Source organism: Fusarium vanettenii (assembly GCF_000151355.1).
Source record: "Fusarium vanettenii 77-13-4 chromosome 14 genomic scaffold NECHAsca_24_chr14_5_0, whole genome shotgun sequence".
In the NCBI taxonomy this organism is placed as follows: Eukaryota; Fungi; Ascomycota; class Sordariomycetes; order Hypocreales; family Nectriaceae; genus Fusarium; species Fusarium vanettenii.
Genome location: NW_003315861.1, coordinates 264,039 through 401,874, shown reverse-complemented (window position 1 = coordinate 401,874; position 137,836 = coordinate 264,039). Strand labels below are relative to the sequence as shown.

General features: G+C 50.8%; 29 protein-coding genes across 29 annotated transcripts in view; 19 read left to right on the top strand and 10 right to left on the bottom strand.

Annotated features, from left to right (window-relative positions):
• The window catches only part of NECHADRAFT_55208 (uncharacterized protein), a gene marked incomplete at both ends in the record, with an annotated part of 2,112 nt that extends 626 nt beyond the window's left edge, over positions 1-1,486 (top strand). The window contains one exon of the mRNA XM_003044190.1: positions 1-1,486. This exon is cut by the window's left edge and continues 626 nt beyond it. Within this exon, the coding sequence (XP_003044236.1) occupies positions 1-1,486 (1,486 nt within the window).
• A 1,787-nt stretch (positions 1,487-3,273) lies between these two features.
• Positions 3,274-3,546, bottom strand: NECHADRAFT_19766 (uncharacterized protein; the record flags this gene model as incomplete). Its single annotated transcript, XM_003044131.1, has 1 exon — positions 3,274-3,546. A coding segment is annotated over one exon (273 nt), but the record flags the coding sequence as incomplete, so codon positions are not given.
• An 11,249-nt stretch (positions 3,547-14,795) lies between these two features.
• On the bottom strand, positions 14,796-16,021 carry NECHADRAFT_73232 (uncharacterized protein; the record flags this gene model as incomplete). The annotated part of the gene is made up of 2 exons (XM_003044130.1): positions 14,796-15,655; positions 15,771-16,021. 2 exons carry the CDS (start codon positions 16,019-16,021, stop codon positions 15,082-15,084), a joined length of 825 nt encoding a protein of 274 aa, XP_003044176.1. The 3' UTR covers positions 14,796-15,081.
• A 1,184-nt stretch (positions 16,022-17,205) lies between these two features.
• On the top strand, positions 17,206-18,166 carry NECHADRAFT_73231 (uncharacterized protein). The gene is made up of 2 exons (XM_003044189.1): positions 17,206-17,301; positions 17,360-18,166. Exons 1-2 carry the CDS (start codon positions 17,268-17,270, stop codon positions 18,085-18,087), a joined length of 762 nt encoding a protein of 253 aa, XP_003044235.1. The 5' UTR covers positions 17,206-17,267; the 3' UTR covers positions 18,088-18,166.
• Positions 18,167-19,606: 1,440 nt separating this feature from the next.
• NECHADRAFT_73228 (uncharacterized protein) lies at positions 19,607-20,992 on the top strand. Its single transcript, XM_003044188.1, has 5 exons — positions 19,607-19,788; positions 19,857-19,970; positions 20,031-20,266; positions 20,312-20,655; positions 20,706-20,992. Exons 2-5 carry the CDS (start codon positions 19,866-19,868, stop codon positions 20,933-20,935), a joined length of 915 nt encoding a protein of 304 aa, XP_003044234.1. The 5' UTR covers positions 19,607-19,788; positions 19,857-19,865; the 3' UTR covers positions 20,936-20,992.
• A 685-nt stretch (positions 20,993-21,677) lies between these two features.
• Positions 21,678-22,280, bottom strand: NECHADRAFT_88644 (uncharacterized protein; the record flags this gene model as incomplete). The annotated part of the gene is made up of 2 exons (XM_003044129.1): positions 21,678-22,184; positions 22,248-22,280. 2 exons carry the CDS (start codon positions 22,278-22,280, stop codon positions 21,678-21,680), a joined length of 540 nt encoding a protein of 179 aa, XP_003044175.1.
• Positions 22,281-24,483: 2,203 nt separating this feature from the next.
• Positions 24,484-26,346, bottom strand: NECHADRAFT_55271 (uncharacterized protein; the record flags this gene model as incomplete). Its single annotated transcript, XM_003044128.1, has 5 exons — positions 24,484-24,705; positions 24,775-24,879; positions 24,945-25,557; positions 25,659-26,220; positions 26,274-26,346. 5 exons carry the CDS (start codon positions 26,344-26,346, stop codon positions 24,484-24,486), a joined length of 1,575 nt encoding a protein of 524 aa, XP_003044174.1.
• Positions 26,347-27,300: 954 nt separating this feature from the next.
• NECHADRAFT_55214 (uncharacterized protein) lies at positions 27,301-28,167 on the top strand (the record flags this gene model as incomplete). Its single annotated transcript, XM_003044187.1, has 1 exon — positions 27,301-28,167. A coding segment is annotated over one exon (867 nt), but the record flags the coding sequence as incomplete, so codon positions are not given.
• A 3,588-nt stretch (positions 28,168-31,755) lies between these two features.
• NECHADRAFT_88641 (uncharacterized protein) lies at positions 31,756-33,317 on the top strand (the record flags this gene model as incomplete). The annotated part of the gene is made up of 2 exons (XM_003044186.1): positions 31,756-31,846; positions 31,918-33,317. 2 exons carry the CDS (start codon positions 31,756-31,758, stop codon positions 33,315-33,317), a joined length of 1,491 nt encoding a protein of 496 aa, XP_003044232.1.
• Positions 33,318-33,576: 259 nt separating this feature from the next.
• On the top strand, positions 33,577-34,153 carry NECHADRAFT_88640 (uncharacterized protein; the record flags this gene model as incomplete). Its single annotated transcript, XM_003044185.1, has 2 exons — positions 33,577-33,862; positions 33,999-34,153. The coding sequence occupies 2 exons, from the start codon at positions 33,577-33,579 to the stop codon at positions 34,151-34,153; spliced, it is 441 nt and encodes a 146-aa protein (XP_003044231.1).
• Positions 34,154-50,822: 16,669 nt separating this feature from the next.
• Positions 50,823-52,121, bottom strand: NECHADRAFT_88634 (uncharacterized protein; the record flags this gene model as incomplete). The annotated part of the gene is made up of 3 exons (XM_003044127.1): positions 50,823-51,008; positions 51,099-51,128; positions 51,345-52,121. 3 exons carry the CDS (start codon positions 52,119-52,121, stop codon positions 50,823-50,825), a joined length of 993 nt encoding a protein of 330 aa, XP_003044173.1.
• A 14,898-nt stretch (positions 52,122-67,019) lies between these two features.
• NECHADRAFT_88631 (uncharacterized protein) lies at positions 67,020-67,493 on the bottom strand (the record flags this gene model as incomplete). The annotated part of the gene is made up of 1 exon (XM_003044126.1): positions 67,020-67,493. The coding sequence occupies one exon, from the start codon at positions 67,491-67,493 to the stop codon at positions 67,020-67,022; it is 474 nt and encodes a 157-aa protein (XP_003044172.1).
• A 1,246-nt stretch (positions 67,494-68,739) lies between these two features.
• NECHADRAFT_19176 (uncharacterized protein) lies at positions 68,740-69,275 on the top strand (the record flags this gene model as incomplete). Its single annotated transcript, XM_003044184.1, has 2 exons — positions 68,740-68,851; positions 68,905-69,275. Coding segments are annotated over 2 exons (483 nt in total), but the record flags the coding sequence as incomplete, so codon positions are not given.
• A 56-nt stretch (positions 69,276-69,331) lies between these two features.
• Positions 69,332-69,943, top strand: NECHADRAFT_55247 (uncharacterized protein; the record flags this gene model as incomplete). Its single annotated transcript, XM_003044183.1, has 1 exon — positions 69,332-69,943. The coding sequence occupies one exon, from the start codon at positions 69,332-69,334 to the stop codon at positions 69,941-69,943; it is 612 nt and encodes a 203-aa protein (XP_003044229.1).
• Positions 69,944-73,598: 3,655 nt separating this feature from the next.
• NECHADRAFT_73963 (uncharacterized protein) lies at positions 73,599-75,819 on the bottom strand. The gene is made up of 2 exons (XM_003044125.1): positions 74,429-75,819; positions 73,599-74,363 (listed from the first exon to the last, which is right to left on the bottom strand). The coding sequence occupies exon 1, from the start codon at positions 75,694-75,696 to the stop codon at positions 74,704-74,706; it is 993 nt and encodes a 330-aa protein (XP_003044171.1). The 5' UTR covers positions 75,697-75,819; the 3' UTR covers positions 73,599-74,363; positions 74,429-74,703.
• A 911-nt stretch (positions 75,820-76,730) lies between these two features.
• Positions 76,731-77,695, top strand: NECHADRAFT_88628 (uncharacterized protein; the record flags this gene model as incomplete). The annotated part of the gene is made up of 3 exons (XM_003044182.1): positions 76,731-76,862; positions 76,917-77,498; positions 77,549-77,695. The coding sequence occupies 3 exons, from the start codon at positions 76,731-76,733 to the stop codon at positions 77,693-77,695; spliced, it is 861 nt and encodes a 286-aa protein (XP_003044228.1).
• Positions 77,696-78,597: 902 nt separating this feature from the next.
• On the top strand, positions 78,598-79,444 carry NECHADRAFT_73962 (uncharacterized protein). Its single transcript, XM_003044181.1, has 2 exons — positions 78,598-78,777; positions 78,841-79,444. Exons 1-2 carry the CDS (start codon positions 78,650-78,652, stop codon positions 79,412-79,414), a joined length of 702 nt encoding a protein of 233 aa, XP_003044227.1. The 5' UTR covers positions 78,598-78,649; the 3' UTR covers positions 79,415-79,444.
• A 4,695-nt stretch (positions 79,445-84,139) lies between these two features.
• NECHADRAFT_73961 (uncharacterized protein) lies at positions 84,140-85,243 on the top strand. Its single transcript, XM_003044180.1, has one exon. The coding sequence runs from the start codon at positions 84,191-84,193 to the stop codon at positions 84,425-84,427; it is 237 nt and encodes a 78-aa protein (XP_003044226.1). The 5' UTR covers positions 84,140-84,190; the 3' UTR covers positions 84,428-85,243.
• A 1,551-nt stretch (positions 85,244-86,794) lies between these two features.
• Positions 86,795-88,882, top strand: PDA1 (cytochrome P450 that detoxifies the phytoalexin pisatin; the record flags this gene model as incomplete). Its single annotated transcript, XM_003044179.1, has 5 exons — positions 86,795-87,044; positions 87,100-87,449; positions 87,507-88,112; positions 88,165-88,293; positions 88,352-88,882. The coding sequence occupies 5 exons, from the start codon at positions 86,795-86,797 to the stop codon at positions 88,562-88,564; spliced, it is 1,548 nt and encodes a 515-aa protein (XP_003044225.1). The 3' UTR covers positions 88,565-88,882.
• A 472-nt stretch (positions 88,883-89,354) lies between these two features.
• Positions 89,355-91,520, top strand: NECHADRAFT_73960 (uncharacterized protein). Its single transcript, XM_003044178.1, has 4 exons — positions 89,355-89,493; positions 89,539-89,592; positions 89,650-90,618; positions 90,676-91,520. The coding sequence occupies exons 3-4, from the start codon at positions 90,186-90,188 to the stop codon at positions 90,984-90,986; spliced, it is 744 nt and encodes a 247-aa protein (XP_003044224.1). The 5' UTR covers positions 89,355-89,493; positions 89,539-89,592; positions 89,650-90,185; the 3' UTR covers positions 90,987-91,520.
• Positions 91,521-98,206: 6,686 nt separating this feature from the next.
• On the top strand, positions 98,207-98,410 carry NECHADRAFT_9925 (uncharacterized protein; the record flags this gene model as incomplete). Its single annotated transcript, XM_003044177.1, has 1 exon — positions 98,207-98,410. A coding segment is annotated over one exon (204 nt), but the record flags the coding sequence as incomplete, so codon positions are not given.
• A 1,663-nt stretch (positions 98,411-100,073) lies between these two features.
• On the top strand, positions 100,074-101,183 carry NECHADRAFT_98164 (uncharacterized protein; the record flags this gene model as incomplete). Its single annotated transcript, XM_003044176.1, has 1 exon — positions 100,074-101,183. One exon carries the CDS (start codon positions 100,074-100,076, stop codon positions 101,181-101,183), a length of 1,110 nt encoding a protein of 369 aa, XP_003044222.1.
• Positions 101,184-101,365: 182 nt separating this feature from the next.
• On the top strand, positions 101,366-102,148 carry NECHADRAFT_98163 (uncharacterized protein; the record flags this gene model as incomplete). Its single annotated transcript, XM_003044175.1, has 1 exon — positions 101,366-102,148. The coding sequence occupies one exon, from the start codon at positions 101,366-101,368 to the stop codon at positions 102,146-102,148; it is 783 nt and encodes a 260-aa protein (XP_003044221.1).
• Positions 102,149-102,405: 257 nt separating this feature from the next.
• NECHADRAFT_73218 (uncharacterized protein) lies at positions 102,406-104,035 on the bottom strand (the record flags this gene model as incomplete). The annotated part of the gene is made up of 3 exons (XM_003044124.1): positions 102,406-102,852; positions 102,896-102,950; positions 103,068-104,035. The coding sequence occupies 3 exons, from the start codon at positions 104,033-104,035 to the stop codon at positions 102,406-102,408; spliced, it is 1,470 nt and encodes a 489-aa protein (XP_003044170.1).
• A 476-nt stretch (positions 104,036-104,511) lies between these two features.
• Positions 104,512-105,102, top strand: NECHADRAFT_98161 (uncharacterized protein; the record flags this gene model as incomplete). Its single annotated transcript, XM_003044174.1, has 2 exons — positions 104,512-105,021; positions 105,070-105,102. 2 exons carry the CDS (start codon positions 104,512-104,514, stop codon positions 105,100-105,102), a joined length of 543 nt encoding a protein of 180 aa, XP_003044220.1.
• A 5,087-nt stretch (positions 105,103-110,189) lies between these two features.
• NECHADRAFT_88616 (uncharacterized protein) lies at positions 110,190-112,235 on the bottom strand (the record flags this gene model as incomplete). Its single annotated transcript, XM_003044123.1, has 4 exons — positions 110,190-111,201; positions 111,275-111,696; positions 111,743-111,932; positions 112,060-112,235. The coding sequence occupies 4 exons, from the start codon at positions 112,233-112,235 to the stop codon at positions 110,190-110,192; spliced, it is 1,800 nt and encodes a 599-aa protein (XP_003044169.1).
• A 7,377-nt stretch (positions 112,236-119,612) lies between these two features.
• NECHADRAFT_88614 (uncharacterized protein) lies at positions 119,613-120,465 on the top strand (the record flags this gene model as incomplete). The annotated part of the gene is made up of 2 exons (XM_003044173.1): positions 119,613-119,630; positions 119,686-120,465. The coding sequence occupies 2 exons, from the start codon at positions 119,613-119,615 to the stop codon at positions 120,463-120,465; spliced, it is 798 nt and encodes a 265-aa protein (XP_003044219.1).
• Positions 120,466-120,565: 100 nt separating this feature from the next.
• On the bottom strand, positions 120,566-123,244 carry NECHADRAFT_88613 (uncharacterized protein; the record flags this gene model as incomplete). The annotated part of the gene is made up of 4 exons (XM_003044122.1): positions 120,566-120,671; positions 120,772-121,807; positions 121,854-122,082; positions 122,150-123,244. The coding sequence occupies 4 exons, from the start codon at positions 123,242-123,244 to the stop codon at positions 120,566-120,568; spliced, it is 2,466 nt and encodes an 821-aa protein (XP_003044168.1).
• Positions 123,245-136,717: 13,473 nt separating this feature from the next.
• Positions 136,718-137,444, top strand: NECHADRAFT_88609 (uncharacterized protein; the record flags this gene model as incomplete). Its single annotated transcript, XM_003044172.1, has 2 exons — positions 136,718-137,284; positions 137,358-137,444. 2 exons carry the CDS (start codon positions 136,718-136,720, stop codon positions 137,442-137,444), a joined length of 654 nt encoding a protein of 217 aa, XP_003044218.1.
• Positions 137,445-137,836: the final 392 nt, after the last annotated feature.

Sequence of the window (137,836 nt, the reverse complement as noted above, 5' to 3'; positions counted from 1 at the left end):
CTTCTGTACCCCTGGCTCTGAAGAGGAGGCGCATCTAGTTCTCCATCAGTGCCTACGTGCCTGGCAGGAGACCGAAGATGCCATCCTGATGATTGATGCGGAGACCTCGAGATTCACCAACGTATATCAAGGTACAACCGCTGCCGCTGCTTTGAGCAACGCGCCATCGGAAGGCCCAAGAAAGGATACAGAAACATTGCAAAGAACGCGAGGGACCGGAAAGGTGTTTCCATCGAGGTTCGAGCCTCCGGTGCAGACATTCCCAGCTGAGCTCTTCCCCCCAACTCCTATAAGCCGCGGTCAGATGATCCGGTTTGTTTGCCGCAATGACCCAAGAAAGGTACTCACGTACGCCGACGGTGCCTGTACGAACAATGGGCAGCTAGAACCTAGCGCAGGCTGGGCCGTAGTGTGCGGAACGCCTGGGAATGACGACAAGAGTTGCATTGTGTCCGGTCGACTCGAGGATAAGGGCCCATTTGGGGATGACAGCGTAGCGACCAGCAACCGAGCTGAACTGCGGGCAGCCATCGCCGTACTACGTCTCTGTGACTGGCGGGATCAGGGTTACGACGGCATCGTCATTGCAACCGACTCAACCTATTTGGTTGATGGGGCCACCGGCTGGGCTAAAGGTTGGGTGCGAAAAGGGTGGAAGACGCGCACCGGTGGTAACGTCAAGAACAAAGATCTGTGGGATCTATTACTCGGCGAGGTGGAAAGATGGCATCATCAGGGACTGCGTGTTGATCTTTGGAAGATCCCGAGGGAGCTGAATGGCGATGCTGATGCGGCGGCGAAACAGGCAGCTCGCAACGGGGCGGCCAAGGTTGAGTTTGAAGATATCATGTTGGGCTCTTCGCAAACCGCGACCGCCGAGACCGAACCAGGCTCTCGAATCCTTGCGCTCTGCCTCGAGTATGAGTCTCTCTTCGACGCTTGCTTTGGAAGCCTCGTTTCGCATATCACTTCCAAGGCTAAGATGGAGCGGGCCACGACGCCAGAAGCCGCCCTCACCATACTTGACCAGGATTCGCCTCCGTCCGTTATCCTTGTCGTGGATGGAGGCCTCACACGCCAGAGGAAAGTCTGGGAGCGCGTCATAGACCGTCTCCGTGAGGGGGCCACAGTGGTGCTAGCAGGCTGTTTCAGCAGCATGGTGAACGAGGGCGAGTTCAATCGCTTCTTTGCCAAACTGGGTCTTCCCTGGAAGAGAGGATCCTATCACCGGGCAACAGTCAGTTTGCACCGCGGTGCTGTCGGCGACCACCTGGCGAGCCGGCTCCCCGCCTCATATAGCCAGAAGGCGCTCTTTGTGCAGAACATGGAGAGATCAGCGGCCTGGTACACTGAAGAGGGAACATTTGATGAGGCTGCAGTGGTAATTGCCCAAGTCGGGTCAGGCAAGCTTGGCTATATTGGAGATGTGAATGGGGAAGAGGACTCGGACAAGGTGGTTTTGGCCATGTGTGGCCTTCTGGACTGACTGAACTAATTTCCTTTTGTACGTGGTCATGAGGAATAGCGATGATAAGTCAGCCCGCCTTTTCAACACCTAATTTGCTGTGCGAGCAATTGTATTTGATAATAATGATGATGTTGAGCTAACCCTTGAGAGGTGGGAGAGAAGCTAATCAAGACTTCATTGGCCGTTAGCAAGTGTATCCAGAAAGCTGGGACAGTGGCTTGAGTAGTTTGAGAATTTTGACGCTCTGTCTGAAAAACAGGTCTGAAGTCAATGTGCAATTTAGAGATTCACCAGCTATAAATATTGGTCGAAAAAAATAGTCGAGGGGAGGACTATACTTGCTGAAGTATACTTCCCAAAATCAACTTAAGGCAGGGAGTGTTTTGTTGCCAGACAGCCACATTTGATGGCCGAGCTTGGCAGTGGGTTAGCATCGCACAAGACTGCTGGAATATCACGGAAGTGGCAAATCAGGCCAACTTATGGAGGCCGGTCAAAAGGCTCATTGCAAAGGCTCTGTACGTAAGGGAGGTGCGGAAACTTGGCCCAGACGCGTCTCCCCAGAGGGGTTCCCTACCCCCGACTTCAAGCTATGAGTTCAACCCGGCTGATTCTGTTGAAATGATGGCACCAACAAGCAGTATAGAAAGTATGTTTGGCGTGGAATCTTCAGTCGTTCTTTGATTTGTCACCAGGGCTCGAGGCTAAGATGCTTTGATACGACCGCTGATGGGCCCTCGTGGCAATAGGAAGAACTACCAGACCTAGAGCCATAGGAGACAGTCATGTCCAGTTAAAGCGAAGTTGAGGAGGCTCTTGCAAAGACTTTTGGTGCCTTTTGTAACAGCTTGCCTGCATGTCAGCCAGCTGAATAGCCGGGTGATCTCTCATCAAGTTCTATCCCCTTTATTATGTACAGCGCAAGCCACGTCAGCTTATCTGCCAGTCAGATCGTGCTTTTCTGCCACAAGAAAGTGAGGTGTTTTCCTCTGTTTCTGCCTAATTGCTGACGATTCTTGTTTAAACCTCTGGCTCAACGAGGCCAGCAGTACCAAGTATTGCGTCTCGTCCGGTCCTTGACTTGCTCCAATGGATCTTAAACGTCACATCTGCATACCTTTACCGGCCGAGGAGTTTAATTTCCGGCTTCTTACACTCTTTCCTGGGCCATAGGACCAAGAAATTGCTTGCAATCTGGAGGTTCATGCCCTCTCGAGCCAACCGAAACATGAGTCTCTTTCGTACACCTGGGCAATGCTCAAGACCTACGTCTTATTCTCGTCAACGGCTCCCTATGAGAGGAATAGACAACATATTAACAATTCTCGTTAACGGAAGACACATTGGTGTAACGTAAAACTTGCAAATTGCTCTCCAATATCTACGCAAATCGTCTGTTGACAATGCTCTGATTCTTTGTGGCTGGGATCTTGGTGGTGGGTTGGGGCCTTGCGCCACACAATCTAGTGACGAAGTTGTTATGCTGGGAGTCCCCTATTTCTTGTTCTGAGGCCTGATGGTGAACGGTATCGATTCGTTGGCGATGCCCCTGTTCAAGGGGTTAGTCCCAACGAGTTGCCACCCCACCATAGCAATGAATATGACGTGAAGGACTTTATGATTCGGTAGCGGATAAAGAAACCGGTGGATACTCTTATTTAGTCTGATATTGTCGAATCGCAGGAGCTCAAATCACTGTCCGGGTGACCCAGGCGGAAGATGAATCTCCGCAAACTCGAACCGTCGAGTTGTTCAACCACGTCCTCCGGACTCTCATCACCAAAAGCCTCGGGCCATCTATCAGCTGCTCCCGCTCCAACAAGAAGCCTAATCACATCCGACTTCTTGGCTCGCGCTGCCCTGCGTAGTGGCGTGCGCTCTAGGTCGTCCTCGGCCTGCATATTCGCATTCATCCCCACGAGGAACTCGACAAGATCAAGATGCCCAGACGAAGAAGTCAGATGCAACGGCGTAGACTTCTTCTCATCAGTGGCCTCCAGGTCAGCGCCTCTCTCAACGAACAACCGTGCAATGTCTAGATGCCCCTTCTCGGCCGCCAAGTGCAGCATCGTTTTGCCTCCCTTGCCTATCGCCTCCTCGTCAGCCTGCGCTTCAAGCAGTATCTGTACAGCTTCCATATGCCCATTGCGAATGGAAAGATGCAATGCTGTATCCTGGCTTTTCATTTTGATGTTGGCATCGGCGTGAGCGTCGATCAAGAGCTTCATGATCTCCAACTCTCCATTTTCGGCGGCCTTGTGTAGAGGCGTGAAGCCGTTCGCGTCTGTTGCGTCCAAGTCCAGCTCCTTTTGCTTCACTAGAACTTGGACAGTAGTTATACGTCCTAGAGACGCTGCCCAGTGAAGTGGTGTCTGTCCTTCGCGGTCCTTGACTTCGTATTTGGCGCCGAGGTCGATGAGTAACTTCACGGTCTGGTCGTTTCCCGCAATGGCTTCCAGATGTATTGCCGTTGTGCCGCTACGGTCACGAATATCTTTGTTTGACTACCTCCCAAGCTCTTCAACAATAGCATCATGTCCCCCGTACGAAGCCAAGTGAAGCGGTGTCCTTCCAACATTGTCCCTGATGTCGAGAGCTGCCCCGGCCTGCAACAGCACCTCGAACGTGGCAAGCTGGCCGTGAGCTGCCGCAAGATGTAAAGGAGTCCTGCCGTCTCTGGCCTGTGAGTCAACATCTGCGCCTCTGCGGAGCATATCCCGTGCCATCCGGGCGCTGTCGTTCTTGGCGGCGTAGTGAAGGGGAATCGATCCGCTGAGATCTCGAGCCTTGAGTTCCCACGGCGTTGTCCACTTCCACACGGCGTTCTCCTTATTTGTGACTGTATCGTAATGCAGTGGCGTCCAATCATGGATGTCCTTCTTGATATTGTGAGTATTTCTCATCGACAATGCTTCAAGAAGCTTGGCTTTGTTTCCAGAAGGTCTAGGGTCATCCTCTAGTCCCGAGTTGATACCATGAGTGTGTACCATGCACAACTGTCGAGAGCAAGGATCACAACCATCGTGAATAGCTTCACGGTCAGCGTGAACGCTACACCATAACTAGCATCAGGCAACAGCCTGCTGCCTATGAGATCGGCAGACTGAACACAGGTATAAGAGACTGACTCTCTTCACTCCTTTAGATAGAAAATCAAGCGCTCATTTGATCCTCGTCATGGCCCATCAGTACCTGCGACAACAACCACTCTTTCGCCACGCGAAAGAAAAAAAAGCACCACCAAAACTCATCAACTTCACTCACACGAAAGTTGGCCAAAATAAATAGCTACGTAAAAGAAGTTACCTCTATTGATTACCATGCACAACCACTCTTTCGCCAACCCCACTCTTTCGCCACGCAAAAAAAAAAAGCACCACCAAAAATCAACAACTTTACTTACACAGAACTTGACCAAAATGATAGATATGCGCAAAAATTTTCGTTTTATAAATAATAAATGCACATATCTATTGAATCTTTGGTCTTTTGATAAGCCGCCCTGATCGCGTGGTTGGTTGATGGGGTATGGTTTCCTCTCTGACCTCAATGGCCGAGGCAGCCTCCGATTCTGACTCCTGCTCGCCTGAACAGCCACCTTCCACCACAACAGGCATATTTTGAGTCTCCTCTTCTCGTATGGCTTCTCCACCAGCTAAGGTCTCACCAAGAGCCATAAAACGTTTGTTAGGATTCGGCACCGCCTTCCTCTTCTTCCCTCTCTTCAAGCGAGCCAATTCCTCCTCTAGGCTAGCAATCCTCGCAGTATACGCCGCTACCGTCTGCTATTGAGCCTCAAACCCCTTGGCTATTACGTTGTACCGTCTTCGTGTCTTTGGCGTCTTATTCAGCCCAAGATCACGGATTTGACGGCTCGTCTGTGGTATATCGTCCGAGTCAAAATACGGCCTGGGTTCGGGAGTCGCTCTTGGGCTGCCATCTGGCCCATCTTCTTAGATTTCTAGGTGCCGTAGCGCTTTAGCACGTGAGATCGGCCAATTCCCAGTAACCCTCCAGCCAGAGAGTATATTCTTCTCGGTCATTCCAACTCGACGCGCCTTAGCGTAGGCCCTGATGAAATTAACCTTATCCATTGGAGTGGAATCAATTAACGAAGCGAACTTTTCTAGCTCTCATCGATACGCGACCTTAGAGGCATTGAATAATCCATCGTCCAAAGGCTAGAGCCCATGAGAGCAATATGCTGGCAGATAACAACAATAAACGTTGTTCAAAAAGCACGTAGCCATCCATTCATCCTTCCCTTACTTAGTAGTGACCTTAAGCTAAGGAAAAGGAAGAACATACCATTGCATGACTTCCATGGCCATCTAGTATAATCAGACGCGCATCAGAGTCGTCGGCCAGCATTATCTAGGGCAGATAGACTCTTTCAAGCCATTCAACACAAATATAGTCGTCAGTCTACCCGTTAGGCGAAGTTATATAATACCAGTCCGCTATCTTCTTGAATTCATCGAGAAACCACTATTTCTAGAGTTCTTTCCCCTTAAAGATTATGCCAGGGGTCAAGGCGCGGCTATCAGCAGTAACAGCTTCGATAAATAAAGTCCAATTTCGAGCTATGGTCCCCTTGAGAAATGCCTTCCTCTTTAGGTCCGCGCTTCCAACAACCAGGCCGTCTAAGCCTAAATAAAAAGGATTAGTCGGTCAAATTTCAAGCACTAACAAGGTATATAGATAGATGCTTGCCGAAACCAATCATAATACCCCCTTCGTCAACGTTAACGGTATTTTCAGGCTTAATCCAGCCATACTAGCCCTCCCTAATATCAAAGTACCAGTGAACTGCCTTGGGTGTGAAAGAGTCGAACCTTTTAGCTTCTTAGCGTCTGCCCATCTTGGTCTTAAGGTCTACACGGCGATTAATAAATCTGGCCACCCAATTGCGTCCTAACTCGGGATATTCGCCCTGCCGTCTCAACAAGCCCATGACGCAAGCGCGGATCTGATCGTGGGACGGAGCATAGCCCAAGGATTCCTGACGGAGTATCCAGAAAGCCAATCTATCCTCTTAATCCTTAGACAAACGTCGGCGAGGGTGAATCTGCTCTTTCACGGCTCCCCGGCCGTTAAGTCTATCGATTAGAGTCCTTCGGGGCACTCCCCGTCTCTCAGCCGCTTAAGAGGGTGAAAAGCCATTATCAGTAATATCCAATATAGCCTCAGCCATATCGTCCTCTGTATATTCCCATCGAAGTCGCGAGATAGGCATTTTTTTGTCGCTATCAAAGACAAAGACCAAAAAACACGAGAAAGAGCGGTGAGGAGCTTAGTGACTGAACTGACAATATTTCAATGCACGGCCTGCATATATCGCGTACCCCGCACAGCCTTACAGAGTCAAATCAATTGACTCCAATCATTTCTATACCATGCACAACCACTCTTTCGCCAACCCCACTCTTTCGCCAGGCAAAAAAAAAAAAAGCACCACTAAAACTCGTCAACTTCACTTACACGAAAGTTGGCCAAAATAAATAGCTACCTAAAAGAAGCTACCTCTATTGATTATAAAAATGATTGGAGGTGATTGTTTTGACTCCGTAATGTTGTGTGGGGTACGCGATATATGCAGGCCGTGCTATTGAAATATTATTAGTCCGATCACCAAGCCGCTCACCGCTCTTTCTCGTGTTTTTTGGTCTTTGTCTTTGATAGCGACAAAAAAATGCCTATCTCGCGACTTCGATAGGAATATACAGAGGACGACATGGCTGAGGCTATATTGGATATTACTGATAATGGCTTTTCACCCTCTCAAGCGGCTGAGAGACGGGGAGTGCCCCGAAGGACTCTAATCAACAGACTTAACGGCCGGGGAGCCATGAAAGAGCAGATTCACCCTCGCCGACGTTTGTCCAAGGATCAAGAGGACAGATTGGCTTTCTGGATACTCCGTCAGGAATCCTTAGGCTATGCTCCGTCCCACGATCAGATCCGCGCTTGCGTTATGGGCTTATTGAGACGGCAGGGCGAATATCCCGAGTTAGGACGCAATTGGGTGGCCAGATTTATCAATCGCCGTGCAGACCTCAAGACCAAGATGGGCAGACGCTAAGAAGCTAAAAGGTTCGACTCTTTCATACCCAAGGCAATTCACTAATACTTTGATATCAGGGAGGGCCAGTATGGCTAGATTAAGCCTGAAAACACCGTCAACGTTAACGAAGGGGGTATTATAACTAGTTTCGGCAAGCATCTATCTATATACCTTATCAGTGCTTGAAATTTAACCGACTAATCCTTTTTATTTAGGCTTAGACGGCCTAGTTATTGGAAGCGCGGACCCAAAGAGGAAGGCATTTCTCAAGGGGACCACAGCTCGAAATTAGACTTCATTTATCGAAGCTATCACTACTGACAGCCGCGCCTTGACCCCTGGCATAATCTTCAAGGGGAAAGAACTCCAGAAACAGTGGTTTCTCGACGAATTCAAGAAGATAGCAGACTAGTATTACATAACTTCGCCTAACGGGTAGACTAACGACCACATTTGTATTGAATGGCTTAAAAGAGTCTATCTGCCCCAGACAATGCTAGCCGACGACTCTAATACGCGTCTAATCATACTAAATGGCCATGGAAGTCATGCAACGGTATATTCTTCCTTTTCCTCAGCTCAAGGTCACTACTAAGTAAGGGAAGGATAAATAGATGGCTACGTACTTTTTGAACAACGTTTATTATTGTTATCTGCCAGCACACTACTCTCATAGGCTCCAGCCTTTGGACGATGGATTATTTAATGCCTCCAAGGTCGCGTATCGACGAGAGCTAGAAAAGTTCGCTTTATTAACTAATTCCACTCCAATAGACAAGGTTAATTTCATCAGGGCCTACGCCAAGGCGCGTCGAGTTAGAATGACCGAGAAGAACATACTCTCTGGCTGGAGGGTTACTGGGAATTGGCCGATCTCACGTGCCAAAGCGCTACGGCACCCAGAAATCCAAGAAGATGGGCCAGATGGCAGCCCAAGAGCGACTCCCGAACCCAGGCCGTATTTTGACTCGGACGATACACCACAGACGAGCCGTCAAATCCGTGATCTTAGGCTAAACAAGACGCCAAAGACACAAAGACGGTACAACGTAATAGCCAAGGGGTTTAAGGCTCAACAGCAGACGGTAGCGGCGCATACTGCGAGGATTGCTAGCCTAGAGGAGGAATTGGCTCGCTTGAAGAGAGGGAAGAAGAGGAAGGCGGTGCCGAATCCTAACAAACGTTTTATGGCTCTTGGTGAGACCTTAGCTGGTGGAGAAGCCATACGAGAAGAGGAGACTCAAAATATGCCTGTTGTGGTGGAAGGTGGCTGTTCAGGCGAGCAGGAGTCAGAATCGGAGGCTGCCTCGGCCATTGAGGTCAGAGAGGAAACCATACCCCATCAACCAACCACGCGATCAGGGCGGCTTATCAAAAGACCCAGGATTCAATAGAGACATCAGGAGGAAGGCCTTCCTCAAGGGCTCTCAGTCCCGCACTTGGACGAGCTTTATCGAAGCCGTCACTGCAGATGGCCGTCTTCTGAAGCCTGGGATTATCTTCAAAGGCAAGGAACTTCAGCAGCAGTGGTTTATCAATGAGTTCAAGAAGATAGCCGACTGGTATTATACCACTTCTGAAAATGGCTGGACGGAAAACCATATTGCAGTCGAGTGGCTCAGAGAGGTCTATCTGCCTTAAACCCGACCAGAAGATGAGTCTGATGCGAGGCTTATTATATTAGATGGTCATCGAAGCCATGTATTTGTGAATATCTGCCTGTTCTGAATATTGTGAATCAAAAATGTCGCTGACTCGAAATCCAGGATGAGTGGATGGCTACGTGCTTTTTGAACAACGTGTATTGCTGTTACCTACCAGCTCACTACTCCCACGGCCTACAGCCACTCGACAATGGCCCATTCAATGCATCCAAGGCTGCCTATCGCAAAGAACTCCAAAAGCTGACAAGCCTGACCGACTCTGCGCCGGTGGATAAGGTCAACTTCATCAGGGCCTATGCCAAAGCCAGGGAGGTGGGTATGACGAAGAAGAACATCCTCTCGGGCTGGCGAGTGACTGGAAACTGGCCGGTTTCACGACGGAAAGCACTCATACATCCAGAGATTCAGCCAGACAAAAAGGAAACTACACCTGCATCAGATGGCCCGAGCGACGGGCAACGCGACTCTGATAACACGCCAAAGACCAGCCGTCATATCAGGGATCTGGGGAAGAACAAGAGCCCCTCAACGAGAAGGCGCTATTCTGTGATATCGAAGGGTTTCGAAGCACAAGAGTCAAAGATCGCCTCGCTGAGCGCAAGAGTAGCCAGTTTAGAGGAGGAAGTCGGGCGGTTGAGCAGAGGCAAGAAGAGAAGAGCGATACCGAATCCCAACAGGAAGTTCATAACACTAGCCGAGGCTCTAGTGGCTGGTGACACTATTTCTAGGTCAAACGAAGCAATTGAAGAGGCAGAAGCTGTTGAGGAGGTGATCGAGGTGGGAGGGGTGGAAGAGGATGAGGGCTGAGATTCGGAGGCGGAAGAATTACCAGTTGTACGGACCCGCGCAGGCCGCGCAGTTAAAAGACCAAGAGGATATTAAAATACATTCAGTTCTGATCTTGATCCTAAATATGAATTTATTTTTGCTATTTTTATCAGGTTCTTGCCAGCATGACGAAAAATCGCATTTTGTATTGAGGAGTATATTTTTTGCTGACCGGGTGAGGGGTACTAGATGGTACGGCTGAACGGCAATGGAGGCATTCCCATTTTCATCCGTGAGGGCGGTGTCATCTTTGATAACGTTGATGCAACTAGAGTAAAGCTTCTAGCTACTGACGCAGTAGGGGATAATATAAGGTTTTATGTTGCATAGCATTAGGTCTTTGGAAATTGCGTTTTCTGTGTAGATATTATGCGACTTTTTGCTGCTGTGACTGGGCTCTGAGAAGACGCCACACTGAAACAATAACAATGGGCATAAGCTCTAGCCACATGTCCAATCGTGTACGCTTGCTGATCATCCACGTATAACTGGAGGGCTGTGGCGCCTGCAGTTACCTGTTGCCAGATGTATCCAGTTGGGTGGTTCACAGCGGATTACAACGAGCCGATAGCGGCTTCAATGTTATCCCTCCGCCTTCGTCCTCCCAACCAACTGATGAACAGACCCCCGTACTTGGTTGGATGTACGCCTCGAGTTGGATCGTCTTCGCCGATCACCGTACTGGCTCGATATAAGTTACGCCAACAAGCCCGTAGTCTACCTAAGAAAGGCCCATAGCCCTAAATTTTCGGTAATCTTTCAACAAGCGACCATTGTTTGCAAGTATTACAAAGTCAGGCTCGTGCTCTCGATACGAAACGCAGACTACGACATCACGTCATTCACATGTAGCCTCAATGGACGTCAGCAGCACCCGGAGATGACATCGGCCCATGAAATCATCTCAGGCCCGAGGCTTGAGAACCTCAACAGGTTGATGAGGAGTCACTCATGTAACTCACCAGGCCGCAGCCACCAACAATATCCTTCTATGCTTGCTGACGGAAGCATGACTGTGTCAAGTGTGACGATGGCAAGCCCAAATGTTTCCATTGCCCCAAATCGGATCGAGATCGCCGATATGAGCACCGCGAATTGGACTCATGAGACAACGAACAAATGAGTCCGCTGCTAACCAACATGCGGCTCGGCCTCAGCCGCCCGGCCCACCGTCCCGCTACCGCCGCACACAATGGTGGCATCCATCTCTACTCAGACGATCAGATTGAGGCACTGTGAACCTTTTGGGCATGATCTCACTGAGGTCGCGTGGCTTGGCTTGCAACTCTCCTTGTCCTCTGTCTTCAAACATTCCCTTCTGAGACCCTTGCGGCAGGTTCGAGGGGCATGGCTCAAGTCCGACCAGGCTTGCAAACAAATAAATCAAATCAAATCAAGGGTCCAATTCGATTTAATTTGGATACCAAAATTAGCGATTTGATTTGATTTGATTTAATTTAGATCGATTTGGATCTTATTTGGATATCTAGATAACTCCGCTTTTCTCCCGAGATAATATACATTGAGCGGCTCCTATGAGATCTGCTTTAAGGCAGCCTCTCTAAGCCGTGACTATTTGTCCGGTGAGGCTAAATATTCGCTCTGGCTCGGAAGACATGGCCGGAACTAAAAAGAGATCAATTGCCATCCGCGACAGACGTGGATACTGGCGTCTTCGGAGAAGCCAATATTAAATCAGGTCATCCACTACCATCCGCCACCACTTCAAGAATCACCCCACTTAAAGCATAGCACAAAAAATCGCCGCCCCATACAAAATCCAATATTTGATGCATACAAAAACCAACCACTTTTATCCGTGAGAAATGAAATCACGCCGGGGTTCTATATAGAATTACTTGAAGTTTACTCTCTGAGTGGTTTTTTGACCTCCCGGCCGCTTTGTGTCCGCTGGCAGTGCTTTGTTGTGACCGTAACGTCCTCACTTTCGTCCTCTGATCCGACACCCACCTCAATCACCGACTCGACCTCTTCGTCCACATCCACCTCTATTTCTGCCTCCTTTGGCTCACCAAGAGTTTCTCCAGACGCTAGAGCCTCTAAAAGAACCATAAACCGTCTATTCGGGTTCGCTACCGCCTTCCTTTTCTTCCCTCGCCGCAACTGGGCCATCAGCTCTTCAAGGCTAGCGATCCGCCTATTCTGAACGGCCACCTTCATTTCTAAAGCTTCCACCCCCTTGGCGATCTTTCTGTACTTCCTCCTCGTCGGACGACTTCGGTGTTTGGCCAAATCTCTCACCTGCCGGCTCGTCGTCGGCGTATCATCTGAGTGCAGCTGAGGAGGGCTCGGCGTCTTGAGTTAGTCCAGCAATTTTTCTCTGTCCGGTTAAATTTCCGGATGCGATAGAGCTTTATGACGATTTATTGGCCAATTTCCAGTAACCCTCCAGCAGGACAAGATAATCTCTTTCTTCATGCCCGCCTCCCTGGCTTTGGCGTAGGCCCGGATAAAATTCACCTTGTCAACCGGCGCAGAATCGGTCAAACTAGCCAGCATTTGCTGTTCTTTCCGATACGCACCTTTGACGACGTTAAAAACTCCATTATCCAGCGGTTACAAACCATGGGAGCAGTGTGCGGGGAGGTAACAGCAGTAGACATTGTTCAGAAAGCACGTCGCCATCCACTCGTCCTAGCTACTCATCAGCGACCCTATAGCCGGCAATTGTGCGGCGAAAACACCCAGAGGCTCACCTATGCATAGCTCCCATGACCGTCAAGGATAATTAGTCTCGCATCCGATGCATCACGAGGCTCCGTTTAAGGTAAATAGACGTCTTTCAGCCACCCAAGAGCTATATGGTTATCGGTCCAGCCGTTAGGCGATGTGATATAGTACCAGTCGGCTATCAATTTGAACTCGTCCAGAAACCACTGTTTCTATAGCTCCTTTCCTTTAAAGATAATCCCCGGTTTTAAAGCGCGGCCAGTTGCGGTGACGGCCTCGATAAATGAGGTCCACCTGCGCGACTGGGAGCCCTTTAATATCGCCTTCTTCTTCGGGTCAGAGCTCCCGATTACGAGGCTATCCAAGCCTTATGGACAACCAATCAGTTATAACCTATAAAAACACGTAGAGGAGTTACAGATGACTTACCGAAACCGGCCATTATGCCGCCCTCGTCCACGTTAACCGTGTTCTCGGGTTTAATCTAGCCATACTCGTCCTCCCGGATATCAAAGTACCAATTGACCGACCTTAGTGTGAAGCCGTCAAATCTGGCAGATTCCTGGCGTTTCCCAAGCTTTGTAGACAGTTTCGAATGACGCTTAATAAACCTAGATGTCCAGTTTTGGCCCAATGGCTTGTTATCTCCTGTTGACGGAGGAGGGCTTCGACGTAACTTCGAAGTTGGCTATGCGAGAGAGCGTAGCCGAGGGACTCCTGCCGCAGAAGCCAACGAACAAGGCGATCCTCTTGACTGGGGGAAAGACGTTGATGAGGGTGTGTAGACTCTTTCCTGCTCTTCTGGCCCGAAAGTCTCTTCGAGAGGACCGGCTGAGGCACTCCATGCTTCTCGGAGGCCTGGTACTGTGATAGAGAACCGTCAGTAATATCGAATATGGCATCAATAATGTCTTTTTCGGTGTAAACATAGCGACCCATTTTGGAGATATTTTACAGTTGTAAGCTGCGTAGAGAGCCTTGCTAACTTTGTGGGAGTGGAAAGATAAGGGAGAGAAAAATGCAAAATTTTCAAAGTGCTGAAACTCCCATTATAGGTAGCAAAGTCGGACAAAAAAAGGCCCGGGGTAAGACAGCATATAAAAACTAATGCACTGTAATTTTTCGTTTTTCTAAATGATTTTATTATAATAAAATATGATGCAAATAACATCGTAGAATTTGTATGGGGAGACGAATTTTTGTGCTATGCTTTAAGTGGGGTGATTCTTGAAGTGGTGGCGGATGCAGCGCTGCTGTCAATTCAAGTTCAAGTAACTTTAAGGCTAAATGCAGCAATATGATTGGAGAACTTGATAAATTCAATTCAAGTCATCCAATGAAAAAGCCGGATTCCTGCATTAAAGTTACTTGAACTTGAATTGATAGCAGCACTGGGCGGATGGTATTTCGTTCGGCGGCAGCCTTCTTTCGATGAGAGGCTAGGACCTCGGAAAACTGGGAGAGAAGCTCCTCTCCAGTGACACCGGATGCTGACTCGAGTGCTGCGACTAGAGCCTCTTTAGAAGATGCGAGAAGGAAGGCTTGAAGGGATAGATTAATGATATGCGCGATACAGCGTATACGACGTCCTTTTGCGTTGAATTTAATCTACTCAATGTCAGCCTATAGCCTAAACTGCGTAGTTAACTAACCTTATGTCTACTCATTAGCTTGCGTTGTATAGGCTCAAGACATGTGTCGTTTAATGTCGCGTTGTCACCCGTGTGCCAACCAAGTTTTGACTGTATCCCGTACTTCTCTAAAGTATCGATAACAGCCTGCGCTTGAGCTTCTCCAGAATGACTCTCTGCACATTCTGGTAGAGATAGTAGTGCCTTACGAAGCTTGTAGTCTTTATCTACCCATTGTGCACACACAGCAAGTAGAGAATGTCTATCTCCTGAGTGCGCATAGCCCTCCCAAGATGTAACGAGACCCATCTTCATATTTGGAGGGGAAGGCATGGTTAGGTGTTTCACTCGCTTATGAACTACGTTAACCCGTTTTTAACATCGAGGATGGCATTTTGAATATCAGCTTCAATGTGATTTTGCATGACGATTTAAATGACGTAAATAATATGCAATTACTATATTATGGCGCGAGAAAACGCGGCTAGAATGCAAAGGTGGATGGATGTGAAAGTGGTGAAAGAGTGGTCCAGAATTGGGGGGTTACCTTAACCTACATATTTTTGAGGCGGATAACTTAGGACGTACTATATTTCAAACCGTACATCGAGATATAGCCTTGGCTCTCCGCGTCTTCACCCTAGTGAGTCCACTCCACTTGGCCCGCAAGCCCAAGCCATCCGTGGGCGGCTGTGGCCGACGCTCACTCGCCAACAACAGGCACCACGTCGTACTTCAAGTGTAAAGTAGAGGCAAGTCCCTTCCCAAATTGAGCTCCACATCGCCAAGCGATTGATTGTTCGTCAAAGACAATGCTTTGCCCAAGAGCTGCGACACGATCGGATCAGCGATCCGGCGGTTGAAGGAGGCGACATCTTGCAAAAGGTTCTCCAACGGAGGACGCGCCGCAAGGTTGATTGACTCCTTGGCCGCCGCTAGCGCTGCAAGAGGGTATAGAACCAAGCGCGAGGTGAGCTCGTCAATGTACGCGTACATCTCACTCGATGTGTCGAAAGCTTTGTTGATCCAGCCGATTCTCTCCGCGTCTTGGGCGTTGATGTCCTTGCCGCTTAGGATATACTCCATTGCAAGGCCTCGGCCGATAAGTCCAGGAAGATGCTGGCTCCCTCCTCCCCCTGGGATGAGGCCAGTGGCCACCTCTATCTGTCCGAGGAGCGTTTCGTACTTGGTAGCGAAACGCATGTCGAGCCCCATCAGGAGTTCGTTCCCTGCTCCGCGGGCTCTCCCGTCAACTGCGCCGATGGTCACCTGCGGCAGGTTCGAGATGTTGTACATGAGTTCTACAAAACTACCCGCGGCAGTTTCTGGCTCATGCGTTAGATCTGTCTTCAGAGCGATTGAGCTTTCTGAAGCGTTGCCTACCAATTCCGGGCATCAGAAGGTCCAAATGGGCACAGAAGAACCCAGGAACGTCGCTCTTGAAAATGACGACCTTGGTTTCATTGTCGGACTGAAGCCTCTGTACAATGTCGGCCAACCCAGTCTGAAAATCATGGTTCCAGACATTGATCGGCGATGTTGGGTTGTGGAGAGTGATTTCGAGGACACTTGCGTTCTGAGAAGTCTTTAGACCTCGGTATTCTGGGAGATCCAGAGCGAGCGTTGTCGAAACAAGGCCGGCCAGGGCTGAGGTCCGAAGCCACGCAGGATACATGTTCTCGAATGAAGGAGGAAGAAGACTGAGTAAAGATAGAATATGTGATGATGCCAGTGAAAGCACGAAGTGTCAAGCGGACATCACCTCTGATCTTATACACAGTACGCCCGCTGGAAAAAGGAATCTTCCTGTATATTCATGCGCATCCCTTACACAGCTCGCACTCTTCGTGAAAGAGATTAATATTACAAATGCGCATAGTGCTTAGCAATCGACAGACGCGGAGTTAAGAAGTTAGAAGATCTTGGAAAACCCCGTCGGTGTCTACAACCATAGGTAGGGTAACTCGGCAGTTGGGTGCCGTGGGGCTTTTTCAGAACCCAGAAGCTTCGTTACGCAGCCGGCGCAACCTTCTCGCCGACTCTCGAGCTTAATCTTGCGCCACATGACGTTTCAGGGGTAGAGCGCCCGAGCCCGAGCTGGCGTCGGGAGAGTTCCGCTTAGCGGAGTTTGAGATATGGAGAGACTTGGTCTCGACTCGGCCTTTTGACAAAGCGCTCCGTCACATACAAATTTAGCGCCACTAGAAAGCTCTTCTTCCATTCTTTCAAGGTCTGGGGAGCACCAGGCCGAGAGTGCTGACTGCCGTGGGAACGTACCCGAATCGCTGCCGCCCATGACTCCTGAGAAGTCTCCATGTCGTGGTGTTTGCTGCTCTGTTCCTGTGCTCAAGGCTTGATGACACCTTGAGCCATAGTCTCCGAGAGGACACTGGTTTGTTTGCTGATGCAACGGCGTATCTTGCCATTTTCTAGTACATAAGAACCAACGATGGTGCACCAATACAGTACTTCCAGGTGCTAGTCAGCGGATCTTTGAGCCCGGCATTTATAATCAAGCTTTTACTTTGCCGCAGAAGACACCACAAAACTGAACTACGAGCAACTACTACGTTTAGCGTCCGGTCCGGCCAGGTAACCCATCAGAGCTAGATTAGACTGCAACGTTTCACTCGGACGAAGATGGTCCGCCAGTCTATGATCGACTCTCGGCCTCGGGATGAGGTCTAACAGGACGTAAAAACTTGTGGTTTTGTGCTTCCGCATCCAGCCCGTAGAGGTGCGCAGTCACGCAAAAACACGTGGTATGGCAAGACTGGGTCCCTATCTCGCCACAAAACTATATAAAACCGGACAGCATAACCCCTCGAGTGACCGAATGCACACTCCAACCGCAACAGTCTTCGAACCTGCTCTCTCCACCAATTTCTGCTCAGCCCGAATCAGCACCCAATTACGTGACCATGGCACCCAACAAGAGGATCATTCTCGTCACCGGTCAGTACCATTTTCGTCAAGTGCCAGTTTTCTGTTGGCTTACTTTTAGCTTTTCCAGGCGCCAACTCCGGCATTGGCTATGACACCTCCTACGCCCTCGCCGATGCCTCGCCAGACAACCACATCATCATGGGTGCCCGTTCCAGAGCCAAGGGTCTTGCAGCTCTCACCGAGATCCAGGCACGTAAGCCTGCCGGCACACTCAGCTTCCTCGAGCTCGACATCACCTCCGACGAGTCCATTAAGGCTGCCGCGCAGAAACTGGCGTCCGACTTTGCCATCCTCGACGTTCTCGTCAACAGCGCCGGCATCTCCGGCAAGGAAGAAGTCTCGCGCGAGAACTTCCACACCGTCTTCGACACCAACGTCTTCGGCACCATGCTGCTGACCCAGGCCCTGGAGCCTCTGCTGCGGAAGTCCCTCGATCCTCGGATCATCAACGTCTCCTCGACCCTCGGCTCCATCACGCTGCGGAACGATCACTCGTCCGCATACACCCAGGTTACGGGTGAGACGTACCGCGTTAGCAAGGCGGCGCTGAATATGGTTACTGGGATTCAGGCCTATCAGTACAAGAAATGGGAGCACCCAGCGAAGGTCTGGTCGTTTTGCCCTGGGTTCGTGGTCACCAACTTGACCGGGGAGGAGGATAAGCAGAACAGGATTGACCGAGGGGCGGAGTCGTCGGAGACGAGTGCCCAGGGGATAGCGGAGATTGTGAGGGGTGATAGGGACGGCGAGGTGAACCAGTTCTTGGCCAAGCGAGGTGAGGTCTTGCCGTGGTAAATCCGGGGTCCGCAAACGGGTCGTCCAAGGCCATGGCGGATGGAAAAGTCAGCTCCAATGAGTATGAATGAATTACTCTATGACTCCAGGAGGGGTTTGATACGGCCGTGGTGATATCTCCCTCAGAGCTTCTTGCCGAGAACCCGAGGCGATGAAGTCCCTCGGGTGGCGTTGCATAAGTTCCATGTTAGTCCGTTGTTCATGCAAGGCCTCAGTTGCGCCCGGAACCCCTGTTGCTCGGGTACTGGATGCCCCCTACTCTGGACTTGGCCGAGATGGTGACTGAAACTCGCAGTAGTGTATTCTTTTTCATTGGACCAGAACCCCTCTGCTGTGCATGGAGTGGTAGCGCTCAACGTCCGGAGTGACCGATGCGGTCAGCCAAGAAAACTCACTGAGCCGCAACTCAACAGGGGTCTATCTCGGACGACAGATCAATCAGACGCGGTAGCACTAAGGCAGGGTTACAAGCAGAGTGGGTGTATATGTATGCAGGGTTCTCTAACCCACACAAATTGTTACGGCGCATGGCACGCGGTGAAGATTCAGACATGCCATTCAACTGGTTCTTATTTAGCCATGCTTGGAGAACAGCTAGCGAGTTCAGCAGGCCCATGGATGAGATCATCGCACATCAAGCGCCAGTGACCACCAACCAAGCCTTGGTCCCGCCTTCTGGGTATTCGAGAATATCGCCGTCGAGAGTCTGGTCCGACGCAGTGCTTACGAACGGATCTTCAACGGTTTGTCCACTCTTCTGAGACGTGACATCACCAGTAGGAGTCAGAGACTCTGGCATCATTCGTTCAATATGAGATGACGGTTTCTGCGGTCTAGTACTCATTGTTTAGAGGAGATGGAGACTGGTTGATAGCCAGAAAGGGAAACACACAAACACACCTTGTTCAAAGTGTATTGAAGGATATGTATCATGACCAGTTCATTCTACTCATGGTCTTGGTCAACTAGAGTCCTAAGTGTTAAAACAAAAAGGGTTAGGACCTAGGAGCCTGTTGGGTCTTATATTTCAACACTAAGATGTGGGCATCGTGGTCCATTGTCATGTGCTACATCTTCAGGGGGAGTTCCAGGATACCATTTAGAATCATTTGTCTTCTCAATGTGGGGTTTGGGGATGCGCATCGTCAAGTGGCAGTTATGCACGCCTAAATTTCCAAATAATTGACGGAAGTTTGGGGAGGCCGAAGCCCGAGGTCTCCGGCAACTAGAAACTCCACGGTCGCTTCTGCGGGGCATTCCGGGATCATCCGCTGTGAATGCTGAGGTAAGGTCGAGGTAGGCTAAGCCGCATTCGCATGGTATTAAGTTTGTGGAACTTTTGGATCCAAGCTAATCTAAACAGCGGTCGCATCTGTGTTCGGCTCTTTACATATGGAGGCCGATTTGTAAGCGCGCGCACTTCGCACTTTTTCGTTGTCCGTTGTCATCTGCCAGTTTGCGATTTTAAAGTTCAGCTTGCCGTAATTATATACCCGGTGGTTATGAGGGCCCGGGCCCACTAACCAACAACCACTGCACCCGAAGGCGCATGAACTTGCCAACGTGGCCGATTGCGTTAACTTCGGCTAAGAGTCGGCGAAAACAGAACGAATATAAAGATCGGTTGATCCTGCGTTGTTTTCAAGTGTTTCACAAACTCATCGCACATTATCTCTTACAAAACTTAGAAGTCATCAGAGAGTCAGCCAGAAATCCTCGCTCCATCATTCGACTATACCACCATCTTCTCTTCTCCTAACCTCTCACAGTCCAGCATCATGGCCATCATCGCTGTCGCAGGAGGCACTGGCAACCTCGGCCGCACTTTGGTCAAGGCCATCGTCGCCACCGGCAAGCACGAAGTTAAGATCCTTGGCAGAAAGGTATGTCTTGGAGGGAAAAACGATGTGTGATTCGTGATTACAGACTAACCCCATCTCAAGGCCAACCCCGATCTCGAGAAGACACTTGGAGCCACCATCATCCCGGTTGACTACACTGACATTGCGGCAACGACCAAGGCCCTCGAGGACAACAATGTTCACACGGTTGTCTCCGCCATCGCCATGCTCGTCTTTGGCGGCGTCCCTCCCGAAGTAGAGCTCATCCGCGCCGCTGACGCCTCCAAGACTACCAAGAGATTCATCACCAGCGGCTGGGGAATCGCTCACACCGAAGAGTAAGTTTACCTACCTGTAATCAATCGTACTGACATGGCGAAAAGCCAAGCCAGCCAGCTTGTCTCCGTCCCCCACAAGCTCAATGCCGCAAAGGCTCTGAAGGAGACCAAGGATCTCGAGTACACTGTTGTCCACAACGGCATGTTACTCGACTACTGGACCACCAAGCCTTCAGAAATGTCGCCCTTCAGTCTTGTCGTCGACGCGGCGCACAAGGTTGCGGCCATCCCGGGGGATGGAAACACGCCCGTCGCCTTCACTCACACCTCTGACGTCGCCGAGTACGTTACCGCCCTCCTAGATGCCGAGGAGTGGGACGCCGACTCGACTATTGTTGGCGACAAGGTGACCTGGAACGAATTTGTGAAGCTGGCTGAGGCCGCCCACGGTAAGTCGTTTATCACCCCGCAGTGTGGATCTCTGCTAACACCGTGTCAGGCACCAAATTCGACGTGAGATACGACAGCCTGGAGGACCTCAAGAACGGCAAGGTCACGGAGCTGCCGAGTCAGGTTGCCGCGTACCAATTTGTTCCGAAGGAGATTTTCCAAGGATTTTGCATCACCTTTGGTCAGTGGTTCGCCTCTGGTGTTTTCGACCTGACTCCCTCGAAGGTCCTGCCTGGTCTCAAGCCCTTGACCGTCAAGGAGGCTCTGGAGTACAAGTGATCCTGTAACGCGACTTTAATAGGTAGATAATAATACGCATGTTTAATTATTTTCAACAGCAAGGTGAACCGTGTAAGGGTACACTATCATGTCGTCAATGCAGGAGTGAATCGAACAGCAAAGACATACATCACAGTTAAGTACCCGTAAGAACTCACGAGATTCGAACAAAATTGAGTTCAACTAGTGTCTCTTGGCAAGCCACACAGAGGGGGGGGATGGGCGGCAGAACTGATTCCGCACTAAAGATAGGTAGGGGGCTTGTTCCCACTTCCAACCTCCACCTTGCATTGAAGCTGCCCCCTGACATCGTGATAACGAAGATAGCTGCCGGCTTCATAGACATCATATGTGTGTTTTTGGTGTTGAAGATCATGATAAGACTATGCGAGGCTAACTAATTAGATGTCACAGATGACTTTGAGACCGCAGCCTGCTTCGAGGTCGGACAGACCTACCGCCTTGAGTACCGACTCCCTTCCTCGCCGGGTGAAGAAGAGGGCATTTCCCTAGTAAAATCAGGCTCTCATTACGGCTGGGTAATGGTGCGCAGTAGGAAGCCTGTTGACGATGTCATGAGGCAGGGGAAATTATGTCTGCAAGGTAGAAGGCAAAGGAAAGAGGTGGAGGAAGATGGACTGGAGGTTAAGAAAGGAACGTGAATGGCAAGAGGGAATAGCCTTCTTTTGGCAAGATAATAAGGTCAATAAGACTTCTGAAGGCGCTGATTCTTCTAGTCTAGTTAGCTAATATATATCGTATCTCCTTCTCGAGGATTTTGCGAGTCATCATCATCTCGCAGTCGTTGGATCAGATCTGCCTTCTTCCCTGATACCTTGAGGCCCCTCTTCCGCAGCCGCTCTTGCAGCTGCTTGATGACTTCTTCGTGATATCGTGTACGCAGAAGAAGCTCGTCATCGTCGGCAGCTAGGAATTCCTCGTCGTCACATAGGGGACCCACGGGGTCTTCGTCTTTGACGATGACTTCCTCGGCTTCTTCCCACCCAGTGAAGTCAATCTGATCAGAAAGTATATCCTTGATCCGGATCAGCCAGTCCTCAGTCCCGTCAGGGCGTACGCTTATTCCGCAGTTCAAGAACGCTTTTTTGACCATCTCTGACTGTGCATTAAGGCGCTTTAAAGCAGAAGCAACCACATGAGTAACCATAACTCTCTTATCACTAACTGACCAGTTAAAATCCTCTCCTTTCTCTCTTTCCATCCGCTCAACATACTCGTCAGTTGCCTCCTGTAACCACCGCTTAAAAGGTAGCGTTAATAGCGGTGTCAAGGGGTTGCAAAAGACTCGTACAGCCAGGGGGGATAAGGGCAAGGGAAATACCATTATCCCTTAGTTTCTTCTTAATCCCTTCGGTCTTATGGAACGTAGCTGCATCCATCACGAGCAACATATCCTCTTCTTCACCCTTAATAAGGGGAAGAAGCTTGTTGTCAATCCAGGAAGAAAAAAGCTCCTCGTTATTATATGCTGTTTTATTGAACTCCACGTTGACGTCAGGGGAATAAAGATGCTGCTCCTTCTTGTTGGAAGAACCGAGAGTTCCCCCTAAGCTTCAAGATCAAGATTAAAGTTTGAAGTCCTACGATTAAGGTTCAAAGTCCTAGATGGGATCATTCAAAGATATAAGGCCCCAAAAGGTCTCTCATTGAGATCATAAAAACTTAACCAAGAATAATTACAATCACTACAACAAGAACTACCTTTTGTCAAGTGCACTCAGCATCCCTGCGCAATTCAACAACAAATCATCGAATCCCCAAAAATGACCCGCGGGCCCTCGGCTCGGAACACTTCGGCTTCCTACAACAATTCTACAACAGCTTCAGCTGTATCTGGGCGCCCATTACGCGCAAATCAGATCCACCTATTCAGAAACATTCACACAAGGGCTAATCCGAAAGAATCATGTGGCAAATGAACATGATTAAGCTACAAATCTACAAATCTACAAAATACAGCAAACGCTGCTGAATTGGCTTCTTCAGCCCTAACAACCACTGTCCTACAAGTCATGCAACGGAACCTGGTCAATCGGATCCGTCAAAAAGAACAAAACACTTCGACCATAATGGTCGACAATACATATAAAAAGACAATGCCAATGTCTTCTACATTTCAACATCTACCTAATCCGCGATGAAGTGGGAGATCTGGGGCGTTAAGGCTCCAGTGATCGAAGATTCCAAGGCTTCATCTAAAACATCAAACTACCTGGGAGATCTGGGGTGCTAAGGCTCCAGTGACCGAAGAATTCAAGGCTGTCCGCCTCGCAAACATCAAACATTAAATAATCTGGAGGATCTGGGGTGCTAAGGCCCCAGTGACCAGAGAATTCAAGGCTGTTCGCCTCACAAATTTATCTATCAAACAATTTGGGAGACCCGGGGTGCTAAGGCCCCAGTGACCGAACAATCTAACACAGGTGTGGTAATAGAAGCTCTTTCCTGTTTTTCACCCACGAAGGTGTTTTTGAGGTTTTAACGAGGCCACACTCTGTTACGCAGAAACATCTCGCACCAATGGCTCGAGTGGGAGTGTTGAGATCCATTGTTTAACGGATCAATGGCTATTCCGATCCATTGGTGGCGAGGATGTGGATGTCTTCTTGTCAATAATTTCCGCTGGTTAGCACCAGTCTTTCTTCTTCTTCAATCAACACAATATGCTCATTTCAACATGGAAGACATAAAGCAAATGATTGAATAGATTGCTGCGGCCCCGGTCGAGAAAGTCTAGTACGGCACAAGTGATGCATCTGAAGATTTATCATACGAGGACCTCGGCCTCAAAGCCTCAACTTTTGAGGACTGGATTCGCAGGACGCAATAGGAAGGACCGCCAACTGAGAGTCCATAAAGGTCGCACTATTTCAAGCTGATAGAAAGAGAAATGGAGCGCATATTGTACACATTTACTTCGTAATTCAAGTGAAACTGCAGTTTAAGCATAGAGATTAAGGAACGCCACACGTGGCCTATGGGATCATGGCTTTGTGATTTGCATCGGCAGTCGCTCTCGACCAGGGTCCGCAAGAGCTCCGGAGCTTCGCTCGGGAGCTCGCGCCCTGTCAGACAATTGGCTGCGCGGGGATCACAGTTGGCATCGCGTTAATTGATGAGAATTATCTAAGGGGCAAGTGCTCCATGAGAAGCGCACGGTTCCCGTGCAGCTCTTATACAATGAAAGCTTTGCCGGTTTGGGCAGTAGCAGCTGCCTGCTAGGCAGCTGCAGCCACTGTAGGCAGGCCGGACATGCGACACGCCCCTTTCCTGGGTGTTTTTCTTTTCTTCCTTTCCTCTCCAGCCCCACGATACATACTGTACAGTACTCGTGTAGTCGCTCAGCTAGGTGCCAACACACTCAGTTGAGACCGTTACATACACATATGAAAGATTTTGCTTGTTTAGGCAGTCGTAGCTGCCTGCCGGGCAGTGATAGCCACTGAAGGCAGGTGAGTGGCCGGCCGGGCTGACACAACAGGCGCGGACGTTCGCGTCTCTATTGGCTCCCGTGAATCAAACTGCTTTTATGTCATGGCAAGGTATCGTGCCGCAGTCCACTCTCTGCATCGTCGGCCCCAGATCATCATCGGCACCGTGAGCAAGCTAACGGCAATGCAGAGACAGCCAGAAAGGGTACACATGTTATACAGGCCCATCTTCGCAATCCAGGGACTCAAACACATGGCAGTGAGAGTGCCAAAGGCGTTGCGGATAAACATGATACCGATGCTTGCATCACCAATTACCTACAGGACGTGCACAGCCATTAGTTTGTCCCCGGCGGCAGGGTATGACGATCGAGATCTTTTACTTACATCTCTGTACGAGTCCAAGAGATATACAACGCAAACATTGCTCAGGGCTGTGCTTCCAAAGCCAAAGATTCCCAAGCCAACAGCGGGGATATACCATGGCATGCCCTATATAACCTGTCAGCGGCCACATCTAGCAAGCCAAGAAGATTCGTGTAGCCTGCCTGTGAAACAGAGAGCCCAAACATGAAGTACCCAGCAGGTGTAATTAGAACAGAAGGCAGAGCAAGCCATAGACGCATCTCGGGCTCGTAAACTCCACCGTTTCGTCTCGCGAGCCATTGAATACTGTAATCGGACAACTGCCCACCGAAGAAACCGCCTAGAATGGAGCCGATGAAGGTGGGAATGTTGAGGAGCCCCACACCTGAAGAGGAGAAGTTGTATGGAGGCAAAGTGAAGTATATCGCTTGCACATTTAGCAGGATGGCAAGCCAGGCAAGCTGTGACCCGTACACCAGGGCGACAAACGCAACTCCGGGAAAGCTAAAAAGAAGGACAAAGGGCCGATAGATATGTATGAAGAGCGAACTACTCCCACCACTAGCAGTGGTGAAGAGCGACATCCGTTGCCAATATGATTTGAGTGGAATGTCGGCCAGCGTGTTGCTTTGTTCCATAGATAACGTGTCTGCGCCAGTGATTTTGCTTTTCCGGTCTTGCTCAATGCCATCGATGTCGTCCGGAATGTCACCTCGAACCATGGGTGTATATACGGTCTCCTCGTAGCAAAAAGAAAACAAGAGCAGTGTCACTCCAGCTAGAATAGAGCTCCACCACCATATCCTAGATTGCAATACAACGTGTCAGCTTCGACATGCACACAGGAGGAGGAGAATGACATGGGGAGAGAGGAGGCAAGACGGAATGATCTCGCTTTTGCTTACCAGCGCCAGCCTTGTGAAGCGGCAGAGTAACCAGCTGCAACAGGCGCCAGGAAAGTACCGGTGCATATCATGATGTTGAGAATGTTTATCCGCGAGCCGCGCTGGTGCACGAAGAACAAGTCGGCTATCGTCAGAGCGCAAATTGTCTCAGTGATTGAGCCTGCCAACCCGGAGACTATGTTGAACCCGTACAAGTCGCCAAGGGTCCGCATACGCGCCTGCCAGATGGTCGTCACTACCATGATGACGATGCTGAGGAGATAAACGGGACGCCGACCGAACTTGAATGCAAAGGGGATGAACATGATACCGCCAATTGCTAAGCCAGCAGTGGAGACGGCAAAGGATTGATTAAGTTCTTCCCACGAAAAACCAAGCTCTTCGTGGACTTGGCCATAGACAACCGTGCCAATATCGATGATGGCATAGACAATCAAAGCATAGAAGCAAAGAAGGGCGAAATTGGCATTTTTTCGCGAGCGCGACCAGTTCAGCGGATCATTCGGGTCATCGCTCGGGACCGGTTGTAAAATGACCCGCCCGTGTTGTCGCTGGTCAGTGACTGTTCTACTGTAAGGCAATGGACAGGACGGTTTAGGAGGATGCCTCGCTTACGGTATTCTAGCTGCACGGTGCCTGGCGGGAACGGCCTCGTGTCGGATCTCTCTATATCGACGCTGAGGGGCATGGCGACGAGCTGGAAGATCTCCCGATTATGTTAGGTAAATAATGAGAACAATATAGTTGGGTTTGGCAACAGGACGGAGGCATTTCCTTATGACACTCCCGTTCAAAAGCGTGTAGACACGTGGTGGTATATATATTAATGCGCGGGCTGACTCGTCTCTACACGGGCTCTTGGACTCCACTTCCCTTACAGATGGGTCCGACCATGTCTCGGGACTCCCCGGACTTCTGAGGTTTTAGCGTGGCGGGAGGCTTATTTAGTCCTAGCGTAGGACGCACTGCGGAGGTTGCGCGTTATGGGGAAAGTAGATATATGCGGGGACAAAGCAAGGACACTACGGATACTCTGGCTAACATGATGTTGAGCGTGTGGAGGTTAGGGCGGCGGCTGTCCTTGTTTGGATTAGTGCGGCGGCTCTCCTTGTCTGGATTAGTGGCACTCATGAGGCGCAAGTGCGACTTCCCCCGTGGAGACGGAAGCTACCATGCTATTACCATATTATCTCGCGTGCTTTACGTACTTTCCTATGTCCTTTGACGAGCACGGATTACCGTTTCCCGCTATTGTCGGGCGGTATCCATATTTCGCTCTAGCGATGCGTGCCCCACGGGTCCGATCAAGGTTTTATAACTTTTGTTATTGACTCTGGTTGAGCAAGCCGCCTTATGCCAGGGGGACGAGCCGAGGTGCGAGCCAGGCCAATATCAGATAGGAACGGGTATAAATGTAACTGCTCCCCCGGGTTTCAAGTGCGACTTATTACTATGTACTGGAAGACGCTGCTTGTTACTCTCGTGGATCTCCAACAACGCAAGTTTGACGACCTTCCGATACACTTCAGCGCAATGGCTTCCAAATTAAAGATTGCCCTAGTGCAGCTCCACTCTCACGTCTGCCACCCTTCCAACGCCCCTCAAGTACACATCAATTAATCCAGACGCACAGCCAACCGACCTGTCCAGCAATTTCAACCGCGCGGCCGAGTACATCCGCAAAGCTGCCCAGGATGGTGCCAGTATTGCAGTCCTGCCCGAGTACCACCTCGCCGGGTTTCGCGAACAACTGCAGGATCCCGAGGCAGCCACACGGCAATCCGCCGAGCACCTGAAGCGCTACCAAACGCTAGCAAAGGAGCTGCATATCGGCATTGTCCCTGGGACGGTGCTCGAGCCCAAGACGCAGGGTGGAGTTGCCGGCGACCACACAGGGCCACTGGCAAATATAGCATACTTCATAGGCCCAGACGGAGAGCTGCTTGGACGTTACCAGAAGAAGAATCTATGGCATCCCGAGCGGCCTCATATCGCCGCTGATACCGAGTCCCCGCACCGTGCATTCGACACGCCGTGGGGGAGAGTGGGTCTACTCGTGTGCTGGGATATAGCTTTCCCGGAGGCCTTTCGCGCTCTCATCGCCGACGGGGCGCGCATCGTCATCTGCCCATCATACTGGGTGGCCGGTGACGGCGGCGAGGGCCATCGATTCAACAGCTCATGTGAGGCGCTGTTTCTACAGAACGTGTGTGTGGCGCGAGCATTTGAGAACGCCTGCGCTGTCGTCTTTGTGAATGCCGCTGCTCCACTGGGAAGCACCGACGGCAAGGATCTTCTTGGCAAGGAGTACGTTGGGCAAAGCCAAGTGGCGATGCCGTTTCAGGGTTCCCAGGGTACGCTTGGTGCTGCCGAGGGTTTGAGTGTCGTCGAGATAGAAATGGAAGCTCTGGATGTGGCAGAGGGCATTTATAAAGTTCGGCAGGATATAGCAACGGCTAGTTGGCACTATCCACTCGCGTACGAGACTAAGAAAATAGCTATGAAATGATATGCGCTGGCTAATAACTGGCTCAACTGAGCCACTTAGGTATTGGTCATATGCAATGACATCCACATGCAGGCAACTTGTCGATTTCCGGCTGCGCAAAAACTGTCTACCGTCGATGCCACATAGCCACTGTATCCTCGTTATTTTGACGAAAGTGGGGAGGTAGGAAAGTTGCCTCTGGGTTTGACCTCGATAGCTCGGCCTTGCGAAGTCTTGCAAGCTGCACTGGATGAGGCTTTCCATGGCGGTGTTCTCGATAGCCTAGCTCAGTACTTAAACAAAGCAGTGGTCAACACGGAAGCTATTGCAATGGAATTGAGTCCATCAACTTGAAATGCAAGTTGAGTGGATTGAATTGATGCACGTGACTTCAACTTCAACGAGATTGAAGACATTGAAAGTGGGAAATGATGACCAGCCTGAGCTGTATCAGAGTCACTCGCACATTACTCGATGGGTTGAGTAGGTGGGGCAGGCCCTTTACGCCCCCATCTCTCCCCTGGAGAGATGGCTGCATTCATCGTATCTTTGACGCCTTCGTATCTGTTGAATAGTGTCAAAAGGAAGCTCATGGAAGTAATTTGAAAGGCTGATAAATATTGTCATCAAAGATGACAGTTGCCACCTATTGCCACAGGCTTAGCAAGCTGCTTCTAGTTGATTCCACATAGCACAGAAAAGACATATAGAGCTTGCTTTAAACCTCATGCAGCAAGCGGGACACAGCAATCTCACACACAAGAAGATGAATAGCACACAATTCACCCCTATATTTGACACATAGGCACAAGAGCGAGTGGCTCAAGAGCTACAACTTCCTGACCTCCCGGAAGATACACAAGCCGACCCCGAGGCTCTGGGAGACTACCTATCGCTAGGGCTTTCGTCGATGCCTCTTATACCTCCGAGTGACTCCTCTGGTGTTCAAGTTGTCCTAGAAGGGGGCAACCGCAGCCAACCGAACCCCTTTGCGCTACCCTTCACTCATCAGCCCCTGGGCTTATCACCGGCAGAAGAAGAAGCCGTGATAGATAAGATTATGGAAGAAATTACTGCGCAGGAAGTGGTACATGATGAAGATGATGATAATCGTCTTATTACGCCGAGGAATCCTCATTTGCATGCATCGTAGTCTTCTTCTGACGACGATGAAGATGCCTCTTTTATTGTTAGTGTAGGGCGGCGAATTACATTGCCGCCGGGACGTAAGCGAAGGTATCAGGAATAAGGACAACAGCCCTCATTCCACCATATATCGAGAAAAATAGAAAAAAGAAAATACAGCACGTATAATAGTACCTATACAGACGTCTCTCTCAAAAGTTTTGTCCTCACGCTAAAAACGCCACAAATCGGAAATAGCAAAACCACGGCTAATTACTATGAGGTTATTCCCGGCCTTCTTTATACTCATTTCCTCCTTCAAGCTCAATGATTTTCTGCACATGGACCGGTATTCTCTCTATCCAGGCTTGGATCTTCTCTTGCGGCAGCTCCTCCCAAGCGGCCTCCCAGGCACGAATAGCTTCAGCCCGGTTCCTCGGGGCACCTTTCTTCGTAGTTACCCTCTTCAAATAAGCCCAGGTTGGCTCGATTGCATTTAAATCCGGCGAGTTGCCACACCAAAGAAGCCGGCGGACCTCGTGAAGATCATATATCCGTTGTTGAGCGTGGTGTGCGTGTGATGGTGCCTTATCTTCTTGAACAACCGTGCCCGGCCTCTCGAGCTGACATTCCTTTGCAAAAGGAAGCATCTTCGGCACCAAGATAGTCTGCTGATACCTCCACCAGTCGATGCCGTTGCCCGAGCCTCTCGTCAGCTTGCCGGTCTCCTTCTTCCACTTCCACGTAGGCTTCTTGCCGGGCAGGTTACGGAGCCCTAGCCTCCTCATACCATTACTCAACTCCCACTCCTCCTTCATAATCGGCTCTAACTCCTCATTCAGAGCGTCAATTAATAACTGCGCTTCCTTCCTCTCTTTGGCGGTCTCTGGGCCCCAGCAATGACAAGGACCCTTCTTCTCATAGGAAAAGGCGCCCCAGAACATGAACTCGCTGGCCCCTTTCCATCTCTCACGAATACAGCTGCGGGAAAACCGTTCCTCGACTCGTCGCCACACACGATAGCCTCCTCGGCGATGGAGCAAGATAACAGAGGTCTCGTCAGACCAAATCACATTCTTCCAGTCCTCGAGGGTCCAGTCTTTATGGGCGATACACCAAGCAAGGCGTTCTCTTCTCATCTTCTTCGTCAACCCAGGCTTCCTCGTCGGCTTGGTCTTCCGGAAGCCAGCTTTTCGCAGAATCCTCCAAACCGTCATAGCCGAGAGATCGAAGCCCTGAGAGCTAAGCTCGCCAGCGATATCAGCACATGACTTTTCCCTTCCGTAGCGGTCACGCCGAACCTTCAAGATAACCTCCTTCTTGGCCTCTTCTGTCTGCTTCGGTGGCCGGCCGGGTCGATGAGCATCACAGAGATATTCGTCACGGATAACAAGTGGCCGCAAGTTAGGGTCAAACCCTCGTTCAATCGCACGAGCATAGATACGGTTGACTTGACGGGTTGAAAGGCCGGCTATAGCAGCGACTTCTGCAGTGGTCTTGCCGCCGCAAGGTGCCCTGAGGGCGACGACGAAGGCACGGGTCGCGATATCGGTATTTGGGGCCATAGCTAGGGACCTAGAAAACTGTTAGAAATCGAAGAGAAAGCTGATGAAGAAGATCACCATAGAAAATAGCCGGGGGGGCCCTTCACCGCATTTTTTTTGCTTTTGTGTGGCTTCTTGTGGCGCTAATTAGCGTCTTGGCAGGACAAAACTTTTGAGAGAGACCTCCGTACTTTACTGTGAATTAATTTTTTGAAGATATCTTTAAGTTTGATAAGGATATATTGATTTGAAGGTCTGATAGAGGGATACGAATACGTCAAAGATACGATGAATCCAGCCATCTCTCCCCTGGAGAGATGGGGGCGTAAAGGGCCTGCCCCACCTACTCAACCCATTAAGTAGGACTCGTTGCAGTTGTCATTGGGAGAGGGAGGAGCAGTTGGGGAGGGTGGTACTCTTAGTGCTCCATTTTAGCAGAAAAGGAGGTAAAATCGCCCACAGAAAGATTGCTGTTGGTACAAAACCGGCTTGGCTTCGCCTGGGTACCACTGTGTGGCAGATCCAGCCTGCCTACAGTGGCTGCAGCTGCCTGCTACAGCTGCTACCCCCTAAACCAGGCAAAGCTTTCATCTGTGTATAAGAGCTACACGGCTCCCGTGCAGCTTCACATGGAGCTCTTGCTCCTCAGATAATTCTCATCAATTAACATGATGCCAAATGTGATCCTTGCGGAGCCAATTGTCTGACACATTGTTTATACCGTGTAACTTTAAGCGATACTGGCCGCTGCCACGACTGCCACCCTGTGGAGCACTGGGCAGTTCAGCAACTCGCGCCATTCCAAGCTGAGGTTGCCGCCGCGCTAATCCGTAAAGTGCTGGCCCACAGATGCTTATTAACTACGGAGCATTTATATGGGGCCTGACATTGTCTTCCCTAAACCATAACTTCCCTCAACCACCACCTGCATAGTTAAGACATGTTTGCAAACTTTGAGCTGTGGTCGGGTGGCATGGTCGAGCACTCGACCAAGGCACGTCTGCCGCGATCCACAAGCGGTTGCATTCCCTGTACGTTCCTTGACCCCTGCTCTCAGCGCAACTCGCCTACTGCCAACGGCGCTAATTACGTGTGACCAAAGGCCGCCGCACCAAGAAAAAGTGCGACGAGAGGCGGCCGGCTTGCGGGCGCTGTGTACGGCGAAGTCAAGGCGAGTGCACTTGGCCGCGGCCTACATCCTCGCCCTCCTCCGCCACGGGCCTAGATGACGGACAGCAGCCTCAGGATGGGAGAGAGACAACTCTGTGCACAGTGAGGCCTAGCACCGATTCTGTGCTTGGCATATGTGCCACCATGCCGGGTATCCAACCTGCGTTTGCCTGGGAGCTGATGTGCTATGCCAACCGCGCAATTCACGGCGCCTACTTTGACGATCACTACTCCATCTTTATCCCCTTACTCCCGCTGCTGGCCGAGTTTCCCTCTTATGCTTACACATGGCTGGCACTAGGGGCTGCTCAACTGGCGCAGCAACTACCGTCCGCAGAGAACCCATTGCGACTCATATCGCTAGAATACCACTCGCAGGCAATAGGCGGCCTGCGCCAACACCTCCACTCTGCCCCAGTACCTCAGGAATGGGCCCTGTGCTCCATGCTGCTACTTCACATTTTCGAAAAGTTTGGCGACGGGTACCGATCGCCCTCGGATGTATATGTTAAGTCGGCGCGAAGCATCTTTCTCCGCCATTTCACCCATTCGCCTCCGAGAGACATGCGCCACATTCTACAGCTAGAGAGCCTGGTATACCGAGTCGCCATTACTAGCACTTTCCGGCTAGGGCCCATGTGTCACCTGGAGGAATACTCCTCCCTGGACGAGCTCCTCGATATATGGGCGTCGTCACCGATCACTTGTGGTTTGTGGCAACATAGCCTCTGGATCGGTCTGCGGCCGCCCATATTCAATGCAGTCTTTAAGCTATCAGTCCTCCTCCGTCTCGTGCCCCTCCAACCTTCCTGGAGGTCTGAGCTGGACAAGCTAGAGGGCAACTTTCGGCACTATCTTGGGCCTTATGAGGCGTGGCCGTCGCACATGGGCGACCCAGATCATCCACCGGATAGCGGTGGCAGGCCTTGCTTGTCGCTAGCAGACCAGGCCCGCGCCGCGCACTGCCTTTACGCTTATGCCTGCCACATAATCACGACCAAATTGCGGGACCCTGAGTCAACGCAGTCCGGGGATCAGGTCCGTCGAGTATCCCGCCTCGGTTTCCGCCTTCTGGCGTACCTGGCAAAAGCCGGGTTCCTATCACCAGTGTTGATATGGCCAGCTACCATCATCAGTCTCGCCGCGTCGAGTCCGGAGGACCAGGATATAGCGACGCTGTACATCAACGGTCTAGCCCACAAGTCTGGATCACGGGCCATTACATCAGTAATGCGCCTTCTGCACCTTGCATGGACGAGAACCAGTAAAGAATGGCCGGCCGGAACGAATATACTCTTTGACTTCGAAGCGCTCGGCGACGTTTTTATCTGAATGGCAATGAACTTGCATGGTTTTGGGCAAGCGTGGGAGACCCTGAAGACAATGGACTATCTGTTCGTAAATTCAGGCAAGCTGCGGAGGACACCCGGTTCGAGGAAGCCTCTCATTTCAAGTCGGGAATTGACTGCGGATGGGCGAAGCTCGAAGAGACTATTACGTCAAAACGGATCGTACACCTGTCTATCGAGCCGCGCTAGCGCTTCACCCATCCTATGGCTATGACTACTCTGAGCGGCACTGGAAAGTCGCGATGGACAAGCCGAAATGGTACAGAGACATGCAGTCCGCTGTTGGTCACCTGTTCGATGAACACGCCAGACAGGCTGAAGTGGAAACTGAAGTGGAAACGCAGGCTCAGGCGGGGCTTTTGGAGAGTGAAGGTGGCGAGACCGATGCTGAGGTCAACGATTATGGTTCCTTTGGGAAAAGGTCAATCCGCTCCTTGGGTACGCAGCGAAAGAAAGCCAAGACAATCAGGCTTGTTGGCATAGTATGGACCGTCCCATACTGTCTCCGAATGTGGAAACTGTCAGACAGTACGTGTATTCGGTCCATTGGTTGAATCAGTGTATTCGTGTTGTGTTCGTGTTCTCGTTAAGTATCCGCCCCTGAAGGACCTGCTTTTAATCTTAAGATCCTTGACCCACACGTGACACCCCACATATTCAACAGAAACGCCATCCGGAAATAATGGGCTTCGACAACGCGCACAATACAAACCGCTTCAAGCTGCTGCTCTTTCAGATTATGGGGCAGACCTGTCGGAAAGCACGTGTGGCACCAAGATAACTGCAATTGTGTTGTTGTTCTTGTTGAGTTCAATCTGACTGTCTGAGGTCATCGCCACTTATGATATATGCAGCTCCCCCTCTTCTTGCCTAATTGGGCCAATTTCCTTCTTCGGGTTCCACGTGAGCTTGTTGCGTACAGGGCTCAATTCAACATGAACACTTACACTGTACAGCTAAAAGGCTAAACTTTAAATTTTCTAAAACGCACTAACGTACATGATAAGCGAGTCGGAAATACAAGCGAGTCGGAAATTATACTGTACAGCTAAAAGTAACTTACAAATATTAGATTTTCTAAAACTAGCTAACGTACATGATAAGCGAGTGCACCGGACAAGTGAGTGCACCAAAAATCCCTCAACCTACATCACTTCCATTTGATCAATTAATTCTCAACGACCAAACATGCCTCAATCAAATAAAGAAGCTAGATTGCTTCTTGCACTTCAAGCCCTTCAAAATAACCCAAAATTAAAGCTGCGACCTACTGCAAGACTCTATCAGGTTGACTATTATGCCTTGCGTCGTCGGCACAATGGCATTCAGTCTCAGCGCGATACTACTCCCAAATCACGCAAATTATCCGATCTAGAGGAACAGATCATAGTTCAGTTCATTCTCGACCTAGATTCGCGAGGGTTTCCCCCGCGACTACGTGGTGTGGAAGAAATGGCCAACCGACTGCTCGCTGACCGCGACGCGCCACCCGTCGGCAAGCGCTGGGCTTCCAACTTCGTCAAGCGACACGATGAGCTCAAGACGCGTTTTTTTCGTAGATACGACTACCAGAGGGCCAAATGCGAAGATCCAGCCGAGATTCGAAAGTGGTTCAAGCTCGTGGAGAACACAATTGCGAAATATGGTATCGACCTTGCCGATATCTACAACTTTGATGAGGTTGGCTTTCTAATGGGCGTCATTGCAAGCGGAATGGTCGTCACGGGCTCCGAAAGACGTGAAAAACCGAAATCAGTGCAGCCTGGAAACAGGGAATGGATTACTGTCATCCAGGCCATCAATGCGGAAGGCCGAGCGATCCCGCCGTTCATCATAGGTGCGGGCCAATATCACCTCGCCAACTGGTACCGAGATAGCAACCTCCCGGACGACTGGGCTATTGCAACGTCTCCCAATGGCTGGACCGATAATGAGCTAGGGCTTGAGTGGCTGAAGCACTTTGACCGGTGCACAAAGACGCGATCAGTTGGTCGCTATCGTCTTCTGATCCTCGATGGTCACGAAAGTCACCATTCTCTCGAGTTTGAGAAATATTGCCAGGCAAACAAGATTGTTACACTCTGTATGCCGCCTCATTCGTCTCACCTGCTTCAGCCCCTTGATGTCGGGTACTTTAGCCTACTCAAGAAGGCATATGGTCGAGAAATCGAGCATCTGATCCGATGCTCGATAACCCACGTTTCCAAGACCGAGTTCTTTCCCGCCTTTTACGCCGCATTCCAGGCCACTATGACGGAGAAAGTCATCAAGGCGGCTTTTAGAGGGGCCGGGCTTGTTCCACTTGACGCGGAAAGCGTGATTTCGAAGCTTGATGTGCAGCTACGGACGCCGACGCCGGTTGAGGAGGAGGCCGGCCCCCTACCACATGGGTTTCAAAGACGCCAAAGACCGTCCTTGAGGCCGAATCTCAGTCTGAATACCTCGATAGACGAATCAGAAGGCATAAAAGTAGCTCTCCAGAGTCAATTCTGGAGGCATTAAAGTCTCTTTCTAAGGGAACAAAGGCAATGATGCATGAGAATGCCTTATTAAGGGCAGAGAACCGCGACCTTCGACAGGCAAATGACCTACTAAGTCGACGCCGGAAGGCAAAAAGAACCCGATTACAAAAAGGAGGAGTGATGACAGTAGGGGAAGCAAGGGGAGCAATTGATCAGATTAGTGTAGATGGGCAGGTAGAGGGCGAATCGTCGAGAGGTGGTGGTCAAGGAGGGTCAGCGAGACCGAGGGAAAGGCGCTGTGGAGGATGCGGAAAGACAGGACATAATGCAAGAACATGTCAGATAGTTGTGGAAATATCTGAAGAAGAGTGCAGTGATTAATTTTAATTAATTAGGTGACTTCTTGTGTTTTTCTGGTGATTCCTATTTTAAAGGTTAAGATTTTTGGTGCACTCACTTGTCCGGTGCACTCGCTTATCATGTACGTTACATAATTAATAAAAACTAAAAAAAAATTACTTTTAGACTTCTTAAGAAAAAAGTCATGCAATAATCTTTTTTTAGATTTTTTAAAAAAAACTATTAAGCTAATTAATAATAAAAGTTTTAAAAAACAGTGTGAATATGCTTTTTCTTAATAACTATTTAAAAATATATATATAAAATTTAGGAAAATTGTTATATATAAGGACTTGCCTAACAGAGCTAGTTTAAGATTTATAGCTATTTTAGGCTAAGTTTGAATTTTTAAGAATTATTTTAAAATCGCAATTTAAGGTATAAATTCTAATTTCCGACTCGCTTGTATGTTACGAGTAGGAAGATCAACCAGGATACGAACGGAAAACGTCGGAGCTCGGAATGGAACAAACAGGCCCCGGTGGAAGTGGTGTGTGGTCGAACTGGTCGAACGGGAACGAGTTCGACCACGTTCGACCAAAAGTGAAACCTTAACCTTAAATGGTCGAACTGTTGGAGAAGTGGCTTGTATGATGGTGTTACACAGGCATGCCACCTCAAGGAAGATGACATCACGATGATACCAGAATTGTCAGAACAGCAAGTCTAGTATCTTGGCCAGGTCTCTTCAAGATAAAAAGACAAAGACGGACAGAGATCACGATCAATCAATGATCCTTGGGTCTCCATCTTCTGATCACTTACTCCATCAATATACGAGCACGCGTGTCTAACAATTAAGAGTCTCATCCGCTCCAAAGAGCTTTCCGCGCTACGAACGATACGCGTTCCTCACATCATACCGACATTATCCGACATGACTGACAACGCCGTCTACTACAACGACGCCAAAGACTGGGAAGACTGGCAGATGGAATTCCGCAAACGAGCCGAAGGCGAAGACGTCTGGCAGTATATCGAGCCGACTAGCGACCTTCCGTGGCCGCAAGAGCCCACGCCACCGAATATCGCGGACTACCAGTCGAATAAAATTCGAGCCAACACCGAGTCGAACAGCTCCGGACGATCGGGTAGATCCCAGACTGCTGTGTCGGCTGTTCCACAAGGCCTCGGCGATCTCTCCGACGCTGAGAGGCTGAGCTTCCAGCAACATTGGAATGTATATCCGGTCGCGATACGGAGATACGAGACAATCAAGAAGTCACTGAGAGCCCTCCGCGAGTGGGTGCTGAAGACGGTCAACAAGTCAATTCAGAAGACCGACCTTCCGCCCAACGACAATCTCAACAAGTGGTACGCGATCTTGGCCCAATCAGGCGAGGAATACGCGAGTCACCGGATGGAAGACGCTCGAATCGCCTTCAAGAATCATCTCCGATCAGCTCCAAAGAAGGAAGCAGGGCTCGAGAAGTGGATCGTCAGGTGGAAAGAGCTCATGGCTGAAGGTCAGAGACAAGGAGTACCCGAGACAACGGATCCCCGAGCGTGGGCCCTTGACTTCGTCAATGCAGTCGAAGAAACGGCGCCACTCTGGGCATCGAATTACCGATTGAACAAGCTAGATGCAGTGAACAATCGCGAAGTCAGCTATCACGAGGTGGCGACGAACCTATTGAGGGAAATCGCCAATAGACGCAACCGCAGCGCGGCTCCACGAGGCAGCTACAAGGCCGGTTTCTTGACTCTCCACGGTCAGCAGGCTGATCAGGACGATACCGACCAAGACGACCGCGATACTCAGCCCCCAGAGCCAGCAAACCTTCGCGGTAAGGCAGGCAGTAAGGGCAGCAGCAGCGGCCGAGGCAGAAAGAAGACAGACCGGAAGCGCAAAAGGAAGGAATCAGACACAGAGGCTAAAAGTGGAAGAAGATGCAAAGCTTGCCTTGCGCCCGGTCATTCAATCAGCAGCTGCTTCTATGTCTTTCCGGAGAAGGCACCGGAAGGCTTTCGGTTTAACGAGGCGGCGGCAAGATTTGTAAAGATTCAAATTGAGTCAGATACAGCGATGAAAGAGGAGGTCAACCGACTCTCGAAGAAAGCAAAACTCGAGTCAGATGACTGACTAGACCACGGGGTCGGAGTGACAATGAGCTGCTTCCTTATCATTCGTGAAGGATCGAAGGCAGCGTTTAACTCGTCCCCGTATCCCTTGAAGAACTCGGCCATCTTAGATTCGGGCTCTACGATCCATATCTTCAATTCCTTCTCAAGGTTCCGAAATTTCCGCCACGCACCAATTGGCGATTTTGTATTCGCTGGAGAAGTGAAGGTGCCGATTCAAGGATACGGCGAAGTTGACATCCGTATTGACGGACCACAAGGCTCGTGCATCATGACACTTTCTGATGTCGCACTTTGCCAAAACTTCGCATGCAACATCGTGTCCCTCCGGCGCCTGCGTCGGAAGGGATATTGGTGGGACAATAAGGGTGCTAATAACTGCATCCGCAGGAGGGATGACTCCATGGTATGTCGGTTGATTGATCAGTTCGATCAATTCGTCATTGAGCATATTCCTCTCGAAATTACGAATGCAGCATTCGCAGCACGACGGATTCAATTCAACTCATGGACCGAACGGGCGCCTAGCAAGGCATCCGAGCAACGCTGGCATCTCCGACTTGGCCACCCAGGGCCAGAAGCTTTAAAGCACCTCGCTCATCACTCTCGGGGAGTGCGAGTAAAAGGTCCGACCACAATCCAATGCGATGCCTGCGGCTGTTCCAAGGCGAAGAGACAGATCCGCCGGCTGCCACGAGAAGGACCAACCAAACCCGGTCAACGCCTCGCAGTTGATTTCCTGGACCTTGAACTCGACGGTGAAGGATACTGGTGTGCGATGTTGGTTACTGACCGTTACTCCGGCTATGTGTTCGACTTCTACCTAAAGAGGCGGGATACCGATACCTTGATTAGTGCTTTCGAGGATCTTATCGGACTGCTGAAGAACCAGTTTCAGATCCAGACTCAGGTGATCGAATGCGACAACGAGATTACCGACAACCACAGGCTCACAGCCTTCCTCACGAGAAGACACTATATTCGGTGCGAGCCCTCAGCACCACACACACAGGCTCAGAATGGCGGCGCCGAGCGCTCAGGGGGTGTGATCAAGGAGAAAGCCTGTGCGATGAGAGCAGGAGCTAAGTTACCTACCTTCCTCTGGGTTGAGATTTACAGGGCTGCTGTTTATCTACACAATCGAACCCCAAAATACCTTTTGCACTGGCAATCCCCTTATGAAGTTTTTCATACTTACCTGGTCTGCAGAGACGGCATAGTGGTTAAAGACCGCAAGCCGAGCCAAGTCCATCTCCGTGCATACGGCTGCAAGGCGTTTGCCATGTCTGCGGAATCACTAGCAAAGAAGAACCGGCTTCAGAAGCTCAACCCGAAGGCATGGATCGGGTATCTCGTTGGATATCAATCCACGAATATCTACCGGGTATGGAACCCACTGACCAACAAGGTCGTTGCCGTTAGGGATGTGGTTTTCAACGAGGACGAATTCTTTACTGGCGATATCCAACATATGAAAGACGACCTGCGGCATATTACGGAGGAAGAACTTACTGTGCTGCTGAGGGACTTCCAAGTCCTAGATTCAGCTGATCCCTCGTTAAGCGTACCTACGCAAGATGAGGATGAAGAACTCAGTGGTCCAATGACGCTCCCAGACAATGTGGTTGATGAACCGACCGGTGATGCACAGGATGCTCAAACTGAAGTATGTACGGTAGAGCCTGATCACCTCTATACGACTGCACGGTTCGAGCCGCTCCTGACTCCGGAGTACACACCACCACCTGCGGCAGCGCTCACGGCTGCTGCTATTAGAGAGCTTTCGGGGCGCCAGGAAAGTGTTGCTTGCTGTCGTTCTGAGGTTAGCGCTACAAAACGCTGTAGCGGCTGCAAGGAAAGTGCGATTGGCCATCGCTGCCTTCAGCAGAACGGCTGTCACCCTGAAGTCAACACCATGAGTAGTGCCTGCAAGGAAAGTGCGACCTGTCGCTCTTGTCGCTGCCTTCAGCAGAGTGATCACCACTCTGAGGTCAGCACTACGATAGGCCATGGTGACTGCAAGGAAAGTGCGACCTCTAGTTGCTGCCTTCAGCAGAGTGGCAGGCAATGCAGCTGCCGGCGAGTTAAGTCTGGTATTCCAGGCGGGTCATACCTCTCGCTAGCTCCGGCCGGACAAGATATCCGGGCCATCCGCAATCGCCAAGGCAATTGGGAGGCTGCGTTCAACGCTGGCCGACAAGCTGCAACGATTGGCATGATGAATGGCAAGCCTATGACCAAGGGTCATTTCTACATAGTGATGCATTTTTCTGTACACGTACGTACGTACGTACTGTATTTTGGGTAGCTGTACGTACGTACAACTTTTCTGTACGTACAAAACTGTACCATACAAATTTCCTCCTTCCTTATTAGGCAATAGTTGAGTACGAGCATTCATACAGTCCTGGTCTCCTGTCACTCTAGTCTCCAACCACTGATTCCACTTCAGTACCAACCCCCAATATATCACCTGTCGACTGCAAGACACCTTCCCACTCGAAATCTCCATTGGCAGAGGCCATCACACCATCCATCCAGACCTTCTTGCCCTGCGCATTCACAAACAACTCGAGGTACGAATCTTCAAGTTCCAGCCAGTCCTTCTCCTCAAGATCCGCCCAGCGCTTTTTATGCGCGTACTTCTGATCCTTAAGGCGATCTAATACGCGATCATTCATAAAAATGAAGGCCTGCATGTCCGCGTGCATGGGCGTAAGGCGATTTCGAGCTTTCGTGTGTATGAAACTGATAGCAGAGAAACTTCGTTCTGAAGGTACGGAGTTTGCAAGCGTGTTCATTACCTTCACAGCTACTCTAGCCAGAATCGAGCCCTGGTTGAGGAGGCACTGCCACGCCATTGCTGGCCTGAAGCCATCGTCGTATACAGCGCTGTGCTTATTGAATAAGCCGTCTGGGCCGCCTGTACGCATTCGGAAGTGTGTGAATTCGGAGAGGGCACGGTGATACTCGTCGTCATTTTCCAGCTGTTTCTGCAAATATTCTTGTACGCGTGCAAAGACGCTAGGCGGAAGTTTCGAGTTTGGACCTGTTGTATCAGGCCGGAGGGCATCAGCGATCCAATGTATGTCGTACGTTTGCTTATCAAGCCTAGCTTTGAATATAGCGTCAATATCGTCCCACGGAATATCAGGAAACTGATCAGCCTCTCTCATCTCAGCCCATTTGCTTTTGATTTGCAGCCAGCGATTTACAACGTGTGCAATTCCCGCCCCATCAGCTTCAGAAACGTGTTGAAAGTCGTTCACCGGTTTCAGCACGGCGATCGCAGCCTCGAGTTCTAGCCAAAAGCTGCTGTCTTTGATGATCCGAACCGCTTCGGGCAGGAGAACGGGGCAATCTTGAGATCGCAACTCATCCCGTACATCTTTTCGAACAGACCAGTCTCTGGCAGGATCTCGAGAACGGAGGAGGGAGAAGAAAGAATTGTACTGGGAACCCCAACGCGTAATTATACTGTTCGGAACGAGCAGGTTAGCATATCGATTTCTCAGTCGCAGCTAACAATTCACCGGTACCTTCTAATCAGCGCGCGAGTTACTCCGTTCCACCTTGTGCGCTGGCACATTCTCAATCTTTGTAATTGTAATTTAGACCGTGAGAAGAACACGAGCAGGGTGCTAACGTTATTAAAGAGATCCTCGAAGAAGGGAAGAAGAAGAATATCTTTAATCAGAAGCTGAAGGCCGTGAGAATCGCACAGAGAGAAGTTGATGTGTGAGAGCTCTGGGAATCCCCCTAGCAGGTCGTGTACAGAGCGCATCGTATTTTCGGTATCCGTACAGATAGAATTGATCCTGGAGAGATCGCCGCCGCACAGTTGCTGCATTTCTCCCCAGATCAGCCGCACCCAGTTCTCTGCCGTGTGCTGTTCGTCTCCCGTGTCAAGTGTTTTCCAGTAGAAGGCCGGGCCGTCTGGTACCTGTACCGAGATATTAACGATCCTGTGGCCCGAGACATTATCGGAGGCGTCAAATATGATGTTGAACCATTCCGAGCTGGTAATACGTTTGAAAACCTCGTCATAGATTTCCTGATAGAACTCGGGGAGAATTCGCGTGATGACGGCACGGCTAGGGGGCTTCCAGCCAGGCTTGATGCGAGTGAAGAAATAACGCCAACGACGGCTCTCGAAGAGGCTGAAGGGGCGACCGCCGGCGATTACAGCAGCGGCGGCATCATAGGCGAAACTGCGGCTCTCGTCCTGAGAGATATGCTGAATTCCAACCTCCGTTATCTTCTTTTGTACAGCTTCAGAATATGAGGGAAGATAGCCGGCGTTATCTCGAGCTTGGCGCTCTTGTCGCTGCTTAGCTTGCCATTTGTCACACGCAGCGAGGTGCTCTTTCGGCCTCCCAACAGAGGTCGCTGCAAACTCCTTCTGGCAGTGACGGCATCTGTATCGCTTACTTTTCTTACAGTTAGAGCGGCCAAGGTCAATAAACTGTCGCCAAACGAAGGCAGCGTCAGCTTTGATGGGCGGCATCTTTTTGACGATACCCTCATTGAGGAGAGAATTGCAGAGATTTTGTACAGCTCCGTACTTGTACGATGGGACCCATAAATTGCCGTGTGAGGAACATTGTGGGCCCTATCGTACGTACGCAGTACACGTACGTACATTTTCGTTTTGTACGTACGTACGTACAACACGGTTGTACATCCTGTACAACATCACTATTTCTACAAGATGGTGAACAAGCCGAGGGGACGCCCCTCCACTTACCAATTTATCAAGCGTTTATCCAATGGGCAGCGCACCTTCGTGCCTCGCCAAGACGGAAAGATTCATCGGCGTGACCTGCCTCCGCCACCCAAGACTCACAAGGACCTCGAATCTCATCTGTTGAGGCTAGCGTTCCTAGAGGCAGAGAAACAACATCTACAGAGTCATCAAGATATGAGCACATGGGCCGAGACTGATAAGAAGGCAGCCACAGGGCACCAGCTACTAGATTGCATGTGGGTTTACGTGTACAAATTCGATAAACACGGCTGGCTTGTTAAATGCAAGGCTCGTCTTGTGGTCCGGGGTGACCAGCAGGCCAAGTCGGTATACGAGAGCACATATGCATCCACATTAGCTGGAAGGTCATTCCGGACCCTAATGGCGATTGCCGCACGGTTTGATCTTGAGCTTATCCAATACGACGCTGTTAACGCCTTCGTCAACGCCAAGCTACCATACGATATATTCATGAGGATGCCACCGGGTTATCGGAAACGTGGCAGGATCCTGCATCTACTCAAAGCCATGTACGGTCTACGGGAATCACCCTTGCTGTGGCAGAAGGAACTCACAGGCACACTCGAGCGCCTGGGCTTCTCACCGGTACCGCACGAACCGTGTTGTTTCACGAAGAACGGGATCTTGATCTTCTTCTACGTGGATGATATCGTCGTGGCATATCGGAAGGGGAACCAGGCTGCTGTGGATGATCTGATAGGTCAGCTGCAGGAGGTGTATAACCTGACCGGCGGGCATGAGCTGCAGTGGTTCCTTGGCATCGAGATCATCCGTGATCGCAAGCGGAGATTGATCTGGTTATCCCAATCCGACTACATTGACAAGCTGGCTAACCTCGTTGATGCGAAGGATGCAAATTTTCCGAAGACGCCGATGAAATTGAGGGAACTTCTTCCTTTCGATAGCCGAGCATCTCGTCGATCAATCAATCTCTACCAGCGCCGAATCGGGTCGATCCTATATTGTGCAGTAATTACTCGACCGGATGTCGCATTTACTGCCTCGCGACTAGCACGGTTTAACGCCAATCCTAGCGACGAGCACCTAAGCGCTGCTGAACATCTAATTCGATATCTACTTGGTACCAAGACCTGGGCCTTGCAGCTAGGAGGAGAAGACTCGATGGAGACCTGGAGCGATGCATCATACGCAGACAATACGATCGACCGGAAAAGTTCTCAAGCATACGTCATGAAGCTGTTTGGAGGAGTAATCGGTTGGCGAGCGAACAAGCAAGACACAGTGACTACCTCTACCAGTGATCTTGTTGGATTGGACTGGGGGCTCCAGGAGCGCCAATGCAAATCCAATTCTCCAAATGGATTAGGAGTATTCCGCATTTTGCGAAAAGAGTCGCCGCGAGATTTACTGCGGAATCGATCCTTGTTCAATGCTGTTGCGGTATGTATTTGACATCAATTACACTGGTTACCGCAAGCCCTCCTGAGTAGTATTGTCCTCATCCAGAAAACCCTCTTGATCGGCGGTCTGAAGGTCCACATTGCCCATTCTAATTTCAGATCCCTCCCCGTCGTGCCGAGTCCCCTGCAGATCAGACTCCCCTTCTAGTCTCCCAATGTTGATATCCTCAAAAGTATTCCGTGCAGGTGGGCCGAACCAGGATCGGAGGCACTCGCTGGCTTCAATGATATCTATCTTAAGCCTCGACCGCCGGTCGGAAAGCAGTATCTTGGCGCTGCTGAATAGCCGCTCGCACTCGTCTGACATTGATGGAACGGCCAGAACATCCAGAGCCATACGGGCTAGATCCGGCTGCGTATAGTAGCGATCGTTCCAGTAACGGATAGGATCAAAGGTTTCGTCCTCACCAAGCCGGATAACATCTGTTTCAAGGAACTGATCGAGCAAGTCGACGGCGGGAGGGTCGGTTGCCAGGGCCTCGTGACGAAGCTTCAGTCGTTTATGGCTCTTGACCGCCACAAAGGCCTTCTCCTTTCTAACCGGAGCAGGCAAAGTTGGGCAGAACGAAGCGGAAACTGACGCATGCTTTGTAGAATGTCTTCCCCGATACTCTTCTAGCCAGAGGCCCCTAACAAGGTTCGTAACGTTCGGGATCCATGACTTCTTTTCTTCATCTGTCCAAGTCTCGATATACCACTGGTTTTTGAGAGTCGGATTCAGCGCAATAGCAGCATAATATGCCGGTATATCATCCGCTTTCTTAAAGTACTCCTCTGCCTTACGCCAGGAAGCTTCCGCCGAAGCGGCAAGAAATGCGAAGTCATCAGCTTCAGCAGCAACAGCTCCTCTACTAGTGTTCCTTCGAACAGCCGCCTTGTGGAGTTCTTCGAATTTAATCTTGGCCTGCTGGATCTCATTTAGTAGCCAGTTAAGTGTCTGAAAGTGATCCGCTAGTGTTGAAAGCCTGCCTTCCGTAGAGAGGGTTCCGTCATAGAACGTCTCTAGCTGATCATGAAGGTATGCAAGCTCGTCCCACTGCTGCTCAGACAGGCGGTCTTCTGTGAGGCTTTTCTGGCTCTGGCCAGCCTCATACTGGTCACAGAAGACTTGAATTCGCTCCTTGACGTTAAGAGCTCTACCGATCGAGGTGAAGTATGAATTCCAACGTGTCTTCTGGCTTTGGATAAGCTAGGCTAACTATTAGTCCTGACTATGGGTTTATGGAGGGCGCAAACTCACCTCTAAGCTATCAAACTCAGACAGCTCTCCCCCGCAGACAATTGATCTGAAAAACTGACGCCGCTGAGGATTGGCTCGAATGTATTTGATGATATTATGAAGCCTTCCGATGGCGCCGCGCTTCCGCCAGAGCTCCCGGATTCGCTTCATATCACCCTCCCTATACGCGGCGTCTAGATCTTTGTAGACCTTTTCGGCGTCCTTTCCGATAAGGAAGGCCTACGCGCAGAGATTCATAATATGCCCGAAGCACCGGAGGCATCTGCGTTTTCGCTGCTTATCTAACATCCTTAGGTAGACAGCGCGCAGTACAAAGTCAACGCACACATCGTTGACCGATACGTTATCGGACATAAAATAGCCAACTCGGTCCGTAATCTTATAATCTTTGATGACCTGCAACAGGACATCGCCGATATTCTCCCCTGAGTATTCCCCTTCCACTTCGCGTAGCGCCAAGATAGCAGTTCGACGCAGCCCAGATTTGTCGATAAAATATGCTGCTACTCCAAGCACTGCGAGGTAATTCGGCGACGTCCACAGATCGAAGGACAGCGAAATGGAACTCCGACTGTCGAGCATATCCTGCCGCAGTCTCTCCTTCCTCACCTCGAACATATTCATCACCCACTGGCGAATAGTTGATGCTGCCTTTGGAAGGAGATCAGCTAAGGGTGGGAATAGATAGAAGAGGAGGTCGCGAAAGTAGTCATTCTCGATCTGGAAGAAGGCGATATGGCAACAGACTAGCCAGCGGACTAGGAGTTCCTTGAACCGATCTAAGCGGCGGGAGAAGATAATCGATTTCATATCCTAGTAATCGGATATCGAGGGCTAGCTCGAGTCCACCGAGTCTCCTCGAAAGGACTTGAGTTCTCCAGTAGTCTTGTCGATATAATGTTTCAGGTGGAGATGATCAAGTGCCGTAGAATTACCATTTGAGACTACTGGAAGTTCTTATTAACGACGCTGTTTCTCGCAGAGGTAGCAGTACCATACCCGTTTCCGATCTCTCTTTGACTATAGATCCTCACCGTATAGCCAGATCACCGACGTGCGCTTCTTTATTGATTTAGGGCCCCTTGCGATCACAGAACAGCGAGTATATTGCTCGCCCTAAAGCTTAAACTCATCTGGCTGGATCAGGGCATCCGGATCGCGACTACCGGTATTGTTGATCGATTCTGGAGCGAGAACAACATTGTCTGACTCTGAAGACCTAAAATACTTCGAACACCCGTTAAGTTGCCAAGGCAAGGGACTTAACGGCTGAATATCCAGCCCGAAGGGTAAATACCGTATACCCGCTATTAAACTCTTCTGGGGGAACCCCCTAGATCCCCTTTTCGTCTGCGGCGATAACCAGCTATTTAAACCACTTCAAACCTGTGGTAGGGAGTTGACTGATAGACATAGGGGTCCCTCTACCACTTCCTGCCAGGCCCAATCAACTATATACCGTATATCGAGTTCCCCTTTCCCTATAGCTTATAGGAAAACGTCATTTAGTCAATGTACCGTGGTGGATACGGCGGATCGATCAGCTGTTGAGCCTGACGGCGTTGTTGGTCAGCAAGGCGCATCTTCATCCCTGCTTTGTAGTTAGCCATAATCGCAGTACGTAGGAAACGCAGGCGTATAAACCTTCCGTGGGCGTGTGGTTATAGAGGCTGTGACGATCGAAAGGCGCCTCAAGCAGTAGGCCTTTCAGCGAGGTAACTCGTGAGACAGCAACATAACTAATACCGGCCTGGAAGTCGCGTGTAGCGAGGTCAGTAACTATCTGATCCTTCGTTAGACTCTGGCATTTGTGAACAGTGATAGCAAATGCCACGATCAGGGGAAACTACTTGCGAGCGCAAGTCTCGTTGCCCACTAGGAAATCACGCGTGACTAGAAGGATGGGTACGATTTTCCTGCCCTCGTTAGTTGTTAGATACGGCGGTCCATCGTAGCTATCGAAATCCACCATAATAACGGCCGGAGGGTCTTCCCATGGTTTGGCGCCTTCATTCCAGGCGATATCGTATACAGTACCCTAGGCGCCATTCACTAGGCCAGCTGGCTGCCATAAATTAGTCGTGAGCATTACCCTAGCGCCCTTAGCAACAGGAAACTTATTGGATAGATTGCCAGCATGGTCGCTTGGCGCCTGCCCCGCGCCGTTGCCCTGGTTCTTTGCCTCCACCTATATTGCCGGGGCGTTGAGGTGCATCATATGCTCGTAATTATACTCGTTGACGCGGGCCTTCGTAGAATACACCCGCATAGCGGCCCTGAATCTATCAACCTCGCTCTGCGTTAGCTTGGCTTATACCCGATTGCTAAGGAGGTCCCAGGACGGTATAGATAACTTAACTTCACGCAGTTCTTGCAACGCCTGACGGAACCGGGCCTGATCATCGCCAGTCTGTCGTTGTACCGTGGTCAGAAAGACGGTGCGGTCAAATAACCGGTAGGCCGCCTGTCCTCTCCTTTCCAACGAAGAGAGGCTAGTGCTAGTCGAATACAGGGGCTTTTGCCGGACTGGTGGTAACTAGAAGAAATCGCCCACAAGCAAGACGCTCACACCACCAAAGAACTCGAGGCTACGCTATGGAAAGGCCTGCCGCAGGCGGGAATCGATCCGCGCCAGCTGCTCAAGCCCTAGCATGCTCTTTTCATCAATAACGAGGTATCTGACGTGCCGTAGGCGGGACTGAAGGCCGGCTGCGTCGGCTGGAGGAAGGTCGGCAAAAGCACCACCTACTGGGAGGCGTAGCAAGGAATGTATGGTGCTGCCCTATATCTGGTTACTCGCAACGCCTGTTGGGGCTACGCGGCAAATAGGGCTAGGATTCGGTAGGGCAGCCGCCTGAAGATGGGAGGAAAGTACCTTGATAAGGAAGGACTTGCCTATACCACCACCACCGTCAACGTGGAGAAGGATTTGAGCAGGATTTTGCACGTGGAAGTGGCCCATGAAGGTGTCGTACACTAGCCGTTGTTGTGAGTTAAGCTGGTCACGCCAGTGAGGGCCAAGGACCTCCACATCGTTGGCTATAGGGTGGCTAGCGATAAGGTCTTTCCAGTGGCTGTCTCGAAATTCCGGATAAGTGCCCACATGCCGTTTCCAGTCGTAATTGACGTCGATATTGCGGCGGCCAAGTAGGTCAAGACCTTCCTAGGTAAGGGGGTTATCAGGTAAAAGGGCGGCGAGGCGGATCCAGTCTTCGTCATCAAATTCCTCCTCCACAGGCAGAGTCTCGTACTGATCCTCTTGAGGTTGTAATCGAGCCTCTTTTGGCCGGCCGTAATAGTCATCACCATGACTATGGTGCTGCCAACAATAGGAGAAGGCCTTAGCGTGAGAATTAAAACGCTGGCCGTCAAATATAAGGAGCTCATCAAACCGGCGATGTGGGTGGTTCAATGTTAGCTTTACGCGGCAGTAATCTGGCCACTGTTGACCTTCTGGATCAGCCTGATAACGAGGAAAGTAGACTAATACACGAGGCCTGCCGTTAACGTTGCCCGGCTGCCATTGCTTCCACATGGAAGGGTTCCTAGAGCGGAAGTTCCAGTATTTGAGAAATGAAACATATGTCAGATCCTCTAGGTCTTCTGGGCGTTGACGGTACTTTTCGTAGACGTTGGGGGCCTCGTCAACCTCATCGCCGTCGATCCGTAGGGAGCGGGAATGCCTATCAGGATTACGGCAGTCAACGTGTAGGCAGGTTCGTGAGCCCTCCTGTAACGGCAGGCCGAGGAGCAAGTGGCTAACCTCCTGCTTCGAGTAGTCTCGCTCAGCAACTAGCTGATTTAGGAGCTTTGACGTGAAGGAAATCAGGGGGTTGTGGTCCTTGACCCGGGGCATCAGGGCCTTCCCAATCTGAGCAAACGACTCGCTCTTCTTTTCAGACTTGGAGCAGTATTTGGCTGCGTAATCGATTACCTGCTATAGGCTCGTGCAGGGCGAGACATCTGTATTGGCTAACCACGCAACGGTTAGCAAGCGGTTGTAGTGGTTGATCTGGCCATCGTTGCGCTCGCCCCTGAAGCTCCAGTGCTTAGAATGAGGAACCTTATCAAGGGAGGCTAGTAGGCGCTGCGCGTGAGGAAATCCAAAGCGGCACTCTACCTGCTTGGTATGCTTATTGAGCTGCATACAGTAGTTATTGCAGCGGTAGCGTTGCACGCGGTTGACTACCATTGATAGGAACTAAACGGTAAGGGGATGCTCCAATAGATTACTGATCAGGGGATTCCCTTCCCCAGGCGCCTGTATCCGCCGAGGCTCTGGGTTAACAGCAGATACGTGATATCCCCAGATTCGGGCGAATCGCTCCCGGGACTGACCATTATCAGGATCTAAGTCTAGGTGACCACTTAGCCAATATAGGCCATGGTGGTGACTAGAACCCCTGCCCTGCCACTCGTAGCGACCCCAAAAGTCCATTAGGTTAAACTTCTGCTTCAGGACAATAGTCCTAAACAGCGTATAACGCTTATGGAAGTAGTAAGCGGCAATGTGGGCGTTATCTCTCAGTAATTGCCGGGACAGGGCCATCCGCGCCGCCTCAGGAGCTACTTTCCACTCTTGAAATCGAGGCATATGACGATAAAGGGACTCCCAGTGGTAATCAGCCGCACTTACTATAACGAAAAGGCCAGGCCTGCCTAGATTGTAGGCATATGCCTCCAATTCCTTCCTTTGCTTATACCAATATGGCCGGGTGCCCCTGATTACGGCGGCTTGGCGCGTGATCGACTGGATCAGGGCCTGAGCCTCTGGCTCGTCAGGCTCAGCCATCGCTTCCTCTATGTCAGCGCGCGTAAGGGGTTGACGGCGGCCTTCGTGTTGCTTGACTAAGTAGTTGCTTCGCTTTCTGACCTGCGCACGTAACAGCGTGTTGAGGGCGACGAAAGGCCACGTCTTATGGCGGGCAAAACGTCCGTCTTGCCATCTCATCGCATGGGCAAGGTAGTCCTAGTACGTGATGCTCCGTAGGCGAGGCTCCACGAAGTCCGCCTTGCCGTCAGGGTAGAGAGTAGGGAACGCGAGCGTTAACAGCGGCTGGGAACGGTTGAATTCGTTGATAGGAGTCCTGCGAATAGAAGGTAGTGGCATCTGGTGTTAAGCCTGCGCGCTAGGCGGCATATGCTCAAGATCGGCCATACGCTCGGGGTCGGGGGTACCATGAAGGAATCGGGACTGCAGGGCGTTTAATTCGGTATCGGTAACCTGCAAATTCGGGATCGCCGATGCGTCTACATCGCTAGGATCCTCTTCTACAGCCTCCTCAACGGGGCCTTGGGGGACCTCGCCGTCAGGTATATCAGCCACTTAGCAAGCGATGGAAGCAACTATGCTGCCGTCAAGAGGAAGCCGTTACAAGCGATCCTGCCTCACGACGATATCGCGATAGCCCGGGTGGTGGCGCTGTAGGTAATACAGCCAGGCCAGCAGACATAAGCGGCGTACCCGGAAATCGCGAGCGAACTACTGCTGCAAGCGAGGGTCGCCCTCCATATTAGGAGGCCGCAGGAGTACGATATCTAGCTCTTCAGGTAGGACTGGGAGCTCTTCAAATAGCCTACCAACATTGCGAAGGAAGTGGACAACGTGACCGCGGTATTTGTATTGAGCACCACGTACCTGTAGGACCTTCACGTGTACGTGAACCCTAGCAATCAGCATCTCCTCAACCATTATTAGGCCAGGTAGATTACCGGGGACTTCCCCGAAGTCAAGGTTATTCGCAGCGCTAAAGAAGTAGGGCTCGTTAGGGGTTCTCTCCCTGTCTCGACTAATGCAGCGGCTGCAGATTTTCAAGCTATTTCTCTTCATATCGAACCAATGCTCCCGGCAGCGAATGCAGCTATGCATCTGGTCGTCATTCAGGGCAGTATAGAACTCCCGCACAAGGGCCTGATCTTCCTCACTAAGGGCAGGCAAGTTAAGGTCCCCTATAAAAGGTGGATCAACTATCTGATCAAACTGTCGCTCTTCAGCATGTGCGCTTTGACGTGTATAGCGGCCGCGACGATGACCCTGTGGCAATAATGAAGGAGTGGTAGGGAACGATTCCTGTGGTATAGGCGTTCCTAGCACAACAGGAGGCGTTGGAAGAGTGCCTTGAGGAATTGGCGTTTGAGGAATCGGCGTGCCCAGAACTACTGTTGGCAGGCAAAGGGTAGGAGGGATAGGGGAAGGTCCCTCTACCGCGCTTGGGGTAGATGGCCCCAGCAGAGGTCTAGGCGGTCCCTGGAGAGCGGGCGCTAGGCCACGGAATAAAGCAGGTGCGGCAGGAGGTTGTAAGCCGTGCACAGACGCAGGCGTTGGCGCAGCCCGCCTTGGAGGCGTCAGGTTAGCTAGAGAATCGGTCCTTTTCATGGCTCGGCGTGGCGATAGCCTTGAGGCGATATTCCGCATGGCGGCAACGGCAGCTCGGGATCCAGTTTCCCGTTCCCTTCGGCGTGCCCTACAGCTAGCACACTCTCCTGTAAGCTTCGCAGGGTCCTTGACGCTTCGAAATTCGACTTCGGGCAGGTCTTACTTGCAGGTACGGCAGTTCCGAACCGCCTGGGGTATATCGTCCTCCATCTGACCGTATATATATCCACCTCATACCCACCTAGACTGCTAGATATCACTCGGGCAGAGAGGCTTTGCGACGGCTTACGTCCAATACCATGATAGATCTCGATAGAGAGGTTGTCTTTGAGGTAGTTAGATCAGGTCTGAATGATCAGGGAGGAAACTGCACTGCTTCCCGGAGGCGGGATAACCGAGGAATCTTGAGAGGTAGGCCGGCTGCGGAGGTAATATGTGAACCTAGATACCGTTAGCAACCTGATGGGTTTGATTTGATAGATTCGACGGAAAGGGAAGCAGCCGCCACGTAGGTTAGTGTAAGGAGCAAGGGGCACGGGGCTTATTCAGTCAGAATCGTGCTTAGAAACCCAACATATTGATTGCATTGAAGAAAAGAAGAACCTGAAAGCTCTTGGAGAGCTTGCCAAGCTAGTTACCTAGTCAACGCTCAGGGGTTTGTGGGCCTTCATTTTGGTGGCCGACCAATTCGTGCACGAGTTGAGCACAGGCCAGGCCAATTGGCCAATCAGAAGAGGTTTTATGGTCTTCTTTCTAACTGAGTAAAACGCCCTTCGGGCTGAATTAGAAGAGCGAGAGAAGAAGCGGGTGATTGTTGGTGCGGCCATGCTGGGACGTTAATTACATTATGGGTCAAATGGTAAAGGGCATGTTATCGGGTTCGTGCTGCTGCATATTATGTAGGCAAACGGACGTCTCACCTTCGCGCTGCATTACTGACTTGGTTTGCCGATGGTACTCGACGGGTTTAGCATCGTGGAGACCAATCAACACCACGCGGAACAATGTGCCTGAAACAAAAAGTGGAGTTCGGGCTCGCTTCTTTCCTAATTAGGAATGGTCCATTGGCGCTCCAGGAGGCTCCAGACCTCTCGATCCAGTCCAGTCCAAATTTCTGAAACTGTGAATCCAGTCCAGCCAAATCCAGTCCATCCAAATCCACTCCAATGCTAGTCCAGTCCAAGAAGATCACTGACCTCTACTACAGAGGCGGAGTTATTGTCCCTTGCGCAAGCCACCAAGGAGGCTATGTTCGTATCGCGGCTGATCAAGGAGATTGGTGTGGAGCTTGATTCATCACGATTGAACATCTGGTGCGATAACCAGCAGACGATTCGGCTCGTCAACGCAGATATCGCGATGCTGCAGACGAAGCTCCGTCACGTCGATATCCACAATCATTGGCTGAGACAAGCTGTTTCCCGAAAGACGATCAAGGTCGCATATACACCCACCGGCGACATGCTGGCTGATGGTTTGACGAAAGCACTGCCGACTGAGGCATTCAGGAAGTTCAGGTCACAGGTTGGGCTGGTCGATATCAAAGATCGGATTGAGGCAAGGAAGATCAAGGTCTTGACAGAAGATGATTTTGATGCTGCGGAGGATGCCCTCTCTGGCGGAGAATCAGATCTGATTTCCGGAAAGATGGATGACCTGTGTATCAATTGAGCTGGCAGTCAACGGCCTGGGCAGTTGCCTGAGGGGGTGTGTTGGAGAAGTGGCATGCATGATGATGTTACACAGGCAGCCACCTCAAGGGAAGATGTCACCCCATGATACCTTAATTGTCAGAACAGCGTTACAGATCTGTTGCAGGATCAGCAGGTCTAGTATCTTGGTCTTGCCCCCTCAGATACAAAGACAACGAGGGAGAACGAAGAACAAGGAGGACGAACACAAGGAACCTCATCAATACACTCAAGATCATCCCAATATCATCTTTAATCATCAGTTACCTAGTGAGGGCGCGCTGTCTAACAGGAACCTCATCAATACACTCAAGATCATCCCAATATCATCTTTAATCATCAGTTACCTAGTGAGGGCGCGCTGTCTAACAACTACGTTGGGAACCTCGACCGTCACATTGTATTTCCGACTCGCTTATCATGTACGTTATATAATGTATAAAAATATCAAAAAAAAATACCTTTTAAAACCTATGTAAAAAAGTCATAAGGTAAACCTTTTTTAGATTTTAAAGAAATTTATTTAGCTATTAAATGTTAAAAAAACTTAAAAAAGACAGTGTGTAACGATGCGCCGCCTGATGGAACGGTTGGATCGGCGTGGCGACATGGAACGGAGTAACCTCGAACCGAGGGCCAATAAGGATTGGAGCGCGCTTTTCTACGGATCGCAGCGATCCATGGATCGCAACGATCCAAGGTGCTTCACGATCCATCAAGAAAGGAAACAAGTATATAGTTTCGCTCATTCGCACATCTCCTGTCCATCTAGCTCTCCAGCTTTCAATACAACTTGATTACTCAAGAATACTTCTTGATATTATCAGACGTGATTCGCCACCCTACGCTCAGTACGTTACGCCCCGTTACAACTGCCAACATAAACCAATTCGGTTACGGTTTACTACGTTGGGAACCTTGACCGTCACACAGTGTGAATAAGGTTTTTTTTTAATAACTAATAAAGTAATTTTTTTTAAAAGGCTAAGAAAATTCTACTATATAGAATTTCACCTAATTAACCTAATCTGAAATTTTGAATTATTTTTACCTTAATTTGAATTTTTAAAGAATTCTTTTCTACTTAGTGTAAACTAGTACAAATTTCAAGTGTTTAATTCGCTTGTCTGTTCAACTCGCTTATCAAGTACGTTAACCGCTTTTTAAGGTGGGGTTTGGGAAAGGGAATTGCTATCTCCTTGCTTGCGCGAAGACTGCCAACGCGTACTTTGCAAGGATCTAAACCAATTACGGTTAGTAGCGCGCTTAGCCCACTCTGGCTGTAATATAATAATATCAGCCGTCTACAGCATTTCTGAGACGCTTAGATAGTGCCTTAGCAGTGGGGCGAGTTGTCGGATACGAGGGTGGTAAGTCAAGATGAATGATAATTTCAAGATGGAGAACAGATCAGTGATTGATTCAACTCTCTCTCGTCGTCTTCTTCCTTCCTCGTCCTCATTATATTTGACGAGGCGAGGCCATGATACTAGACCTGCCGAACCTGCAACAGATCTGTAACACCCCTCTGACTCTTGTGGTGCACTCGTGTGACAATCTGGGTAGAGGCATATGCAACACGAGTACCCGTTGGCAGTCTTCGCGCAAGCAAGGAGATACGGGCATGACATTTTGGCTACACGGGCATGACTCTTACACGGGCATGACTTTTGTAACTTCTGATTGGATAGGACCCTCTTTTGTTAGCAGATCTCGGTTCTGCCGACAGCTCTAATTTGTACCTCCAGTTTTCATCCCTTAGTGACTGACGGGACGCTCTCCATCTGATAATTAGCTATCCATTGCTAGTCTCACAGCCCTTGACGATAAGAACCTTCATCATGTCCCAATCCGAGCCTCCTCATAGCTCAGAGAGCAATTGAAGACGCCGAACCCGAAGGCCTAGCCCGAGCGATCAATCACATCATTGAAAACGATAGCGACAGACCCGACCAGCCAGGTTCAGCCCGCCGCTGCTTACGGATAGACCACAGTCAGCTTCTCTGCGAAGTGGAAGAACTACAGGGATACGTGCCAGCGGACGGAGGACGCAACCAAGCATCTGGAGGCGAAGGGTTCAGTGGGAGATGGTTGAGAGCGACGAGGAGGTTCTTTCTTGTATAACAGTTAGGAAGTAGAGGTGTAGATAGCTGCCTTCGAGGGCGTAATAGAGTTGGCCTTGTTCCGTATGGAAAGCCAGACCTTAACTTGACGCCTGTGCATGACTTGTTCAAGGGGGCTGGCCCGACTCAGGCTGGTCATCAATTCAATTCCATCAATTTCGCCTTCGCGTGGCGTTGCGTTGACAGCTTACTCAGCATTTGGCCCGTGGAGTTGAACCACCGTATCTCCGGATTGAATTGATGGCGTTGAATTGAAGTGGTTGAACCGCATACCCGCGCCGAGATCCCATCGTTTACTCCCCAGCGTCTTGGCCATCTTCCTCTGCCTCCCATATAATACTATTCCAACCTCTCCTGACACATCAATTAACGTATCCACCGCGTCGATTAGGCCATTCCGCACTCACGACCTTAGTGTCTGTGTCATCCCTATTGTGCTAGCTTCCAATCGAATCCGCAGCGGTGAGACCATTTGCCCAGCAACACTAATCAAATGCTCGCACTCTGCCGATATAGATGGCTCCGACAGTAAGTTAAGAGCCATTCGCGACAGTCAAGGGTAATATTTCTGTCTCTCCCACCAATATTGGATGGGATCCGTGACAAGAGGGTCGTTCTGAGCGTCGGGACTCGACAACCAATGGCCATATTCGCCATGGTCTGCACTCAGCGAGTTTTCTCAAATAATATCTGCCTGCCAGAGACGAAGTAGGTAAGGCCTGCAAACCAATTCCCTCTTCATGTGAGAATTGCGGGCTTGAATGTCGAAGCCATGCTGCTAGACCCATGAAGTCTGTGTGCCAGTACGTTTAGAAATCGAAAAGGCCGGAAACTTGTTTTATGGGAAGATTTTCCAATCGTCTGGCAAAGCATCTAAGTTGATAAGCGGCGCACTGGATGCGTTGCAGTCCGAAGGCTGCCGGCGCTTGACAGGTACGTTGGCGTCCATTTGGATCCCAGGAGGGAACGGGATGCATGTAATGTTTTTGCTGAAGGCAGTCCTGAGGCGCGACGACAAGCCGAGACGCGTTCGCGAGCCCCGAGTACTGGGTACACTTGGCACGTGCACAAAAATTGAGGGGCAAGAAGTACCGGCGACAAAGTCTAGCCGACGCGTCTGGCGGGGGCTGCAGATGCTACCCTGAACCACCGCCATTCCTTGGCGGTTTCAACCAGTGGTCAACGTTGAAGGCATCTAGATGGCATTGAGCACATCAACGTGAAGGTGAAATGGAGTTGATGGAATTGACGCACGTGACTTCAACTTCCACAAAATTGAAAATGTGGAGTGGAAGGTGGAATTGATGACCACCCTGGCCCGACTGAAAGTGAGATTTTGTTAGCGAAGCTGGCTTCACCGCCTTTGCGGGGATGTATCTATGGGTCGACGGAAATCTAGCGAATCAGAAGTTACAAAAGTCATGCCCGTGTAAGAGCCATGCCCGTGTAGCCAAAATGTCATGCCCGTATATCAATTCCCTTGGGAAAATTGTCGTTTTTTTTTTGCACACCCACTGTAGTAGTCTCGCCCCAACAAGACGACACAAGAAGTATCTTGGTCAGATATACATTAGAGAATCTGGGTGGCGCTGGCCTGGAAGCGCATGGTCACATCAATAAGCCTTGACGATAAGGTTGTGCGATAGCAGGGCAAGGTTGCAACCTGAAGGTCCAGGGCCGGGTCAGGGCACAATTCATAGAGCGGCAACAGGATTTGGCAGAGATTCAACGACTAGCCGATCTAGGCTTTGCTGAGACGGGCAGAAATAGGACTTTGGGGATTCCCGGGATAAGGAGTCCTGGTATATCGTGATTCAACGGCAAGGCGTTCGGGGCTAGTGGCAGGGAGTAGCAGGCTGGCTAGGAGCGCTGGGCAGGATGTCATCACCCCTATCCTCTCTCACTTGCGATAGTGCATGAATGAACATCCCACCGTAACGGACATGGCAGCCTTATGATATCAATAGATAAGCCGAGTTGCCAGGGTGGTCATCAATTCCACCTTCCACTCCACATTTTCAATTTTGTGGAAGTTGAAGTCACGTGCGTCAATTCCATCAACCCCATTTCACCTTCACGTTGATGGGCTCAATTCCATCTAGATGCCTTCAACGTTGACAACCGGTTGAAACCGTCAAGAATGGCTGTGGGTTCAGGGTAGCATCTGCAGCCCTGTGAGACGCGTCCGCTAGACTTTGTCGCCGGCCCCTCAATTTTTGTGCACGTGCCAAGTGTACCCAGTACTAGGGGCTCGCGAACGCGTCTCGGCTTGTCGTTGTTGAGACCGTATGACTAAGATGGTCCGATCAGCTGGGCCCCAATAGGGACACGGGTCCGTACATACACGCGTCATCCATTAGTCAGCAGCGTCCACTGTAATCTCTAGCAACACCCACTATAACTTTTCCGCCTATCTCACCGCTACGGACTACTTTGGTATCTCAATGGGCAAGCTTTGGCACCTCTTCTATGACCTTCTTTATGGCATTTGCTACAGGTAGGCTGCTTTTTATCTTGTAGCTGATCCTGTAGCTGGTCTCTTGGCTGGTCTCTTAGCTGGTCTGGTGGCTGGCCTTGTGGCTGGTCTTGTAGCTGCTCGTCTTGTAACTCATCTTGTAGCTCGCCTCGCAGCTCATCTCGAGATCGATGAAGCTCGTGATTGTGTTCAGAAAACCGGGATTCAGTACGAAATTCGAGAAGCCAATTTCCGCTGGGTTTTTGCTTCGCAAAGAGAGAAAATTGACAACCGGAACGAAACTTATTACATGAATATGTAACGGTAGTTTGACCGGAGGCATTAGTGGATGATCTTCGGATGATAAGTTTGAAGCCATTAATTGCTGCCCATATGTGAAGATCAAGAGATAGCTCTTCGTGTGATCGATACCATTGCTGTAGAGAGAAAGAAGCTGCTGTGTTGGAATCCATCAATGGTTGTGGTAGTAATTCGTAGCGGTGAGATAGGCGGAAAAGTTATAGTGGGTGTTGCTAGAGATTACAGTGGACGCTGCTGACTAATGGATGACGCGTGTATGTACGGACCCGTGTCCCTATGGGGCCCCCCGATCAGCTGGTGGCTGGGATGTGGATACTATGTGAGGAGCTGTGCTCCTCTGAGACATATGTAACTTAGACCTTTCAACAACATAACACCTTCTACTCCCGCAGTATTGCTTCAACAGTCGTCGCGCCTCAGGACCGCCTTCAGCAAAATCGTTACATGCATCCCATTCCTTCCTGGGATCCAAATGGACGCCAACGTGCCTGTCAAGCGGCAGCTTCGGGCTGCAACGCATCCAGTGCGCCGCTTATCAACTTGGATGCATTGCCAGACGATTGGAAAATCTTCCCATGGAACAAGTTCCCAGCCTTTTCGATTTCTGAACATGCTGGCAGGCAGACTTCGTGGGTCTGGCAGCATGGCTTTGACATCCAAGCCCGCGATTCTCCCACGAAGAGGAAATTGGTTTGCAGGCCTTGCCTCCGGAAGCCTAAGCCCAAGACAACGGACTTCTCTGCAGTTGGCACCCAGAATATCGAGAAGCATCTATTCAGGGAGCACGGACTTGTCGACGAGTCTGGGAAGAGGAACCCCCCCGCTCTTTGGAAGGGAATGCAGGAAAAGACTCCCTCAAGGAACATCCTGGAGATGCTGGATCTTGACACATCAGACCCTAAAGAGCAAGCTATCGCGAACGCCCTCATTCAACGCTTTGATAGGGACCACTTTCAGAGACTGCTTCTCGAGTGGGTGGTCGACGCCAACATCTCCTTCCGCCAGCCCGAGCACTGCCGACTTCGACGCATATTCGAATACCTGAATCCATCGGTCGCAGCGACGAATGCCCATATTTCCCACAACACCGTGCGAAAGCGAATTGTTGACCTTCATCTCCGACATAAGGCGCACATAATTGACTACCTGAGGAAGGTCCCAGGTCAAATCCATATTGCGTTCGATGGCTGGCGCTCCAGGAACCGGCACGCTCTATATGGCATAGTCTGTTTTTACATCGATAACAACGGAGCACCGTCGAAGCTGGTCCTTGGCCTGCCGGAGCTGAAGATTTCGCACTCTGGGGAGAACATTGCAACGCAGATCCTGGAGATCCTAGAGAGCTACGAGATTCTTGACAAGGTGGGGTATATCACACTGGACAACGCTGCCAATATGGACACAGCCGCGGAGGAGATTGCGGAAGCGCTGGGCTTGGGTCCGAAGGAACGGAGAGTGCGATGCTTCGGCCACGTGCTGAACTTGGTGGTTAAAGCCCTGTTATTTGGGCATAAGGCTGAGGCTTTCGAAGCCGAGGTTGATGGTGAGCCTGGTTTTGATGCCATCCAGCACGAAATCTGGCGAAAGAAAGGCCCCGTCGGCAAGCTTCACAATCTGGTTCACTGGATCCATCGGTCCGACAAGCTGACGTATCGTCTTCGTGCTCTTCAGGAAGAGTTCTTTCAACACTCTGACAGTCCGAAAACTCGAGCAAGGAAACCTTTGGACGTTGTCCGCGATAACCAGACTCGCTGGTTGTCGACGCTCTACATGATGCGGCGGGGCCTTAAGTTGCGGCCCTTCCTCGAAGACCTCGTTGAGAAGGCCACGGTTGAATTCAATAGGGAACGCCGCAACGGTGTTAGAAGGAAGGAAGAAATGCCTTTGTGTCTCCGCGAGGAGAGTCTTCTCAACGAAAACGACTGGGGCGTTATTGAGTTGATGGATAAGGTGCTTGTTGACTTCGAGGAGGCACTCCGAATGCTTGAGGGCGACGCCCAAAGACGAGTACGCAAAGGGGGCCGTATTGAGGCATATGGCAATATGTGGGACGTTGCCTCAACCTACGAATTCCTGATGGACAGGCTGGAGGAGTGGAAAGCGACAGCGGAGAACTACCCGGATCCCGAACACTTCAAGATAAACATTAACTTGGGATGGGACAAGTTGAACGAGTACTATACGAAGCTGGACGAGACGCCAGCGTACTATGCTTCGGCGATTTTGAATCCAGCATCGCGTTGGGGATATTTCGAGAATACGTGGACTGACCAAGCACAGCTGCCATGGCTTCAGGAGGCAAAACGAATGGTGAGGACACTGTGGGACGAAGAGTACAAATCAATACCGACTCATTCGAATTCGGATGAAGAACCTCCATTCAAGCGTTTAAAGGCAATGAGTGCGCTCGAAAGACACCGAGCCCACAGGACTTCGTCTCTTGCAGGCAGATGTTCTTCTTTGGAAAGTTCACTGAATGCAGACCATGATGAATATGACCACTGGCTGTCGAGTCCCGACGCTAAGAACGACCCTCTTGTCACGGATCCCATCCAATATTGGTGGGAGAGACGGAAAGATTACCTTCGGCTGTCCCGAATGGCTCTCGACTTGCTGTCGGTGCCCCCCATGTCGGCAGAGTGCGAGCGTTTGTTTAGTGTTGCTGGGCAAATGGTCTCACCGCTGCGGACTCGATTGGAAGCTAGCACGATAGGGATAGCATAGTCACTAAGGTCGTGGGTGCGGAATGGCCTCATCGACGCGGTGGACACATTAATTGATGTGTCAGGAGAGGTTGGGAACAGCATTATATGGGAGGCAGAGGAGGGTGGCTGAGACGCTGGGGGGTAAGCGCTGGGGATCTCGGCGCGGGTATGCAGTTCAACCTCTTCAATTCAACACCATCAATTCCATTTGGTGATGCGGTGGTTCAACTCACGGGCGGGAGCCCATAGGCTCGCGGTACCCGCGAATTTAACATTTCACGGGTACCGCGAAAATGACTAAGCACCGTTGCCGTAGCGATTTTCAACCACTGACCTGGCGGCGTGCGTCACGACGCGGTTACGTTCTTCCTTCTTCAGTCATCCCTCTCCGTGCTGCAACTCAGATGTTTCCAGCATCGCGTGCAGAGAACGTGAGTTTTCCCGAAGACTGTCTCCCTCCAGAACGGAGCTATGAGTCACGAGATGCCCTTTTCAGGTCCATTAATACATGGGCGGCTACGAGGGGCTACGCCTTCACCACCGGGAAGTCCACTAGAGGGAAGAGCGGCAGGCAAACAGTCACATACGCTTGTGATCGATCCTGTCATCCTCCTAGTGCGTCGATAGAGCGCCAGCGGAAGACGGCCACTCGAGGAACTGGCTGTGAGTTCTCACTGTTGGCCAAGGAATCCCTGGATAAAAGTACATGGACTGTCCGACATCGCCCGGACAAGCAATTCTCCAAGCATAATCATGCACCAAGCCAGCATCCCTCTGCCCACCCAGCACATCGCAAGCTGGGAGAAGAAGTTGTAGCGGATCTGTCACGCTTGTCCCATGCCGGTATAGCTCCCAGAGATATCCGAACATATATACGACAGAATTGCGATTCCTTGGCGACCCAGCAGGACATCTACAACGGGATTGCAGCTACCAGGAGAGAAGTATGCGAAGGGCAAAGCTCTATTCATGCGCTCGCCAGCCAGCTCGATAAAGAAGGCTTTTGGAGTCGAATACAGTTCGGTGAAGACGGCCGGGTTACCGCTATCTTATTCGCTCATCCAGATTCATTGGCGTATCTTCAGGCCTACCCGGATATACTCTTACTAGACTGCACATACAAGACGAACAAGCATGGCATGCCGCTGCTCGACATGATTGGAGTCGATGCCTGCCAGCGATCTTTCTGCATAGCGTTTGCATTCCTCAGTGGGGAGACGGAAGACGATTTTCTATGGGCGTTGGATCGGTTGAGGTCACTATACGAACACCATAGCGCCAGACTGCCCTCTGTTATTCTGACGGACCGCTGCGTCGCCTGCATGAATGCTGTTGAGACCTCCTTCCCTACGTCTTGCTCACTGCTCTGCCGCTGGCACGCGAACAAGGCAGTCCTCCGTTACTGCCGGCCAGCTTTCGTCCGCCAAGACCAACCGGGCTACACCGACCCAGCAACAAACGATGCTGTGGAGACCAGTGGTTAGTCCGAATTCTACCAGTTTTAGCACTCGATCATAGGTGCGCCGAACGAGGAAGAGTTCAAGCACCAAGTTTCGCAATTCGAGAAGAAGTACCTACCAGAGTATCTCGAGCAGGTCGGATATGTCCAGACTTTCTGGCTTGAGCAGTACAAAGAGAAGCTTATCAAGGCCTGGGTCGATCAGCATGCTCATTTCGGTAATACAGCCACGTCCCGAGTCGAGGGCATACATGCACTGATGAAATCCCATCTCAGAAAGTCCACGTTAGATCTCTTTGAAGCTTAGAGGGCAATGAAGCATGCACTACTCAACCAGTTATCGGAGTTAAGATCGAACCAAGCCCGACAGCAGATTCGACTTCCTATTGAACTTTCGGGGCCGCTGTACGCTGCAGTGCATAGCTAGGTATCACATAAAGCCCTGAGAAAGGTGGAGGAGCAACGGAAGTTGCTGAGTAGGAAAGATCCTCCCCCGCCATTGACTTGCACGGGATCTTTCACCAGATCCTATGGACTGCCTTGCCTCCACACTCTGAAATCCTTGCAAGAGCAGGGCCAAGTCCTTTCACTTGAACACTTCCACCAGCACTAGCGCCTGCAGCGCAAGGGAGCTCCGCAACCACTTCTAGAGCCTCGCCAACGAATTAAGTCGACGTTTACACACTCCAATATCCCAAAACAGAGCACCCGAAGAGAACCCAATGCGTTTAAGAGTGTTGGGATGGCGCGCAAAGCGCCGCCTACGTGCAGCAGATGCCACACGGTTGGTCATACCAGGACGGCAAGGGCCTGCCCAATGAGGTTTGGAGAGTTGCTTCAACAAGAAGCTCTGGGCCCGGGACTTTCGCAGTCGGTTGAAGCATCGGATACTGAACCCGAGCCGCCCCAAATCCGACCTTTGGTGGATGTACCCGAGGAAGAATCAGCGCCAGCGCCGGCAGATGGTTTCCTGGCCGCAGTCCTCGGCGATCAGCCAGAGACTGTGACTGGGGCCTTGCAAGACTCTCCCTGTGGCGCCTCTCAGCAGCCAGGACCCCTTATTCATAAACCATCTCCTTCGCCTCGCCCGCCACCGCCATCGCTGCCGAGGTACGACTCACCACAGGCCATATATGGAAGATATATCGCCGCAAGAAGCGCGTGGTACGCAGTGCAGCCGGCCGGCAGCATCAAGACGAACCAACAATATCGCAGGGCGATAGGGCTCCCCCTCAGGTATGACAAGCAGAGCTACGAGTGGTGCCTGGACTACAAACAGATGTCCAATCGCTGTACCACATCAACAGGGTCAAGGCAATGGACGAAAGAAGAGATGATGGCATATCTAGACTGGACCAAGGCCGAGGATGAGCGAATTAAAGCCCAGGTCGCTGAAGAGATAGGAGACAATCCTTTGGCTAATACAAGAAGGGGAGTCAAAGACATTTAGAGGAGAATAGAAACGGACAGCAGGGAACAAGAAGCTTTGCACTCGGCTAGCCGTAAAACAGACGACTGTATCATTGTTGGCAGTCATGGGTGTTAGACGATCGACTCGGTGGCAAAGCCCTTAGACATTCTACGGCTGTCACGTCCTATATATAATTTAGGTAGCTCTTATATAGATTAAACACTTAAACCTTCCCATCTCAACAATTATAAGCGAAAGGTAGTTATCGGCTCCGTTGAATATGTAAGTTAGTGGGCTTTACTTTACCAGCGGAGATAGTGCCAATAGCCAATATTTTGTATTGCCAATTCTGCGAATGCACTATGCTTAGTCATTTTCGCGGTACCCGTGAAATGTTAAATTCGCGGGTACCGCGAGCCTATGGGCTCCCGCCGTGAGTGTACGGACCCGTGCATCTATGGTGCCCCCACAACCACAGCTGTCTATGTAATGGTGCTCCCGGGAAGCACGGTACCATGCACAACCACCCTTTCGACACCCCCACTCTTTCGCCACGCAAAAAAAAAAAAAGCACCACCAAAACTCGTCAATTTCACTTACACGAAAGTTAGCCAAAATAAATAGCTACATAAAAGAAGTTACCTCTATTGATTATAGAAATGATTAGAGGTAATTGTTTTGACTCTGTAAGGCTGTGCGGGGTACGCGATATAAGCAGGCCATGCTATTGAAATATTGTCAGTTTAATCACCAAGCTCCTCACCGCTCTTTCTCGTGTTTTTTGGTCTTTGTCTTTGACAGCGACAAAAAAATGCCTATCTCGCGACTTAGATGGGAATATACAGAGGACGACATAGCTGAGGCTATATTGGATATTACTGATAATGGCTTTTCACCTCCTCAAGCCGCTCAGAGACGGGGAGTGCCCCGAGGGACTCTCATCGACAGACTTAACGGCCAGACAGCCGTGAAAGAGCAGATTCAGCCTCGCCGACGTTTGTCCAAGAATCAAGAGGACAGACTGGCTTTCTGGATACTCTGTCAGGAATCTCTGGGCTATGCTCCGTCCCACGATCAGATCCGCGCTTGCGTCATGGGCTTGTTGAGACAGCAGGGCGAATATCCCGAATTAGGACGCAACTAGGTGACCAGATTTATCAACCGCCGCACAGACCTGAAGACCAAGATGGGTAGACATCAAGAAGCCAAAAGGTTCGACTCTTTCACGCCCAAGGCAGTTCACTGGTACTTTGATATCAGGGAGGGCCAGTATGGCTGGATCAAGCCTGAAAACACCGTCAACGTTGACGAAGGGGGTATTATGACTGGTTTCGGCAAGCATCCATCTTTATATTTTGCTAGCTCTCAAAATCCGGCCGACTAACCCTTTTATTCAGGCCTGGATGGCCTGGTTGTTGGAAGTGCGGACCCAAAGCGGAAGGCATTTCTCAAGGGACCACAGACTCGGAATTGGACGTCATTTATCGAGGCCGTCACTGCTAGCGGCCGCGCCTTAACCCCTGGCATAATCTTCAAGGGCAAAGAACTCCAGAAACAGTGGTTTCTCGACGAATTCAAGAAAATAGCAGACTGGTATTACATAACTTCGCCTAACGGGTGGACTGACGACCACATAGGCGTTGAATGGCTTGAAAGAGTCTATCTGCCCCAGACCATGCCTGCCGACGACTCTGACGCGAGACTGATCATTTTAGATGGTCATGGGAGTCATGCAACGGTATGTTCTTCGTTCTATTCAGCCCAAGATCACTACTGAGCGACGGAAGGATGAATAGATGGCCACGTGCTTCTTGAACAACGTTTATTGTTGCTATCTGCCAGCACACTGCTCTTATGGGCTCCAGCCGTTAGATAATGGAGTATTCAATGCCTCCAAAGCCGCATATCGACGAGAGTTGGAAAAGTTCGCTTCGTTGACTGATTCCACTCCGATGGACAAGGTTAATTTCATCAGGGCCTACGCCAAGGCTCGTCGAGTTGGAATGACTGAGAAGAACATACTCTCTGGCTGGAGGGTTACTGGGAATTGGCCGATCTCACGTGCCAAAGCGCTGCGGCACCCAGAAATCCAAGAAGAGAGGTCAAATGGCAGCCCAAGAGCGACTCCCGAACCCAGGCCGTATTTTGACTCGGACGATACACCAAAGACGAGCCGCCAAATTCGCGATCTTGGGCTGAACAAGACGCCAAAGACACGAAGACGGTACAGCATAATATCCAAGGGGTTTGAGGCTCAACAGCAGACGGTAGCGGCGCATACTGCGAGGATTGCTAGCCTAGAGGAGGAATTGGCTCGCTTGAAGAGAGGGAAGAAGAGGAAGGCGGTGCCGAATCCTAACAAACGTTTTATGACTCTTGGTGAGACTCTAGCTGGTGGAGAGGCCATAGCCGAAAAGGAGACTAAAAATATGCTTGTTGTGGTGGAATGTGGCTATTCAGGCGAGCAGGAGTCAGAATCGGAGGCTGCCTCGGTCATCGAGGTCAGAGAGGAAACCATACCCCATCAACCAACCACGCGATCAGGGCGGCTTATCAAAAGACCGAGGATTCAATAGATATGTGCATTTATTATTTATAAAACGAAAAATTTTGCGCATATCTATCATTTTGGTCAAGTTCTGTGTAAGTAAAGTTGCTCATTTTTGGTGGTGCTTTTTTTGTTTTGCGTGGCGAAAGTGTGGTGGTGTCGAAAGGGTGGTTGTGCATGGTACTGCTGGCTATACTGACTCATCAGTCCAGAGGCGCCTTGACTCAAGCGACAGAATTCCCATGCTTGATATTGTCCAAGTCGACTTGTTGGATAGCATCCCAGTGCTCCACAACCTTGCCATCTTTCCATCGATAAAGGTCAAAGACATGCTCGCCAGCATCCCCCGGCCAGCGCGTGGAAAATATTTGAGCCACGATATAATCCACGTCCACCAGGATCCTCTTGAAGTTCATGTTGAAGTGCGGCTCGCCGGGGCCCGTCCAGTGCCTGGCGGCAATCGACTCGAGAACCTTGGACGCCTCGATGATGGAGTCGCGACCGTCAGCGACGAGTTGACTGTGTTGTTTATAGTTCTCATCCACCAACTCGAATGTTCTCTTGTAGTCATAGTATTTGAAGGTCGCCAGGTGCAGTTCGATAATCTTCTTGGCCCTGGCTATCTGCTCTGGGGTGTGAGGTGGCTGGTCGGTGAGCCTGGCGTAGATTTGGTCAACTTCGGCAGTGTAGTTAGCCATGTTTTGGTATGGTTGCAGTTTGTATTCTTTTTAGGTCTTGATGAGAAGCATGGCATTATGCGAGCAGCTATCAAACAAGCAGGGCCCTGATATATGGCTTTAATGCCGTGCCATCATGTGCATTCGCTAACCCCACCCACTAGCTGCCAGACACGCGTGTTCGTATAATGATGGGGACAGATGGTCAGAAGATGGAGGAGGAGTGAAAATCATTGCTGATTGATCATGATGCTGATGTTGTCAGACACGCCTGTTCGTATAATGATGGAGATGGGTGATCAGAGGATGGAGAAGTGTATATGGAGTATGCAGAACCGAGAACGATTGATTTAGGATGATGATCATGTCTGTGACTGATCTGGAGATGTGTTCGTCCTCCTTATTCTTCGTTCTCCCTCGTTGTCTTTGTATCTGAGGGGGCAAGGCCAAGATACTAGACCCGCTGATCCTGCAACAGATCTGTAACGCTGTTCTGACAATTAAGGTATCATGGGGTGACATCTTCCCTTGAGGTGGCTGCTTGTGTAACATCATCATGCATGCCACTTCTCCAACAATAAGCGAGGGGGCCAGACTAGCGAGTGGGTGTAATGGTTAAGGTTTCCAACGTAGTAAACCGTAACCTGATTGGTCTGTTAGCAGTTGCAACGGGGCCCAACTGTATACACAGCTCAGTGGGGAGTCGGTGGGGAGACAGTGCTCGGAGCGAGCATTGCAAACTCCGAATCGGTGGGGAGGCAAACGTGGAGAAGATGAACGGGGTTGCGGAGCCCGATCCTGCCGTCCGTGACAGCGGGGGCCACACAAGGGGCAAACTTGTACAACGCTCTGGCCAGTCTCAAGTTAGCCTGTAAGTGACACTGGTATGGCTGTAGTCAGAGAGAGCCATCTACCTGGTCATGAAATCCCCACCCGTATGCAACGGGCATTCGAGTTGGTGTGACGACGGGTCTGGTCCGGGCCGACCAACGCTACCAGGCTAATCGCTTGACCATAATTAAAACTACTAGTTACGCCACCAGCTCGAGATTCGCCCTGTCTCACTCCAATATCATCTTCTCGCCCGTCATCAGTAACAATGGCCCTCCTGCAAGATTTGCAGAGCTCCCTCATCGCACAGCGTATCTTGTCGAGCCTGCAACATGTCAGCCCCAAAGACGTCGCCATTGGGTTCCTGCTGACTGCTGCTGTACTTTATATTTTTTTCTACCTCATTCCACTGATTTACAGTCTCTTCTTCTCACCTCTGAGGAAGATCCCCGGCCCATTGCTGGCTCGGGTCACGCGCTGGTGGGAGTACCGCTTGGTGAGCAAAGGCGACTCAAACCTGGAATACATTCGCCTGCACCAGAAATACGGTTTGTCCTTCCCTGCCTTGGGTAGCCACTCGACTGACGGTGAAATCACTCAGGCCCAGTTGTCCGAGTCGGACCGAATCGCTACAGCATCAGTCAACCAAAAGATGTCAAGACCATCTACGAGCTGGGGGGCAAGTTCACCAAGGCCGACTATTACAAGCCGCTGCTCAACCCCGACCCCGAGAAGCAAAACATCTTTGTCGTCCTGGACAATGATCGACACAAGGAGAAACGAAGAAAGATCTCGCCTCTGTACACCATGTCATCCATGGTATCGTACGAACCTGCTGTCGATGAGATGACTACTGTTTGCATCCGAAAGCTGTACCAGTTTGCCAAGGAAGGCCGTCTAATTGATATCCCGCACTGGATGCAGTACTACGCCTTTGATGTCATTGGCGAAATCACTGTGAGTTCCTCGCACCACCACCGCGTAGATCTTGGCTAACCGATGCAATCAAGTTCAACAAGAGCTTTGGCATGATGGAGAACGAGGGTGACACCACCGGAATGATCCCAGGTATCCGAGCCGCCAACGACTTTCTGGCATACCTGGGCATCATTCCCAACCTCGTCCCCTGGGTCCTCGGGTTAAGTGCCGTGTTGGGCCGGAAGTCGAACACCTCAGTGCTAGTGAGCTACGCCTTTGCGCAGATTGACAGGAATCGCGAAGCGAATGTGCACTCGACAACCAAAGACACCAAGAAATACGACACATTCTTGAAGAAGCTGCTCGACATGGAAGCCCAAGGCCGTCTTAAACTGCCAAACGTCCTGGATGCCTGTGGCAGCAACATCGGGGCCGGTTCTGACACCACCGCCGTCACACTGAGCTCCACTCTGTATTTCCTCTTCAGGAATCCAGACAAACTCGACAAGCTGCGCCAGGAAATTGACACAAAAACCGCTGAAGGCAGCATCTCGGACCCAGTCACCTTCCGGGAGGCACAGGACATGTCCTATCTGCAGGCTGTCATAAAGGAGACACTACGTCTTCATCCAGCCGTGGGAACCATGTTGCCCCGTGTTGTGCCTAGAGGTGGCATGGAACTGTCGGGCTACTACTTCCCTGAGGGGGTATGTAAACAGTAGCGCGCTTTTTCCCTCTGCTGACCAGACGTATAGACCGAGGTTGGCGCGAACGCATGGGTCTTGCATTACAGCAAGGACATCTACGGCCCAGATCCCGAAGTCTTCCGTCCAGAACGCTGGATCGGAAAGGAAAAGACCAGCATCATGGACTCCATGATGTTTGCGGTATGGAAAAGAAAGTTCGCTTTGAAACTAGGCCATTGGACTAATTTTGCTTGTAGTTTGGAGCTGGTTCTCGAACCTGTATCGGCAGGAATATCAGCCTGCTGGAGCTGACCAAGGTGGTGCCTCAGATTGTCCGCAAGTTCGATCTCGAACTTGAGCATCCAGATAAGCCGATGGACACGACATGCGCGTGGTTTGTCTATCCTCATTACAACGGTCGGTTCAAGGTGCGAGGTGCAAAGGCATCGGACTGATAGACTAAGACTGGCAATACGTTCTATGTGTGTTGCCCTTTTGTGACACTGGAAATGCTTATTTCCGTTTAAAAAGGTGTATGTTTATGTATATTGGCTTTCGAAGACCTTTTCTGAATGCTCATCTCTGTCCACTGTAACCTACTGTCTTTTGGTGACATCAATGTTGCGTTGCATTTTACTCCACGTTCCGTACGACATCCTTGGTGCTACCTCTCAAGTGCTTTAACTTGGCCGCTATAAACCGGAAACTCGATTCTCTGGAGTATTCTTCAAGCGAGATCGTTGGTGTTATTCAAAGTCACGCCGTTGTGGTGAAATACACTGGTGCCATTGAGCCCGAAAGACAAACGCCTTCATCTGGAACCAAATGTCACAAGATGTGATCCAAGTTGCATTGCTTGCCTTGATCCACTAAATAATTGGGAACAAAAGTTCAGTCTGGTTTACCCTCGTCATTTGGGCGTTCCCAGCGTCTTGTTAATAGCGAGAGCTTGCCAGACCCCGCGTGAACTTGTCGGCACATGCCTTTGTAGTCTCCCAGTCCTAAGAGACATCGTAGGTACGTTATTGATCTCAATGACGTCTCCAAAGAGGGCCATTAGCCACAATAGCAAAGAACACAGTTTCACACATAACGGTATTAAAACCTAATACCGTAAAACACTACCATGCACAACCACTCTTTCGCCAACCCCACTCTTTCGCCAGGCAAAAAAAAAAAAGCACCACCAAAACTCGTCAACTTCACTTACACGAAAGTTGGCCAAAATAAATAGCTACGTAAAAGAAGTTACCTCTATTGATTATAGAAATGATTGAAGGTGATTGTTTTGACTCCGTAATGTTGTGTGGGGTACGCGATATATGCAGGCCGTGCTATTGAAATATTGTTAGTCCGATCACCAAGCCGCTCACCGCTCCTTCTCGTGTTTTTTGGTCTTTGTCTTTGACAGCGACAAAAAAATGCCTATCTCGCGACTTCGATGGGAATATACAGAGGACGACATGGCTGAGGCTATATTGGATATTACTGATAATGGCTTTTCACCCTCTCAAGCGGCTAAGAGACGGGGAGTGCCCCGAAGGACTCTAATCGACAGACTTAACGGCCGGGGAGCCGTGAAAGAGCAGATTCACCCTCGCCGACGTTTGTCCAAGGATCAAGAGGACAGATTGGCTTTCTGGATACTCCGTCAGGAATCCTTAGGCTATGCTCCGTCCCACGATCAGATCCGCGCTTGCGTTATGGGCTTATTGAGACGGCAGGGCGAATATCCCGAGTTAGGACGCAATTGGGTGGCCAGATTTATCAATCGCCGCACAGACCTCAAGACCAAGATGGGTAGACGCCAGGAAGCTAAAAGGTTCGACGCTTTCACGCCCAAGGCAGTTCACTGGTACTTTGATATCAGGGAGGGCCAGTATGGCTGGATTAAGCCTGAAAACACCGTCAACGTTGATGAAGGGGGTATTATGACTGGTTTCGGCAAGCATCTATCTGTATACCTTGTCAGTGCTTGAAATCTGACCGACTAATCCTTTTTATTTAGGCTTAGATGGCCTGGTTGTTGGAAGCGCGGACCCAAAGCGGAAGGCATTTCTCAAGGGACCACAGACTCGGAATTGGACTTCATTTATCGAGGCTATCACTGCTGACGGCCGCGCTTTAATCCCTGGCATAATCTTCAAGGGGAAAGAACTCCAGAAACAGTGGTTTCTTGAGGAATTCAAGACGATAGCAGACTGGTATTATATAACTTCGCCTAACGGGTGGACTGACGATCATATTAGCGTTGAATGGCTTGAAAGAGTCTATCTGCCCCAGACCACGCCTGCCGACGACTCCGACGCGAGACTGATCATTTTAGATGGTCATGGGAGTCATGCAACGGTATATTCTTCATTCTCTTTAGCCCAAGATCACTACTGAGCGACGGAAGGATAAATGGATGGCCACGTGCTTTCTGAACAACGTTTACTGTTGCTATCTGCCAGCACACTGCTCTCATGGGCTCCAGCCGTTGGACAATAGAGTATTCAATGCCTCCAAAGCCGCATATCGACGAGAGTTAGAAAAGTTCGCTTCATTGACTGATTCCACTCCAATGGACAAGGTTAATTTCATCAGGGCCTACGCCAAGGCGCGTCGAGTTGGAATGACTAAGAAGAACATACTCTCCGGCTGGAGGGTTACTGGGAATTGGCCGATCTCACGTGCCAAAGCGCTGCGGCATCCAGAAATCCAACAGGATAGGCCAAATGGCAGCCCAAGAGCGACTCCCGAACCCAGGCCGTATTTTGACTCGGACGATACACCACAGACGAGCCGCCAAATTCGCGATCTTGGGCTAAACAAAACGCCAAAGACACGAAGACGGTACAACGTAATAGCCAAGGGGTTTAAGGCTCAACAGCAGACGGTAGCGGCGCATACTACGAGGATTGCTAGCCTAGAGGAGGAATTGGCTCGCCTGAAGAGAGGGAAGAAGAGGAAGGCGGTGCCGAATCCTAACAAGCGTTTTATGACTCTTGGCGAGACTCTAGCTGCTAGAGAGGCCATAGCCGAAGAGGAGACTCAAATTATGCCTGTTGTGGTGGAATGTGGCAGCTCAAGCGAGCCGGAGTCAGAATCGGAGGCTGGCTCGGTCATTGAAGTCAGAGAGGAAACCATACCCCATCAACCAACCACGCGATCAGGGCGGGTTATCAAAAGACCCAGGATTCAATAGATATATGCATTTATTATTTATAAAACGAAAATTTTTGCGCATATCTATCATTTTGGTCAAGTTCTGTGTAAGTAAAGTTGTTGATTTTTGGTGGTGCTTTTTTTTTTTTGCGTGGCGAAAGAGTGGGGTTGGCGAAAGAGTGGTTGTGCATGGTATAACCTAGATATCGTTAACGTTTTATAGCGGCAGCTATAGAAGTCAGTAGAAAGATGAGTCTTCTAGTATAAGATGATACCTTTCTTTTTCCTAAGAGGGGATAAATGCCCTGCCTTCCTCGTCTGGCTTGCTATCGACACCTTCAGCTTCATCCTTAAATTCGCAGTCAGAATGGCCACTACTACGATAATACGACTGCCGATCAATAAAGGCGAGTCTCCCCGCCTAGGCCAGTGGTACCGTAGGTACATGGATCATAGAAGGCATACCTCCGTTCATCTCCTGAGTGCGCATAGCCCTCCCAAGATGTCACGATGAGGGGTCTGGTCCAATCAGAAGGCGCCAAATAAAGGGTACTTAATTCCTCTCCTAAATTAGGTGGTGATAGAAGTCCCAACAATGTTGGTTATTACAAATCGCAACCTTGCAAATACGGCAGCCATGTGAGGTCTGACTCCGTACATTGTGCCTCCTCTTATTACCGCTGGTCTCCGTAAGAGGGCTCCAAGCCTCACTTTTTGCTCTCAGCTGCCCCTGCCGACAGCCCTGACAGGCTAGGCAGTCTGATTTGACATGACGGTCGACATGATTGATCTCCCGATTGATGTGATCCCTCTGTAATTCAGGGTTTTGTAGATCACGCTCGTCTCCTGGTCGGTATCGCTGCCTTGCCTGACTGTCATGACCGTAGGCGTTGAATAATTCGTTATAGATGCACTCTCGCCATTCCCTCTGATTGGTATATCTCTTCCAATTTGGCTGCGGTCCGTGAAGTTGAGCAATATAGCTGTTAACGAGGGCCACGTCGAGGAGGAAAGTCCATGCAAGTGCCTGCCACGCACCACGGCGTAGGGGATGATCGTACTTATAATATGACCTCAGTTGGTCGCCACGGTCAACGTGATTCATTTGATCGTTATACTCAGCAGCCACTATCGGGATGTTGATCATCTTGACAGCTTCGTCACCGAAAAAGCGGCGTATTGGCTTGGCTTCTGACTTCCGTGACGACGGCTTCTTCCTCTGCCGTATGACACGCTCATCGTCGGCACCAGTGAACACGGTGGTCAAAAATAACACAAGCTTGTTGTCTTTCCAAGCGATTTGGTTGACCTAGGGTTACGGCACGAAGACGAATTAGTAGGGATTTCTCAGTGAAAAGTGTCTGAAGTCAGTACCTGGTTGTCAGGGGTTGGTATCGCCTTGACCGTATTGAATTCGTACATTTTCTTGACTTTGCCGTCGTTGTTCTTATCTTGTACGAGTTCCTCATGGATGCCGCTATTCGTGCGAGCCGTGCCTGTGGCCCCGAGGCCGTGGTTACGGAGGTTGCGGAAGAGGGGAGACGACGAGAAGAGGTTATCCACAAAGACGTGATATTTCGCTTTTGGCAGCATATTTGTAAGGGCAACGACGATAGCCTGAGTCGAATTCGGTGAGAAAGACTCGTCTTCTATATCAGGGGCTTCGACTGTGACTTTTCTTCGCTTGCTTGGCCGACCTTGTGATGATGACTTCTGAGTTGAAATTCAACGCCAACGGCACCGTGTGGTTTCTCCTTGACGTGCCAAATCCACCGAATAAAGAAGCCGTATTGGGCAATGACCCATATCTTGAAGCCCACGGGGTCAGGCTTGCTTTTGATAACCGTTATGTCATCGCTTCTGTCCGTATAGCGGATCATGCACTCATCGACGGCAAGGTGAGACCCCGGCAGGAATATCTGCATAGATACGGCTTGTATGTGGTCAGACCACTCTTCAACGCATTGGAATACCTTCGGAATAGGTGCGGTTTCGTCATATTTGGTGTGGTCAAAGGGACGAAGACGCCTGTGGATGAGCTGAAACTTGTTGTATGAGATGAACTTGATAAATGAGTGCGCAGGGCGTTGAACACCGGGCTTGGGGGGATTCCAATAGCTTCGTATCGTCTTTTCCTTATGCACATCCATATAGATTAGCACACCAATCATCGTCAACACCTCTGAGACCGTTGTTCCTTCCCATTTGTGCAGATATGAGGTCTTCCCCATCGGGTTATTCCAGCTGTCAACGACGCCGTTTTCTTTGAGCCATGTAATCCATGAATTAGTGTAAGATACCCATTTTTCAACGAGTGATATAGGTAGGAAAAGCTGGAATAGTTGTAGAGGCGTTGGAGGCAGTGGGCTGATGCGAAATTTGCGTATTTCTACGTGGAAAGGCTTGAAGTTGGTGCCCCGGTCATTTTCAGCCGGAAGATTAACGGCCTGGGTGGGGTCATCCTGCCACAAGCAATGACTGTGCTCTTCCTTGATAAAGCTATTGTCATCATAGGGGTTGATGACCTGTATCTCTTCTAGAATTGGAGGGGAAGTCATTGATGGTATCAAAATGAATTGATGGTGTTTTGGCGGGGAATTAGCAGGAATTCCTTCTGGGATTAAACTTTTCGTACCCCTCATGTACTTCCGGGGTTACCGGGGTCGGGTGGGTCTCGTGACATCTTGGGAGGGCTATGCGCACTCAGGAGATGGGGGGACGGTGGAGGAGCCAGATGGCAGGGCTAGAGTAGTGCGGGGAGGCGGCTGTCACCACTTAGCTACAACGTTTACGGTTGGCAGAAGTCATGAGACTCAGCTAGTCGGGACCTAAGAGAACTTAAATCGTTGTCCCACCCTCCTACCCACCCATCTAGTAATTAAATAGCAGATAGCTACCCATCTACCCCACTGAACCGTTCGCATCCCACTCGTCCTTGTTGCCACCCGTGCCTGTAGCCCTTGTTGGTGACGACTGGCCTTGTTCGTGAACTCGGCATCCCGCCAATCGTCTAGAGCGATAAAAGGGTAACGTACTTGATAAGCGAGCGTCGCAGTTAAGCGAGCGTCGCAGTTAAGCGAGCGTCGCAGTTAAGCGAGCGTCGCAGTTAAGCGAGCGTCGCAGTTAAGCGAGCGTCGCAGTTAAGCGAGCGTCGCAGTTAAGCGAGCGTCGCACCTAAACTGTGCACTAAAATCTAAAATCCTTAACCTTAATAAAAACCGCATTAAAATAGCTAGAAACTAAAAAACTAAATTTTTAGCTATTTAACTTAAAAATAAATTATATATAATTTTTTTAGATTTTTAAAAAATCCCCTATATAGAGAAAAAGCTATTTATACAGTGCGAATATATTTTTTTCTAAACTACCTTATAAGGGATTTTTTTAAAAATCCTAGAAAAATATATATAGTTCTTTATTTTATAAATAGCCTATAGCTAATCTTATAGGCTTATAGAAATTAAGCTAAATTTCCTAGAGTTTTTTAAAGGAATTTTCTATTTTAATGGGATTTATACTATAGGGTAAAAGTGCGACGCTCGCTTGTTTGCGACGCTCGCTTATCAAGTACGTTATTAGAAAAAGGAAGTTTCAGGTCCAAGGCCTCATCTCTCTTTCTTTACCAGTTTGGCACATTGCAATACCTTCCTATACCGCCATTCAACAAGTCGCAAGCATGGGCTCCCCCGCAGATCTTCCCCTGGCAACAAAGTCGTTACGGAGCCGAGCCGACCTTGAGGACTATGTTTACAACTTTAACGCGAACAACAAGGCTGCTTATGCAGCGTATTACTCTAAGAATACCGTGGTGAGTACAATGGCCAAAACTTTTCATGTTTAACTCTTACCTTTCCCCCATTAGTTCAAGTTCAGTACTTTCCCCGATAGGACCCTCGACGAGTTTCTGGCATGGGTAGATCAAATTCATGCTTGCATGCGTGAGACCCTAGGCCTGAAAAAGGTAGTCTTCGGCCAGAATGCCGTCGCTACCGAGATGCACACCCAGTTCCGTGGCATCAACGACTTCGAAACTGACAATCTGGATGGACGATGGGGGCCCGTGTGGCCAGGAAATGGCCCTCTTGTGAGGATGTTTGTCTGGTATACTCTGGACAAGGATGGCCACATCATTGAGGTGGCCGAGGAAGCCTCTCTGATGAAGGAAGCATCGCGGCACGTCATTCGGTCCAGAGGCGACTTGGACCACTATCTCCGTTCTTTCAACACAAACGACTTTGATACCTTTCCCCGGTACTACACACCTGACGTGACCATCATCCTCAACGGCGAACAGACTCTCAACGGCAAGGATGAGGCTGTCAACTTCTTTCGCAACGCGCGCGAAAAGGTGAACGAGGAGGTCAACGTTCAGTCTATCATCCTGGACAAGGACGGCGTCGCCATCAAGAGTGACATCAAGTTTACGGCCATTATGAATATAGAAGTATGTTGGAGACCTCTCAGCACTGGACAATAGATAACCATGACCAATAGGACATCCTCCACTTTGGATCGGGTGTGCGAAAGGGAGGAGGCTACAGGGTCCAGTTCTTGATCTATTACGAACTGACTCCTGAAGGAAAGATGCATCATATCACTGCAGCAAGCTGTGGACAAGCCAAGATTTTCAATCCTGTATAGCGGTCCAGTGCTACATGTACAGGAGTCCAGCTTCAGACTGGACGGAGGGTTGGCAGACTGTCGCATTTCTTTAGTTGTAGTTCCGTCAAGTTCATTATTCCTCCGATTATAGGTTGTACGGACAGAGACTCTCTTAACATTCGACAGTAGTTGGTTCTGCCTTGGAAATAGAGAGTACACTCAGTTGGCTCTAATGAGATGAGAATAGCGCGTTGCACAGTACTAGGACGATTTCAAGTGCCTACTCTTGTAGGTGGTTGACGTGTGCTTTTGCTAATGGTTGCTCTCCTATATGTACGCGTGTGGAAAGAAAGAGAGAGGGAAGTATGATGCGAATCGCGAAGCAGGGGATCTAGTAGGGAACTTTCGACGAAGTAACGCTCAGGGTCTCCATCCCTTCCTCCGTAACCTCAGTCCAAGTCGAGGCAGAGCGACGGACTCATCAAACTACGCAAAATCCCGCGGCTATGCCAAGTCAGGCCTGGATGGGTCGTCTTGAGAGCCGATGTCATAGAGACCAACAAGAACTAGGTTACCTATAGTCTCAGTCTACCCTTACGGCTGGCCGACCTCTACGATAGCTAGACGGATTGAGCTATGGGGCTCCAGGAGGCTGAGGTTGGTGCCGTTTATGAGGAGGGTGGCACAGCCCATTGCTTTGGTGCCGAAAATTGCTTGCCTTCACAAGGAATCGCAGCCGGGGCCGTTCCGACTCTGAAGTTTCCCTGGCCGTCGGTGATGCTCTGGCGATCCCACATCCGCCGGTGGGTGAGCGGGAAAGGACTTAGCCGCCGTGCCACCACCGGACCGAGGCACATTCATCTCCTCGGGTATAGGCTATAAATGTAGCCAGCTTTCAGAGGTGGCCTTATTCGCGCAGCCGACACGGGCATTACTCTTAGCAGAAGGCATCTGTGGCTTTGATTCGTCCCAATATTATCATACTCCTTCAATATGGTTAATCTTCATAGCCTTCCTCAAGGGTCGAGGCCCAACGCCGCAATTCGAAACAATGGACCGGATAGCCTGGCCCTTGAACGGCTAAAGCTTCGAGAACTAGCTGAGGGCTGGCCTTCGTACAGGTAATACAACCTTGTAGCCCCTTGCCTGGCCGTTGGATAGAGATGTTGACATTTCACTGTTAGAGATTCTTGTGAATGGGAAAACTTTGAGTCCATATTTCATCCCGGGGCCTACGTTTACACTACCTGGTCAGGGCGTGTTGCATACCAAGACTTCATCGCTGCGTCCAAAGCCGGCATGGATAAGGGCGCTTTCATCATGCATCGGTGCCACGGCTCAAGCACAGATATCAACGTCGATGGAACGCGCGCCGTTACGAAGCTCAAGGCCACAATCACACAGCGCTTCGAGGTAGGCGGTTCTGAGTTCGATGTTGAAGCAGACTGCCGGTTCTGCTTCTACTTCGAGAAGATCAACGGAAGCTGGGGGGCCCGCCTTGTTAAGCACTGGTATGAAAAGGATAAGATGATCCCTGTCAACCCAGCCAAGTTCCCTCAGGTTGATGAGGACAAGCTGAAGGCGTACCCGCCAGGCTACAAGTATCTTGCGTACTGGCAAGAAACCGCGATGGGTATCAAGGTACTGCTGGACATGCCTGGGCATAGGCGCCACGTTGGGACGGTCAATCTCGAGAAGCATGATGAACTGTACTGGTTAGCTAAGCGTTGGTTGGAGGGAGAACAGATTGAAGTCTAGAAGCAATCAAGTCAACTGATTTCCACGAGGAATATGCCCCTTCTTCACAATGAGCAACAATATATCAGGTGTAGGCTTGGAGCTCTGGAGCCCAACAGCCATCAAATGATCGCTTGACTTGTATTGTGACCCATCCTGCTCATGTACCTTGGATTATTTATACGTTGGACTTCAACTTTATACGCATATCGGCCCGCATCACCTCCACCGGTCTCCCCATCTCAAGTTCAAACGGCGCATGTCCCTTGGTCCTCCAAGACGGCGACCCAGGGTATAGACCTTCCAGCAGGGATACAAACCTGCGACAGCCATCATTCCCGTGACTTGTGGCCGATAAGCCATGCCAATCAAGACGCCTTCTGCCGTCTTTGAAAAGAGCTTTGCTCGGGGATTTTGCCCCCTCTCAGGTCGCCAGCTAGTACGCATCCAGTCCTGAGGGTGATGGGTGTACCTGAAATGATCTGGTTTGGTGGTGAGGTTGATAATGCTTGATTGATCTCAGTTCCCCAGTCCCACCCTACTGTGACGAGGGTATTTCGAACTATAAATAAACCGGTTATATTAAGTTTATTATTAATAAGTAAAGGCAGTATATAGTTTAAGTAAGAAGGTTATATGTAGTAATATATTAATCGGTACCGTAGATTAATATAACGTACATGATAAGCATGCGTCGCATCGAAGTATGCGTCGCACTTTTCCCTCTTACACCTAACTTTTCGTTTGACCAATTGATTCTTCAACCACGAAATATGTCGGACCCAAGTACTGAGGCTAGAACTCTTCTTGCCCTTCAAGCTCTTCAAAATAATTCGAAGCTAAGCATCCGACGTGCTGCAAAGCTCTATAAGATCTCTGAGCATAGGCTACGTCGCCGGCAGAATGGCATTCAGTCTCGACGCGATTGGATTCCAAAGTCACGCCGACTCTCTGATCTAGAGGAACAAATCATAGTTCAGTTCATTCTCGACCTAGATTCGCGAGGATTTCCCCGCGACTGCGTGGTGTGGAAGAAATGGCCAACCGATTGCTCGCCGACCGCGACGCGTCACCCGTCGGCAAGCGCTGGGCTTCCAACTTTGTCAAGCGGCACAAAGAGCTCAAGACGCTTTCGTAGATACGACTATCAGAGGGCCAAATGCGAAGGTCCGACCGTTATTCGCAACTGGTTTAGGCTTGTGGAGAATACAATCGCGAAATATGGTATCGACCTTGCCGATATCTACAACTTTGACGAGACTGGCTTTATGATGGGCGTCATTGCAAGCGGAATGGTCGTCACAGGCACAGAAAGACGCGGAAGACCGAAATCAGTGCAGCCTGGAAACCAGGAATGGATTACCGTCATTCAAGCGATCAATGCCGAAGGCTGGGCGATCCCGCCGTTCATCATAGGTGCGGGTCAATATCACCTCGCCAACTGGTACCGAGAAAGCAACCTGCCGGGCGAGTGGGATGTTGCAACGAGCCAAAATGGCTGGACCGATAACGAGATAGGTCTCGAGTGGCTAAAGCACTTTGACCAGTGTACAGCCAACCGATCAACTAGTCATTATCGTCTTCTGATCCTCGATGGCCACGAAAGTCACCACTCTGTATGCCACCTCATTCGTCTTATCTGCTTCACCCTCTTGACGTCGGGTATTTTAGACTGCTCAAGAAGGCTTATGGTCGAGAAATCGAGCATCTGATCAGATGCTGTATAACCCACGTTTCCAAGACCGAGTTCTTTCCGGCTTTTTACGCCGCGTTTCAAGCCACTACGACAGAAAGAAATATCAAGGCAGCTTTTAGAGGAGCTGGGCTTGTACCTTTTGATCCGGAAAGTGTGGTCTCGAAGCTTGACGTACAGCTACGGACTCCAACACCGGTTGAGGAGAAGGCTAGCCACCCTACACCTTGGGTCTCAAAGATACCAAAGACGGTGCTTGAGGCCTAATCTCAGTCTGAATACCTCGATAGGCGAATCAAGCGGCATCAAAGTAGCTCCCCAGAGTCAATCCTAGGAGCTCTTAAGTCTCTTGCTAAGGGAACCAAGGCAATACCATCTAGTACCCCTCACCCGGTCATACCCCTCACCCGGTCATACCCCTCACCCGGTCAGCCAAAAAAATATTCCTCCATACAAAATGCGATTTTTCATCATGCTGGCAAGAACCTGACAAAAATAGCAAAAATAAATTCATGTTTAGGATCAAGATCAGAATTGAATGTATTTTAATATCCTCTTGGTCTTTTAACTGCGCGGCCTGCGCGGGTCCGTACAACTGGTAATTCTTCCGCCTCCGAATCTGAGCCCTCATCCTCTTCCACCCCTCCCACCTCGATCACCTCCTCAACAGATTCTGCCTCTTCAATTGCTTCGTTTGACTTGGAAATAGTCTCACCAGCCACTAGAGCCTCGGCTAGTGTCATGAACTTCCTGTTGGGATTCGGTATCGCTCTTCTCTTCTTGCCTCTGCTCAACCGCCCGACTTCCTCCTCTAAACTGGCTACTCTTGCGCTCAGCGAGGCGATCTTTGACTCTTGTGCTTCGAAACCCTTCGATATCACAGAATAGCGCCTTCTCGTTGAGGGGCTCTTGTTCTTCCCCAGATCCCTGATATGACGGCTGGTCTTTGGCGTGTTATCAGAGTCGCGTTGCCCGTCGCTCGGGCCATCTGATGCAGGTGTAGTTTCCTTCTTGTCTGGCTGAATCTCTGGATGTATGAGTGCTTTCCGTCGTGAAACCGGCCAGTTTCCAGTCACTCGCCAGCCCGAGAGGATGTTCTTCTTCGTCATACCCACCTCCCTGGCTTTGGCATAGGCCCTGATGAAGTTGACCTTATCCACCGGCGCAGAGTCGGTCAGGCTTGTCAGCTTTTGGAGTTCTTTGCGATAGGCAGCCTTGGATGCATTGAATGGGCCATTGTCGAGTGGCTGTAGGCCGTGGGAGCAGTGAGCTGGTAGGTAACAGCAATACACATTGTTCAAAAAGCACGTAGCCATCCACTCATCCTAGATTGGGAGTCAGCGACATTTTTGGTTCAGAAAGTTCGGAACAGGCAGATACGCACAGATACGTGGCTTCGATGGCCATCCAGTATGATAAGCCTCGCATCAGACTCATCTTCCGGTTGCGTTTGGGGAAGATAGACCTCTCTGAGCCACTCGGCTGCGATGTGGTTGTCTGTCCAGCCGTTGTCGGACGTGATGTAATACCAGTCGGCCACCTCCCTGAGCTTATCGATAAACCACTGTTGCTGAAGCTCTTTGCCTTTGAATATAATCCCCGGTTTCAGAAGACGGCCAGTTGCAGTCGCGGCTTCGATAAAGCTAGTCCAAGTGCGGGACTGAGAGCCCTTGAGGAAGGTCTTCCTCCTGGGGTCGCTACTGCCAATAACCAAGGAATCCAAGCCTATGTTCCAATGGATTAGCTCATTCAATGGCCAGAACGACTGATGCTCACCAAATCCGGCCATGATACCGCCCTCGTCAACGTTGACAGTGTTCTCGGGTTTGATCCAGCCATATTCCTTCTCCCGGATATCAAAGTACCAATTGACGGCGGTCGGGGTAAAACAATTAAATCTCGACGCCTCCTAGCGTTTTCCGATCTTCGTCTTTATGGACGGATGCCGTTTCATGAACCTGGCTAGCCAATGTACACCGATAGGCCGTTCCCTGCCTTGTTGTCGTAGGAGGGCAGCGACGGTGGCACGGACTTGACTGTGGGACGGAGCATAGCCCAGGGCCTCTTGCCGGAGTATCCAGGTTACCAACCTGGTCTCTTGGGACTTAGATAACAGCTGGGCAGGATGGGTGACTTCAGGTTTAGGCGGTATGCCTCTTAGTCGGTCAGAGAGGGTAGTCTAGGGCATGCCATGCTTCTGGGCGGCCTCATGCTGCGAGAGTCCATTATCTATGACATCCAGCATAGCTTCAATAACATCATCCTCTGTATAAGGCGTCTGGGGCATTTTGAGCGTCGTTTTGGGAGGCTAGTGTAGAGAAAAATCCGATGAGACCTGGCGGAGGGAGGGTGATGAGGGAGGCGTTTCAAGACAGTTTATATTAGTGCCATACGGCTATACCGCATGCGTCACTGGGGAAGCAACGTTAAAATGTTAAATTCCATGCAATTTTCAATAGAATAGACATTTTTCCATGCTGATAGCTTCGCTTTTGTTCAAGAACTGTTCAAATGAAAAATCGCATTTTGTATGGGGGAATATTTTTTTGCTGACCGAGTGAGGGGTATGACCGGGTGAGGGGTACCAGATGGTAATGCATGAGAATGCTTTACTAAGGGCTGAGAACCAAGACCTTCGACAGGCAAATGCGATACTAAGCCGCCGGCGGAGGGCAAAAAGAACCCGATTACAGAAAGGAGGGGCAATGATAGTAGAGGAAGGAAGGCAAGCAATTAATCAGATAGATGGTGATACGCAGGTGGTGGCCGAATCGTCGAGAAGTAATGGTCAACGAAGGTCAGCGCAAGCGAAGGAAAGGCAGTGTGTAGTATGCGGTAAGACCGGGCATAACGCAAGAACATGTCAGATAGTTGTCGCCATGTCTGAAGAAGAACACAGCGATTAGTTTTAATTGATTTAGTGGTCTGTTATGTTTTTGTGGTGATTTTAATCTTAAATGTTGAGATTTTTGTCACGCATACTTGTTTGTCACGCAAGCTTATCATGTACGTTACAGTAAAAAAAATATTAGTAGCTCAGCCGGCGTTTTTCATAGGTGATAGGGCTTATATTATATGACGCTACTAGGTTTTGGTCCGGCGTGATGCCATGTTGGATGATAGGACATAGCACAGAACCTCAGTCATGCTTCAACACCAAGACAGTTTTCTCGCAACCAGGGCCAGTACGCCTCGCCAGCCCACCGCGAGAGGCGCTATTAGCACTATACAGCCTTATACGGGCCCATAACACCAGAGGAAGACCCAAAATGGCTTCTCAAGCCATAGAACCGTCTTGTGTTCCTCTCTCGTTGCAGTACCGAGGCCCCAGTCGTCCTTGAATGACGACGCCTGGTAGAAAGGGCACCCACCACAGCAGTTGACAAGATGCTGCAGAAATCGCCACTATGCCGAGTGCCATGTCCCTAACTGTAGCTACACTTTCTCCGACTGGGCTCTGGCCCGGCTCCGGTTTGGATGCTGATGGCGATGGGTTGCTTGCGACAAGGTTGAAGTTCACTATAGTTGATCACCTGTCACTGCAGAGAGCAGCGAAGCGTCTAAATGGCATCAGAAGCAACCTGATCGGCGGCGGGATTTAAGTACACGAAAAAAAATCCACTATCTTGGCTTGCGATGTTGTGGGAAGATGCTCCTGAGTGATGTTTGCTGTTGTGCATGGCGCGAAACTAACAGGTTGATTCGTTCGCGTAGGCCGTAGATTGCCCAGTACAAGAGATGGTAGTGGTCCATCATGTTCTATCCTGACTTGCTCTGCCTCGATACTTAGCATCCTGCGGCCTCCTAAACAAGACGGGTTGCCTCGTGGGTCGGGGAGTTGGTTCCAGTTGATGGCAATCTACCACAGGAACAAACATGTGATCCATAAGGACGCGGAATCTGCCATGTCTCTTTGCCTCTTCTCTGATCTCGGCTCGCAAATCGCTCTTCAAGATAACAACTCGACTGCCGCTACAGTTCCGCAGCTCCTGCAGCAAGTCGCAGAGGGCGGGCGGTAGGGATGGGTCTGCCAAGGAATGGTTTCGCTGCTTGACGCCGTCGGGGCAGGGTTCCAGGCTGGAAACCTGTTGGGATGGCGAGTACCGGACCGAGGCTAATGATTGTGTGTCTGAAGCGGTCGGGGTCGGGTCCGGCGCAGGAAGAGAGGATGTCGGCGATGCGGGGTGTAGGTATCCTAGACAGTGCCGGCTGCTTTTTGGTGCACAATCTGCCCCTTGGGCGCTGATGACTCGGCGTCGTTCATGGGTAGCCGCTTCTTGGATGACTTGGGCGGCGACGGAGAGTGGCGTTGATGCGGGTCGGTCGGCTTTAGATCGGCCGGCTGGGCAGTATCGGATGCACCGTGGGTTGTCGGTTGAGCCTGTAAGAGTTAGCTTGCGATGACTTGATGTTTCATTCTGTCTGTCGTATGGTTGCGGGCTCGTTTGGAGCTTCCGCCGCAAGTTGCTCACTGTTGTATCGAGGGGTTGATGCATCGAACGCCCGCCGGCTCTCGAGGATAGTCAATGCTGCAGGACCAAGCGCGGTAAAGGCAGGTGCATTAAGCCCGTAGGTGCTGACGAGTTCATGCTTGGTTTGAGCCATTTTCGGCCATGCTAGGTCTTCCAAACCAACGGGCTATTCCTGTCAACATAGATCACGGCGGGCTTGCCCACGTTTCAATCAACAAGCCTCAGTAATAACTCCAGTCTGGTCATCTGTGCATAAATTCCCCTTTCTATGTAGACACTCTTTCCATTGCCAACTCAGCGCAAGCCGGAATCGTGCGCGTATGAGAATACGAGACTCTGCAGACCGCTCCTCAGACCCACGGGTGGATCACGTTTCAAGAATACCACGATATTGCAGCCCAAAATGCCTCAGAAACACGTCAAACGTAAAGAATATCCACAGCCAGCGGCCCAAAACGAGACCGGGACCTGTTGATCGCGGGGCCGGGCCGTACAAAAAACCCGAGATTCTACTTGTCGCCGGCCGATCGCCCAAGACGGATCACTTCGAGATGCCGAGAGCGGGTTCCGATCTGCAAGAGCCCGTGCCCAGCCTCCGCTGTATGTATATTGGCGGCCCTTCAACGGCCGATCTTATCTCCGATTAACACCTCGTGAGATGATGAAAACCAGGGGTAATTCCCTCCGGGGTGGGAACCCCAGCCTCGGATGTCGTCGGATAACGACGCCGCAACAGAGGCTAGATTAGAATCCTCAACGCCGCGGGGAACCCTGTAGAGGCGTCAAGGTTGTCTAATCAGCAGCTTGGTAGAACGCCCTCTTTGCTAGAGGGTCTGGGACCCGAAACTAGCGACGTGGCAGTGGCATATCTCGGCGGGGAGGGCTTCTGGTGGGGCTGAATCTTGGTGGGGCAGTGGATGAGATCGGTGTTTCCCCAGCTTTTCTGTCCAAAACTCTCCTGAATCCCATCTCCTCAAGTTGGTCATTCACACGGGTTGGTTGGCTTAGCCTTCCCTTTTGCGATTACTACGCCTCATGGCAGATACAAGCCCTGAAAAATTCTTAGTGCGTGAGGGGTTGCCTAGGTAGAGTAATCTTTAGTTATAAATACCCATCCCTCCTTGTTATCGTGACTATTCCACCACTCATCTCTCTCTCATTTCTCGCTATCGACAGTGACTTGTCGGCTCGAATCATATCTCGATCTCCTGGCTCTTACACTCATCCACTTCAAACATGCTGGTAGACACTGGTCTGGGGCTCATCAGCGAGCTCCAAGCCAAACTTGGCTGGGCTGTCCTCCTTCAGATCGTCCCTATCACCATTGTCGCCTACAATCTTCTCTGGTTCATCTACGCGTCCTTCTTTTCGAGTCTGAGAAAGATCCCTGGTCCTTTTCTTGCGCGGATATCCCGAGTCTGGGAGATGAAAAAGACGGCCACTGGAAACATCCACGAGATCATGATGGATCTACACCGACGTCACGGTGAGTCTGTGGCTTGGAATTGGCAGTCCTTATACTTACCATATCTTTTTACCAGGAGCCATCGTTCGAATAGGACCGAGGCGGTACGACTTTGACACCATGGAAGCTCTCAAGATCATCTACCGCATTGGCAACGCCCTCCCCAAAGCCGACTACTATAAACCCTTTGGCCTGCCGTCGTTCCCGAATCTTTTCGACGAGCAAAACCCCGCTCGTCATTCAGCGATAAAGAAGCAGGTTGCCTCTCTGTACACCATGACGGCGTTGCTATCCTACGAAGAGGGCGTCGACGGCCAGACGGCCATCCTGAAGGAGCAGCTGCAGAGGTTCTGCGACCAGAAGCAGGTCATTGACCTGCCTCGATTCCTCCAGTACTATGCTTTTGACGTCATTGGAGTTATTACGGTGAGTTCACTGTCACAAGCGAGCCGTGGAGCATTATCTGACATGTGTTTCTGCTAGGTTGGCAAGTCGATGGGCATGATGGAGTCGAACTCGGATACAAACGGTGCCTGCAGTGCCCTGGACGGCATGTGGCACTACGCTTCCATGATGGCTTATATACCAAACATGCACGCCTGGTGGCTGCGTCTCTCTTCACTCCTACCGATCGAAGTCCCCATCAAGGGCCTGACCGAGTATGTCGAGCGACGAATCATCCAGTACAGGCTCAAGGCGGCCGAGTTCGGTGACGATGCCGCACTCAAGGGCGAGAACAACTTCCTGGCCAAGCTGCTCCTCATGGAGAAGAAGGGAACGGTCACTCCGGTAGAGACTCAGCAGGCTGTTGGTCTGAACATTGGGGCTGGGTCTGATACGACAGCGAATGCTCTGAGCACTATCCTGTACTACCTGTACACAAACCCACGTACTCTGCACACTCTTCGAGAGGAGTTGGAAAGATATGTTAAGGACGGCCCCATTAGTTTTCAGCAATCGCAGAGCATGCCTTACCTACAGGCGGTTATCAAGGAAGCCCTGCGGCTGCATCCGGGTGTGGGCACGCAACTGACGCGAGTCGTGCCAAAGGGTGGCCTGGTCATCGAGGGACAGTTCTTCCCCGAGGGTGTAAGTCGAATCTGTCTGCCTCAAGTGTTGAGCTCAAACTAATGATGAGCAGACTGAGGTTGGTGTCAACGGATGGGCTCTATATCACAACAAAGCGATCTTTGGCAACGATGCAAGCATATTCCGCCCCGAGCGGTGGTTGGAGGCAAACGAGAATATCAACATTGGGGGATCTTTCGCGGTAAGTGACCTTGGCATCACAGTATTAATCGGTGGTAACTGACGCCTCTGCTGTACAGTTTGGAGCCGGTTCCCGATCCTGTATTGGCAAGAACATCAGCATCTTGGAAATGTCAAAGGCCATTCCCCAGATTGTCCGGAACTTTGATATCGAGATTAACCACGGGGATATGACATGGAAGAACGAGTGTTGGTGGTTTGTCAAGCCTGAATACAAGGCCATGATTAAGCCTCGAAGATGCTGCCTATCAAGGGATGAATCCTTAGTCTAGTGTATATCTTTTGCATTCTACCACCTGTCAAATGCACCGGCCTGGAATGTTGAAACTTTTGGACTCCTCCCTGCTACAATCAGAGGTATCCTGCACCATTGCCAGCCTCTCACAACTCCATTCTCTTGCAGAGATGGTCGGGCCCAGCCCTAAATCAAGTCGTTTAACAAGTGTGCCTGAAACTCTGGTCATCTGTCCTTGGGAGTCTGTTCAATTACGAGGTGGAAAGTGAGCGCTCCCCATCTGAAGCCCCATCTAATCATCTTCAGTAAGTGGGCAAGGGTAGGTATGCGAGCATTGCCGTCCCTACCTGGATCCATTGTGACAAGCATTGACACTCATCAGTCAACGATAACAGCCCTCCATTATGCCTCCCCTGGTCAAGCCTGGGTCCCCATTACCCCCGCATCCCACACTCGGGAAGTCAGACGTTGGCCCACATTGGTGGGTACCGAGGAAAAGCAAACTCGGATGCTGGGAAGACCCATTGTACAAGTGAGCAAAAGAGAATATGCCCTCCAAGAGCCGAGCCCTACCGGTATTGGTACCCATCACCTTGACAGATACAACCAGCCGTGGCCAGGCCAGCATGCAAGGTGGGGATAGCTTCCCCGCGTTCTCCCACATGAGCCACCCTTAGCGCAACCCCGGATGTCGGGAATTACATCCGCTTGCAGGTATTTGCATACCCCGGATCTAATATAACCACTTGAAGAGTCTCGGCTACTTTGCTTCACGAACCTTCTTTGCTAACTCTAGCATTGAAACTTGATTGTGTTTAACCCCTATTGCCTATCCAAGTTCAAGCAATGTCGGAGCATCGCGACAAGGTCGACGACGAGCCCAACGCAGTTGGGGTTGAACTCCTCGCTGCGAACGAGGATGAAAACTACCAAGGGCTTACATTGAAATGTGTTCTGGTCTATCTGGTAAGGCTTTGGCAAACTCCTCGTGCACAGGGCTAATCAGACCAGTCTATTCTTATCGGTTGCACTGCACAGGTACTCGCTATTGTTGCAACTGGCGCGGTAAGTCTTGACTATTCCTGGATGCGTACTGTTGCAGCTTACTCATGCCGGCATCAGTTTGCGAGAAACGTGGCCGCCAGCGTCGGTGAGCAAGACAAATATATCTGGATCCCTCAAGGCCTGATCATCTGCGTTACCTTCACGGCAGCCCCAATTGCGCAGGCGTCGGATTTCTGGGGTCGCAGAGTACCCATCCTCATTTCCACAGCCCTCTGCTTCATCGGTTCGCTTCTGATAAGCAGGGCGGTTTCCATGACCATGGCGATTGCTGAGTGCTGCTGGTCGGTGTAGGATCAGGATCGTCCTCATTACTGTATGCAGTTGCATCAGAGATCATGCCGAGGCGATATCGACCAATCGCTCAAGCCGGAGTCAACATTGCCAATTCACTTGGAGGAATATTCACACTGCTCGCCGGCTTCGCTCTTGTCAAGAAGAGTGACGAAGGCTTTCGGGTTGTCTAGTACATTAGCACAAGATTTTTCGCCATCAACTTTATCGCTATCCTGTTCCTCTTCAAGCCGCCCAAACGGCCCCTCGAAGTATCTTTGAGCTTTCGGCAGAAGCTCAAGGCTCTCGACTGGATAGGATACATGCTATTCTCTATCGGAATGATTCTGTTCAGCATGGGCCTGACATGGGCCAACAACCCCTATCCCTGGAAGGATGCTCATGTGCTCAGCACCTTTATTGTCGGCGTAGGTTTTATCGCCCTCACTGTCATGTGGGAGGTCAAGAAGAAGGACGGATTCTGTCACCATGCTCTTTTTGAAACGAGCCGCAACTTCGCCCTTGCGCTTATCCTTGTTTTCGCCGAAGGAGTTGCATTCTACGCTGTCAACAACTTCCTCCCTTTCGTATTTTCGCTCTTTTTTGAGACCGATCAATTCAAGGCCGGGGTTTTGGTCTCCATCGTCTTCATTGGCGGGGCAGCTTCATCCGTGGTTGGCGGCCTTTACTCTTCAAAGACAAAAAGGGTTCGACCGCCCTTGATGGCTGGAATGGGGCTCTTTCTCAGCTATTTTGGTAAGAGTGTTTACTCTTTTGCTTCTTCACTCGTGGCTAACTACAGTTCTCTGCCAGCATGTATGGCTACCATCAAGCTCAACCAGTCAGCTGCCATCTGGGGCTTTACGGTTCTGGCAGGCCTTGGTCTTGGATTCGGCCTTGTCAGTGCCGTCACGACGGGCCAGATTAGCACTCCACCAGGTCTTATTGCCACCACTAGTGGCCTGATCTTGACTGCGAGGTCTTTGGGCGGCTCTGTGGCTCTTCCTGTCTACACCGCCATCCTCAACTCCCTATTATCCAAAAATCTCGGCCCCGAGATAGCTGAGAGAGTTCTTCCTCTTGGGCTCTCTGCTGATAACTTATTGGATTTATCAGTGCTTTAGCCAACGACGATCAACAAGCTCTGGCCACTATTCCAGGCGTCAACCCCGACATCATTTCCGCGGGACTTATTGGATTGAAAACGGTCTATCTCATAGCCTTCCGTGGCATCTGGAGTGCTGCAGCAGCAATCTCAGCCGTCGGTTTCATACTCGCCATTTTTGTTACTGATCCTCGCAAAAGCTTCAATATGCACGTGGATGCGCCCGTGGAGCACGAACTTGCCCTCAAGCTTCATGTGGGCCGAGAGCCAACTAAGACGAGCAACGAGACAGCTGGAACAGCAAATGACACACTTGACACTATCGGCAAGGTAACTGGAGAGAAGAACTGAGGCGGGAGTTTGGCTCGGTCACAAGGACGGCAAGGTGCACGAGGAGACAAGTAGGTAGTCAGGGGCTTGTGTATTTCCCCGAAATCCCTAGTAGCCCTACGCTGCTCTGTGTCCACAAGGACGTCCACGCTTTGCGACCATGATACCCTGTAACATATCATCCGCATGAGGCTGAGAATCAAGCATGCTTAATTGAGTGGCTAAATATCAACAAGTGCCATCACTATTGAAAGAGTAACCCTTGGCCTCAAGCTGTGTGATGGATGAATTGATGAAATGCGCACGCCTTCGTAATACCGGCGAGTAGAAGGGACAGTTCACAAAACGACGATCGACACCTTCATCATACAAACTGTAACATAGTGTTGTGAACCGTTCCCCATCCCCCCGGAGGGTACTAAGGGAGGCGGCGGGCGGGCGGATACCCCCTGTCCGTCCAGACTTGATCGGTACAGAAGCCGACTTATGCGTTATCAAGGCTCTAGGATGTGGCCGAGTTGTAGATGTGGCCGAGTTGTAGTAGTACAGTGGGTCTCAAAAAGTAACGACACATACCGGGTCCACCCGGGGTATCAATACCACCACCAAATGAGGCCTCATTTTCAGTCACTTATTGCGCAGCCAAAGAAGGGCCAATTGCATCGTATTATATACCAATCTATAGAGAATTAAAAGCTGTATCTTTTGTTGTATCTAATACTTAGTATACCAGCCACGGGCTCGTACGACAGCCTGCATTCTTCGCTTCATTGAGTAGACTAGGTTATTAATAACCTCGGGCTCAATCTCAAGCCACAGCTCTTTCGCGGCTTCAATAAGAGCCTGCTTTGCTTGGTCGGTCTTTGGCATATATGTGAGCTCTGGATATCGCTTGCAAATCCTCTCTTTAAGGATTGACCATAGGTTTTCTATGGGGTTGAGATCAGGGCTGCAAGGAGGCCAGTCAACCACGGTGGCCCTTCGATTCTCACACCATTCGTACAGCCAGTCTCGTACGATATGAGCCGTAAAGGTGCTTGCATTGTCGTGTTGAAAGTAACTGTTTCTTGTCACGATTCGAGGAAGGTATCGCTGTAAGCAGTTAATAATGATTTGTGCCGTAACCCCCCCCGCGAGGGCTTTCTGGATCGCCGGCAAGGGGGATCATTGGAAGCCGCCTGTGATAGTTGAAGGCGCTAAAGAACATCTGCGAGTGCCTTGTCGGTCGTACGCGAGTCTGAACGTTCTTTTTGAATAGCCTCTCGTACTAGAAATAGTCAGAAAGTTCGCAATGGCAAAAAGAAGATATACCGGTTTACAGAAGACCCACGTACGCCTCTGGCCCTCTCCTCGAGCTATAATAACTTCATCAGAGAAGGTCCAAGACTCCCAAAAGTCCTCAGCCATATGCACATAGCGGCGTGCGAAGCGTAGACGCTTTCTTGCGTTATCCTCACTAAGGAAGGGCCGAAGAAGAGACTTATAATGCATGATTCCTTCTTTGCGTAGGTATGAGATTAAGGTAGCCCTACAGCAGCTCAATCCAGCTTCCTCGATTAATTCACGTATCTGAATATGAGGATCTTGGGCAATGACTCTCAAAATTCGCCTCCTTTCCCGGTCTCCAATGATGCGCGGCCGGCCGGACTTGGGTTGGTCCGCGGCACTCTCTTGGTCGCGATATCTTCGTACGATACCGTAAATGGCATGCCGAGAGACGCCCTCTTCCCGCGCGATCTGGCTAGCCGACACGCCCGAATTGTATCTCCAAACAATCCTCGTTCTCGTATGAGGAGAATGATGTCTTTTTAGGGCCATTCTGACTTGATTTGGCTGCGTGGTGAACAATTGAAGTTGGTGATGATTTTGGTCAAGGTAGAAGGGAAAGCGGGGTACCGGAAAATGTGTCGTTACTTTTTGAGACCCACTGTAGTAGGTTTTATTACGCCCGGGAGAACTAATCTCATAGGGCCGTTAGATACGCTTTGCCATTTACACTTCCGCCGTCTTGATCCTGACCACAAAAGAAAACCCCACTTCTCTCTCCGGTTCTTTTTGTTCCAGCCTCGCTTGGCTCTATTTGACAGACCTGCTTGGAGGACGATTTCTCCAAGTGTTCAGCATCCAGGTGGGTACTGCATGGTACTAAAGGGAGTAGTTTTATTGGGGTTGCCTCACGTGACGACCACACTGCAGAATAGGCTTCCCGGCTTCGGAGGGCTTCCTGAGGGGTTTCTTCCCTCCTGCAACTGCCTCACGGGAATCAATTGTTCGCCTCTACAAGGTCCTCGTCATCTCTCACGTAGTCAAGACCCGACTTTTCCCCTCCCATCTTCCCTCTGTATATAGAACTACTGCAATATACAGACACTTGCCAACTTCAATAGTATTGGCGGGGTGAAGGTGGAGGTGGAATTGATTGCTAGCCTGCTAACGATTATTACCCGTTGGATCATGTGGGGCTAGGGCCCTAGGCGATCTAACCTAGCAAGCTAGGTTGGCCAAAAAATTGCGGGACAGCCAGAAAACTGCGGGACAGCCCCTCACTGTGACGCGTCCGAATTTACATGCATTTCACACCTAAAAACACCACAAAAAGAGACACAAGACGGTGTAATCCAGTGCATTCACGTCCCTCTTCATTATGAGTGCCGCAAATAACCTTAAGGCCGCGAGGGAAGTGATCGCATCACGTGCTAGGGTCGCCAACCGGCCACATCGCGCTGCTTCCTCCGGCATCACCAAATCAATCTCTGTCAGAGCCGCCACGGCCAAGCATAAGGCTTCTTCTTCTTCTGCCGTTGATCGCCTTATCAAGAAGCTCGAGAACCCTGATTCCGTGAGGCCGAGAGGCCGCCCGCGCCTCCTCACGAACGAGGAAGAGGATGCCATCGTCGCCTTCGTCACCTGGACGGAAAAGGCCGGCTTTCCTGCCTCCAAGGCTGAGATTGAGGACGCCGCCAACACCCTTCGCCGCCGTAGGGACCCAGAAGCGAAGCCTGTGAGCAAGATGTGGTACTCAGGCTTCCGTGACGATCATCCGGAGCTGCAGAAGACCTTCCTAAAGGCCGTCGATAAGTCTCGTGAGTCTTGGGAAGCAGGCGGCATCACCGACCTAAAGCAATAGTTCAAACAGCTTACAGAGGCCACCAGGAGATTCGACATCCACGCCTCTGAATACTGGAATGCCGACCAGGCCGGGATCCGAGTTGGCTGCTTGCGTGAGCGGATACAGTGCCTCGTCGTCCGCACAAAGAAGAAGACACGCACCCAGGTGCTCGACCCGTCAAACCGCGAGACCTGCTCTCTTATCGGTACGGGTAACGCGGTGGGCGATACAGTACCGCCGTGGGCCATCTTCAAGGCATTCCCTACACTAGATTACGCCTATGTCGATGCCGATCCGCAGATACGCTTTGCAAAGTCAGACACTGCCTTCTCTAACGGCGAGATTACCTTCGAGTGGGCGCAGGCGTTCAACCGATACAGCTGGGAGAAGTCTGCGAGGGTGCAGAGCCGCGGGAAGCCTTTCGTAGAGTGGTTTGGTTGCGATGAATTCCTTCGTGATCCAGTCAGGCAGTACATTCAACATCACATTCCTCCTATTTCTCATAGTCCAGGTGAAGAGCTTTGGCGACTTCTTATCCTCGATGGCTTCGGTGGACATGGCCTCTTCGCCTTCCGCGAGTATTGCCTCAAATTCCAGATCCTCGTGATTCCTTTGCCTTCTCACTCTACGCATTTCCTCCAGCCGATGGATGTAAGGGTCTTCCAGCCGATGAAGAACGCACATCAGAGGATTCTTCGCCGAGCTTTACGGAAAGGCAATATCTCCTTCTCGCGCCTTGACTTCGTCAAAGGACTGCAGGCTAGTTAGTCAATATCTCACGAGAAGACCTACTAATCGAGGCGTGACTTCAGGAGATGATAGACCGCGGCTTCACTAGGAAGAATATCATATCAGGGTTCAAGAAATCCGGCATCTTTCCCCCTAACCCCGATCCCGCGCTGGCCTTCCTCCTCAAGCAGCAGATGAAGGCAAAGAAAGCAGTCAACCCTGCCTTTGCTTCCCTTCTTCCGTCGGAAACACGCTTCCAACGCGCCTCTGATACCGCAAAACGCGTCACAGAGGAGTATTTCGATATATTCTCCTCCCCAACGCGTGCGGGGCTCCTAGAAGTCCGCAAGGTCGTCACGGAGGCCGTTCTTCTCGAGGAGACAGTAACTATGTATGTGGATGACCGGCGAAGTCGTATTGAGAAGAGATATAACCAGATGAAGAGAGGGAAGAGGGCCAAGCCCGTTGGCGACTACAGGCACAACGTCAGTCTTCAGGAGCTTCGTGACCAGCAAGCAGAAGTCATCGCCGCCAGAGACCCAAACAACTCAACGTAATCAACGAGTTGATCAACGAGTTGATCAACGGCCAACTCAACCAACTCAATGGAGGACTTTATTAGTAAGCTGCCCAACTCAATATCACCTTGAAATTGATGGATCTCGTTGATTTCGTTGATATAAATTGGGTCTACTAGCCACTGTTAGTGACTGTAACTGCGGATTGGTATAAATCCTAACAGCGACCCGTAACTAAGGCTATGTGTGGCTTGTACGTATGGCAGATCACCTAATTTCCCTGGCCGCCACCTCCTTTTAGCCTCTGTTCTGCCCTCAATTCTGCTTCTGACTTCCACATAGATTTCAACAGCTACACCGATTGCATTGCGTAACTAGCTCAGGATGAGTATTTTATCAGATTCTGACGCCATCACTGCTATTGACGATAATGGAAATTTTAGGTCGTCTCCAGCGCCTTCTACAGCTTTCACGCCATTCTCGCCAGCACGACGTTCTAAGTCCACCTCGCCAGATTCCACTACCAAAGAGCGGCAATATGAAGAATCTCTTTGGCGCCATTTCCCCGGCTTCACGTGGTCTCAAAGGGTTAGAGATACTAATTCCTGGGCCTGGGAGTATGGGTACGATATCCAGAAAGGCAACGACAGGAAGTGGGTTTGCAAAATTTGCATCCACAAGAACACTCTTAAGCCAAAGACCTTCACATCAACGGGCATCCAAAATACCCTAAACCACCTCTATGACGATCACAGGATTTGTGCGCCTGAAGGGAAGACGAAATCAGCCTCGCAGCTAAGAGCAGAGGGCCGGAAGGCCAAGGGACAGTCAACCATCGCCGAGCTGATGAAGCTTGATACCAATAAGCCCAGAGAACAAGCAATTGCGAATGGCTTCATTAAGAACTTCGACAAGAAGTTTTTCCAACGACTTCTAATGGAATGGATCGTGGAGGCCAACCTCTCGTTCGAAACAGCAGAACACGACAAGCTCAGGAAGATTTTCGCATATCTGAACCCTTGCGTGAAGCTCTCTGACGCCAATCTTTCCGCAACCTCTATTCGCAGGAAAATCGTGGCATCATACGAACAGCACAAGACGAAGGTTATGGAGGTCCTTCAGAGCTCTCCCGGCCTAATTCACGTCTCCTTTGATGGCTGGAGGTCCGGAAATCGGCACGCGTTATATGGGATTATGTGCTTCTTCCAAGACGAGAAAAACAAGCCCCGCAAAATCGTCCTTGGAGTACCCGAGGTCTCTACTCGCCATTCTGGCACAAATATTGCAGCAGAAGTCCTCGAGATTATCGATTCATATGGTATAAAGAATAAGATCGGGTATTTCACGCTTGATAACGCCGAAAACAACGATTCAGCAATGGCTGTGATCGGAGGAGAGTTGGGCTTCGTTGGACGCAAGCGCAGAGGTCGATGCTTTGGCCACATACTCAACCTCTCTGCCAAAGCATTGCTTTTTGGCTCCAATCCAGAGGCATTTGAGAATCAGCTTTCCGGCGCAGCAGCGTTATCTGAAACTAAACACGATCTTTGGAGGAGGAGAGGGCCAGTCGGGAAGCTCCACAACCTCGTTGTTGACATCGACAGATCTAATGTGCTGACTTACCTTCTTCGAGGTGTTCAGCAGGCTGATATGGACCAATCTATCGATCCGAGAGTTCGAGCGAGGAAGCCTCTGAACATCGTCGTCGATAACGATACCAGATGGCTGTCCCAGCTCTACATGATCCGCCGCGCGATCAAACTCCGTCCTTACCTCGATGTGATGATTCTTAAACACAAACAAGCTTAGGAGCAGGACAATAGGTCAAAAAGGACGGGCCTGATGAGGAGGTCGGCTGTTCAACCGCGAATTTGCCTATCCGAAAACCAGCTTTCAGACAAGGACTGGGACGTCCTCGAACACCTCGCCACGATTCTTAGATTCTATGAGGTCACCGTCAAAACCCTTGAGGGAGACGTTATTCAACGCAAACGGAAGAGAGGGTGGGTCGGCTCGTACGGAAATATCTGGGATATCATCCAAGGCTTCGAATTCCTAATGGCAAAACTGGAGGAGTACAAGGCAGTCGCGGCGGATTATCCTGATCCCGAACACTTCAGGATCAACATCAACCTAGGGTGGCAGAAGCTCAACAAATACTACACAATTCTCGACGAGACACCAATATATTACGTGGCGTTGGCTCTCCACCCTGCGTATCGATGGGGTTGGTTCGAAGAACACTGGGGAAAACATCCGGATTGGATCGCAACTGCGAAAGAGATGGTTCAGGAGGTATGGGAGACCGAATATCGCAACCTCGAGGTGGTATTGAGCCCAGGAAATGAGCCCGTTGCTAAACGGCGAAGGAAGTACCAAAATGCCTTCGAGGAATACTGCGAACAGTCACGATACCAGCCATCAAGCCGGTTATCGACGCCTACGACCACGCCAGCGAGGATGAGGTCTTCTGCGACTCCTGAGTCCCCGAGGGACGAGTACGAGGCGTGGCAACAAAGCTGGCTTCCAACAGACACCGATATTCGAGACCCCATCGCATATTGGCAGGATAACCGAGCTCAATATCCCCGCCTCTCTCGAATGGCTCTTGATTTCCTCACGATCCAGCCGATGTCAGCCGAGTGCGAGAGGCTCTTTTCTGCCGCAGGTCGATTAGTGACCCCCCTGCGCAGCCGCCTCGAAGTCGATATAATCGGGATGTGTCTAGTGCTGCGTTCGTGGCTACAAGCCAAGATAATCGACGACCTGGATCCTCTGTTCGTTCCCACGCAAATCGAGGTCGAGAGCAGCGCCAGAAGCGAGGCGGGCGCAAGAGAGTCAATGGCGTCACTTCTCGGCCGAGCAAGAGAGCTGGCAGAAGAGGAGAAAGGGTGGGAATAGCTGGTGGGGCATGTCGCGAATATCTCGTCAATTAGGCCAACTGTGACGGGACAAGAGCACGAACGAGGTCGAGTGTGACTTGGGTAAAATGATTGTTTACGAGGAGAGAAAGAGATTCCTAAGGAAAACTCTGACTTGAGCTATTTACACAATATTCATAAAGTGAGACTATTCATAAAGTATGAAAGTCACATGATCGTTCCCTCACACCAACTCAACGTCAATCCATTCAACGAAAGCGTTCAGTTGATCAACTCAACGAGAGGTCGGCGATTACTAAGCCAATTCACTCAATATAGGTCGTCCGTTGAGTTGGTTGAGTTGTTTGGGTCTCTGATCGCCGCAGACCGTGAGAAGGAGCAACGGCGGCAGATCCGCTCTGTGCGCTCTGTGCTCCTCAGGGAGATCGAAAGGCTTAAGGAAGAGTGGCGAGAGAATAAGGAAGTTGTTATTAATGGCGTAAAGAAGAAGCTACAGTTCAAGAAGTGGCTGGAGCACACAGGGAAGGATAAGGACTATCTATCTATGGATACACAACGCTCTCAGATGACTCAACTCCTCAACGAAAAGACTGACGGGTTCATGATACATATAGAGTTGCCGCAAGAAGTCAGAGATTCGATCCGTGAAGCATCGTGCACCACGAAGCCCCTCAGCGCGATGGACTGGTCTGCCCTCCCCGGCAGCGACGATACCATTACCTTCAATCTCGAGCCGCCGCGGCACGCCGAAGAAGAGGAAGAGGAAGAGGAAGAAGACCTTCCATTGATCGAAGTTGCTCCTCTTCATGATGGGCGAGCAACCCCTCGTTGGCAGCGATCTTCGCCGCCGATGACCCCCTCATATGAGTCATCGCCCCCGCCGGAAGAGGCTTCAACGCCGTGCCCTTCACGACCTCTACCACACACTTCTACGGTCGATCAGATCCTTCAGATCATCAGGAGGGAAAGAGAGGATTAATCAGCCAGTCTGTCGCGTTCAATTGACGTTGATACACCTTAAAATACATGAGGAGCCGTCTCTCAAGGCGGCAAGGCCTGAGCACCGCAACAGCGGCTTCTATAGCTCAATCCTAGTCTTTATGAATGTCATCCCCTTAGGCATCGCAAAAAGCATCACTTCTGCTTCTATTAGGGCTTCAAATATCACTTTAGACGCCTTGTGAACATCAAAAGATCGGAAAGGGTGTAAATCACGGCTAAAATCGGGCTTCGCCGATGTCCCGCAGTTTTCTGGCTGTCCCGCAATTTTTTGGCCAACCTAGCTTGCTAGGTTGGATCGCCTGGGGCCCTAGCCCCACATGATCCAACGGGTAGTTAGATGGCGAACTTTGTGTTGGATGCCTTAGGCCATGAGTCTAGCGCTAGCGCCGAGCTCCATTAATGAATGCAATTCCATGAATTCCCTCGACGCCATTAACCCTACATGCAATCCGACTCTTCGGTGAAGTAGGCACATGGTTTGACATCCGATAAGTCACACCGGACGCAGTATATCTGTCTTTAGGGTCTACCGCGCAATGGGACCTTCGTCACGGTGCACACCGAGTCGCCCAAGACATCCGAGCCGTCCGAGAGATGCTACTACTGCACGGCAGACTGCCACTCCAAGTACCGCTCCTCCAGCGAACTTGAGAAGAATCCTCCGAGAGCGCCAATCAGCTCGCAATCGCAAGGCATGCTTACCTTGCCGGGAGCGAAAGGTCAAATGCGACCAGGAACAACCATGTCGGACTTGTGTCAAGCGCGAACATCCAGATCTTTGTTTCTACCGGGAACCCGGCAACTCCAAAGTCTCGAATAGGTTCCAACAAGAGCCGAGCCTTCATGGTCCCAGCTCCCCCGAAACTACGGGGGAGTCTCCCAATAACAATTGGGTAGCTGGAAACCGCGATGCAAGGGAAGTAGACAATGGGTCCACGGGCGCAGGTCATACCGGTAGCTCTGAAGGACAAATCCCGACTCCCTCTCTACTTGGAGACAACTCTATCATCGCGTTGGTTCGACGGGACAGCGTGCAGCCACCAACAGAAAATGAACGGCGTACAGCCTTTGAAGCCGGAATCTTTCCCCTCCTCGGCATAGACATGAACGCCCAAGAGGGCAGGTCTCCCCATTCACATCTTGCCCAGGACGGGAACCCTAACTCGTCACTTCCTGATGACCAGGAGATGATTGAACTTTTTAGCTTCTATCGTGATCGAGTTCACCCTTTTTCGTTCGTTCTTGATGATCTCGACGAAATAGAGAAGATGGTGTGTTCGCTCGTTAACCAGGATATGGAAGCTTGGCAATGTGACAGCACTTCACTCTGCCTCCTCCATGCCATTTTAGCGGCTGGGGCGCAGTATTCGAATCTTGCCCTTGCTGTTCAATTACCCAAGTATCAAAAGTATTGTAAGCTATCCAAACCCTACTTTCCATGGCCGCGACCGCTCACACATGACAGTGAAACACGCTTTGAGCTTTCTAGGCACATTCGACTACCTGAGGAACCCTTCCAAGAAGCTGATCCAGGCTCTCCTGATTCTGGGTCCTGTTTTACAGAACGACATGAACCCTCGAGCAGCTTGGATCCTAGGCGGCACCACAATTCGACTCGCACTATCATTGGGTCTTCATCAGCCTGAATCAACCCCTGGAGCTTGTCGCATCTCGCCTGCCGAAGCACAACACCTGCGGTAAGGACTGTTTACACCCTGTCATTTAGCCTTCACTAGTACTGATTCAGCATACCCGCCATAGGTTAGCCATAGTCTGGCAAGATACCCTTCTTTCTATAGCGTTTGATCAGCCTCCCGCATCACAGGTGATGGACATTGGTACAGACCTGCCTGCCTTGGAGCGACCAGGAGGGTCTAATGTGGCCCTGAGCTACCGGCAATCTATGAACTGGATGTGTCATTTGCTACTTCGCTACCAGTCCGTACATTTAGACACAGCATCGATGCAACGCTATCTCGATGTGTTTCAAGATTTCAACGCTCTCGAATGTTCTCTTGCTCCCCACTTGAAGGACACACACCACTGCTGCTCCATCCAAGAGATACAAGAGCACCACAGCTTTGACCTTCACAGGAACTGTGCCATCTCCACTCTCTGCCGACCAATTCTTTCGAGACGGGCGAGACAAGCCATGGGCAAAAAGGGATCATCAATGATTCTCGACAAGTTTCAGGACGCCTTAAAGCGAAGTGTCTGTGCTTTTATTCGTCTGCGCTCAATGTCAAGCCATGCAACCCGCTCTTGGGCATTCGTTCACAACGGCCTCTCTTCTGCGTTGCTACTGAGCTTCACCAAGCATCTTAAAGACACAGAGGACGCGAGACAGATCCAGACACAGCTTATACAGAGTTTGACAGAGAGAAAAGAAGACGTCGGGCAATTTTCCATTGCACACAGGAAGGCCCTCAAAGCTCTGCAAACCTTGCAGAAGTTTGCAGAAGAAGGTGTAGCCAAGGAATCGGCTATAAATGAGGCACAAACGCAGAAATCTACAAGCCATCCAGATGAGACCTCGATACCCGACGAGGGTTTGAGTGGTGTTCAGGACCTTAGGTTGGTTTCAACATGGCTTACTTGTTGGAGTGAATGAGCTGATTGAATTATTATGTAGCATGCTGGACATGGATTACTGGCTTCGGGCCTTTGACTTTGACTCTTTCTCGCCGTTGGACGCGTACAACTTTATCATGTCTGACCCAGCTCTGCCAGAAGCGGGCTTATAGGCTTCCAGACGAATTTCAAACAGGCATTGGAAATTTGCTCCTTTGTTTCAAATCAAAACTTGTTCTTAGGGCCTACAACACATCGTCATTACGTACTTGAGTGGCCGCCATACCCTATCTTCGCCTATTTCGACGAACAAAAGCCCAGGGCTTCCCAACGACCGCATACTCTCTCCTGGACCTCTTCGGGAAACGAACTCTTGAAGTCTGCGCCCTCCCAGTTTTTGCCCGTTGTATACTCAACAGGTAACAAACAGTCCGAAACAACTTTGCCACCCTTATTCGGCGCCCCGTTCCCGTGCGACATGTAAGGAATCAGGGGGAATCCCAGAACGTCCTCAAAGTGATGCTCATCCATACCAGGCCGGCAGCGAGTGCAGAAGGCCCAGATAACGTCCTTGAAGTCGTACACGTCGATGTCGTCGCCAACAAGGAGCAAGCGATGGATAGTTAATCCAACCTTGTGTCGGAAGACTAGGTCTCCAACCTTGCGGCAAAGCTCTTCAGGATTGGTCTTTAGCTCTCGTAGTTTTTGAGTGTCGACTTGTAAGGCAACCCAAGTGACTTGAGACTCAAAGGGAGAGAATGCTTCCTTGATGGGAAAGCCATTTGACTTGAGGAGGAAACCAATCTCTGCAGCCGCGAGAGGGCCGATCATAGTGTGCTGCGCTCCATTAGTTAATGCACGTCCTGGAATTAGGAAACGGTACCTACAGTCTCGTCCGTTAGCCGACCGCAGCAGGATACAGGCAAAATGGCATCTTTTCGATGTGTTATAAAATCGACGGTGTACTTGGGCAAGGAGTGGGTGTCACCGGGGAACACATAGCTAGAGACAGATTAGTCGACTGATCTAACATGCCAGAGTTCAACATGGGCATCAATGGACAGACTCGCCCATGCATCTCCCCAAAAGGACCTTCAGGAGCAGTCTCCGCGATAGAGCAAGTCCCTTCGAAAACGATCTCGGAGTTGGCGGGCACATAAAGCCCGTTGGTCTCGCATTTGGCCACCTCGAGAGGGGTTCCGACAAGCGATCCAATGTACTCGGCCTCTGACAGTCCATCCGGGAGCGGCATGCTAGACGCCATAATGGCTGCCGGAGGAACACCAAACGCCAGAGCCCATGGCATATCGTGACCTTCCTTCTTCCACATCTCGTGAATCTGTCCAATGTGCTGGGGTGGCATGACAAGGCCGACGAGGTGGTTGCGGTCGTGTACCATTGCACGAGCGATGGACCAGTTCGTCCACTTGCCATCCGGTGACTGGACGATGTGCATGCCGTAAGTCTGGATGTACTTGCCACCATCTGACTGGTGCAACAAGGGCGCTGGTAGCTTGGTAAGGTCAAATTGATTTGGTGTCAAGCGGAATTCCTTGCAAGGACCTGTCTCAACAACCTTGGGTGGGATAGGAGTGGTTGTCTTTGCAGCGACCATCTTATCCAGGATGGTCTTCATAGACGAGTCTGGAGGAAGGCCAAGATGTCTAGCCAACCTCCCATAACGCTGCTTGAGATTGGAACGGAGGGAATTCGGTGCGCCAAGAATTCTCCAGAGACCGTTTACGTCCCGTCCCTTGACGTTGTTGAATAGAGGTGCCTTTGCATCGTTCTCCACTACCTTTCGGATGATGGCGCCGACTTCGAGATGAGGATCACATTCGTCGTTAATCTGGACAAGATCATCGTCTGCCTCAAGAGTCTCGACATAGGCGCGGAAATCCATGTGTGGGAGGTTTTGCGATGGCATTATGAAGGTAATGTAAAAGGTAAGTTGTAAACTGTCGTGTGTGTGAGAATATTGACACCCTAGAAGAGTTTGACACAAGTCTAGGCATGCTTTTTATAATTCCCACGGTCGGTATCCATATTCGCCCATGATATGGACCGTGTTGCGGTGCTCCGAACCCACCGAGAGCTCCGAGCATACCGGCCTATCCGCAATGTGTGGATCGTCCGAGGGCGCCGAAAACCTCCGAAGTCATTCTCGGGGACACCGGAGCGATGGTTTTGCCTCGCAACTTGGAGGCTTTAATTTAAAAGCAAGCTCAAGACTGCTTAATATTCAGGCCATAGAATATTTAAAGTCTCAACAATTCCTCATTTACTTCACAAGCCTTCGTAAAACTTGTCGCTGCTCTATACGAACATTATTTCATCTCAAATATATTACCGAACGAGACTTCACACATCTCCAAGTTCTTTCGATTCACAATTTGCATCAAAATGGGAGAGGTTGCCAGGAAAAAGATCATTGTGGCCCTGACTGGCGCAACCGGTGCCGCGATAGGCATTCATGCCCTCTCAATTCTTCGACTACTAAACGTCGAAACACATCTTATCATCAGCAAATGGGCCGGCGAGACGATCAAGTATGAAACGGATTACACGCCGGCCGCTGTCCGCGCCCTGGCCGATCACACCTATAACTCCAACGACCTAGCAGCACCTATCGCCAGCGGCTCATACCACATCGACGGCATGATCGTGGCGCCTTGCTCCGTCAAGACATTAGCGGCCATCAATGCTGGCATCTGCGATGACCTAATCACTCGGGCCGCAGATGTCTGTCTCAAGGAACGGAGGAGGCTGGTGCTATCCGTGAGGGAGACACCACTTAGCGAGATTCACTTGAGGAATATGATGGAAGTTACGCGGGCCGGTGCTATCATTGCACCTCCTGTGGTGGGATTTTACACGCGACCAGACTCGGTGGAGGATATCTTGGATCAGATGGTTGGCCGATTATTGGATCTGTTTGGACTGGATTCGGGAAACTTTGAGAGATGGGAGGGGATGCGAAAAGACGGCCTCTAATAACGCGTTTGATGTTGAGAGTACGGGGTTGAATTATGACACTAAGGGGCTGGGATCCCTACTGTACAAAGGATCGCTCGTAATTTGCCTTTCGGTACGAAAGGCCTTCCTAGGCTCTGGGATTTTTCACCGCCCTGGTTCAGCATCATGGTGGCTTCTTCCTCGGTCGGCAGACCGTCCTTCCACTTGTGCTCGGATATGAAGATTCGCATCATCGACCGCTTCTGGACCTGGAACGACAAGGTCGCCTCCATATTCAGGTTCCACCGATTCCGGTTCAGCGGCGTCACCACGGTGATGCCCGTTTCCCACGGGATCCGCCTGTCCTCCCGGTAGCACCTTGAGTTGAGGAGGTCCAGATCCGTGCGGTCCTGCACGCCTAATCGGATTCGCTTCAACAGTCTCTGCAGTACCGGATCTCCAGCGGCGCGCATTTGCTCGTTCAGCATGACGACCGTCGTGAACTTCTTCCACAGTGTGTGCGCCTTGTCGTGCTGGTGCCGTTGCTCGGCCCTGAACGAGTTGTCTACGTCCCACGAGACGGCCACGCTGGGGAGCAGGATCGACCTCTCCTGTACCGGGCGGAACTGATGCATACATGGCTATATGAATATTCACGCTGATTTTCTCATATTCATATTATATTCAACTTATCTTGCAGAACACATATTCATATAACATATTCATGCGTATGCATATACATGCTCACGTGATGCCAAGCTACTGCAGTGAAGTGAGAGGAACCGATTGATGTAGCTATATAGCCCGAAAACTTCTCAATCGCCCCCGTTTGGCCTGTACACTATTAAATATCACCCTCTATAGCCTCTGGATCACACGGGAGGCCTATCCCCCCCTCAGCTGACGGTCTAATATGTCCCTCACGCAGCCAGTTGCCGATACACCCAATCTTCTCAATGCTCTCAATCAGCAATCGTAGCCTATCCCATCTAGCTGTGTGCCTGGCCCCCGAAAAGGTCCGCTCTGGCTCTGCTGATTCTGCTGGTACAGACAGGATATCGATAGCCATGCGGCTAAGCCGTGGGTACGCTGCACGAACGTCCTCACTACACCACCATTGAAGGGGCGTAGTACCCTCTGCAAGTGCGATAGGAGCCTCTGAGATAAAGCTATCGAAATCATCCTTGCCCCGTGCTCTCGCCATCGTCTTATTTCGCAGTTCTAAGCGCATCTTTGAGAGCATCGTATCCTTCTTTCGCTTTAATAAAGTAGGCGCAGCCAAGGATTGCTCTGAGAGCTGTATCTCGACATCGTGATTGTACTCTTCCTTCCAGAGACTACGGGCGGCGGCAAACGCGCCCTCGTGCCAATCCTCGGGCCAACATTCTTCGATATAGCTCTTGCGTTTAGAAGGATCGAGAAGGAGGGTGGCGGCATATACGGGCCATCCTCGGTCATAGTGTAATAATTATCGAGTATAAACCAGCACATATCGATAGAGTGAATTATACGATTATCGCGATTGCTGGGCTGCGAGTAGTAGGCCGAATTAGCTGATTAGCATGCCGTATAACGGTATAATCTATGGAGAAAGCAGGAAAATGTAAAACTTAGCCATATACCTTCCACTTTTCGCAGTGCCCTAGGAGAAGGTCCAGCAGCTTAAGTGACTGTGAGATGAATGCCATAGCGCCTTCAGCTTCCAACGTGGCCTCATAGAAAGGTTGAAGGAATTCTAGCGTTCTTTCTAGCATTTCCCAATCCCTACTGCTAAGAGTATTGCCTTCGAGATCATTATCATGTTCAGCAGTAAACTGGATGATCTGTGACTTCTTGTTTAACGCAATAGTGATAACTCTATGCCATGAGGACCATCTCGTGATATTATCGATACCTAGTTGCTTACCTACAGCATCGTACCACTGATCGTTATATAGAGCTGAGCCCCGTATATAGACTGCAAGTGCGTGAAGTTTTGCTAGTGCTGGAATGCCTTGCCAGCCAGCGAAGCGCTCATCGTTGTTGCTGGCTTGCTGATGCGTAGTTGCGGCTCGCTTGTCTCTCGCCTTTATAGATCTTCTCGTGGGCTGCTCCTGCCGCTCTTCTTGCTGTTGTTCTTGCTGCGTGGTGGTGTCCGAATGTGCCGCAATCTCCGCCAGATCCAGCTCATGTAATTGCTGTGAGAACTCCTCAAGCATAGTTGAACCGGGCTCATCGGCAGTAGCTTCGAGTGCAGCTCTAAGAGCTGCTTTTGAGCGAGCAAGAAGGAATGCTTGTAAGGCGAGATTGATAATATGGCCGATGCAGCGGATTCTGCGGCGTTTATGAGGGTACTCAGCCTATACTGTAATTTAGTCTAGGCTACAGCAGCATTAGTAGCCAAGAGTTAAACTTACACCAGATTCCACCTCCAAAATTTTTGATAGCTCCTCTAAACAGGTGTCGTTTGATGTGGCATTATCGCCTACATAATAGCCGAGGTTTTGAGCAGTAATATTGAACTTCTGTAGCGTACTGGCGATCAATCCAGCCTGCGTAGCACCAGAATGGCTGTATTTGCACTCCGGCAGTCCTAGCAGTGCTTTCTGAAGCTTGAAGTCCTCATCTACCCATTGAACGCATACAGCGAGTACGCCATGGCGATGTGGCGATGTCCAGAGATCAGAAGATATGTGTATCTTCGACTGCGTAGTTTGAAGGCTCTCGGCAAGCTGTGAGCTGTATAACGAGTAGTTCGAGTTAATATAGCCCATAGCCTGCTTTCGATCGTTGATGAGAAGGTCCCCAATGGCTGGATTACATGCCAGAGCCAGATCTCGCCGCTCAGAGTACTCAACTGCCGAAAATGGCAGTCTGCGCCTTGTTAGAAGCCCCACAACTGCCTCAATGTAGGCTTGCTTATTAAAACAGTTGCGGAGAGCAGCCTGCGAAGGACGAGAGACGATATACGAATCGATAGCGCCAGGCGAAACACCCGAGGCAAGTGTCCTAGATGGAGTATCATTTGCAGCCTCGCTTGCTCGTATAAGGGCTCGGTGAGCCGTTTCCGCATGGTGTATAGCGTTGCCAGGCACTCGATTCGACCATGGAGGATTCTGACAGTGAAGACAAACGTAAGCACGATGTCCCTTGGTCTTTCTGCGCTTTGTACCAAGCTCAACTTGGAGGTGTTGATCGGGATAATCTATATAGAAAAAGGCGTTGAAATTCCATGAAAGTTTCGATGCAAACGAACCGATAGAAGCGTTATTAGTCCATGAGACTGAGATCTCAGAAGCCTGAGAAGTCATAGATGCTGATAAGTAGTATGTTACTGCATGGCATGAGTTAACTGAAGAGTTTTCTTTAAGATCTAATCAAGAGATTGTCGGGTAGAGAGATTGGTGTTGGTATGAAGTGTATTCGGAGTGTCTCACATCCAACAGACCAAAGGGTCATACATTTGATCAAACCGGAAGGAAGGTCTTCCAGCTGTTCAGCCAGGCTGTTCAGACCGGCAGTCCGGAAACCCGGACTTCCAGTCAGAGGTTGGTATCACCTATGTCTCCCAAAAAGCAAGTTTTTCAACACAACGGCCGTTACGGCCCCGGAGGCCCAATTCATCTTAGGTATAAGAACCCAACCTATTTCCACTCAGTAGATAGAAAAATCAAGAGCTTCTATCCTTATGACCCAGATCCATCAGAAATTGTGACAGAGTGGTGGTAGCTCTCTAAATACCTTATGGCTGTGTCGAGACCTGCAGTCTATACCGAGACCTGCAGCCTACGCTGACATGCAGCCTAAGCCAATGAGGCCGGATGTGACTAGTACCTATCATCTCCCACAGAGAGTAGATCGAATTTGAGTCAATCAGGACCCTCTCCCTTATACGAATATGCATGAATATGGATACCTAAGTACATATTATATTCATATATTATACAGGAGAGGCAAACCGGTCGCGGTTTGCGCAAAACAGCCTTGAGGAACGAAGCTTGAAGTGATCGATTTCAATTCTCTTAAACTTGGTTTCGAAATCCGAGGTTGCATTAGACATACAGGTTCTTAGCCTCGGGTATTGACAACTAGATAAAGTAGCGGTCGATCAATGTGGCTTGTAGTAGGCTGAAACAAGCGTTTGTTGGGCCACACGAGAGGGCGATTATTCCAACTGTGACGTCGTCCCGTGTCTCGCCCTGTATTGTCTCATTGGGGAAGCAATCAAGGATTGTGAAAGGGGGGGGAGGGAGAAATGAGGGGTTGCTAAGACATTCCACGGTGAAGAATAGATCCCATCATCAAATAACGACCTGCCTCCTCTGGCGGCATTCTATTTCACCTCCCCTCAAGAATCTAGCTTGATCAGAATTAGCATTTGCCCATTTATCGAGAACTTTTTTTTTTATCATGACCACTTGCACCGTTCGCTTCGACTTCTTCTGCGGCGAGACCAAGACGCTCACCTACAGGCACAAGGTCCCCTCTAGCCTGATCACCAATGCTACCATCGCCGGCAAGGACACCCGTACAATGAGCTGTTCCGAAAGACAGTTGAGCCCATCATGGAGAAACATGAAGGGGCTTGTCGAGACGCTTTTGAGGCCCCTGTTTGCAACAGCTGCGGGTCTCCTGCGAATATAGTGCTGCAAAGCCCAATGTCCTGGCTCAACGGTGGAGAGGGCGAGCCATTCATTGGCGTACGGGTCACACCCTTTTGCGGAAATGAACGGTGTGGGACACGGCTACGGCAGGAAGTCCAGGAGGAAATAGATGAGAATTTTCAAGACAACTCGGGGCCAGCAGGCCAGTGTATAGAGATCATGGCTTGTCAAGTGTGCGGCAAGACAGAAGGAATCAAGCGATGTGGGCGATGCAGAGTTATAGGATATTGTGGGACAGAGCATCAAAAGGCGGACTAGAAGGTGCACAAAATGATGTGCATCGCCGCCAAGGATGGGTAAAAGCGGAGACAGTGACAAGGCTGGGCACGTGGTGAGCATTGTCACCGAGCTTAATTCTACCACATTGGATAGATATCTGAAGAAGAAAGAACAACTCTACTTTCTTCCGCAGTGCTAAAAATCAATGACGAGTTCTAGGTGTTCAGGAATGCCCATCATCAAAGTTTTGGCTACTGCTTCCAACTACTTCTTCGGTGGGTTGCGGCTTCGATGGGGACGGTTCGAGGATTCCGACGACGTAGAGGCCGTGATCGTGTCCAGTACGGGTGGGGGTGCAGGCGCGGGTGCAGGTGGATGAGTTGCCTGTGCGATGTGTTTCATGAAGGATGAGACGGGCTGCTGATTCCCGGCACGGCCTGTTTGGGACTCGTCAATAGTCTCCTGGGAGCTCAAGCTGCCGATAGGAGATGCTGAGGAAGGGATTATAATCGGGGACGACGGGGCTAGGCGCGACCTCTTAGTAGGCAGTGTATGGTCGACACCGGGAGCTGGTCGCTTCGGTGTTGGTGAGGTAGATAGGTAGTGGTATTGTGTAGACGATGTAGGGGTAGAAGCGATAGATGGCATCGATTCTCCTGGAGTGAAGGCTGGAATCGAAGTCTCCCTGGGAAGAGGAGTTGGCAGTGCGGTGGGCCTGCGCGAGGTGAAACTCGCCCTGATCTCCTCGAACGGCGTGCGGTCAGGTGATGATGAAGGAGGGGCTGATGCCGCAGCGGTCGGTGATGGCATGGGTGAGGCAGATACGGAGACTCCTCTGTCGAGAAAAGTCCAGGAGTCCGGAACGACGATGAAGACGTAATCCTGTGCAAGGCCCGGTGGCTGCACCATGAGATGATGGCCAAGCAGGCCGGCCACCTTGCCGGTGCAGGTCAGCAAAACATTGCTCTGGAACTGGGTGTCTCGCCTCTCGGCCATCTTCTTGCAAAGCGTGGCCCACGGATTCGCGCGGATCGGGAAGATGACAAAGACCTGGAAGGGATGGAAGCCTCTGTACGGCGTCTTGTCAGGATTACCAGGGGCAAGAAAAGTGGTCAGGTGAACGAAGCCGCAGCACTTGAGTTGGGCATCGTCCAGCGTGGGTACAGACTCCCTTCGCAGGAGGGTGTGGCCCGGACCGACAATATTGCCGGTGAAGCTGACGATTGGAGACGAAAGAGGGAACTGGTCGACCGCAGAGAGGCTCCGAGGCAGTACTCTAGGTGTGGGCGAAGAAGTCAGCGATAAAACGTAAGAGGGATTGGAAAGCGGATAGAACAAATCCAACATACGGCTGATAGCCCTGATCACGCACGATCAGAGCCGGGATAGTGTAGGCAAGGTGGTCGCCATCCGCGAGCTCATCCTCCAGGCCATCTTGACGCTCGATCTCCCAGGTCAACGCAAAGGGATGGACGCGGCCGGCCATGAAGAACCACTGGTCGGACCAGTCGTCAGAGACGATCTGCTGGTTGTAAATGGACAGATTGAGGCTAAAGAAGATGGAAGGAGATGGGTCGGCAGGATGGGCAGTTGGGCACGCAAAGGAGAGTAATCCGGAGCCGTGAGCCAGGGAGGGATAGGAAGGACAACTCTCGCGATGGTCTCTGCGTTCAGTCCCTTGACTCGGTGCTCGTCTGCGGAGGCAAACCTCGAAGGGCAGCCGGGCTGGACGAAGAACATGATGGACATGTCGCCGCCGACGTTCCTCGGGCTACTCAGCGGCTTACGAGCATGCGACGATCCACCGCCCGAGCTACTAGACGCGGACGTAGACATTCTTGCGGATATTGGCCGGCTGCACACGAGTCCAGCTCGCCAGGTATCGAGAAACGTGGAGTTAAAGTGTCGACAAGCTCAAGGAGAGGAAGATAGGCATTGCAGGTCAAGGCCTGTGGGAAAACGAAGACGAAAAGAAGTGGAAGACGACCGATGATGTCGGGGCGGGAGCTGAAGCGAAGGCAAGTTGCGGTCAGTCGTTGAGAAGCGGGGTTTGGATGAGGGGAGAAGAGTTCATCAAGTAGAATAGCGATGGGGAGGCTAAGACCTGCACGGCGAAGGACAGAAAGAAGTTCACCTAGCCGATGCGGGCCAGGCGGTGAGCTTCTGTCTCTGAAGAATAGTCGCTATTGGGTATGGAACTGCGGCTCGTGTGCGGGGTGTAGGCCTGACGGCAGCAGAAAGTGTCTCAGGAGCTGTTCGGAAAACCCTGATGATAACGAATAGCAGGACGAGGCCCTGCACGAACGGCATGGTGATAGGACCCCGAGAGTGAGAGGGAACGCATGTGAGGGGGGCGGGGTTCGAAGAATGGATTTGTAGGTCTCTATAAACGGGACAGTGTCCTGGGTCAGGAGCAGAGGGCCATAGATTTTCAGAGGACTCTATAGCGAACAGCACATAGATACAACACGAGATGGATGGCGAGATTGAGTTTCCTTCACCTATATGGACCCAGGAGGTCGACACCGACGGCTTGGTCCACGACATGGGTCAGGAGAATCGCCTTCAACCAAACGATATAGTTGAGGGGGATGAGAGGCGACGGGGACGTACACATAGTGTCTTGCCCTAGCGTCACCCGGCTGCGGCTTACCAGACTTCTCCTCATCGACCAGTCCTACCAAGAGAGCCGCAAGGCATAAGCAGCAACGGTAAAGGAGGAATAACAGGACTCCCCGAGACAGGCGAGCAAGCTTATCCAAGCCCGCGGCCAACCCAACAAAGTCTGGAGAGTGAAGCTTCGGCAGAGACGCGCGAAGTCAGGGAAGAGCAAAAGCGCCAGAAGCGGCGCCGTGGGAGGCCAGTCACTCGTACCCAGGCCGCCATCCCCGTTGCCATCGCCCCGCGGGCCATACGACCTAGGGAGGCAACGCGCGGGCAAGAGCAAGCGTCCGTGGAGCAACCGCTTCGCTCAGGAGCTGGCCGCGAGGGCTCCAACCTGGAAAGAGGACATCTGCAGCGCCGAGCGACTGATGTTCTCCCGGCACCGTTCGGGTCCCGACGAGGCAAACACGTACGACGGCGTGCGCGGACTCGAGAGCCGCAAGAACCGCAGGCACCGAGGCAAATCATTCCGGCTACACAGGAGGCTCCGGCAGTGACAGAGCCAGGCCTAGGACCAGACATATCCTCGACCTTGAGTGCGCCCCGGCGAAAGAGGAACACTAATGCAGCCGGCAGAGAGGGGCTGCCAGCAAAACGGGCTCGCTTAGGCGCCCATAAGGAAAGAACAGAGCAAGAGTGGGAAGAGGATGTCGCTAGCGTTTTGCACTGCCTTGATGAGGAATTCGCCGAGAAAGAGCGGCTGTCCCTGAACAAAGAATGGTGTACGCCCGTCTCGCAAGAGAAGAAGCTATCGACCGTGCAGACATTCTATAATGCTTTCCACGATACCGAAACTTTGCCCATATGGACATGCGCGGTGTGCTACCGGAAGTGCGGGAAAAGCGAGCTGGAAGATGTAAGCTGGGACCAGTGGGAGTCTAGTGTTATGGGAAAGCGCGACGGCTCAGCTCTTACCTGCCGCGAGTGCTTTCCCATCGGAGGCCGTATTCTAGCCTGCCCAGAATGCGTGAGCTGCCTGATGAGAGATTGTCTGTCGGCTGCTGCCCGGGCGCACGTTGGCCTAGGATGTGAGCATATGTTCCCAGAGGAACTAAAAGGACTCACCCCGGTTAAAGAGAAGCTCATCAGCCTAAATTCATGCTATGGATTTATCACGAAGTATAGCGTCGTGGATGGGCAGCGACAGGGTGTGACGTATCCAAAACATATCAAGGGACACATCACGGTATTCCCTAATAATGTTCAGGAGCTGGTCACTAGGGTCCTTCCTCACCCCCTCATCCAGGTCATGGACGAGATACACGTATCGTGGCACGGTGCGCAGAAACCGGGACCTAGCGATCTATCGAGGCTTCTGTCCGTACGGCGTCGTGTCGTCGAGAGGGCTCTGGCCTGGCTGCGGATAAACAACCCTCACTATAGGGACATTGAAATCGACGAGGCCGAGATGGACAGCTGGGGAACTCCGCCTCATGATGTGCCGTCACAGATCCTTGAGCGCATCGAGCGTAACGAACCATCTGCCTGGGAAAAGGTGCGTACGGCCCAGATAGTGCCGTCTGCAGAGCGCGGTATAGATGAGGATGACGCTGTGGACATCGACGACATCATGGCCATGCTCAGGCGTAAGCAACAAGGAGGAGAAGGAGGAGGAGGAGGAGGGGCTGACCGCCCCGAAGAAGCGAGCCGAGGCAATGAAGCACTGTTTAGCGACAGAGGCCACGAGGGAGTGAGAGAAGACCGTCCGGGCGCTGGCATCAATAATCCTGAGGCCGTCATCCACGAAGTCAGTTCATCTGGCATGTTTGCACTCGACGCCCAGCCGGATGTTGCGGACGCGGACAGGCTAGAGTTCGCCTGGGAAGCCGTGGGCGAGGATGTCGAACAAGAAGCAGATCGGGCTACGGGGGAACGCGGCAGATCAGGAGGGTGGGCCGGGTCGGCATCTGTACGGCAAGGGCTCGGTCTAGAGCCATACATTTCAGTGTCACGGGGTGATGACTTTGCCGACTCCAATGACCCCTGGTTCTTCGCCAAGACATTTCCAACCCTATTTCCGTTCGGAACCGGCGGCCCTCGGCTAGCAGAGGAGAGCCTCCTCGTTGATGGTGGCGGGACGGATGCGGGAATCGACGAGGGCGCAGAGGCGTCGGCGAGGAATCTCCTGGCGTCGCGGAACATGAGCCTGACAGCATGGGCTGAGGCGGTGCTGAGGCGGCACGGCGGCCGCTTCGCGACCCATCACGTCTTCGCCTTTCTCGTCTTCAATCTAGGCGTCAGGTCAAGAAATCGCCGAGTGAGCATGTTGAGCGTGTCGAGGAAGGACTTTCCTTCTGTTGAGCGCATCGTGCACTCCTTGAGCAGAGAGAGGCTGAGGCTGGCTCAGCAGGAGCTTGAGATCTCCGGCCAGACGGCCGACGAGGGCATGAAGGAGCTTCTCAAAAGCCTTTCTCTGTACGGGTTCAGACAACCGATGTCGAGGGAGCATCGTCTGAGCCTGCGACGCAAGATCAAGTCACTCATCATCCGGTATGGCATCCCCGCCATCTGGTTCACGCTCAACCCGAACGACATCACCAATCCGGTCAAGCTGAGGCTGGCGGCGCACCGCAGCCGCGATCCCGAAGAAGCTGAATCATTCCTGAGGAGTCTGGATATGGCTTACAAGCGTGCGCGACTGGCGATCTCCGATCCGGTAAGCTCGGCCATCTTCTTCCACAGGGAAATCTCTCTGTTCTTCGAGCACTATGTCAAGGTGGGTGAGGAGTCCGTCTTTGGACGTATCAGCCAGTATTTTGGAGCCGTCGAGACCAATGAGCGGGGTGCGCTCCATGTTCACGGGCTGTTGTGGCTTCAAGGAAACATGAGGCTGAATTCAGTGTTGACGGATGTATGTGGTGAGGAGGGAGCATCCTATCGCAGCAGCATCATCGAGTACGTCGATAGCGTCTTCTCTGAGGTATGTCTTCGTTATCATCATAGTAACGGTCGAGGTCCTAAAGTGGAGATAATTCCGTTCCTAGGCTGACGATAGTATGAACAATTAGGATCTGGACCAGGAGGCGTTCTGCGCGGTTCGGGCGGAGAGATCGATCACGTCAGACATCTCACCACTTTTTCAAAACAGTCAACAGTTTGCTGCGTCCTTTGATGAAGAAGCCAACTTCTGCGCCGGCGCGACGCAGATCCACACGCACAGCCCAACGTGCGTGAAGTACTCACTAGGAAGGCGAGAGGGTAAGCAAGGGCTGTGCCGCTTCAAGGCTCCGTGGAAGCTGGCCGAGAAGACGATGTTCAACCAGGACGGTACGCTGCAGATCCGACGGTCACACAGCATGGTGAACAGGTGGAACAAGGCCATGGCGGTAGGGCTCCGGCACAACCACGACATCTCGTTCATCGCGACGCAGTGCAAGACGATGGCGCTCGTATACTATCTGACGAATTATGCGACTAAAGTCGAGGATCCGGTGTGGAAGCGCGTGGCTGCCGCATCGGAAGCACTGGATACGTCGGATGGTCAGCAGAGGCAGGATCATGCGGCGGATCGAGGGGATGTTGCCAACGGAGGCGACGGCAGACAGAACAAAGCAAGACAGTTCCTGATGAAGGTGGCCAACCGTGTCTTTACAGAGCGGCCACTGTCGCAGGTCGAGGTCGTGGCGCACTGTCAGACAGTACGTGTATTCGGTCCATCGGTTGAATCAGTGTATTCGTGTTGTCCTCGTGTTCTGGTTCAGTATCTGCCCCTGAAGGACCTGCTTTTCATCTTAAGATCCTTGACCCACACGTGACACCCCACATATTCAACACGCACCTGCTGGGGTATCAGACAGAGTTCTCCGGCAACGCCGCGTGGGCGTTCGCGAACGTGTCCGTGCTATACTGGCGCGTTTTCCGACGATGGTCTTATCTTCGCCATACGAGCGGTGAGGAGGTTGCGGACGGCGATCCAATGAATGATGCCGTGCTCGTGGAGCAGGCAGGCCAGAGAATCTCCTACTTCGACGCATACCCTCACCGTGGGGCGGTGCTTCGCGGCCTGTGCCTCTACGACTATATGTCGCTCGTGATGCTGAAGCGCAGGGATAATGGCGACGGGCCGTGCCACCGGAGGTTCGTATAATTAGCACAAACACTATCAAACCTCGATAACTATATATATACCCCATCCCTTTTATATTTCTTGACTTTAACTGATTTCATTACTTTAGGGCCGCCGTGCAGCACCTGGCCCTGTTCGTGCCGTGGGAGTGCTTCATATCCGAATCATCTGGCGACATCAACGATATATGGATGAGGCAGAAGGGGACGCTAAGCCAGAGGCTCTTGTTCGTATTAGACAACATCCAGCTGCTCCGACGGTCCGCGGAAGATGCAAAGCGCGATGCCAAACAATGGGCTGCGTCCTCCGCAAATGACGAGCTCGCGGCTGGGGAGACGGCGCTGGGGGATGGCGGCGTGAGCGACAGGGAAGATGAAGCGCCAGCCGCGTACCGCTGCGACAACATCGGAGACACCACGCGGCTGGTCGACGTTCTGAGGAGCGCCGGTGGAGCAAATCAGATTACGGCTGGTTCGAGGGAGCTCTCGGCGATGACGCAGCAGCTCTGCCAATTTCAGCATACCGCGTTGGGCTCAACCGCTGAGTTACGTGCCAGGATTACGTCCGAACAAGAAACGAGGACGGTGGCAGCGACTCTGCCGGAAGGCCCGTTCATTGGAGCCGAAGTTCCAACACAGAGGCTGTTGAGGTCTATCAAGTCACAGCAGGTGAGCGCTTCGAGGGAGGCGGTCAAGATGATACAGGGAGTTCAGAGTCTACCCGAGAGTAGCACGACCAGCCGCAGCGCAGCCGTCAACAGCGTGATGAGCGGGTTTGGGGACCATGACATCCAGCTGACGGCTGCAGATCCTGAGGGGAGCAGCCTTGGTGCTGGCCCTGCGATAGGCATCCGCCTTGGACCATCAACGTCCTTCCTGGCGGCGGGGAGACAGCTGGCAGAGCATTTCACGCTCAACAGAAAGCAATCAATCGCCTTTTTATTGATCTGCCGCCAGCTCGACCTGGTACACCGGAGCGAGGACGCGGACAGTGAACCTGCCCCTCAGCTGTGCCAGTTCGTCGGCGGCGAGGGCGGCACCGGGAAATCACGGATCATTGAGGCTCTCGTGGAGCTTTTCGCAAGCAAGAGGATCTCGAATCGCCTGCTGGTGACGGCAACTTCGGGAACTGCAGCAGCGCGCATCAACGGCATCACAATCCACTCGGCCTGCAACTTCTCCAAAGATACATCACGCATGGCCGGGGGCAGGGGCGCTGGTAGTGATGGTATCGGATCCTGCACGCCTGCTGATCGATACGTGGACGGCCCTTCGCGGACGGACTGGCGGGAGAGGGACCTCCTGATTATCGACGAGGTCAGCATGCTCGGGGCACGTACTCTCTGGATGGTGAACGAGCAGCTGTGTAAGCTCCGGGGGTCTCCGAAGGACTTTAGAGGCATCCCCATAGTTCTCTTCTGCGGCGACTTCCACCAGTTCCGCCCCGTGCAGGAGAGGTCGATCCTGCTCCCCAGTACGGCCATCTCGTGGTTCGAACAGGATTCGTTCCAGGTAGAGCAGAGACACCAACACGACAAGGCTCACGCCCTGTGGAGGAGATTTGCTACCGTCATCATGCTGGACGAACAGGTCCGCGCCGCCGGCGACCCTGAACTGCGAGCTCTGCTGACGCGGATCCGGCTCGGAATCCAGGACCAGTCGGATGTCGATCTCCTCAATGACCGGTGCTACCAAGAAGGCAGGCGGATCCCATGGGAATCGGGCATCACCGTCGTCACGCCGCTCAACAGGAACCGCTGGAACCTCAACATGGAAGCCACCCTGGCCTTCCAGCGGCAGCACCAAGCAGCACTGCGCATCTTCATATCCGATCACAAGTGGAAGGACGGTCGGCCGACAGAGGAGGAGGCCCTCATGATGCTCAACCATGGCGACGACAGCGCCATCCCCGTGCCGGCCATCTTCATGTTCGTCCCGGGCATGCCCGTCGTCGTCAACCAAAACACGCACCAGGGCCTCAAGCTCGTCAACGGGGCCAGCTACACGGCTTTGGAAGTCATCGTCGACAAGGCATTTCCGGGATACCAGGTCTCGGCTGATACCATACTCCATTTCGGGTCACCGGCAGGGATCCTCTTAGCCTCTGAGACGACGGCAGAGTTCCAGTTCGTCGACATGCCGCCCGGGACGATCTTGCTGACGCCGATGAGCATCAGGATAGAGTGCCAGCGGAAACGGCCGTGGCAGCAGCACGACGTCACCCGGAAGGGTTTACCGTGCACGCCAGCATTTGCATGCACCGACTATAAGGTGCAAGGGAGGACACTGCGCCGGGTGGCGTTGGAGCTGCGCGGGACCAGGACGACAAACATCGATGGTAAGGTGGTGCCCATCCAATGTGACCCATACAGTCTATACGTGCAGCTGTCGCGCTGTCCATCGCTAGACGGGATCATGCTGGTGTCGAAAGCTCGAGAGAGGGACCTAGTCGGTAATAGAATCCCTGCCAATATGGAGGCTGCAGAGGCTAGGCTGGAACTCCTCAGCCAGGAGACAATCAGGGCAGCTCTGAGCTGGCTGGATGGATGACGATGCATCTATGATAAATTAGAATGAAACCGGGATATAGTGATAGGATAATATAAAAGGAAGTCAATAAAATCAAAGTACTCTAATAAAGAAAGAGTGGAATAGTGATATACAATATATATATATATACATATAAGGGTTGAGTATATATATATATGAAGCCTCAAGGGAAGGAGACACGTGAGGAGTAAGGAGTATAATGGGAAGAGATGAGGGCCCCGGGGCGGCTTAAAAAGTTCCCAAGTTTTTTTCAAAGGAGTAGTTATTTTTGACCTATCAGAAGGGAGGTTTTCCTAGGCCAACCAGAGCGAAGGGCTTAAGTTGAGGGGCAACGGCATAAGACCTCTCGTCACTTCGTTCCTCAAGGCATGGATATGAATATGAATATATTCATGCATATTCATAGCCATGTCTGAAGTCACTCCAGTACTGGGCTGAGGTTGACAAATCTGGGCGTTTCACCATCCCACAAGTTGTGGAGGGAACTTACCGAGTGACCATATACGCCGACGGAGTATTCGGTTGGTTCATTCAAGACGATGTCAAGATCTCACGATCACACAACAGTAAGGGTTTTACCTGGCGCGAGGAGAGCGCAGGTAAGGAGATTTGGCGGATCGGTGTACCAGACAAATCATCTGGGGAATATCTTCATGGGTACGCACCTGATACATCCAAGCCTCTTCAGCCGGAACAATATCGAATCTACTGGGACAAGTATGATTATCCAAAGGAGTTTCCAAAGGGAGTCAACTTCCACGTGGGTGAAAGCGACGAAGCAAAGGATCTCAACTACGTTCATTGGTCATTTTTCCCAGCAAAGGGCAATCATCTACTTTCGGAGCCGTATTACGACAACGTGAACAACTGGACTATCACGTTTGATTTGAACAAGAATCAGCCGCGAGCTAGAACTGCCACATTCACAGTGCAGGTCGCAGGCATGCGAAGCGCCAATGGAAACGCAAAGTGGACTCCCGTGAAGGGCGGGATCAACGACTTGCCGTGGACCGTGAACGTCAACGGGGCTTACGAATCAACCTGGCTGATTCCTTATTGGCAGAGCGGTTCTTGTGCTGTGCGAAGTGCTGTTGCATGCCAGAATGTGGAACACAAGTTTGTGTTCCCGTCCTCGAAGCTTCGAGCAGGGAAGAACGAGTTTGTTTTGAGCCTGCCTTTCAATGCTTCAAGCGTTGAGACGGCAATGTTGCCTGACTCGCTATACGTTCAGTATGATGCTTTGAGACTGGAACTCAAGTAGTTTACTTGACTTGCTAGTCTCTGCGCTGGTTGATCAGGTTAAATATATGACGGAAGTATCAACCGTTGTCTTGTCGCTGATATATAAAGAGTTTGATAATCTATCTCTCAACGTCCCGCCCATCATCGGCGATGAGGCCACAGTCACGTTTAAAGTCACGGAGCCATTCGGCATTGTCAGCAGGAGTTTGGTTCCATGGGTCATCGCTGTGCAGACACTGTTAGCGATTGTGATACGGGCGAAATAAGAGAATGAACAGCAATGGCCGCATTTCAAGTGATCCAAGAAAATGATGCTTGTACTCACTCGCCATACCAAATCCAACGTGCCTGATATTTCAGCTCCTCATCAGTTGGTACATGGCTGCTAGGGTTGTTAGACGACATGGTGGTCATGACAAATCGTGACAGACCTCTCGCAAGACGCCTGTAGCTGTTGCTATCGTTGTTGAAGAGCGTCCAACTGAATGGGGTATTACCATGGAAAGAGTTTTGGGTTGTAGAGAGCGGTCTCGCACGATGAGTAGTTGAGGCGTTGCCAATGCCCTTGCCATGTTTTGGCCTCAGCAGCGGCGAGGGAGATACACCTGACGCCTTTGTAGATGGAACAGGGGTCCCGGAATAGTCCGAAGGCTGTAGCAGATCAGCCAACCCCCCTTGCAGCTGCCCAGAAGCGAGCTCAGAATTGGCCGGCCTGTTGGGTGAATGGACGGTGGCCAAGTCTGGCTGAGAATTATTCTCATCTGCTATGCTCTCGGCTGGGAATTGTCGTCCTCGATCACGCAAGGGGGCAAGCCACTTGTTTGACATCCAAACGAGCCTCGTCAAGAATCCGGTGAAAAGTTGAGACGAGTTGGGCGAGTCAGATTCGATACGATCAAGAAGATTAGCCGCCTCCTTCTGCAATTCATAGTCTGTCATCGGAAGGCCTATCATGTTATGAATCGCAACTAGTCGGCATAGTTGAGACTCTAGCTCGCAACCCTCAAAGATGTCACTCTTGCCATTGATTTTGAGTTGGCTCATGCGTGACTTGGCGACCTGCTCCATGGGGCGCAACCGGGCCTGTTGAACAATCTCGGTTGAACTGGTGAAGATGTCTCGAAGCCATGACGGTGCTGGCGGGACAGGATGGCCAGAGGCGACTTTTGCACCGAAAATAATGGAACATCCCTCGCACTGGAGTTCGTGATCCGAAGGCAAACGCCCATGTGCGTCTAGGTAGCCATACATATAACACTCGAGCTCTAGTTTGATGAGCTCATATGCACTAGTAGGTGTGCCGGCCGGTCCTTGCGTGACAGAGAAGGGAAGTGGCGAGGTTTGCTCGTAATGAATGAGGTCTATCGGTTAGTTGTGAGAATTATCATATCAGAAACAGCTACTCACAAGGTGGTATAGCATTCTCGATCATTTCATTCACGTCATGGTCAAATCCCCAATCGCCCTTCCAATCCGCCATTGTGCTTTCACTCTTAAAGTGGTCGGCGAGATGGTCGACTCGTATGGCCCAGGACGATAGAGCCTCTCCGCAGAAGCCGCATCGAGATCTGATCTCGGCGTTGTCGGTTTTCCATGAGTCCATCGGCCACTCCATGTACTTGGTACCATGTACCAACTTTAAGTGCTGGTGAAGGTGGTCCTTCCGATAGAAAGTGCGCTCCTCAAGCGAACGTTCTATGCACGCGCGCATTCAGGTGCGGCTCGTTCGGGTCGGCCTGTCTGCAGTAGATACACGATATGCCTTGCTCGGGGTGCATGGCAGTAGCCCCGTTTGGAGAGCAAACCCATCTCTCGAGCGAGAGATGCAGTGACTTTTCATGCCGAGTCCAGTTATGCTTTGTTTTGAACGTCTCTGGACAAAATGTACACTGGTACGTGTGGTACGTGTGGAACAGACTTGGCCGGGGGTAGCCTTGTCGCTTGGGCGCCCTTCGCCGTCTTCTCCGACCAGCATGTCGCGCCAGGATCCTAAGCGAGCTTCCGGAGCTGTAGGAATGGGCCGAGGTGTGAGACCCAGATCCGCGACTTGAATGGGAGTTGCCCGCGCTACTGACCGACGAGGCGTTATCTGAAGATCTGCCGGATATTGGCGAGAAGGGCCCAAGTTTAGGCGAGGCAGCCACGGCACGAGAGATGCTGGCGACAGTAGCGGGTTCGCATTCGGGTGGCGAGTGTTGCCAGCGCTGAAGGGGGCTCATTTCTTCACAAGGCATAGGCGTCGGGGGTCGTCGGGGGATATTGATGGTATTAGGTCCGGTTGATGTTGATTGAGTAGCATCACGGATATATGAGGCTTGAATCCGGGAAGAAGGCGGCTTAGAGCGCCTTCTGGCGTTTACGAGCCAGTTGGTTACTTGCTGCCGGCTGAGACCCGTTTGGTCCTGGAGCATCTCGAGATCTTCAGCGGTGGCATAGGGATATTGTTGATGGGCTGCGAACCAGTTCCTCAGTATCTTTGCCACCCGAGTAGAAAAGCGACGACCAGATTTTGGCGGTACACTGGCTGCCGGAGTTTGTAATTGGCCCATGGGTGTGGTGCTCGTAGAGGGCTCACCAACTACATCGGTGGCTGAGGCTTGGAGACTGCGGGTCTCTGAGGGAGAGGTGGGCAGAAATAGGTCTGTAGTGGTCCAGGTAGCATCAGTGTCCTCCACTTGCTCCTGCATCCAGGTAAAGAAATCGTCCTCCTGGAAGTCGAGGTCATAGTCGAGATCCTGGGCGAACTCGGCAGCGGAAGGAAGCTCTTCCGTATCGCGCCCAGATGGGATTCCGATCATGGCTTGGGGCGTGTTCTGGACCATCAGCGTCACGATTGTCTTCCGTGTGTGAGTTTCGTGTTTACCGGCAAGTGAGCACGAGATACATGTAGGTATGCAAAGTGAACGATGTCGAATCGTTGCTTGGGATGTTGAGAGGGGTCCTGTCATTCAAGGGCGAAAACGAAACCGGGCCACCTTGTCATGGAAGGGAGCAATCTGACCCACCCACACCGACACCCTGTGGAGCACACAAGCCTAGCTTAATTGAGACTCTTTTGGCTGGGACATCCCCTTGCACTGTTCATCTTGACTTCCAAGTCTGCTGCGAAAAAATCCCTATATTCCCATGTAAACCATCATCTTTCATGCCCTTATAATACCCTCTATACGAGGACTTATAATCTTGTCTTCCCTACTGTACAATGACTATTGGAACTGTAGTAGAGTTCTTTTTTGTGCCCCGCTTTACAGGGGGTAGAGTTCGTTTTCGTTTTCGCCAATCATAGCCTTGCTACGTCTTACATAAGGAGCGCGACACGGTGGGGGTCTCATACGTTCACAGCCGGCTGTGAATTTAATATCACGTGACTTACGCACACCCGGCTGTGAAAATAAGATTCGTTATGTAAGCTTACCTCAGCGAGCTCAGACCATTTCCAAGATGAGTCTAGCGGCTGTTAAGACTGACCACGTGATTTAGACAGACTCATCGAGCAAATGGTCTGAGGACCCTGTCAATGATTTTGGGCCCGAGTCAAGATGAATAGGACACGCGCCTGACGACAGGATAGACAGTTATACCTTCATTGGAGGAATCTTTATACAATGCTCAATTGTATTTTACTAATTTTGGATAGTATTTCTCTAAACTACGCGGGATACCTGGCGGAAGAGTGCCCAGATTGATGATTTTGTCGAAGTCTCGATTCACCACAAATTCGAGTTTTCGGCAAGATACAGAAGGCAAATTACCGAACAAAGAAGATCCCTGGACAGAGCACACTTTTTTATACAGCCCAGTGAAATTGAAGACAAATGTGACTTGTTGCGAGGGGGCTACTGATGAAATATGGGGGGCTGCGATACTTCAGAGTCACGAAAATCGTCGAAAATTATCGAAGAGTCAGTGCGTGCCATTGACAGAATCCTCAGACCATTTGCTCGAAGACGTCAGGTGACTTTACCGATTAGGTATAGTCCCGTCCGGCGCCTTGGACGAGCAAAATGGTCTGAGCTTGCTGAGGTAAATGTAAGCCCAAAAAAGGGGTAACATACTGCAAATTGGTGCAAATTAGGGCCCCAATTCAACGATCAACAGCTTCTGTGACATCAATTCAACGTGCCGCGCCTTCTTTCAGCTACTATGAACCCAATTGGCGTCCCCACTGCCTTCCCTGATGATGCTATGCCTCCTGAAGGTCAATATAGCTCACGGCAGGAACTGGTCACCGCAATCAATGCTTGGGCAGCGCCTCGAGGCTATGCCTTTTCAGTTACGACCTCTTGGAAGACTCCCAATGGAAGAACCGGGGTTATCTACGGGTGTGACCGTTCAGGGATAACGAAGGCCAAGCCAACGAAGAAACGGAAACGGAGGACTACAACACGTCGTACAGGATGCCTCTTCTCTATCACAGCAAAGGAAAGCCTGTGTGGGACCATTTGGAAGCTCACACATCGTCCCGGACCTGGTTTTCATCAACATAACCACGAGCCAAGCTTCAGTGAACAAGCACATCCAGCACATCGTCATCTATCATCCCCAGATAGATCAACAGTCCACAGACTCACCGATGCCGGCATTGAGCCAAAGAAGATCCAATCCTATCTACGCTTGAACTCAGATACACTTGCTACACAGCAAGATATCTACAATTGCATTGCACAAGGGAAGCGGGAGCTTGCCAAAGGCCAAAGCAACATGCATGCCCTTGCCAATGAGCTTGAGAACGAAGGCTTCTGGAGTCAGATACGCCTTGATGAGAGTAGCAGAGTCACATCAGTGTTTTTTGCACATCCAAGCTCATTGAGATACCTCAAGTTATACCCTGAAGTGCTCATATTAGACTGTACGTACAAGGTCAACAAGTACAGCATGCCTCTTCTCGATATAGTTGGTGTTGATGCTTGTCAACGATCCTTCTGTATTGCATTTGCCTTTCTCAGTGGCGAGGAAGAAGGGGACTTCATCTGGGTTCTTGAACGGTTACGGTATATATATGAGCATTATGGGGTAACCCTTCCGTCTGTAATACTCACAGATCGCTGCCTTGCTTGTATGAATGCTCTTTCTTCTCCCTCTTGCTTCCCTGAGTCACCTTTGTTATTATGCCTATGGCATATCAACAGAGCGGTCTTAAGCTATTGCAAGCCCGGATTCACTCGAGAGAAAGACGATACTCAAGGGCAGGAAGAGTGGGATACATTCTACAAGTCTTGGCATGAGATCGTGGCCTCAACGACCGAGGATATCTACAAGGAGAGGCTTGAGAAGTTCAAGCAACGCTACAGCTCTAGCCACCTCAACGAGGTTGGCTACATCATGGAGACTTGGCTAGACCTCCACAAGGAGAGGTTTTTGAAGGCCTGGGTTCATCAACACCTTCATTTCCAGCAATTCGTTACGTCACGGGCCGAGGGCATCCATCAGCTCGTCAAATCTCACATGAAGACCTCGAAAGTTGACCTTTTTGGGGCCTGGAATATCATCAAGCTTGTTCTGTTGAACCAGCTCAACCAGCTCGAGGTTAACCAAGCTCAGCAGCAGGTCAGCACACCAATTGATATATCTGGGCCGTTGTATAGTAATATCCGTGGTTGGCTATCACATGAAGCCCTGCGGCAACTTGATGCTCAACGGCAACGACTATTGAGAGAGTATCCTGCATGTACAGGAGTCACTGCGAGGACCCTTGGTCTGCCTTGTGCTCATATGCTTCAACCATTGGTACAGCTCGATGAGCCCCTTCTGCTAGAGCAGATCCACTCACACTGGCTTCTCCATCGCCCAGGAACCCCCGGGCTTATTGTTGAGCCTCGCAAGCAATTTGATCGCCTAGCAGCCAGTCCAAAGCTTCCATCAACAAGCACACAGCGTGAGCGTTGTGCATTTGAAGCCATTGAGAAAGCAGTACGGCCAAAGGCGCCACCAAAGTGTTCCAAATGTGGCAAGCTGGGCCATACATCAAGGTCTAAGGTGTGCCCCTTGCGCTACGAATATCTCGTAGAGACTCCAACAGGATCCTCTACAACAACAAATCCAGTACAGACTCCTATTGAAGCCTCTACAACTACGCATACAACAACACATACAACCACTCGCTCTGTAACCCGCTCAGTATCCCCTGCATCTCTGTCAGGAACCTCTATAGTATCCGAGACTATAGCCTACACAACAACGCACACAACAACACACACAACAACTCATATAGTATCTCCTCCAACACCTACACCAGCAACTGCGGCTCCTACATTACGAGCTGATGACCCGCGTGCCATCTACCAACGGTACAAAGAAGCACGAGAGGTCTGGTATGCTACAGTGCCCCGGGGAGGGTTGAGGACCAATCAACAATACCGGAAGGCTATGGGGTTGCCGGCACGCTATAGCAACGCAGAGCTCGAATGGTGTATTGACTATAAGCAAATGGGGAGCCATTGCAGGGGGGGATCCGGTATGAGACAGTGGACTAAGGAGGAGAAGATGAGTTATCTTGACTGGGATAGGGCTGAGAACGAGCGAGTTGAAGCGGATGTAGGAAAAGAGATGGCAGAGAAGCCTTTCCTGCAGCGGCGAGGAATGCAACACATCTGGGATGCTGCTGAGAGAGATGTTATACAGCAGGGGGGAGGGGCCTAGTGGGAACGCCCCCCCGCTAACGTTTGCAAAGTTGATACGAAATGTGATTAAAATATATCATTTGAATGAGAAAGAAAGGGCAAAACTCTGAGTACCTATAGGATTGGTAATCTGATGGCTTAATTTGAGGAGGTTGTAGCTGAGTTCCCATGTAGGGCCAAGTAGGCTTGGTAACGTAACACAGCATTAATAACACCGTGCTGTATTTATTGAGCTATCTTATGATATCACTTCCTTCCCTGCCAAACTATGGATAGGTAGTCATACCCATAGCTTGGGAAGGCCAACTTGTGCCCGGAACGGCATATCCCTGTTGACGATAGGATTGATCCATATTGTATAGTTGGTCTCGAGTCCACATCGGATTTACATTAGGATTGGGGCGCTGTTGCCGTTGCTGAAGCTGCTGCTGTAGATACCCAATATGCCACTCTGGTTCGACTTGATATCCGCCCCATGGGCGTGGAAACTCACTAACGGGCTGACCTTGCGGACCATACTGAGTATTCTGTGCTGTTACTATATATATAGCACATCACTCTCTCTCTTCAATTGTGAACATAGAAGCTATTTCTGTAAATGGAAGAGGTATATCTCTTGCTCACTCACATACGGATTGGACTTACATAACGTAACGAATCTTATTTTCACAGCCGGCTGTGAACGTATGAGACCCCACTTCCCGGCTCGGAAGGTTCACTGAGGGGTTTTCTTCCCTCCTGCAACTGCCTCACGGGGAGTCAATTGCTCGCCTCGGCAGGTGTCTCGTCATCTCTCACGCGGTCAAGACTCGACTTTCACCCCCCCACCTTCCCTCTGTATATAGCACTACTACAATATCCCTTCAATTGTGATAAGCCTCCCGGATGTAACTCGCCCCACATAACTCTGTCCCATGACTAGTACATCAGAGAAACCTCGCGACGCGTCATCAATCATTATCAACGCGAAGTCGCACTTTGTAACAAGAAGAATTGCTGGGACAAAGACCACGGGCTAATTTACGTTAGAATAGATGTATCTTTTATGCTCACATTTTAATTGGTCAGACACCCCTGTAGTGACCTGGCGGGAGGCTTATCACAATTGAAGGGATAGTTGCCACATTGAGACGCGCTTTTCTCTGCTTACAGTGGCCGGTAAAAGATATGAAGCTTTTTTGCTGTACCGACCCACACCACCTAACCCAAATTAGCTATGATAATCTGGCTGCTTTAAGTTTGCAACTTCAACCTTCTTCATCATTAATTGAACAGATCTAATACTTGGTATACCAGCCCTTTGCCTTAATTACTGCGGCGACCCTATTAGGCATCGTATCAGAGAGGTTCTTCAAGACCCGTGGCTCAATCTCACCCCAAGCCTCTATCGCAGCTTTCACCAAGGCGTATTTGGTTTGAACTGTATCCTCTGCGTAGTTGAGTTCAGGATATAACCGATAGATCTCCAGTGTTGCTAATAATATAAACAATACGTATATTGGCAATATGGACCCCCTCACAATAATATCGTATTGTCAAGAGGCGATATTGTATTACCCAATATGAACAGGACCCATATTGTATTGTATTGCCAAGAACCCAATATATTGGCAGTGTGACAATATATCCAATATATTCCACGTGACCATCATTCAACTGCCTCATCGAAAATCTCGTCACCTTAAAAATCTCGTATCCCAACCCATGACTTCAGGCACTCCAATGCTTCAATCACATCACTCCCAAGTCGATTTCGACGGTCTGTAATCGTTATCTTTGCCCCAGAGAAGAGTCGTTCGGGCTTCGCAGACATTGTAGGAATTGACAATATATCCACGGCCATCTTGCTTAGACTCGGGTAGTTTTTCTGCTGCGTCTCCTCTAGCCACCATGCAAGGGCGCTCGTAAAACCATAAACCCGTTCAGACTTGCAATAACGCTCGTATTCGTCCGTGATGAGTGACGGCTGCAGGCGCTTGTTCCGCCAGTTCAAGAACTCGTTCGTGGTCGCCGATAAGACCTCGCAGAGTAGAAGAGGTGATTCCACGGGTTTATATTCGTTCCACAGCGTCTCAAGCAACTCCTTCGACGACTCAACCCACTCCTTTTTCCAGTTCTCCTAGATATAGTACTATTTATGCTAAGGGTGGAGCACGATAGCTGCAACGTAGGCAGGTGATTCATCAGTAAGGCGATAATACTTGTCCAGCTTCGCCCAGCCCGAGTTATACATCGGTGCCATCACCGGATCGTCGATATTCGCCTCCTTGCCGGCTTCGAATTGTGCCAATACGAAGTCCATAGCCAGGAGGACATTGTCGAGTGTTGCAAACGATGACTCGAGAGCCTTGGTCGTCATCTTCAGCTTCTCTAAGAAGGACTTGATCTTCTCCAAGATGGTCCAGTCCTCCGAAGAGAGCTCGTCTCCAGCGCAATCTGCTTCCATCCATTTGTTGAAATAGCCGTCAATTGCGTCTCGAAGATTCAAGGCCGCTCTCAACATAGTATACCACGAGCTCCATCTTGTGTCGTTGTCTCGCGCAAGCTTACGGTTATGGCTGATAGCAAGAAACTTTTGGCTGCGCTGAACACTCCGTTGGATGTAAACGACGAAGTTGTGAAGCTTGCCAAGAGGTCCCTTCTTCCGCCACGCTTCAATATGCTTTAGTGTCACATTATACAGACCTGGATCATCGCATTCGAGCTTCTCATTATCGGTAACAAAGAGGAAAGCTTTCGCAGCGAGATTGATGATATGACCTTGGCAGCGGAGTCGGTGGACTCTGGGATCGTATCGGATGTCATATCGGCGAAGGAGGCCTGTGGGATCTTAGAACCAGTTAGTGGAAACGGTGAGTTGTACTGACCAAGCGAAAGGGATCTCATCATTGTGTCGTTATTGCCAGCATTGTCCATCACGAAATATCCGAGTTTTGAAGCAAAGCCCCATTCGTCAACCACTTCCAAAATGGCCGCAGCGAGGTGAGAACCGTCGTGCTCACTGTCGATGCCTTTCAACGCCAAAATATGGTGTTCCAGCTGACCGTCTTCCGTGACATAGTGGCCGACTACGCCCAAGATGGCCAAAGAGTTAGGAGAAGTCCAAAGGTCGCAGCTGATGTGAATTCTTGACTTCGCCGACTATATGCGCTGCTTGACCTTCTCCTTCTGGTCTTCATACTGCCGCATGATCCATTTCCTAATGGTCTCGTGCGTATCTGGAAGCCAAGTATCGATATCGTCATTGATGTAGGCCAAGAGTGCCCGGAACTCTGGGCATTCCACAAGCCGAAATGGGAGAGAGCAGGCCGTAATAAACCTCACGTACAACACTTCGAGCTGGTCAGGGTCGATTGAATCTCCGGATTGATCGTTGAGCCGACGGCGTTTGCGGGCATTTTCTTCTGCTGTAGCACGAGCTTGTTCGAGAAGCGTTCGTATCGTTGTCACCTTAGCTGTTCGCGGGACTCCTTTTGGCAGACCGTGGCCTTCAGGAGGAGGGTCCATAAGATGTTTTGCAGGAGCCGCAGTACCCCCAGAACAGGCATAGGTTCTGTTACAATGTTTGCAGCGCCACTCTTCTTTTCCGGTCCGCTGATTGTAGTATCTCGTCTCTATCTCCTCGTCTGGCATATGAGAGAAGATCCATGATGTTCTGGGCTTGGTGGAGGAGGTTGTAGAGGCTGTGCAAGGTCGAGATTTGGAGGTTTGGCTTTCGTCTAGGCCATGTAACTGCTGGCTGGAAAACTCCGAAAAGTCAACTGAAATTGGCGACTCTCTTCGTTGTGACCATTTTACAAATGAGAGGCGTTGTTGAGGCATGGCGGTAAGTCCGTCTAGGCTCGACAGTGATAAAGAAAATGGGCAGAGGTGACGATGGCCAATGTCGATAGGTAACCACCGGTAGGCCCAGCCCAACATGGTCCGTACCAATCGTACGTCCCCTGACGCGTGGAAGAAACGCGTGGTCGCGTGTTAGGACTGAATGTCAATAAAGACGCGTGTTGAGGTGAATGCTCGCCAATAAAATGCCAAGTATCCCTGCCGCGGGTATAGGGTAAGGCATGCCCGGCTACTGTCAAGAGGCAATTTCGCCCCAGGACCGACAACCCAATATAAATAATATATTGCCAATATGGACATCCTCATATTATATTGCCACAATTTCAACAACTTCATATCATATTGTCACAATATGAGAAAGTCCATATCATATGGGTTATATTGCAATATACTACTTTATTGCCATATTATTAGCAACACTGTAGATCTCTGCTTTCATCAGGGCCCACAGGTTCTCGATAGGGTTCAGGTCCGGCGAGAAAGGCGGCCAGTTCATAACCTCGATACCGAGGTCCTCAAGAAGACTCTTAACGATCTGGGCTGTGTGAACCGAGGCATTGTCATGCATGAAGATATCGCCTCGTTGGACGAACCATGGCAAAATGAAGTTATAGAGATTGTAGATACCTATAGCGTTAATATTGCCGACGAGAGGCACGGGAGGCGTACGGCATCTTCGACCAAAGGCGGCCCAGAACACCTGCCGTACGGCGCCTTGTCCCCCAGCTTCCATAACGTCGCCCTGCTCAATCTGCTCAGAAGGTCGAAGAAACCTCCATTCAGGTCTTATCCCTTGACCGCGGCAAACCATACACTCATCGCTCCACTTGACACGGCTCCAATCCAGCTGCTCATAGCGATGTGCCCATTGAAGCCTCTTCTGGGCTTGGAGCGGCGTTAAGGCGACGCGTTTTTTTTTTTTTAGCTACTTCCTCTTATCCATCTCGCGAAGGAGGTATCGTAAGGAACGTTCTTTAACGACTTTATCGACAGATTCGAGGAGGTCTCGGTGCGTAAGGTTAGGGTTGGTTGTGATAGCACCATATATCTGATCGCGTTGCTCTTCTGTGAGCTTTCGTGGGGCCCCCGGGCGCGGCACAGAGTGGTTTTCGGCACCGCGTTTTTCTTCGCGATAAATCGTGGTTTTGATCGTGCCAAGAGGGACTTCTGGGTGTATTTTTTGGATCTGCTTAAACGTATAGTCTTGCTTTCGTAGCTCGCAAAGGCGCGACCGTAACGACGGCGATAGTTCTTTGCCGCGAGGCATCGTGATGTCGTGTTGAAAGGAGGAAAAGCGGTTGTGAAAGCGGCACTGAAAGAGCCGGCCAAAACGGGCTAGGCTAGGTGGGGTCGGTACAGCAAAAAAGCTTCATATCTTTTTGCCGGCCACTGTATAATTTGGGTGGTACCCAAAATGACTCGAGACATGAGAGCTGAGAGGCAATCAGCGTCCCAATTTCCTTCCTTGGATTCAAGCACTAAGACTAAATTTAACTTGACCAGTACTATGACTGCGGGTGGTTGGAACAATTTCCCCGGTTCCTACAACAGCCTGCAAGGATTACGGAGCAACTCAGGAGACAAGGAATCATCTGCCGACACCCTTGCTTTCGCGCAACCTTGAAACGCTTTGTCTCAGCCCATCGTCATAGCCATTGATTGTACAGGAATTTTCATCGAGTAATAGTGCAACCCCGCAATCTTACTCCTATACCTCTAGGGGATATCTACAGGGCCATGCGGAGACTGTGATGTCGCCAATCGAAGCATGTCCTGTAATGTTAATATGCCCGCCTCGTAGCGCTGCTGTTCAGCAAAATTTCAAGGTTAGGATATCAGCCCAGTCAACCTCCGATGTCGACGAGTCAGCTCATCCAGAATGGATGCGTGGAGCCCTGAGAATGCCAAAGCCTGCCGTGATTAGAGATTATATATATCCCAGATGGAGAGCTCTACAGTTCTCAGAAATCATGTTTGTTTCGGTCCCAGAACACTCATTCCAACGCACGCATCCACTATGAAATCATCTACTCACTTTACCTGTTTCATGCTTGCGTACTTTCGTTTTCCAAGATGCAGCTCCTAGCCACTCTCGTCTTCGTCGGGACAGCCTCCGCACACATTCCCCTGGTGGCCGGACGATCATCGGCGTTCTTGGCGTTGAAGGGAGTCATGGAGCGACAGGTTGACTCCTGTGAACCGATTCCCGCACCCTACACATGCGAGAGATCTTGTGGTCTTGGATTTGTCGAGTGTATTAATTTCCCTACCTGCTACAACCCTGGCAGAGGAGATACTTGCTGCTCCGATGGATGTTAGCCCCCTAACCTGAGGAAGTATTCTGCGTTTTGAAGTAACTAACCTATGTTTTTAGCCTTCTGCCCCGCGGGTTACTGCTGCACCGACGCTGGTTGCTGCCCGGATGAAAACTCTATCGAGGAATGCGGCGCCACGGCAACCTTGAGTGTCATTCCGCCGCCGGCTAAGGAAGAGCCCAGCACGTCGACGAACCCTCTCGAACCTGCTGCCACCGATAAGGCAACATCGGAGGCAGAGCCCATCATTTCGACTGATGCCCTGTCCGTGATTACGACTAATGCCATTTCCACCACGACTCCTGCATCCAACAGCATCATAGCCACCACTTCGTTGCCCCCTCATGTCACTGCCGCTGGCGCCGGAAGGAATGCGCAATTCCGTGTCTTGGCTGCTATCGGAGGTCTCGGGGCGATCTTGATGGTCGTGTGATCGAACCATACCTGCGACGCCTTGGGATTTGGGATGTGTTAAATGGCACTGGGGTATATTACTGTAACTTCTGAAGTAACAGACGAAGTGGGAGGCGGCTTTGTTCCACTTTCGTCACAGGATCTATTGCCTGACTCCTCGCTCGGATGGCCCTTTCTTCCCCCCCTTTTTTTCCTTGGCGGTGGCCAGACTTGGTTACTGCATGAACACCTTCGACCAGTCTACAAGGGTGCCTACAACGGGGTGTTCAAGGACAGATTGCTGCAAAGACTCGAAGCAAGAGGCATCCCCAAGGGGCTTGTGAAGTGGATAGATGCGTTTTGCTCGAACCGCACGGCCACCATCGTGGTGAACGGCTACACTTCTGAGCGACGGGAGCTGCCACAGGCCGGCCTTCCACAAGGGTCGCCACTGTCGCCTGTGCTCTTCCTCTTCTTCAACGCAGACCTAGTGCAGAGCAGGATCGACTCGAAAGGAGGCTCGATCGCGTTCGTTGACGACTACTCAGCCTGGGTCACAGGGCCGACGGCGGAGGCGAACAAGGACGGCATACAGGCCATCATTGACCGAGCACTAGCATGGGAGAGACGCAGTGGAGCGACGTTTGAATGTGACAAGACGGCTATCATCCACTTCACACGCGTCGCTGAACGCACCAGTGATGCGCCGTTCATGATCAAAGGTGAGGAAGTCGAGCCGAAGCAGAAGGTCAAGATCTTGGGAGTGGTTATGGATACGAAGCTCAGGTTCAAGCAACATATAGCTGAGGCCGCTTCCAAAGGTCTCTCGGCAGCTACCATCCACGACCACTAAATGGACACCCCCACTTAATGGACCACCAAAATTTCAATCTTCCCATAAAAAATCCGAATTTTTAATGACACCGCATTTGGCCGAGAATGAAGATACTCATAAACTAAGACATGTACTATATTGCTTTTTCCATGGAAATTTTATATCGGGTTGCTTTTTCCCCGTTCCGCGGCATGGCTTAGTTCTCTAACCCTTTAAAAATTTTTCATTTTCACCTCATCTAATCTACGCGACTACATCCACTCAAGTAGGCATATCACCAAATTTACTCGTGGAACTCCTGCAACAATGGTTCGGGGTGATTATACCGAAGACGACGTAGCTGAGGCTATACTAGATATTACTGATAGAGGCCTATCGCCGACTGAGGCGGCCCAGAAACGTGGAGTGCCTCGATCGACCATTTATAGACGACTCTCCGGTCAGGCGAGCAGGAAGGAACGTATCCATGCCCAGCAGCGTATTTCCAAGAGCCAGGAGGAGACTCTCGTCCGTTGGGTGCTGCGACAAGAGTCTCTGGGATATGCTCCCTCGCACAGCCAACTCCACGCCTGTGTCGAGGCCATCCTCAAACAACAAGGCGATAACAAGCCTCTGGGCAAGCACTGGACCACCAGGTTTGTCAAACGTCACCTACAACTATCTACCAAGCTGGGAAGACGTCAGGAAGCCGCCAGATTTGACGGGTTTACGCCGAAGGCGGTCAATTGGTACTTCGATATCCGGGAGAACGAGTACGGCTGGATCAAGCCCGAGAACACGGTTAACGTAGACGAGGGTGGCATAATGGCGGGTTTCGGTAAGTCCTCCACAAGTTCTCTATGGGGTTTTATAGGGTATAACTAATTGGTTGTCCATAAGGCCTGGATAGCCTCGTAATCGGGAGCTCTGACCCGAAGAAGAAGGCGTTGTTGAAGGGCGTTCAGTCGCGCGCGTGGACCTCGTTTATTGAGGCTATCACCGCAACTTGTTGAAACAAAAAGGGTTAGGACCTAGGAGCCTGTTGGGTCTTATATTTCAACACAACTGGCCGTGCTTTAAAACCAGGAATTATCTTCAAAGGAAAAGAGCTGCAGAAGCAGTGGTTCCTTAAGGAATTCGAGTTGATAGCAGACGGGCACTACATCACATCACCGAACGGCTGGACCGATGACCATATAGCTCTCGAGTGGCTGAAAGACGTCTATCTACCTCAAACGGAGCCTCGTGATGCATCGGATGCGAGACTTATTATCCTTGACGGTCACGGGAGCCATGCGCAGGTGAGAATTTTGGTGTTTTCGCCACAGAGTCACCTGCTATAGGGTCGCTAACGAGCAGTCAGGATGAGTGGATGGCCACGTGCTTTCTGAACAACGTCTACTGCTGTTACCTACCAGCACATTGTTCTCATGGTTTGCAACCGCCAGATAATGGAATTTTTAATGTCATCAAAGGTGCGTATCGGAAAGAACTCCAAAAGCTGGCTAGTTTGACCGATTCTGCGCCGGTTGATAAAGTCAACTTTATTCGGGCGTACGCGAAAGCCAGGGAGGCAGGCATGAGGAAAGAGATTATCCTATTTGGCTGGAGGTTTACTGGAAATTGGCCGATAAACCGTCGCAAAGCTCTAGCACACCCGGAAATTCAACCGGACAAAGAAAAAGTACTAGAACGGTTCAAGACGCCGAGCCCTCCTCAGTTGCACTCAGATGATACGCCGAAAACGAGCCGCCAGGTGAGAGATTTGGCCAAACACCGAAGTCGTCCAACCAGGCAGAAGTACAGTAAGATCGCGAAGAGGCTGGAAGCTTTAGAGATGAAGGTGGCCGTTCAGAATGCGCGGATTACTGGGCTAGAGGAGCAGGTGTCCCAGCTGCGGCGAGGGAAGAAAAGAAAGGCGGTACCGAACCCGAACCGACGATTCATGGCTCTGGCGGAGGCTCTAGCGGCTGGAGAAGCTCTTCTTGACTCAAAGGAGGCAGAAATCGAGGTGGATGTGGATGAGGAGGTCGAGTCGGTGATTGAGGTGGGTGTCAGATCAGAGGATGAAAGTGACGACTTTAGGGTCGTAACAAAGCACTGCCAGCGCACACGGAGCGGTCGGGAGGTCAAAAAACCACGCAGAGAGTAAAAATTGATCAATTTTCTAGAGTCTCTCTCCAAGGCTTCGCTTTTTAATTGACGACCTGGTCTTTTGTGCACGCATTAAAATTTGGATTTTGTGTGGGCGGAGCGAAATTTTGGTTATCCATTAGGTGGTCCTGGATGGTATATCAAGCCGTCTGCGAAAAGTTCCTCACAACCAAGTCGTATCCATACTACGGCAACCGAGATGTGCTGAATGTGTCACCACCTCAGGTGAACAACACCATCGCATTCTCCGTCCGACCCGGCAACAGCTATAACCAGCCACTCCACCGAGACGACGACATCTACTACGCGGATCGCCCTCGCATCGACAAGTACCCCGATCAGACTAATGCATGCGAGTACGGCATAGGCTTCTTTGTTGCGGGTACCAAGACTACCAAAGCCAATGGTGCCCCACGTTTCATCCCCGGGAGTCACCTCGAGTCCACGCTGCAGCCGCCCGATGAGTCTTTCGTGCAGTATGCCGAGCTAAACCCTGGAGACGGCTTCATCATGTTGGCAAGCTGCTATTACGGGGGCAGCGCCAACACCACTCAAGATGAGGAGCGTCCGGTCTTCAGCTGCTTCATGACCCGCGGCTGGTTGCGCCAGGAAGAGAACCAGTATCTCGCCGTTCCCTTGGAGATTGCCAAGACCCTGACACTTCGCATTCAGAAGTTGATGGGCTATGCGACCAGTGAGGTATGATTGACACTCGGACTGCTTGACTGTAATTGACCGATGCATGATCACATGCTAACCCACCCACCTGTAGCCAATGCTCGGTTGGGTAGACTTTAAGGACCCCATTGTAGTAATTAATCCCGAACATGCAAAGCGTGTTGCGCATAAAGAGGGCTAAATAGTAGTCCAAGTTAGACCACGATCTATATAGAGACGTAGGGCTTAATAAAATCTTACGCTTCTCAACTTGATTGTTTGCTACTAGTGATAACCAATGGCGTTCCTGAGTTACGGGTAATGTCACATCGTATCACTAAGGCTGCTCTGACACACGAGTTGTGTGACCTACGGTATCAGACTTAGATGAAACAGATCGTGAGGAACACCCCATCACAGCTGGCAAATACGACCCTATCCAAGGAAGGATACCAGACCAACTTCAGTCATTCATTGAGTTAGAAAGGAAGAGCTTCAACGCAGTCAAAATCCCCAGCTGAATGTGGCAGGTAGGTAGTAATAATTATGGCTTGGTCCCCCGTAAGCGATAAAGGCTCTATGCATTTCCATATG

Bases quoted from the DNA above. Each gene is read 5' to 3' on its own strand.
- NECHADRAFT_73963 (XM_003044125.1), bottom strand. From the start codon at position 75,696: ATGAGGGGTACGAAAAGTTTAATCCCAGAAGGAATTCCTGCTAATTCC.
- NECHADRAFT_73962 (XM_003044181.1), top strand. From the start codon at position 78,650: ATGGTTAATCTTCATAGCCTTCCTCAAGGGTCGAGGCCCAACGCCGCA. The intron at 78,778-78,840 runs GTAATACAACCT...TTTCACTGTTAG, and splicing joins GAGGGCTGGCCTTCGTACAG to AGATTCTTGTGAATGGGAAA.
- NECHADRAFT_73231 (XM_003044189.1), top strand. From the start codon at position 17,268: ATGGCACCCAACAAGAGGATCATTCTCGTCACCG. The intron at 17,302-17,359 runs GTCAGTACCATT...TAGCTTTTCCAG, and splicing joins GAGGATCATTCTCGTCACCG to GCGCCAACTCCGGCATTGGC.
- NECHADRAFT_73960 (XM_003044178.1), top strand. From the start codon at position 90,186: ATGCTATTCTCTATCGGAATGATTCTGTTCAGCATGGGCCTGACATGG. The intron at 90,619-90,675 runs GTAAGAGTGTTT...GTTCTCTGCCAG, and splicing joins GCTCTTTCTCAGCTATTTTG to CATGTATGGCTACCATCAAG.
- NECHADRAFT_73228 (XM_003044188.1), top strand. From the start codon at position 19,866: ATGGCCATCATCGCTGTCGCAGGAGGCACTGGCAACCTCGGCCGCACT. The intron at 19,971-20,030 runs GTATGTCTTGGA...CCCCATCTCAAG, and splicing joins TTAAGATCCTTGGCAGAAAG to GCCAACCCCGATCTCGAGAA. The intron at 20,267-20,311 runs GTAAGTTTACCT...CATGGCGAAAAG, and splicing joins GGAATCGCTCACACCGAAGA to CCAAGCCAGCCAGCTTGTCT.
- NECHADRAFT_73961 (XM_003044180.1), top strand. From the start codon at position 84,191: ATGCCATGTTGGATGATAGGACATAGCACAGAACCTCAGTCATGCTTC.